Below are 144,179 nucleotides of genomic sequence, written 5' to 3'. Positions count from 1 at the left end.
TGTTGCAGTGAGAAGTTATGTACACAATGGAGTTCCAGTGCGACCTTTCACGTGTATGTTTACTCTTGATGTTTTCCCCTCCAGAACTACTAGCAATAAAAACTTGGTGAATGTAGGAAATGTGTAGAGCTGCAGATGTTATATCTTCTTTTCATTGACCTATTTTCTGTATAAAAGAGGTCAAATCACATTAGGTTTTCACTACTGAGATCCCAGGGCTTCAAACATGAAAATTAAACTAATGTATGCTTATTTAAATGCACTAAAACCTGCACTGATACATTTTCTTTTTTCTTTTTTTTTTTCATTAGAGAAGTTAATTATCTGACCATAAAAGTGCTTGGTAAAAGATCATAAATAGAAAATTAATCCTCTTTTAAGCATTTTATTTGACACTAAGGTATGCAAAAAGGATGGATTGTTGCTTCAGAGTTACTGTCTTGCTCCTCACTTTGGTATTAAATGCATTCAAATTTATACTAGCCAGTTCTTTGCTGTGCAATTTGTGTGCATGTTGATAGGGTTTCAAAAAGTGGTGGGTTGTTGTTTTTTTAACCCTCCGGGGACTTTTTATGTGCAAGCCAAGTGCTTCTGCACGCATGATAGAGCAATTTCTTCGCTCCGGAAAGTGCTACTAGATAGAAATACGATAGCAGAGCAAACATCGACTTCCTCAGAATTGTTACTTGTTCAAATAGGAATACCATAGCAGAATCTTACACGGGGTCAAAAGTGCTCATCCCTGTACTGATGAAATCTCTCTCAACAATTTTTGGTAGGTTTCCAAACAGGCAGCATACTTTATTGCAAGTTGGCGCACAGTGTAGAAAAAAAGCTTATATATCCTTCTGACGTGGAATATAACTTAATTTAAACTTCAAATAAATAACTAAGTATTTTTATAATTATTTAGGGTTTGTTCCCTAGCTAGAATAGATTGGTAGGGTTTGATTTTGGTCAGAGGATTTGTACTGATTAACCCACTTAGAAATCTGAATCTTGATGGAGATGTTTTGGCAGATTTTTTTTTGAAACAACTTCATTTTACTGGAAGTGTTTAATGAAGTGCCAGCAGAGCCTGGAGAGTAAAGGTGCATATGTACAGGTATATGCAAACACACAGGCATCCTTATAAGAAGAGTGCATTAATACAGGCTACTGTTGTACAGAAGTCTATCATGTAAACCTGAACCCAAGCTAAGCATATGTGCTTATATGTAAAGCTCATTTCAATAGCAGATTCACAGCACAGACCTATTTTAAGGGGATTAATAATCTATGAATAATACATATGCAAGATAAACAGCAGCAGTGTGGGTTTGGAAATGGAAAAAATTTCTGTGAGTTTTGGTGGAGGCTGTGTCCACACTGAAAATGGACTTACAGGGGCACGTCTTGTAACAGTAAAAGCCAGCTCCAGGTCTGCTGGCTTTGGAAAAGGAATAGTGATATAAAACAATGGAGCACCTAGTTCAGCCTGTCTAGCATACAGATCTATTACCATTGCATGTAAGTAACAATTTCATACTAGCATTTTAAATTACTACTCCCTTCTTAAACCGTATGCTAATTTTCTTAAAGAGAAGTCTAATTGCTCTCTTTATATGCAACTCCAAGTCAAAAGCTTAATTTATCCCTCCAGTTGGATAATTAAATCATACAATGTTCATCTCTTGTGACTCTTCCTGTCCCAGAAATCTTAAATTCTTCTTCTCTAGCTGTCTTCCACAGAGCACAGCTCCTGACAAAGCTTTCACCTTCAATTTACTTGTGCCAGGAAGACAGCCGCTTGTCCCGATTCAGAAGCCAGGCTTCATTTTCCTTTACTTGAGTTTCCCTGTGTATTTCTTTTCCTAGAAAAGAAACCCCATCTCTCCCACATCTACCTTCTCCAGGCATTACAAAACAGGATTTTTTTTTTTCCCCCTCCCTGTGACCTGGTTTTGCAAACCTGCAAGTATTCCCATTTAAATCAGCAGCCTGGCTTGTATGGTTGTGGTTTGGGAAGTGGAAAGAGTGCAGTTTGAGTTCCTGTGTAGTGTAGTTTGAGTATTACTGCTGGTGGGTAGTTAGAGCTCAAGCTGCAAGGGTGAAGCAGATGATGACAATCCCCTGCTGCAGGGAAGTCCTAGGAGTCACTGGTGCATTGCACCCCACAGGAGCAAGCTGCAGGAGTATAGGCTTGTATTGGAAAATAAATTAAAGGTATAAAAGTTCATGCTTGGTGAGGCATTTCTATTAGAATTCCTTCCTTTATAAGGTTCAACCTCCTTGCTTCATTTCTTTACTTCAAAATAAGGAGTGTTTTGAAAGCTTAGCTGTAGATTAGATGGACCTGGAAGTGAGCAGCCCTGCTGAAGTCAGGAGGACCATGCACATGTCAAAAATTAAGACCTCCTAGCAGCTTTGCTCCAAGATTTTACAGGATTGCATCCGATAAAAGGGATCTCCGAAGAATTTTCTTGTTGTGCACTTGTGGCATTATAAGAAATGGTATGACAGGTAGTTTGCAGAATGGCAATTCTGGTGTTGAAATATTGGTTCTGATACTATTTCTTGGGCATAACAGTGCCTATACCTGAAATCGTGTTAGCCTTTCTTAGCCATTATGCTCTGGGTGGAACTGCTGTGTCACTGTACATCAAGGCAAAGGGTTGGTGAAGCACGAGAAGCTGACCCTAGAAAAGCTAACTAAAGGACTGGCTTTGTGCTTTGCTTTGTGTTAGGGTCCTGGTGTGCTTCCACAGCATAGCTTGCCTACCGGCACTGCTGACTGTCCTTTACTGGAACTGCAGATCAGCATCTCATACCTCCCCACTGATTTTTAAATGTTTTGTGTTTTCCAGTACATTTCGCTCATGTCACTATTCAACACTGGTATTTAAACATCATTTAAAATGACACCACTGGTTTGGTAGGGGCTGAGACACTGCTCACCCTCCTTCTCCATCTTCCCCAGCATCAACCCCATAGGATCCTCTGCATCTGCTGTCCTCCTCACAGCTGACTCAGGATGATACCCCAGGAATTCCTGATGGAAAAGCTGAGACTTCCTTAGAATTTAAATTAAATGTGCTTTGCACCCAAATGTACACAAAGTACATTTATTTTGAGTCATGCAGCAGCCTGTCTTGTGGTGCAGTGTCTGGTTGAAAAAAAGCATCACTGTTCCTGATGGCATTTGTACTGTTGGCTCTCACTGGTGAAGCTCTGCCTGCTTTGGGCTTAAATAGGGCCACAGAAGTGATCAAAATTCCATTCTCCCTGCAGCTGGCCAGAGAACAGAGGTGGGAGTCGTCACAGCTACGGTTTTTCCTTCCCTTCCCTTTGATTCTGAAATAGCTAATTTCTCAGATTTCAGGCAAGGATCTTTGCTTGTGGGTCCTTAAGCGAGCAGGTTTGAGTGCAGATGTGCTGCAGAAGGTGGGTTCATTTCTTGTCTTGAAATCCAGTGGTACCTACACAGGCACCACTAATGGTTCTTTTTAAGCGTTGCTTTAAAACTTGTAGAAGAGTGATGCTTTAAGAATAGCCTGCAGTTGAAAGACGGCACTGAATTGCCTGAACTACTTTCCAGAATAGTGCAGTACATGCTGCGGGTCAGCCTTCGTTCCTACAAGTAGATTTTTGGTGTGTGTGCATATTACCCTTGAGACAGCAAGGAGCCATGCAGGAGAAAGCACTGGGACATGAGGGCAGTGATTTTGTCAGAGGTCTTGTGTGCATCTTGAAGGGTCTGGTCCTGAGATTACCCAGATTGCTGAAGTTGCACAGAGATGTAGACAAGGAATCCCTTTGAACACTGACCTTTTGCTTTTCCCTTCTTAGTGATAAAATATTCAAGGGAACAGAAAGTGACCCATTTTGTGCTCTGCCTGTCAAGCCAAGCAGAGGAAGGAGAGTACAGTGAGGGCCCAGGTGGAACCCAGTGAATGCAAATGATTTATGGAGTAGCTGCTTTAAGCATTTCAAATTACTTCTAGCATCATCCAGTAGAGTCTATTTATGTGTATGAGCTTAAACACATTGCCCAGAACAAACTGAAGGCATAGGCAGCTGTGAGACTGATACACACTCCAGCACCTCTCTTTGTCCCTCTGCTCACTAGGTATTCCCTAGGGCTTTGCAGAGGGAAGAGATGCCCTGCTTGGCAATCCCTTCACATGAGCTTGGCTTTTCCTCACTGCACCTCAACTAAGCAAGCCAAGTTAGGTTCTCAGTGCACCTTGAGCTCAGAAATGTTTTGCCAGCTTTAGCAGGATTTTTTTTTTCTTGGAGGCTGCAAAGAAAGGCAGTTCACCTGACCAAGCTGCAGAAGAGCAGGGAAGATCTCTGATGTGGCAGCTGGGCACACAAGTGTGTGTTCTTTATGTCTGACCCAGAAGCATCTGTGGGGTCTGCCTATCTGAGGCGTGTCTGAGCACCTTTGGGATTCCCAGCCACACCACACCATGGGTGTGGAAGCATGGCAGTCAGCTGGCTCAGAAGGAGAGGAGGCTGACTTGTCTAGCACGGTCTTTAATTTCAGAAAAGGTCCAGGGTGTGTCTGGTGGTACACATTTTTCGAAGGACTTTTTTAGAGTAACTTTATGTAAAAGCCAGCATATCACTCCTTCTAGGTGCCAGAGGTTTCATCTGGGGTTAAGCAAACAAGCAAGAACACGGGGTTCAACCATCAAACCACCACATTTTACACTGTTTAAGGGGCACTAGGGAGATAGTTTGTGAAGCTGAGCAGCTTGGTGCACCATGGAGCTTTTACAGGGCTTCAGCATCAGTAAGCAGCAGGCTTCATGGTCCTGGGAGGCCTGAAATACTTTTTCCACCCTAGTATGACCGTGTGAAGAGCATATGTACTTACAACTGATGCCAAGAAATCAGCTAAAGGTAGGACTTCTGCATGTGCTTTAAAGGATGTTGCCAGTATTCTGCCTCTATGACAGAATTCTTATCCATTCTCACTCCAAAGGAGAGCTATTTCAGAGCATCTTCTTTATATTCCCTGCCAGGTTTTACCTTTTTTTTTTTCCTTTTTATTAAGCTGTGTCCTATTTCTGTTTAATGCACCAAAGAGCATTACACTGATGATATACCTCCAATTCCTTGGCGGCATCTTTAGGAAATGAAAAGTGATCAAATTCCCTTGACAAGTAGGATGCTGACTTGGAGATTCCTCTTTTCTTAAATATCTAACCTAGACATAAAACTTTTAAAAAACTTGCAACCCAGATAGTAATTAGGTACTTTTGAAATGTAAGCTGGGACAGTCCATCACACAAAACCATTCAAATAGTCCCCAAAAAACATGATTCTATCTTTTCTTCACGGGCACTTAGGTCCTATACAGTAACCAATTTTATGAAATACAGTATGTCTGTTAACCAAGAGAACTGAACACTTCAGTTGCTTAGTAACTAATCCAATCCAAGGAGGAAATAAAAATAGCATACATAATTTTAGAACCTTTAGGACCTTTGCCAAGCAAAATATTCTCACCAGCAGCAGCCAGGTTTGTGATTTGAATGGGTTATCTTAATAGGGTAGATTCTATTTGTTTTATGTAGATAGATGGTCCTTCTTTTCAAATCTGATTAATTACATATCCAGGCCATTAGGTCTTGTAGCTTCTGTACTCTTCCACAACTTTATTTAACTAAAAATACAACATAACTAAATATAATACAAATAAAAAAGGAAAAATGTTTTAGTTGCTGACTTCTTTTTCAGCCTTAATCTGGTTAAAAAGCCAAAGACTGGAGTGTAACTCAATAAATCACATTATATGGCCAGGAGGAATGTCATAAGCATCTGCTTAATTCAAGTGTGGTTTTTTTCCTATACTCATCTGTAAAGCTTGTTGAGGGGAAAAAGGATATTATTTTTATAAAAAGATATTATTACCACCATTGGTGGAAATTGCCATATGGTAGCATAGCGTATTCAAGCAAGGTAGGAACAGTTTCTCTAAAATTATGTTTTAGCTGACAAAATATGACTCCTGTTTTAAAATACGTCTTCAAAAATTCAGCATTCGCCTACATTTTTAGTCTTGCTCCGTTCATGCACATTGCCCATGCGTTTGACAAGTTTCCTACACCAGACTTCTGCAAATCACGGCGAGGATCTGCATTTTTTCCCCCCACATTTTTATCAGCCTCGCCACTGGATGAAGGATCTGCAGGACTAAATTATAACGTGTGTGAATAGCATGGCCGAGGTTGGGTCTCCTGCCTTATCCCTGAATGAGGTAGGCGGTTTGGGATCTGATGTTCGTGTAATGCCTGTGTCCTGCAGCGGTCATGGAGCTTTGGGTTATCCAAACAGATAGAGCCCTCCTTTCACAGAACAATTTGCATACCAACTTCTGACTACATGAATTCTGATTTAATTCCCCACTCCTCTGAAGCATGCATTTGGGAAGGTCTCGGGTTTTCCTTAATTTCCCTCAGTTCAGTAAGTATTTTAATGTAGGGTGAAAAGCACTTAGATTCAGTGTTACATGGCTGGTACATTTTGCTCGAAGAAGAATACCTTTTTTTAGATGTAGTGATTCAGCACATTTTTCCTTCCACTTTAGGATTATCATCCTCTAGGCTAAAAAGGCTAAATATAGCAAATACGTGCCTTGCACGGTAGTTTTAATACTTTTTGCTTAATGCTTTTTTCTCTTTTTTTTTTCTTTTTTTTTTTTTCCAGTGCAGTTTCAGACACTGCTATTCTTATTTTTGGTGTTTTAATTTATTAATACAGCTGATGGGATCGTCTGAAGGAAATTAAGATTGTTCATCATTGTGTGCTGAAAGAATTGTGTGCCAAATCTAAGAGGACGTTTCCTCTGGAACATCATTCTAATTAATTTACGAGGAGAGATGCAGTAGGTATGGCCGTGACAGAAGCAGAGCCACAGGAGTTACCCTGCAAGCCCATTGCTTGGCCCATGGAGCTGCCCAGAGGGAAATTTCTGATCACGGCAGCAGGAGATGTGGTGTGCTCCTCTGTTGGAATTTGGGGTGAAATCCACAGGAAGGGAGCTCTTGCATGCAGCCCGTGTCCATTTTCTGCTGAGAGCTCCTGCTCATTGCTGCCCTGGCTGCTTCCATGACCTTAGAGATCTGCTTTAATGTTTGTATTTCATTGACAATTAAAAAAAAATACGAGCACTGTGGTGAGATGCAACTTGATACACAACTGATGTTTTTCCCTAAAGAAGTTCAGAAAACATTGCCTTAATACCAGGATTTCTGGCCAAAATATATTATGGAGTTAATTCAAGTAAATTGCAGTTACTCTGTAGCAAATAATTGCCACCTGTTTCACATCTGTCTGAAATCCGCTCAAAATACAGCAATCTAGTCATCATTCTTGTATTATTTGTGTCATTTTATTATTTGCTGTTAGACTTCTATTTACTTACCCGATTCACAACAATTTTTTCATGCCTTCTGCACACAGAATGATGAATTTAATAACCTCCTTTGGATTTGTTTATAAAACCTTTCAAAATATGTTTGCAATGCATGACAGGGCTTCTGAAAAGCCGCAGACACCCGGTGGCGTGTTTCATCATGAGCTGCGGCTGGGAGCGTGCCACTTGCTGCCCTTGCACCTCAGCGCCTCTGTTTCACCTTCAAAAAAAGTCCACATTAACCTGTCACACACGTGATCTCACCAGCATTTTCAGTCACATTTTGCTCTGTTAATCTGGGAGCTTCTGGGTTGCTTGCTCAAAGCATTGGTGCGCTTTGATGTTGGATGGACAGTGAGGCAAATGAGGGGATTTTAGCAAGAATGATCGCCTCCTGCCAGGATGCCCAGGTACAATACAAATCCAAAGGAAGGATGGGGACAAAAGTCAAATGTAGGCTGCTTTAAAGTACTCAAAACAGTCTGCAAGTAGGGCTTGGGCTTTTTGTGCTTTGTGCTGATCATTCTCACACACAGCGAGACATGTTGTTGTAGTGGTTTCTTTCGATATTGCACTTCACAAGAAAATGGCATGTGCAGGAAGGAGGGCGAGGGGTTAATTCCTTGCAGCACATCTAGGCCATCCCCTGAAATCACAGGAGCAAAACCAGCTGAGCAGTGAATCAGGCCACCCTGCCTCTCCAGGACAGGAATAGCAAGAATCAGAAATCTTGCCCTCAGCTGTGCTGGCATGCAGGGATGCAGAGGGAAGGCATAGGGAGATACAGCCAGTCACTTGCCTCTGAGTTTCATGGTCTTTTCCATTACATCCAACTGCTATACGTGGTTTTGCAGCTCCCAGTGGTGAGAACAAAACATTGTCCTCCATATACTTTCAGCCTGAGTTAGGGTGATTGGCCTCCCAAGATATATGTTGCTGTGTTAACACCCCATCTCACCCTGGATTTTTCACCTTAACTGCTTTTCATTTCTGTAGTAGTTCCTTCACATTAACCTCTCTCATAGCAGGAGCGGTGTTCTCCTCCACTGGAACCAGTCCTGCTCAGTTGTGATGCAGTGCCTGTGCCCAGCATGTGCAGATGAGGGAGATCTGGATGCATGTTCTAACACACTTCCTTGGGAGGGAAGGGCAGCAATGGGCTGGGTTCTCCAAATAATCATTGGAGGTGGAAAAAAAATAAATTACAGCTAATAAAAGTTAAGCTTGGAAGATTCCAGGGGAATGAGTTACAAACTCAGCAGCACTATTGCACGTCTTTATGATACCTCTCAAAACTGCCTGTCAAAATCTCCCATTAAGGAGCATCGCAGATTAGTAATTATGCGCATCTATTAACTAAGCATCCATTCTTTCTCTCAGATTCTTTGTAGCAATATCTCTCCAAAGAAGCACATATCTCATCTAGGTGTCTGCTAGATGGCCATAACCCCTCCCCAAGGGAGATGCCTCTGATAACACTATATTAAAGACAGGCCTTGGTTTTGTCTCTTAAACCGCTATCACACAAGCCAGTGCACAAGGAAAGACACCTATTATGATTTTATAGACAAATGCTAACAAAAGCTGCCTGCACACATGCAGACACAGAAAAAATTAATGTTAGCATTGCAGGAGACTGTGGTGATGACAGGAGTACTTTTATTGTCAGCTCTGCTGGGGAAGGGAAAAAAAACCTCTTATTTGTGCAAATAACCCCAGCTTAGCTTTATTCCCAAGCATCCTATTTGCACATATGAGTATGTTTTGTCAGCCATGTCTTTAGGTACAGGTTTTCATCTTCAGCTGCTTATGCTTGTTTGTGTTAAACAAATTAGTGCCATAATAACACACACCTCCATAGAGACATGAATATTGTATAGTAAGAATCCAAAATATACGGTAATCTTGTTTTTTTTTTGTTGCAGGTTTGTTGTTCTGGTTTGTTTGGGCTTCCAAACCACACCCCCCCCCCCCCCCCCCCCCCCCCCCCCAAAAAAAAAAGAAAGCTTAATTAAACTCTTCTATGTTTAATTTTCCTGATTATATTTTGTTCATTAATAGGGAGCAAATATGAAAAGAACTAAGAGCAAAAGTGGAGGCAGAGGATAATAAAATCTATTGCTGTTAATTAAACGGAAATCCTCAAACATGCCTCCTTCCAGCTTGCTCTCTTCCAGATCCTAGATTGCTTCACTCTTTCAGTGACTCCTGCTAGACAGACGCATCCTGTTCTGATGAAGGAGACCAGCTGGATTTAGGACTGTGACTTTGTGTGTGTGGTACAACTGACCATATGTGATTCTCTGTCAAGTTTGCAGCTTTAATGAGAACTCTCTGAAGTATTTCCACTTTTTGATTCGTATTTTCTCACTAGTTCAGTAACAAAAGAGGGGTTGGCTTTGTGCAGCTGGCTTGCACTAACATAGGTTGTATTCCAACTGCAAAGGAAAGGGAAGTTTTTGCATACTTATCCTTCAGAGTTGCTTTGGGCTGTTCCATTTGTTTGTTTGTTTGGGGGATTTTTTTGAGGGTTTTGGGGGAGTGGGATTTGGTTAGCTGGTTTTGTTTGGTTGTTTGTTTGGGGATTTTTTTAGGAAAAAATATCTGGGATCAGAAACTACATTTCATTAGGGATATAATTTTGAATTCTTATGCAGATCGTGGTTTTTATCTGGCTTCAACAGAACTGAATAATTCTGTTAATTGTTATTGTCTTCCTGCCGGCTTTGAGAAATGTGTGTCTCCAGCCTCTCTAGGTCTGGCAACAGAAGGGTAGCTAGTTGTGAAAAAAAGTGAAAACAAACAGCAGACTGAATATAAAGGAGTGTGGGATCTTCTTTTCCTGAAGAATGATTTGCATTTACTGATCTTCCATACCTGAGAGCAGTATACATAGGGGCAAAGGACCGCGATGGTCATACGGATATGGAGGAAATGGGAATCGGAAAATTCCCTTCCTTTTGCACTCTGTGTAAGTTTTTCTTAGAACATGCAGTGAATTATCATTCATAGTGGGTTACTTTCACCCGTATTCTGTCTGCTCCTCAGCTCTCTGGGCTTCAGGCAGAAAAGTCAAACGCCACAGGAAAATCTCATCTTCTAAGATTTGCAGCCTCAAGGCAACTGGCGAGGCATCAAAACTTCCAAGTCAGCCAAGTGTCTGAAGTCTCCTGTTAAACAGGCACACAGAGAAGGCAGAGGTTAACACTCAGTACCCAGCCCTGGGCTCACCATGTGTCCTTTAGTCGAGTATGTACCACTTTTGTATTTTACATTGCCAGAGAGTTGTGACCAGACTGTGTCTTCTTTGCACCTTATCAAACACAGCATGTTTGAACAGTGCCTTAATTATAGTGATCAGTGTTTGCAAACAGCATCTTCACACTCTTCATCCAGATTTTTTTGGTAAAGGAGGGGCAGAGAGGAGACATCCTCAGAGTCATGCAGGTGCCTCTGCTCACCTCACAGATGTGGAAATCTCCTTGCTGGTGGTGAGGGAAGATGTCCTTTGCTGTGGCTGGGAGGGAGGCAGAGTCGAGGCGCGGGCCATTCAAATGCTCTTCCTGAAGCATCCATCATTTCAGGTTAGATGGTCCAAGGGCTCTCCCTCTGTCATGCAGGGAGCAGATAGAGGTGGGAGGATTCAGAGCAATGATTTGTAACTTGGTTTTGCTGGCTGTTCCTATAAACAGTGAACAGGCAATCTGGTAATGGGCTATAGATTTCCCAGATGAAAGCCCGCTTGTTACCACATTGATGTATTTTCCAATAAAGGAATTCTAAAATGGATGTGTTGGCATCCAATTCTTTATTAAAATCATATATATATATCCAAGTGAAGACTGCATAATTTGAGTCCACTGAAAGAAAATGGTACACTTAGGTATTTTGTGGATATTTGAGGTCTCTTTTCCTTTGAGGCAAAAATTCCATTTTTGTGGAGTTAAAGGATGTTTAAATTAGAAAGGAGCAGTACAAAATAAAAATGATCAGCCTCTGTCCTGAAAGAGGCTGTACCACAGCACAGCATTTATCAGGGACTGCATTATTACCTGATGCAATGGTGGGGTATTGATGGGAAGAAGGATGTTTGCAGATCTTCACAGGCCTTGCAGATGAGGCTGCAGTGTTGGCAGTCAGGGAGATAATACCACACCTGCATTTTATTTTAAAGTGTGATTATACTGACACTGTTCTCTATTGCTGTAAATCAGTTTCCTAAAAAATATTGATGGGTTTTTTCTCTTCTCAGACATATATAATTCAATATTTCTGAATATCTGGTCATGTAAGCATTTGACCCTGTGAAGCAGCTTGTGTGAAGTACCACGGAGTGAGCTCTGTCATGAATGGTAGCAGCTCTGTCCTGCTGCTGTTTGCCTAATGGGGAAGAGGGTGCTGACTCGTCTCAATATTGCACTCAGCAAGCAAATCTTCATATTATTCCTCTATCAAATGAAAATGGGCAGCAGCACCCTAGACTAGTATGGTGCCTATCAGAAGTGTACGTTCCATCTGAACATGTCTTGGAGAGTATTTATTTTCTCATTATAAAGAATATTCTGGCCCAGTGTAAATGTCAGTGAGCTCAGTGCACTTTGTGCAATGAAACAGATGGATCTAAAACAGTAGAAGGAGGCAGGCCTGGGTCCTCAGAACTTCCTTACCCTTATTTGTTTTTTAAGCATTGTGCATTTGATTCCCTCTGCCCACTAATTTGAGTCTTGATCAGCCTCAGAAGGGCAGTAACTTTGTACATACCTCATTCTCTAAGAGGGCAGAAAATTATTCTTCCTGAAGAGGATGATATAGCAGGTTGTGCTGTGGGGGTGTTTGTTGGTTTCTTAATAAATATTTCCATAGTCTGGATTTTAAACATCCCCATACACATAAGGAAAATGTGAACGAGATGTCGTTCGTGACCAGATTTATTGGTGGGAAGGAGTCTCCTGTAAGCAAACCAGGCAGTGAACACAGTGACTGTGTGGTGTTCAGTTTGGTTATCTGCAATCAGTAACACTTAGCAAGAGACAGTAAAGCATCTGGAAGATTATTTTGAAGTACACATGTATTGTTTCAGTGAAAACATCAGAAAAAAAGCCAGAAAATCCTTTTGAATTTTGTTGTGATCAGAGTCCTGCCATCAGGACATCCAAAGGCAATCCTACAGTCCTCAATGTTAATGATCAACATTGATTACAAGGTGATTTTTCCAACAAAGAATCAGCTCACCTAAAAAAGCATCTTGCTGTGCATATATAGCATGTACCAGCCTTTATTAGAAATAAGCTGATTATTATTCTGCTACTGGCTTTTGTTTTCTTCTACTCCCTCCCTTGCAGGAAGGCTGCATACAAATATAACAATCGATTGAGAGGAGATGTTCTTCCTTCACGAGATTAATTACAAACACAGGGATGCTGTGTCTGGCCCGCGTGTGTATGATTGATCTTGCAGGAGGAAATGCAATAGGAAACTAATGCTTCCTTTTATCCAGTAAGCAAAGTTCAGAGATGTTTGCATTCTGCTAGGTAAGCACAGCTGTCCAAAGATGTGAAGACGGATGGACTGTCCTGTCAGCACAAATTCATGCCGAGGTAACAGGCTATGCTGTCTCTGCGGACCTCTCTCTCTGGCCAGGAGGCTGTAGGGCCAGGATCGTTCATTTAGCAAACAGCTTAATTGTTTCACATTTTAATTAGTGGGGAGATCCAGACACAGTCAATATACTGCAAGGGGCAGCAAGGGGAAGGTGTTGGTGTGCCTCGCTGCTGGGGCAGGGGGTGAGGAGGAAGGCTCCTGGTGACACCGAGCATGGGGCAGCTGTCGCAGGGCAGCTGCTCAGAAATTGCAAGGGTTTGTTCTCTAAAACCTGGCTGGTGTAAGGAGAGATCTGCGTATTCACTCACTGCGTGTAGCTGTGGAAGCATCTGCAGAAAGTGCAGCACTTTGCTGCCCTTGTTCCTATTTGTATATAAATATAATCTTAAACATCTGGATTTGGCTCAGGGTACTTCTGCAAAGGTTCGTTCTGTTCTTGGGCACAGGCTAGCACTTGTATTTAGGCTGAGAAGCAGTGTCAGAGGTGACAGATCCAGCTTAGTGTGACTCAGCTTTCTTCCTCGGAGTATTTTAAATAATGGATGTGCTACTGCTGGCATTTAACTCCTGCCAGAGCTGCTGAAATATATGGTATCTTTAAAATACTGCTACAACATCGAATCTCTGCTCAGGCTGGGGAGGAGACCTCCACCTGGGATTGGTTTTCTCAAAAAGAAAAAGAAATCTGAGGAAGAGGGGAAGGGAGGAGGAAAAAGCCTGAGCCACAGTATCTCGTAACTGTGAGGATGCCCTTCACCTGAGGCAGTGAAGCAGTCAGCTCCAGCAGCATCCTGAAATCGATGCTGCAGTCTGCGTTATATTTATACAAGCATATGCACTGCGCTGATGACGAGGGAGAGAAAGGGCTGTTCCCTGCGTTAAAATAATTAGTGTAATAAATACAGCCTGGCAAGCGCCAGAGGAAGTAGGGATCCCTTTGTTCACATCTCGCCACTTAGAGCTGGGTAAGCAAGTCTTGTGGAGTTAACCTCAGAATTTACTCACGCTTTTATTCTCTGTCTAGAGGTCTCGAGCAGGACGTGCTGCTGATGCCAGGCTTAACAAGCGCCACTGGATCTCTCCTTCTTTACAGTGATGTTGAGGATTTTATGGGGTTCTTTTCTTTTTCTTCTTTCTGTCCATGCAAATCCTGACTGGTAAACGAGGATCTGTTTGCTGTTTAGCAGTCAGTTTGCTTGGCTTGACAAAGGTTATTGCAATAATTGATGTTCCTCTTCTAATAATTAATGTTAATGAGTCCACTAAACAGTAAACAAGACAACAAAGAACTGTTAATGAGACAGTCTTTACTCATTTGTTTAATCTTTTACTAAGATAATGGGCGATAAATATGTCGCTATTCAGCCATCTTCAAGTCCTTAATGCATGGGGAGTGTTTTAAAAGGAGATTTGAGCTGATTTTTTACACTTGCATTTAGTAAATTCAGCTGACTGGGTAGGTGGGGCGCCTGAAAGAATTGGGAGACCTATATAATTAAGTGCCTTGACATTCTGCTTCTGAAGGACACTGGCAGATATCCAAATGCTATGTTCTGCTCTCAAACTATTTAATTGAAACCATACAAAAGGGAGGGGGCGGAGGGGCAAAAGAGAGGGAGATCTTGGCAAAAACCTTATGTGCGTTTTTTCGCTATTGGATTGACCAGACAAGGCAACAAAGCTGATAAAACAGGATTAGCAAAATTGCATTGTTGGATATTATATGCTGTGTGACATGTACTACAGCAAGGGAATTTGGCAGGATTAACCTGCAGAGGATAAAGATGTACCAGACAAGAGGGCTGAATTAATAGACTGCTGTGACCAAAGCAAGAAAATCTATTTGCATGGGATATTAGGGGTGATAATAACCTTTCAGGGTGGGGTTGCAGTTAATGCCCCGAGTCTAGTGCTGACCCCATGCCCAAGTCCTGCTCACCGCCTGCAACTCAGTGTACAAAAAGCAGCTCGCTGGCACAGCTTCTTATTACTCTTTCCTGTTTCTGAATATATATATATAAATGTACACACACACACACACACACAAATGCTAATTCCTAGGCAGGATTATCTGTGTTACCGGGTGGGTTTGTGTTGGTGGATTTTTTTCCCCTCAAACTGAGTTTATTTTCCTATTTATAGGAGATGACTTTCTTCTCCTAATGCACTAGTGTTATCCTAAAGTAAATATTTGGGTTTGGTGGTTTTCCTCAGGGCTTCTGGACCCAGCCGGCCATGGGGGAATGCCGCTCTCTCACTATGTGTTACTCAGCTGTTCAGGAGATTCTACACTTCCCTGCGTGCAGTCGAGCTGAAATCATAAAAAAGCTTTCAGAACATGTAGTGCCAAAGAACCTGAATGCTATTGCCAGTAGATGACTAATAAAATCATACTAAGTAAAAATGGGAGAATATTAAAATTAGACAATTTTAGATGTTTACAAAGACTACATTGGACTGTTTGACCAAGGGGATAAAGAAGCAGCAAACCAACCTCCGTCTTTGGTGTGTTAAGGGGAGAGAGAGTAGATTAGGCATTCATTTCTCATTTGTACAATATATAATTCTGGGTTTTAACTTGAAACGGCCTTTAAATTTGCTTCTTCTAGACTACAAGCAATGCATATATGGTAGTGTGCTTTTTTAAAGTAATCTGATATGCTTCAGCGCAGATTGAATTCAAGGATTCAGAAGGATTTCAGCAACCTTGAAAAATGCTTATATCATTTGCTTTCCCTTTTCCCACCCACAGTACTAGTGGCAGACTTTAGTGTTCCCAGAGAACAGAGAATGTACTAAAAGTATTTGGCATTGCTCTGTGTGTGACACAGTGTGGTTCACTGAGTGTGCTCAGTGCCACCACAGACACTGAGAATCTGAAGGATCTGCTCTGGTGAGATGATTCCCCTTCATCCAGCATTAGCATGTCACTGCTGATCAGCACCAGCCACAACACAAGTTCAGCTTTCTGGTTCTTCCTGTCAGAGTTGAAGGCTGGTGGGAATATTAGATACATATAAAATGTAAATACTCTTTTTTTTGTTTGTTTCAACATGTTAAAATTTTGAAAACTGCTCTTTAAATAAAAGCTCTGTTAGTACAACATTACTGGGACTTTACAAGTGTGCACACATGCACAAGAGTCAAGAAATTTATTTCCATTTCCTACAGATTGCATAACCTGTCTCTCTGGAATATTTTTTGCTATTGCAAAATAGCAAATATGTTACTTACTTCTCTGCCCAGGGACTATACACATCTCCCTTCTCTGCAGGGGCATGAAATTTCTCTTGTATTAAATTGGGCAGTGGGCATGGAGGGGTGGGGATGCTTCCTATGCCTCCAAATCCAACCCATTTCAGGAGAACTATTAAAAACCAGCACTTCTCCCTGGAGGTGTGTTGGGCTGTATAACACTTCCTTTCTATCCACTGTGCTTAAGGACTTCCTCAATGAGTCCTCATCCCAGGGACAGTCCTGAACTAACTCACAGAAACTCTGCCTTCTTCTGGACGTTGGTTGCTGAGGAAGGTCTCTAATACACAAGATCAAGTTTATTATTTGCTTATTTTTCATGATTGCCTAGATTAGTTAACCCAAAAAGGAGTTGTTGGTAACCCCTTAAGAATGACCCAGCCCTGACAACTGAGTCATTGTACCACCAGTGCAGAATTTTGGGGGGAATCAGGAAGAACCACGTGTCTGTTTCCACCTCTTTTTGTCTGCTTGAAAAGCTGCAGGACCACCTGGACCAGTTGCTGTCCCCAAGACCAATTCTGGTGCAGCATTGCAACCCTGAGTCCTTGTGCTGCTCCAGAGACACGCTGTGTGCATGCTGTGATGGTTGGCGTGCCCACCAGTGTCAGTCCTGCACAGGGAGGGAGATTTCCTTTTCCCTTGAGTCCCAGAATCCATAACTTCCCCTGTGATTTTACAAGAAGCTCATTTTTCCTGGTCAGCAGTGGCTTGTGTCCTTCAGCTTCTGAGAGCTCCTGCAGGATGGGTGCCTTGGAGGGGAATGAAGGGCCTGCAGGCTGGGACATTTGTGGGGTGGGGAGCACCTTCCTGAATGCCAGTGTGCTGGGAAGCTTCTGGGAATGGACCACACACGTGCTGGTGTCTCATCCACCTCAGAGGAGCAGACAGGGTGCAGGCATGAAGGTTCATGGCCACGGTGCACTCAGGAAGCAAAGCGGTCCCTTGGGCCCTGCTCTCCTTTCGACAACGTCCTGGGATCTGTGAAAAAGCAGCCTGCTTCTCCCATGTCTCTGAGGGCTTGGCTGAGTTTCTAGGTTGCTTTCTCCGCCTTCCAGCCTCCGGCTCTCAGGAGATGAGTGCAGGGAATGAGTTGCAGGAGTGCAGCTGTACATGTTTGCAGTACTGTGCTGCAATGGCCACCTCTGCAAAGCCATAGATCTTGAGTGCCAAGCCAGTTTGCCACTTCTATTTCTTTTCTTTTTCTTGGAGGCATACCCCCTTGACACATTTGTATTTCAAACAGACAGGGGTATATAACTGCTGGGGTCGCTGGATCTAACCCTGTCACTTTGCTTTCCAGCACTCGAGGGTGTAGAAGATGGACTGCGGAGAAGGACAGAGCACAGAGGAGCCCAGGAGCAGGGAGCCTGGCCAGGGGCCCCCTCAGGTGCTGTGCAGCAGCTGGTGTTGTGAATCAGGCCGTCACCAGTCGGAGAACGGCTACTTCACAACACCAGGGTCGCACCGCACCACGCTTCCACCGCCGGCTGGAGAAGAGCAGCGTTTCCTGTGGGCAGGCAAGGGACGTGGAGCACCTCCTGGCTGCTTCCACGCGAGCCCAGACCTGCAAAGGTAATCAGGTGCTCAACTCCTATTTAGGCACCAGCCTCCCACTGAAGTCTGAAATAGAAGTTAGGCCCCTAAATATCTCTGTGGGTCTGGCCCCGAAACCCTGCGTCGCTGTGCAGTGCAGAGCTTCAGCAGGCACAGGGCAGCACTGTCAGCAGCACGGTCGCTGCCTGTTCGCATGCCATATGAAAATAAGCTTTTATTAAGCTGTGGAAAACAGTAAAAAAAACTCCTCTGCATGCTCCACATGTGATTCTCCCTGACAGTGGCATCTGTGTCCTTGCCTGTGACTTGTTCTGATCCCTTCCCTACCTCGACACCCAACCGCGTAGTCTTTGTAAAAGGTCATGTACATACCAGGAAAAAAATGGGCTCCTTGCTATTGATACTACACCTGGTCAGCCTCTGCCAACGTGCCTCTATCTAAACCAGCCCTAGGTGTGTTGTGATGAATGAAAAAATAAACAGTGGCATCAGCCAGAAGTGGTACCAACAACTGCAGTCCTTAAAATAAAGAAAACATTGCTAAAGCAGTTCCTCATAAATTCCTAGGTGTAGAGGGACAGTGAGGCACACTCAAACCAAGTGACCTGCATGTAACATGTGCCATGCATTTCAGATTTTAAAAACAGGCTCTTCTTTGCCTCCTCCTTTGTACCACACCACCATTGTGATGTTAGTTTGAGGGGAGTGGGTTACAGAAAAGTGCTTTCCATCCAAATCTGGGTCATGTACATGGAGGTTGGCACACACCTGATGGCCGGGGTATACAATCCCTTAAACTGAAATGCTATTCAGTTTTGTTCTCAGAAAGCAGGCATGTGGTCTTGGTCTCAGGATGGGGTTTTCTTTGGTGGGTTTTCCTGCCTCCCACCCCTCCGGATGGCTCTGTGTTCTCAGGTGGGTCTGGCTGTTCCCTTGTATGATATAAACCACTAGATATGTCTAAAGCAAAGAGTGGAGAAGAAGTGCAGAGAGAAATAATTCAGGTAACATAGAACCAATGACAGTTTTTATGAAAGTTTTCTTCATTATCCATCTGACTGATAATGGCAGTAAAAATTATTTAAATTCCGTCCTGATGTATTGTTGCTGGCAGGGAGATAGACGTAGGGGAGAGTCAGGATATGCACAAGATCTGAAATAGTATGTGGGACAGCCTGGAAATGCAAATGAAAGGTAACAATGGTGGTTTCACTGGACCCATCCTAATCTTTCTGTTCAGATGGACTCCTTGCACAAGTAGCCCTGAATTCCTTTTATAGCAAAAAGTCAAATACCTTGAACAATGTGGGAGGTGTATGGGAGGCTCATTCGTACATTAGGAGGGCAACCTGTGGGTTTTTGTCATTGATGAAAAGAAAAACTAGATCGTGTTTCTCGTTCATGCACTATGAATGTGTGAATCCAACATGCAAGAACACTGTTCTATTAAACTTGTTCTCTGCTAACACAAACTGTTTGCTCTGTGTGGTAATCTCATTGTTTGTTACAACCTTGTTTTAAAGCTTGAAACTTTTCTCTACAGGGTTTGTTTCTTGGGGCAATGCACAAAATTCTTTAGAAACAGGAGGCATCAAGGAAATAGTCCCATCAACCCTTGCATGCACACACACTGATTTACATGAGCAGCTATTCATATATGGAACTAAACACCATTTCATATTTTATTGTGAGCTGTTTGACCTATTCAGTTTCTGTCAGCAAATACACATAACATTTGAAATACATTAATGTCTAATATCCTTTGTCAGGTGACCTGACAGACTATCTCCATACTTCTCCAACTGTGATATGTAGAGACAGGTCATTTTCAGCTCCTTTTGTTAAAGAATTTCATGGGAAAAACCCACTTCAGAGGTACCTTTGGGGCATTTATTGTACTACAACTCTAACTCGGATGCATCACCCTTTATGCTCTTCTAAAGTGATTTCCTAGCAAATTAATGCAGGCCATAATGCAGTTCTGCAACTGAAAATCAAGCACTCCTGCTTGCCATCAAGCAGCCCAATCATGTCATCTCACGAGGAGGATTGCTGGTTGAAAACCTGACTGTCAGCTTCAGGTGATGGAACCAATTTCTGTTTGCTCCCTTCAGCAGTTGGCACGTGCTGCAGTCAAGGGTGAATGCACAAAATATAAATCGTTCAGAATAGGTTTTAAATTTGTGGAGTGTTATTCTTAATTAGCACCTACAGTTCATCTTCATGTCAACCCCAGTCCAGGATGCTGAGGTGGAAAAACAGGTTCTCACCAGGTTTCTGGACAGCCCCCCAAAAGAGAGGCAGGCCCCTGCAGTGTGCGTACACTCAGAGAGTTTTCTGGTGCTTTACAGATCCTTTCTCTTGCTTGTGTATTATCATTTTAAAAAAGTGGAACTTTATCCTGCAAAAATACTCCATTAGAACTGTTGAAAGGCTTGATTTTATAACCTTAATAAAACACTGTGCTCAGCAATGAGGGGTAGAAAAAAGAGCAAAGGCTATCAAACTTGAAATGCTGGGCTGTAGTCTCTTGGGAGATTTTCTTTATGGGGTTGTTATTCCAAAAGTAGTTCTTATATCTAAGCAAATAGTATTTAATTTCACCCTTGAACCCTTTGAAATTTGAATGTGATGGGTTTATTTTCCCAGCACATCCACGCTGTTCTTCAATTGTTTTGAATCGGTTTTTTGTTTCTTTCCCGGGCTCACCAGCAGCTCATATACCACTTCAGAGAGCAGCAGCCTTATAAATTTTGTTCTCTTTTTCCCTGCATACAACAGCCAAGCTGACAGGCACAGTAGGGCTCACCATCTCTCACTTTCTGTGTTCGCATGCACGCTGCTTTGTTACTGTGGTGTTCCTCGTGAAAAGTGCCATTAACAGATTTCTTCTTCGTCTCTTTAATTGGGCTTCCTCTTTGGCAAGCAACTAATGTGAAATTAAAATGATATTTCAGGCAGAATTGCAAAGCAAACAGTAGGTGGGGCTGAATTTTGGTACCCACAAACCTGAGTCAGGTTTTATTTCAGTTTCAGCTATAAAAGCTTCACAACAGGAGGGGAAAAATGCAGAAACAGTCTTCAGGCATCTTAACATGGTGAGCAAGAGGTGAGATTAAGGAGGAGGAAGAGAGGCTTGTTCACAGCTACTGTTTTAAACACAGCATATTAGGTATATTAGACAGGTATTTTTAGAAAAATCAACAGTCCTCACAGTATATAGTCAGGCCCCAAATGTGCACATAAAAGGGTCAGAAACATCCCCATTGTGCAGTGGAGTGGCACCACAAAGAGCATAAAAATCATTAGGCTAAATAACCAAGGCTAAATAACTTTCACTCAAAGGTTGATGTAAACAACAGAAGGGAGCAAGCAGTCTCTGAAGATCACATAAACTACTTGGAGAAGTTTTATAACCTATCCTCTAAGGAGATTCTCTCTACTTAAAAGCCAAAGCAGCAGAGACTTTGCTGTGTCATACTCTTTGTCTTTAAGTATATGGGAAATTCCAAAAATCAGGATGCTTATTAGACAAACAGTTGCCTCCTTCCTTAACAAGACTAACTACGTGTGCCTCAATAAATGAGTTTTTAACGTTGCATTTGATTAGACCTAGTTCTCCAACCATGCATTAGCAGGAAAGCGCTGCCCATGCATGCAAGCTTAATGCACGCAGCTCTTGCTGTCAAAGACCATTTTGGAAAATATGATGTGCAAAGCAATCTGGCCAGCTGCATTCTGATACCCACTTCATGCCAGTAAAACTCCTCACTGGGATGTGGTCTGGGTGTCAGGAGGGAGGCTGGCACCAGGTGGTCACCCTTTTGCCACTGCAGCTTTGCCCCTGCTGCTGCTCTGTCTGCAAAGTCTGGGGCAAGGGCTTGGGATGGTCTGGTTCATTCCAGGTCTGGAATAGTACAAAATAAACAGAGCTGGGAAGATGTCTGAGGTCTATATTAGTACTTTGAGTGTATGGCATCTCCGTGATTCAGCTAAAAACTTTGGCAGTTTGGGAAGAAAAGCTCAATTTTAGAGAATTCTGGCGTATGTCAAAAACTCAACATCCCAATACGTTGCCTGCCATATGCCTTTAGTGAAGTGGTTATTAAGATAACAAAACCTTAATTCCTTCCCTTGCATTGGGGTGTCATGCCCTGAGCTCTTTCTACCCTGCTTTCTCTGCCACTGGGGATGTGTAGCTGTGGCAGCATGTGTTCCTGGGCTCTTCAGGACAGCCAGCAGCTTCTCTGTGTGAATAGCAGCCGTGGACTGAAACAGCTGCGAACTCTGCAAATGGTGTTTCATTTCCAAATCTCCGGCGGAATCTCACCGCTGCAGATGCAAGATCTGGTGGAGGTCTGAGGAGGCAGAGCTTTGTGCTGGGTTTTGTAGGTGCCCACCACCCTCAGCTGATACTGAGCAGGACAGTCTTCTGGAAAAGGTGCTGCTATCCCCATACACCTGGCAGTCCTATTCCTTGATAAATGGCAAAAGGCTTAAGCCTTTTTTAGGGGGTTTACCTGACTATTTTTTACTATGTTAGAATAATGGTTTCCATAGTAACAGCCATGGGGGTCAGCACATACCCCAGCTCTGAAGATATGTTGTAGAAGACTCTTGGACATTAAAAATCCCCAAATGCCTGGGGAACCGCTGCACATGCATAGGGTGTTACGAGGGAAAGTACTCCTGCATTCCATAACCTCTCCGTTTGCTGGATTTCAACACATCTAGTTTACTATTTTATTGTTCCAAATAAACTTCTTGTTCGACTGTGGGGACCTCCAGAGAGACCTGTCACACAATGACAGCATCTCCCATGTCAGCTGCAGTGTGTGATAAGTCTCTGGTGAGAAGCAGCAGAGACTTATCCTCTTTTCCTCCAGGAATGGGTTTTGATCTCTTCCCACTTTCTGCTAGTCTAAACCCAAAAGTATTGAATCACATTCTGGAAGCTGTGTTGCTGTAAGAGCCTTCTAGTTTTATCACTCGAATTAAAATCATACTGGCTTCGAGCCTTGAATTCAAAATGGCAATGTCTTTGCTGCTTAATGACGAGGTAGGGGAAGCAGAGCTGGTGACTGCTCCCAACAGCACATGCAGAGGGAACAGCATCACTCATCCTGTCATGGGGGAGATGTGTCTGCTGTCAGGAAAAAGAAACGCAGAAATCCTCTCTGCCCACAGCAATGCAGCAGCGAGCATGCAGGCAGCTGCCTGCGTGGGAGGTGGTGCGTGCCCCAGGGCCAGGGCAGCCACAGGCTCACTCCTGGGCAGCTTTGGGTGGAGCTGGCTTGTTTTAACCTGTGTGAAAGACAACCCGCATGGTTGGAGTTGGTTTTTTTCCTTTAGGAGTTAAATTTGTGGTGGGGAAAAGCACACCAAAAAGCCCCCCCCCCGTCCCTGCCAGGATGAGTAAGCAGATTCCCAGTGGCCAAATATCATTAATACTGATGCTTCCATCATGATGAAGCTGAGCTTCCCCCTCAGTCCCTGTCCTTGCCTGCCTGAGTCCCAGGCACATCACAAATTCAGGCATCTTCAGCAGGGCTGCAGCTTCATCCACAAGAAGCTGAAGATTTATTCTTTCCAAGACAAGACCCCCAAAAATACCAGATTGCAAAATACAGATGTTTATAGTGACTGAAATACTCAGTGACCAAGAAAACCCTCACATGAGCTTTCTTTTTTAATAAAGCAAACTGCTCTGCCTTGTCATGTGAATTAATATCCCCGCAGCATGGCTTTGTCTATTTACTCCTTGCTGATGTTGTTTTTGATCACTACTAGATGAAAATGAAATCTTGGATGCTTTGGGGCTGCTCTTAGGACAGATTCAATGAGATGAAAACGCATTTCAGGAAATATCACTGAAGCCAGTTTTTGTTTTAATTTCCAGGGACACACAGGGCTCCAATTCCCTGGAGTCAGGAGGAATTGCAATTGAAGAAAGGCACACTGAAAACACATTGGAAGCGTGTCCTTCCAATCCTCCACAGCAAATGTCACCTAGAGGCATTGCTGTTACGCCTCTCAATCACAAACTCTTCTTTTGAAGGCAATGCTTTGGCAGTCCAAGTCCCTTTCTTCACAGGCTCTTTGAATATTAAATGATCCCTGGGCACAGACAGGGGCCAGTGCTGTAGCACCCTGGCACACTTGCTACTCGCTGGACCCACAGCCTCTGTCCTTCTGTCCATCAGTCTGTTCCATTAGTTCTGTCACCAGGTTACTCAAAGCCCCATTTCAGTGGCTGTTTGGCTTGCTCGTGGCCTCGCACGCAGGTCCCCAGCTGAAGGGGAGCACGGGGACTTCACCCGGCACTGAGGTCCACTTCTTCCTCTGTTATGGGGTAGCCTCTTTTCTCTTCTTGAGTTCGTGTCCCCACATCTCCAGTGGGAGGTGTACCTGGCTGGGGGGTGGTATGAACATCAGGTAACATTCTGTAACTCAACACTTGTCATTACACAACCAGCCTAAGGCAAATAGTGCCAGACCAGATGATTCGCACTGTGTAAATCACTGTTTCTCACAATCTGTTTGGTTCAAACCCAAGACAAATCTGACTCTGCATCTGAAGAATTAAGTCTCTGAATTTAAACACATGACTGGTGTCCACAAAGTCTCATAGCTACATTTGATAAAGGAAAAAAAAAGTACTTTTTCCCATATGTTTATAGAAGGAAAAATCCATATTTGGAAACAGTTTGATAGAAAACGTCAGACACTGTTATTGAATATAACTCAGATTAACAGTGACAGACTCTGGGATTTTCTTAGAGGAAAATAAAAATCCAAACCATTTCTAAATGACACTTTTCTGAAAAAAATAAGCATTAAGGCAGAGAGCAAAACTTTTGCCCATACTGACCTTGCTCTGCAGTGCAGTGGCAAGGGTCTGGGTGCCCCGAGTCACCTCCACAAGGGAGCAGGGTGGGCAGGCATGGGTCTCTCCTTCTGCCACTCCTACTGCCAAGGGAGCTTAAAAGGCCAAGAAATTTGTCCCCTTTCAGATTTCCTTTCAGCATTTCCCCAGCTCTCTCTGTATATGCATCACACACAACACAGCAGGGTTATGACCCACAGCAGGGTTTCTTTAAACACTCACACAAGTAATAATAAAAAGCCCAGACCATCCCCATCTTGCAGAAACGTCTCACAGAAATGGATTTAAGAGAGACTGACCAAGTCCCACCACTGCAAGCTGGGGAAGAGACCTATGATGCTCTGCAGCCCAAAACTGCCTCTCAGCCACGTGCTTCAGCATTTTGGCCCAGTTTAACTCTTGGTGCCTACAGCTCTCCAAAGACTTCCAGATTAGAGAAATAAACAAATGAAGTTTGCTGCCACATCACCCCAAAAAACTCACAGCAAGGAAATGGTGCTTTCACCTGAGATTCTTAATAAGACCTAAAGAAGCTGTCCACCATGTGTGAGGCTTACTGGGTTGTCTTTTTATGTGCAGGTCAGCATCAGTCATCTGCAGTGTAAATACAGTGATGTAAACATATCAGTGAAGTGATTCAGGACCTACGGAGTGAGGAAACTTACACCTCCCTCCCATCCAAAACTGTAGGTTGGGAGAGGAGGAGATAGCTGAGTACCTTTGGGAAGCAAAAATACTTATATGGTGTTCATTTCAATTGCCCTGTGATGGAGCACAGCAGCCTGGGTGAGTCTCCTGCTATCCCATGGCACGGTGTTGTTTCAGCATAGTAAAATACAGCAGAACAAATACCAACCCCGATATGGGAGTTACTGAAACTCTCCATCAAGACTTTCCTCTTTCCCCAGATAACCCAAGTTCTCCTACATGGCCAAGCAATTTCACCTTCATTTAGAACAGAAGATACTGAAATGGAAACTTGGGCAAGGGGGGGGAACCCTTCCAGACTCAAATCAAAACAAGTCACTTTTTTGCATATTAATAAGTCTCCTGATTGAAAGTGTTCTGGCTGTTCAAGGAGGAATATCAACAGTAGATGCTGCTAATTTAAGCCTGGCTAATTAAAAGCAAAACGAAAAAAATTACTCCCGTAGAAACACCCTCACGCAAAATGCACTCACCCAGCACATTTCATCAAGCTGTGCTTATTATATCGGGTTTAGGGAAACAATCCCATTACTTTTTTACTCTCTTTCTGGGTTGGGTTTTCCCACTGCATATTGCCTCCAGCACCCTGCCCCTCTGCAGAGCCAGCAGCAGCAACCAGCAGGGCTTGCAGGACATCCACAGCTGGAACACCACCATGTCCACTAAACCATAGCACCCAGTGCCACACCCAGCTGTTTCTTGAACACTTCCAGGGGTGGTGACTCCACCACTTCCCTGGGCAGCCCATTCCAATGTTTAATCACTTTTTCAGTGAAGAATTTTTTTCTGATGTCCAACCTAAACCTCCCCTGGCAGAGCTTGAGGACATTTTACCTTGTCCTCTTGCTTGTTACCTAAGAGTAAGAGGCCAACCTTCACCTTGCTACAACCTCCTTTCAGGTAGTTCTAGGGAGCAATAAGGTCTCACCTGAGTGTCCTCTTGTCCAGGCTAAACAACCCCAGCTCCCTCAGCCACTCTCACAGGACTCATGCTCCAGACCCTTCCCCAGCTCTGTTGCCCTTCTCTGGACTCACTCCAGCACCTCAATGTCTTTCTTGTCGTGAGTGGCTCAGAATTGACACATGATCTGAGGTGTGGCCTCACCAGTGCCAAGTACAGAAGGACAATCCCCGCCCTGGTCCTGCTGGTCACACTATTTTTACTGGAAGCCAGGATGCCATTGGCCTTCTTGGCCACCTGAGCACACACTGGCTCATGTTCAGCTGGCTGTCAACCAGCACACCCAGGTACTTTTCCACTGGGCTACTTTCCAGCCACTCTTTCCCCAGCCTATAGCAATTTCATTTGACAGCAGCACATACAAATTATGTAAAAACTCTGAGAAAAAAAAAAAAAAAAGAAAAAAAGAAAAAAAAAATAATTCAGACACAGTGTAGGAGGGAGGAAGGCTGTATCCCTCCTTCTAGAGCACTGGCAGTGTCCAGCAGGAGTCAGGAGAGTGGGTGGCAGTGAGATGCTGCTTTACACAAGCAGCAGTTTTCAAACAGAGCTATTGTAGGAAAAGCTGCTGCTGGGCTCCAAAAAACCCACCAAGAGCTTTACTTTAACAGCTTGGAAGTGTAAGGCTTGGGCAGCATTGCTGCTTGTGTTCACTGGTTTGAAATAGATGAGGGGAAGGGTCCGGTCCATAACCATGGGTTCTACACACACAGCAGGTTCCTGCAGTCAGGCAGTGCCCATCCACAGCTGCTCTTCTCCCTGAACAGGGTGTGTCCTCTGCAGCCCAAGCAGGGAGGAAAAATGTCTCCATGAGTCTGGTGTCAATCAGCACATTACCACTGAAATGAAAAATGGGTTTCTGTTCTCCTTCTTTCCTTTTTTTTTTTTTCTTTTACAGTTATTCACTGTGTCTCTCTGAATTTGCATCCCAAGGGCTCTTGTATGACAGAGTGTAATAGTATTAGTCACCGTTATACACATTAGAGAACATAATATTTAGCGTTCATAACAATTTCTAGCTTAAAAGTGCCACACAAACATTAAAATATACTGTATTTTTCCCTATGTTTTTAAGGGATAACTTGTTCTTGCCTGAAGCTATACAACTTCCCTTTTTATTATCCCTCACAAGAACTGGGGTGTTTCTGTCACCACCTCTGTCACACAAGAGAATGCCTGTTTTATGGCCCTTCCCTCACAGCAGCTCTGAACAAAAGGAACTTCCCTGGCTCCTTCTTCTCCTCATCCATTCACATTTCCCACATTTCCAAGTCCAGCATTAGACAGCACCAGCAGCAGTCAATCATTCTGGTCCTGCTGCCTGTATTATAAAAACTACAAGATATTAAATTTCTTTTTCCTTTTCTGCTGATGCTTTTCTCATGGTGCCAATAAGCTCATTCTCTGTCAGGCACTAGAGATGTGTGCTGTAACCCACCTTACAGCCCCGTGGTTTGAGGCATGGCAGGGACCAGGAGCTTACAGCTGGTACAGTGGAGGTCTGCAGAGCTCCTGGAGGTAATGGTGAGGCTGCCCTGCACCATTCTGGGGAGGAAAAAGACCTTATCCAATAAATCTGCTCTCTGAGAGGAATGCTGAATGCATGTAATGAAAAAGCAGTATCTATCATGTTTATGTGGCAATATCCAATTTGTGATACAGTCTCATAAATTTTACTTGTGTATTTTGGAGAGCAGAAGAAATACAATTTATGTAATTAGTGACATAATGTTTTACATGCTATGTTAATAGTGTTATATGACTTCTTAGTCCCATAGAGCAGCATATGAAAAGTGGTTAAGAATTTAAAATCTGTCCTGTAAGCATCAGTGATTTTTCTACCTGCAAGAATCAGAAGTTTTCAGGATCTATAAAGCTCCTCCAAGTGTTCTGCAAAGGAGGACTAAGATAAATGAGCTTGTCATTTGTCAGTACATGTCTGCATATCTTACCTTTCCAAAGCACCTCTGCTTTTGGGAACCCCAAATCAAAAAACACCTCTTAATGTTATGCCTCAAAAAACATTTTTCGATCCTGTGCTTAGCAGGTCTTAATCTTGCCTTCAATTTTACTGCCTTTAGACAACCGAGAAAGGAAGATTAAAAATACTGTCTCAGTTGGAGACATCACACAGGATTTGTATTCATTCCCCAACTGTGATTTGTAGTATGATGAATTCTCAAGAAATATCATAGCTTGGCAACTGTATTCCTGAAAAAGAATGATTTAAGCTGGATAGAATCTCTCTTGGGTCATCCAGCCCGCTGCCCAGTAGTGATGGCTATGCTATGGCCTTCGTTGTGCTGGAAGGTCTTCCATGAAAGAAAGAACAACAAAAAGTCTGTCATGATATGTATGTCACACACACACACTAGATTTGACAAACCAAAATCCCAAATCTAAGAACAATGAAGCATATAAATATGCCAATTCAGGAGTCATAACAATCCACAGTTTCCACAAATTGCACACATTTTTCTTCTACCAGCCCCAGCCTTACACGCCTCATGCATTTTAATGCACACTTGCAATGCAAATGAGTTTCCAATAATTCCTGTTTGTCAGCTGAACAAAAACCAAAAGTCTCAACCAGAAAAAGTTTCTTCAGCCTCACCAGATGATCAGCTTTGCCTTCAGCCTCAGCCTCTGCAGGTGAGTCAGAGCCTGACTGGCTGGGACCACTGCTTTGGGAAGGGTGGAAAACTTGCCATGGGAAGTTTTTCTCTCAGATTAAATTTCTTGTCTACATGCAACTGCCAGGCAAAATGAGTTCTGTAGGCCATTTTGAAGTGGAATAAAACATGCTGCCTTTTGAACCACCAAGAAGCCCCTGTAGTTTCTACAGTGTTCAGTGAGCTTGTAGACATCTCTTGTAGACATGAATAGGAACCAGAGAGCAGGGCTCATACAAGCCCATGGGACCCTGGGCCCTCACCTCCTTCCTTAGTGCAGGCAGCCAGTGGACAGGTCCTTCCCTGATGGGGAATCCCTGATGGAATCCCTTCCCTATTTCATCTGATGTCTTCTGCTACTCCCTTAATCTTATTTCATGATGAGTGGGGGAAAAAACCAATCATGGCTTATATTTCACCAAGGGCTTTGTAAAATCACTCATTTGCAACAGAGGATGGATGGATTCAGCCCAGCTTCTCAGCCACACATGAAAATCTCCCTGGTCTGATTATGGAGGCACCAAGTCTGATACATACATGTGCACATCCCTCTTCTTTTCCTGGCTGTCTGCAGGGACAGAGCCCTGTAACACGTTGCCACTACCCTCCTGCATCTCCAGAGCTCAGCTACAGGCCAGAAGGTTCCTGCAATTTAGCCCCAGTAAGGCTGGTACCCACTCTCAAACTCCCTCCTCTCTTGTCAGATTTAAGTGTCTTGTCAAATTAATATTTGTGTATTTGATTACCTCAAGGGGAAAATATGGGGATAGGAGAGAAAAGGCACCTCTAAGTTACTTTTGATTGACTACCATGAAGTGCTTGTCAGCTGGTGTAAGTCAGCAGCACCTGTCCAGGGTGCAAACCAGCTGTCTTCAGGGTCTTCATGGGGCTCTAAACCTGCAAAGTCTGAAGCTCTGTTTTGCAAGATAATTGAGCCTAGACCATAGGACAAGTTGAGCTTGATGAGCCTGACATGCTTGAGCAGGGAAGCTGGACTTGGTGACCTGCAGTGGTTCCTTCAAACCTTACCCATTCTGTGACATTGTGATATAAAAACAGTTTGGTGCAAATTATGCACTGTAGTCTCCCTGTTTAAACTGGATTTTATCACAACACCTACTATGTAGCTGTCTCCAGCCTAACCAGTGGTCTTTGCTCCCAGGCTGGAGGAGATGTGGTGAAGCAAAGTCTCTGTGCAAGCATAATTTCTAAACTCTTCATAAGCCTTTCTCTTTGCTCCAGTCACCCAGGAAGCTTCCAGGAGGCAATGTGATCACCTCGGCTCCAATTCACTTCTTCAGCAAATGAAAAAAATAATTATACAGAGTACAGTCACATCCCATTGCTGTGACAGCATAGAGGATCTCTGTGGAGAGGACCTCTGGAGCTTGGATATATGGGATCAGGTCCACTAATATGTGTGCCATGAAAAGATCAGCTGCATGAACCATTCTCATCTTTGGTTACATCTACCAAGTCTGTGGAGTATGGACTTCACCCAGAGAACCAGAAGCCTGTCACAAGATCACAGTTTTGAACACTCTTACCAGCTATGCTTGCAAAGTCCTCCCCCAAAGTAGTCATGGGGTCCCTAAGATTTTGCAGGGATAGACAGAACTTGCTGATACTTAGTTGTGTCATAATTTAACCCCAGATGGCAACCAAGCACCACCCAGCCCCTCACTGATGTCCTCAGTCCCAGTAGGATAGGAAGGAGAATTGGAAAAAAGTAAAAACTCATGCGTTGAGATAGTAATTGAAATTAATAAGAATTTAAACTAAGTAAAATATAACAACAACAACAAAAATAATAATAAAATGGTGGTGATTATGTTGTTTGTTATTATTATTGTTACTATTTAATGAAAGTAGAAAAACAACCCCAAGAAAAATAAATCCCAAGTAAAACAGGTGATGTTTGATACACTACAGTTGTTCACCATCCACTGACTGATATCCAGCCCCTCCCTCACTGAGCAGAGATTGGTTCTTCTTGGCCAGCTTCCCCCAGGTGATATACTGGGCATGATGTTTTGTGGCATGGAATTGCCCTCTGGCCACTTCTGAGCAATAGTCCAGGCTATGCTCCTTCCCAGCTTCTTGTGCACCTCCTCAGCAGCAGAGACTGGAAAACTGAAAAGTCCTTGACTTAGTGTAAGCACTGCTCAGCACCAACCAAAACATTAGCGTGTTATCAACTTTATTCTCAAAACACAGCACTGTACCAGCTACTAAGAAGAAAATTAACTCTGCTGAAACCAGGATAAGCTGGAGATCTTTACAGTATTTATTTCTTTGCAAAATGTCATAATTTCAATAGGAAACACAAATGTAAGACTTCTCCAGCTTTGGGACAGACATTTTCTAAAGGCTTAACTGGATGCATGTACCCCCTGGGTACCCAGCACTCTCCATATTAACATTTGCAAATGATGTTTTGAGGTATTTCAGATCTTTTAGGGCAGAGACATTTCTCTAAAGGCAAACCAAATAGGCTGTGATGTGCTGCTCTGTCTCCTCCCTCAGCAGCTCTGTAGAACGTGGATATTGCACTGACAGGCAGCTGGTGAACTGCAGACAGTTAAGAACAGCCCGTTTTTAAGTTGCTGATTCTCGTATGCAAAAAGTGGGTACACAGAGGCACCTAAGATCTAATATGAGGTTAAAACCAGGTCCTGACCTTGCGCTGGCACACAGCAGAACCCAATTCATGGGTTTTTGTCAGGAGGCTTTGCTCCAGTGACACACTTGGAGAGCAGCTGTGAGCAGGTGAATCCTCCCCAGTGCAACGCAGCATCAGGGCTGTTCAGGTTTACACTGCACCAAGTAAAGAGATGGTAGAAACTGCTCAATTTCTGCCCAACCCACAAACCTAAAATAGTCTCTGCAAAAAGCTACAGCCTCGTGACCCCCTCTTGTGCAGACTGAATTAAAGATATAATTGAAGGTGCCCTATTGGCAAAGCTCAATGTCTATACATACTGTGTTTGGACAATGCAAAGAACTCAAAAGGCACTGAATGGCTTTAAAACTATAGATGCATGCCACCTGAAGAAGGAGGCATTCAACCAGAGCCTGTTCATTCCCTGTGACCCAGATGCTACTAACTGAGCAAACCAAACAGGAGACGCAGGCAACAAAGAGAATTTAGAGTGACTGAAGATCAGAATGGGTAGAGAGGTCATAAAATAAATAAGGAGATAAGGACCAGACGTGAAGCAGAGACATCACACAGAGCATCAAAATGAGCAATCGCCAGTGGGCAGCACATCCATCACAAAGACATAGTATGTCACAGGGATCTCACAGGTGACCAGGGGAAGCAGAAGAAAGCCCTGCACTGCTACAGGACCTGCTCCAGGCAAGGGGTTGTCACTCCTCCAAGAGAAAACAGGACTATTGGTGAGTAAAACAGGGCCATAGGTGAGTATGAGCGGTCTCGGCCTGTTTCTGGGAGACGGTTCATTTAATGCTGCTCACAGCATAACTGCAGCAAGAATGCAGAATTTCAAGTGTCAAGTAAGTAAATTTGTATTAAAGTAACTGCAATTATACACAGCCTGCATTCACTCCCACGGGAGGCTGTGGCAGGTCTGATGGACTTCACTGCGAGCAGAATTAGGATGATAATCAATACAAGCACAGCCATCATTTTGCATTTTCTTGCAGCTGCCTACCATAGTAAAAGCAAAGGGTTTTTTAGATTACAGAGCAAAGGCTTGCAGAGATTTCAGCTAGTCTCTGAATAATGGCATGTGATCAAGTCCTTTTGTGAACAAAAAAAAAAAAAAAGAGAATTTCCCAATACGTGAATGTAATTCCAATGCTGTGATAAGTTATTTGTTTCACTGCACAGTGTTCAGTGGCACAGAAGGTTTTGGTCAATCAATGCATTTTTCATTTCTCACCTCTCATCTAAATACTGGTTTGTCCCTTAACTGTGTTAGTGGCACATGTATCTCTGGTCTAACAAAAGAAAAACTAATTTTAGTCCTGTGAATAACCTACTGTGCTCAAAAATTATCCACTTCCTTCAATTACACAAACAACCAGGTAACTGAAAAAGTAATTCTATTTATTATGAATTTGATTGCTTTTTGAGATTTTTTTTAAAAAAGGTAATAACAGAAAGAACTCAACCAAATGGCAGGGAGCCAAAGGGAATTAATGGGAGGCAACTGGGGCTGCAGGTATCCACCAAATGTTGCTCCTTTGGTGCACCTGAAGCTGGCTCAGAAGAGAAAGGCTTGCTGAGCACCACTACCACAGAAAAGCTGAGGCTGTGAGACTGAAGGCATGATTACACCTGTGAGTGGCCAGTGCCAAATATGACCATACCTTCCCAGGTAACTGCAGCAGATCCCATACTTCTGATCTGAAGACTATGCAGAAAATCCCCATTTGACTGCTCTGCCTGACTAACCTGAAGAAATAACAAGTTCTCTAACAGGATTTATTTTCCAAGTAATTACCTTGACCTGCCTCAGGATGAGCCCATGTTTGCCAGGGGGAGCAATACACAGGGCATGCTTGCTCCAGGAGGAGCTGAAAGACATGAAGGAGCTTGAAATGGAGAAGAGGCTCTATCCAGCAGCAGGGCATGCAGAGATCTGGCCCCAGGCAGGGCTGAATTCCCTTTTGCACAGTGCTGAAATCAGAAAAATATTCATACACAATAAGTGTCTCTTGTAGTGCCTATTGTAGAGATTGGCCAGGAGCAGGTGAAGACAGGGAGAGGACAGTGACAAAGAAAATCTTTACCTTAAGCTGCCATTTGCAAACTGTTCAAAAAGAAGAGAAGGAAGGTAATGGTGATATGAGACTTTAGGCTGGGGAGTTAGCCGATTTTTTACCTCTGCTGTATGTTCAAGTTCAAGGGAGCTGCCAGCCTGCTCCCTGTTGGGTGAACACAGGTGAGAAATCAGGGAGTGGACCTTCATGGTGGCCATGCATGACAACAGGGAGTGGAAGACAGAAAAGGGCATCCAGCTCCCTAGTTTCTTACTGGTCTCAAGGCAAGCACCCTGCTCTGTAACAAGCAAAATCCTTTCAACAAGAGCTCTCAGGATTTCTGCAGTTTTCACAATCTTTGGGTTCCCTCTATAGTCTTGGGGAGATACTGTCTCCTTTTTCCTAAACTAACCTCTTCACTGCAAAGCCTCCTTCTCCACTGACTCTAGAGCAAACCTTTCCTCTTTCCCCTGCATCCCTAGTTAGAGGGGCTCCTTGGTTCCAGGGAGCAGAAAGGGATATGTCCTCCCTTGCTCCTGCACCTTCTAGAGTTTCTCCCAGAAAGACAGAGATGAGCAGAAATAACTGTTCAGGCTCACTTGTTCTCTGACCCTGTGAGGATGCGATACTGAGATGAAGGGCTGAGACACTTCCAAATTGTCCTGGACTCTGCTTCTCTACCAAAAAAATGCCAGTACCTGGAAAGGTGCACTTTTCTCCCCTCCCCACCTGCTTTCACCTGCTTTTCTCCACTCCCCACCTGCATGCAGTCAGGAGGAAGGATATGGCTGAAAAATGGTTGCATAGTTCTCTTGGCAGGAAGTCCTGCTAATATGCAAATTGATCATTTGGATTAAAAGTGTTTCAATTCCCAGCACTTTGCTCTGTATACACTCTCTTTTGACAACATGATGTCCTATTCAAGCTATTCTGCAAACCTTTTTGCTCTTCACGTGGGAGGTGTGATGGGCAGATTTGGCTCTTGCCTTGTGCCCTCAGACAGGCACAGGGATAAGGGGGGTCATGGCTGATCTCTGCCTCCCACTGGTTGCCCTGGGGTCAGCCAGATTAATGTTTGCATTTTGTTTGATTCATTCACCATGCTATCAGGGTAACCCAAGACAACACGGGTGACATTTATTGTGAGCTGGCCCCTCTTTCATTAAGAATTGGCCTAAATCCACACACATTTAATGGTAATTGCTAGGCAGGCAGCACAGAGCAAATACCTTTTATTTCAAATCCAAGACAAGTCAGTGCTGGCTGATAGTTTGTTGGCGCTTTCCTACATTAATTAAGTACCTCTCATCTAATATTACATGCGGTCTTTCTGAAAACCTCTAGTGAAAAGTCTATTTGTTAAAAGTGCCAGTTGAAGTCAAAACAACATCCAATATTGCAAATTAGGATTCCAGATTCCAGGATGAGATCTATTAGTCTTTCCCTGCTTAACTAATTAAAAACATGGAGGGACAAAATTTGTTTTGTCATTCTTCCGTCCGTAGGAGTCCTTACAGTAACTAAGAAAAGAAAACAAAATTCCCCTTCATTTATCTTAAGATATCGGCTGGCTTACCCATCTGTGAGCAAAGAATGTTTTTGCTTAGCTTGCTTAGCTAAATGAATCTTGGTTCACTTGCTTGCAGCTGAAGACAAATTAGGCTGATTATACACGAAAGGGCATACAGTACATCTAGGAATTAAACTGCGACTGGGTATTTAGGATGAATGAAATGAATAGGCAGCAACAGCTTTGCGTGGCTCCGAACAATCAGCAGTCCCCTTCTTTTGCAATCTTTTTAAAGCACTTTCAAAATAATCCTTGGTGTTATTCTTGTGTGTAAGTCGCTGGTTTGCAAGTATGGATTTTTAAAGAAACAACAAAAAAAAAATCCCCATGCAAACTTTTCCCCCTTTGGAACGGGAAGCGTTGCCGAGCTCAGCAGCTTGCTGTGATGCTGCCTTTCCCACTCAGTGGAGGAATTCCTGACACGCTGCACACATCGTAGAGGAAAGCAACAGCATCACCCCCTCCAGCAGTTTTATTTCCCACATCTCCTACCCCGTAGGACACTGCAGAATGTGTGCTGTATCTGCTGCAAGTGCTTGACAGGTGGTATTTCACATTCACCGCTCTCACCGGTATCAGGAGCAGGCTGAAATACTGAGTTCTTCACGTGTCGGTGGTTTTCAGTAATTAGCATAATTCAGCCCAAATCACAAACATCCTCCCTTGAAAAGAATGATAATTGGTGACAAAATCCATGGCATGCAGTTACATCAAATGCAAATTTGGGCTAGTAAGATAGATGCCGGGCTGCACGAGGAGAATTAAATGCACCACTGTTAGCAAAAATAATTTTTGCTAACATTTTGGGCATAATGATTTTTGAGAAGACATTTCTAATTTTAGTGTTTATGTGATAAAAGGAGGGATTTGAAATACACAGATTAAAAAAAGTCTTATTGGACTCTTCTTGTGGCATACCACTGACCATTCCCTATATGACTGCTTCTCAGTATGACCATGAAAGACCAATAAATCTTAAACAAAATGGAGATTTAGATGTTCAGTTCCTCTTTGAAACACACATCCTCATTTGTTCTATTCCAGATACTTGCTGACATGCAGTAATTTCAGTTTTGTGCTCTCTCCCCTCACTGTGCATGTAAAAGGAAGGTTCGAGAGTGTCTCTGGTTTGGTGGTTTTGGGTTTTTTTTTGAGCCAGCAAGGGCTTAGGTTCATGCTACCTCCTTTGCAGTGCAGTTTTACAGCTCCATGACCCAAGCAAGGGTTCAGGAACATATTTGATACTGTGATTGGTGTCAACAGGGGAGAGAAAAGCAATCCCTCTAGCAAGAGAAAACATACATTTCTTGAATAGTGGGTGTTTCCCATCTACTGAAATCAGATGAAAACTGAAAGGTAAATATTTGTACCCAGATAGGACAAACCTGTTTTTTGAAAGCGACAGCTCCTGGGAAAAGTGGTAGAGGTTTGAACTGTACAGAACCCCAGCAAGGAAATTCCTTCAAACAAAGAACACTACTAAGGTGTTTAGAGCTTGCTGACCAGAAGTTTTTCTACATTGTGATCATCTTAAGCCTTGAGAAACTCCTGGGGTGCACATAGGCGACTGAAAGACAGAAATACTGCACTCGTTTTACCCACTATGACACAGGGAGCCCCAGCCAAAGTAAATAGTGAACCCAGGTCCTGGGGGTCTTGCTCACAGTTACAGCCAAAGCCAGCTTTTCTCCCCAGCTCTTGTTTCCAAAGTGTGACTGTTCTTTCCATCTGTACTTGCTTTCCTGCAGCTTGGCCATCCTCTCTCCCCAGCCATCCCCTCCTGTACTGCCATGGCCATCCTCCCTCCCCAGCACACCAGGACTCAGCCGCAATGGGTGTGATACCTAAAGCCTCCAACACCTGCTACGTTTGCTGCACTCTGTTCTAGCAGCATGGACAGTCATGGTAGGCTGACTGTCTGTCTTCTCATCTCCGCTGCCCTAACACATATTAAGGCTCTGGAGATGCAAGAGAGCACTTTCTAGACCACAGGCACAAAAAAATACCCAAAACTACAGCAGCACCTGCAGACCCGGCCACTCCCTGTTGACGGAAATGTGATTCTCATCTCAGTAAGAAATCAGAACAAAAGTTTTCTTTCAAAGACTTTCTGGCTACAAAAACATGGGAAGCAAATATAACAAGTCAAATCCCCAGGCTGAGATAGCATTGTCAACACAAGGCAGGATATGGCATTTGGTGTGAACTCGATGCTATTTTATTAAAAGCTGATAGGTGCTCATGAATATAAGTTAGCAGTTTACTTTTATCTAACAGGAGTTTTTTTTCTCTGAAATGGCAGGTTCCTATTTTAGTATATAAACTTGGTTTTGATGTAGTGATGTAACAGAGAATTTATCAGTTGTGGAGAAAACAAGACAAACTATCATAATATTGGGGGGTTGTAACACAATTATTGAGCTTTCATTTTCATAGCGAAATGATTAATTACATACAGGAGTGCATATCCAGCTTGCTTTTGAAAAATCACATTCCAAACACACACACACACATATATTTCTATAACAGCTATATAAATAGATATTCAGTCATATCCTAACTTACAAAACATACACTACTGACAATAGGCATGATAAACCCTTGTCTAACGCTGAACAGCTTTGTCTCTTCCCTCACTACAATTCTCTACCATGCAGAAAACAATTCTGCATGTGCTGCTGAATCCAGGCTCTGAAATCTGAAGACTGTTAGACCACCATACTGTACAATCACCAAATGCAAGATTAAAGTGTACAGAGGCACCATATTACTCCATTATCAGTAAAGCACAAAAACATCTTCTTTCAGTTATTATTTATACAGTTTTAAGAAGCTGGATTTCTTTACAGAAAATAATGTTTGAGAATTTCCAGCCTTATAACATAGTAATGTTATGGGTATCTAAAGAAAAAAAAAAACATAAATGGAGCAATTAATTTTGTACATATTTTGTATATAATTATAGCTTTTTAAATTTAGAATGAAGTTACACCTATCAGATATGTGAACAATTTGTAAAACAACAGTGCTTTCTTGGTGTCATGAAAGACTTTGAAATTTAATTTAAATCTTACATTACTGCTGAAGTACATTTAATGTAACAACACAAAGGAAAATAGCAATGTTAATAGCTGGCTTGCTTTAACAGCCATCAGTAAGTGATCCTCACAATGACTTCATGTGGCACTGAAAGCTGCAGTATCCCCAGACGTCTACATGCAGGGAAATATTAAAAAGCAGTCACACAGAGAGAGAGAAACTAGGATCAGAACAGAAGCAATCGCAGAAGCTCCATTTCTTTTCCAGCCCTAGAGACATGCCAGTCCTCTCATTTCAGCATCAATGCCATGTCACTGAGAGCCCAGCAGCCTGGGGAGCCGATGCTCCTGGGGCTCGGTGTGTGTCAGGAAATTCCTCCTCTTTTCCGCTGGCTGGGCTGCAGTGGCTGCACTGGCAGTAGGAGCAGCTCAGGGAAGGGAGGAGGGCCATGTGCTGCAGGGGCCTGGGGACGTGGGAAGCATCTGGGAATAACCCAAGCCACACTGGCCTTCTGCCTCATAGGTGTTTGCAGGAGTTTCTGTGGGGAAATCCAATACACAGACAAAACGGAGTGGCTGTTTTCTACAATACGCAAAACCAGGCTGCATGGCACACATGTGAAATGAAACCTGCCTACTCATGATGGAACTGCAGTCTCAGTTCAGCTGCATCATTTTCCATTGCTGTTGTATAAAGAATAGCATTTAAAACCTGACATCAGCCCTTTCAGGCATACAGGCCTTCCCCAGACAGATGACTAAACAATCACCCAGGTAAGAGGTTTAATAAGCACTTTGAAGGCTGTCTTCAGCCCTATGCATATATATATAAGCTTTGGCCAGAATTTTAAGTGATTCTTAAAAAGCTGGTTGTTAATAATCTAAGACTTCTCATGCAGGGTCTTCTCCTCCACTGGAAAATAGAGAGGCATTTATAAATTAAGCATTTTTTTTTTAAAGGTTGAAAATTGTGGAGTTGGCATCACTGAGATGTGCTGACAATCAGCAGGGCAGGTCATTGTTATTAGCCAGAAGCACTGGCTGTACCCACTGCTTTCACCATCCCAACCAGTGGTAACTGGAAAGCTTCCCTGGGAAACCAGCTCATGCAGACACCAGCAGGTGTCTCATGCAGTGAACACAAGCATGTTCCTCATGCAATGAACAGAAGGACAAAGATGGATTTTGGGTTTATTTTGACTAACATTTACCTGCATGTTGTGCATTCAGACATGAAGGGATGCCAAATCATTCCCGAGTCCAGCATTTGTGTCCCTAACACTGAGCAAACACAACCTTGGTGACCTGTGAGCCACAACTGACAGCTTGTAAAAGCCCACTGTAAGGAACAGCAAGCCCCCCTGAAAACTTTTCCCAGGATGAAACTGTTTCCTACTTTTCTGCAGTGATTTTTGGGTCTGTGCATGCTGGAGCTATTTCCCAGCTCTGTGTGAAACTGAACATAAATCCTGGGTCTCTTCTGCAGAAGCCGGAAAGCACTGACTGCTCGCAACACTTGTGACCAAATTTGCAGACTCATTATTTCCCCAAACCATTAAAAATACTGGGTTGCTAATTCAAATCTAACCAGCAAATCCTTCATCCAGGATTTCCTGGGAATGGCCAAGTGGTCTAGGATGTCCAGCAATCCTCTTTTCTAGGAGGTTCAAAAGCTAGGAAAAATAAATATGTCAAACAAGGATTTTAAAGTAATAACTACAGTGGTAGAAAACACAAGCCCAAAATGTTGGCTGTACCCACTATCCTCTCGTATTTTCCCTTTCATATTATCAAAAGATCAAGTTCTTAAGCCTGCTGAACTCAGATGGCTAGGAAAACCTGAGCTCAAACAGAAGCTGCTAATGAGAGGCATTTCCTAAAGCTGCTTTAGCAGGTGCTTCCTGCTGAAATGGGGAGGGTCACGAATGGAAATCTCATTTGGAAAGTTTCTAACCCCGAGGATAATATTCAGTGGTGCTGCCACTCTCACTGCCATCTGCACTAGAAAGTGGTTCAGACTGAACTAGATAGCACTTGATCCCACTGAGTGAGCCCAATTGTTTGCATTCTTGCACAAATGTGTGAATGGCAGCCTTCCGGGGAAGCAAATGCTGGGTCTGCTCCCTTCAAAGGCTTTGCCAGTGATCCTTGCCCTGCTGGCTTCATCCTTAATTGGCCTACACGGTGGGGAGCAATTAAAAATAAATGGTAGCTTGCTGTGCTGCTGTAAGGGGAAGTTTTGCAGCTCCAGGCATGAGCGCAGCTACCTTAGTCCATGGCGTATGCCATTCACGGGGAATGGCACAAGGGAAAGGGGAGAGACCTGGCTATTCTGAGTAAGTGCCAAGGGACAAAAAAATCACACTGTAGTCTGCAATAAATCAGCATTAGCTTTACAATTAAAGGTTTGATTGTCTGGGGCCAAAGCATGTTTTCCCTTATGTGTCTGTGGAACGTGGGAATGGCATTTCCTATCATGCCTGTCATCCAGAAATGGGATTTTTCATACCATCTTCACAAGCCCCCCTTCAATTCAGTCTCACCAGAGAGAGAAGAATGGCTCTTATCTGCTTGGAAAAAAAATGAGGTTTCTTCAAATGAAATACCCAATACCAGAAGCTGTAAAACTAGTCTTTAATGAAAGACAACTAATCTCAAAGAAAAGCAGTGTCCCATAACTGTGTCATGAGGCTCTCTGAAACTTTAATCATAAAGGGGGAATTCTGAACCAGCAATTAACTTGCCACAGTCATCTGTATCAGGCAATGAAGTTTCTTAGATAATTTCGTACTACTTATTAATGAAAGTCTGATACAAGGATGAACTGAAGAACATAATCATTTATGGAATTAAAACTTGAATTAAAAATACAGATTTTTGCTACACAGCAACCCATATTTTCATGAGATTTAGAAGTGGATTAAAGCATAAAAATAAAAGGCGGAGCTGAGAGTCACTTGATTTTCCTTTACTCCCTGAAGATACTTGACACTGAAGGTGGTCAGAGTCACCCAGGTACTAACCACGAAATTCATGTCAGCAACAGCCATTTTACAAACATAACATGTATGCAATTTCTTAATGATGGGATTGCACATCATTTTTTGCATCTTGCTGCTTTACTACAAAGCATCTCTGTGCTTCCTGTATCATAAATGTGTGATACCTTCAGGGATGTCTCTTTGTTCCATGGTGGAATAAAAAGGGATGAAGTCTGCCCTAGGAAAATCTCCAGGACATCCTTTTCTTTTATCTCTCTTTGTTGATACTAAATAGAGGCTAACAAAAGGCTTTACTCAGCTGATGCCCTGAAAAAATTGTGATGCAGTATATAAGAGCTTAGCATCTCTGGAAAAAGCTACCACTCTTTTTAAGCAGATTCAGTGAGCATGGAATAGAGCTCGTGTAGAACACACACTTCTTGTTGCACTCATTTTTATGCCCAGTGTTTACAAAGAAAATCTAGACATACATCTAAAAATTATCTCTCCCACAGCTAACGTGTGATGTCCCACTGTCTCCAACACACATGTTGGAGTGGGACAGAAAGGTTTATTGGCTATGACGGGGGCACTGGGACTCGATGGCCTTTAAGGTCCACTCCAAGCCCTTAACATTCTAAGATTCTATGATCCTATGCACCAGTGCAGTTCAAACTCTGTGATATACAGATCTCACTCCTCCCAGGAAATGACCTAAAAGAAGCAGTACAGAAAGATGGGTTTTTTTGTTTGTTTCAGTAGCTTTCATCCTCAGGGGGAAACAAGTTATATAAATTGGATTTCTGCACAGAAGTATCTTGTGTCTTGTGCTGCAGTGTAGCAAACCACCTGAACTGCACTGACAGCACATGATTTACTCAGTTGCTGAATTAGGACATTTATGTGCAAGCACATGCATTTGCTATGTTGTTTGTAGGCACGTCCAAAACTCACCTTCTCCAAACCTGCAAAATTTCAACAGCAGTAGGATGCTGTGGGGGTGGCAGAGACACTTTTCATGTTCTCTCCATAGACGGCTGGAGAAGATAATGTAATTTCTAATTCTTCAGCAAAGAAATGTCACTCATCCCAGGCACTTTCCTTTTAGTCCATTAATTCCTGATGCAGTTTCTAAAAGAGAAAAAGTTAAAAATTAGGCAAATCTCTCTAAACTAGATCTGAGCACAGAAGCAGTGAGGGGCCAGTTGCTTAGTGATAATCACAAAGGCAAAGAAGAAAATTCTGCAAGCCCTGCTATAGCTACATGATCAATGTGAAGAAAAGGCCATGGCCTTGCAAGGGAAAAAACATTGAGCTGGTTTTGTTTTGTTGCTTGTAAAGATTTCTTATATGCTCATTCTACCTGATTACATTCAACACTGACAATCAGGTTTTTTTACTCCAGGATTGATAAAAAAATCACTACTAAATAGCATTAGGGATTCTAATATATTGTTACTATGACCTTTGTAGTAAGTCTTTAAAAATCAAGTTGTATTCCAAAGCACAGGGTAATTCACAGCTTTTTTGCACATGCTTTTTTTTCCTTCCACATACTTCAAACACAGCATTTAAGCACTATGAAACATACTTAGATGAGGCACAAAAGATGCCAGTCATATGAAGGCTGTCCTAAAAAGTTCAACTGTTCACACTATTAAACAAAATCTGTAAGAAAACTTTAATACTAAAAAGCTACTTTTGCTAGGGCTGGTCTTATCAGCCATGAGGTCGCTTATGAGGTCCCTTCCCCACTGCTCAGGACCTTTGATTCCCTATTAGCCACTACATGGGTCACAGGCAAATGGTCCTCCACATGGCAGGAAGATATCTCCAAAATAATTTCTGACTGTTGCCAGTCTCTTCCTGTTCGAGAAGCACTAGCCAGAGCTTAGTGAAAACTCACTTTTTTAGTGTTAATTCCTGATTACAGTGCTTTGTGGTTACAGTGGCAAAAAAGTCATTTTTAGAATGCAAACTATAAAAATTGCAGTTTTACTTACCTACCTGCTAAGTGCTTTTCACATTTACAAATCACTCCAAAATAGAGAGAAGGAAGTGAGACAACGATTTTTTTTTCCTTACCAAAAGGTTCCATAATTCTTGAGTCAAGAATGAAAGAGGAGAACTGCCCTGACCCATCTAAGAGGACTGACAAAATTAAGGTACACATCATTTCTAACCCCAGAAGTAAGCTGTGTATTTATATAAACTATGCAAACCTTGAAGGAATACAATACAAAGCCGAAAGTGCAAATGAGCTAAAGATTAACAAAAACATAACAAAACACCACAAGGGAAATTCAGCACCTATGGGTAAACAGGCCACTTCCACACTGCACAGTGGTGACTTCCAGCACCCTCTGGATCCCTTTCTCTCAATAAAGTTTGCATCTCGAGTTGCATCTCACAAAGGGCTGGAGGAGGGACAGTACTGGAATGAGGAGCTGTCAGTCCTGCACACATCCCTCGCTCGTGTCCACCAGTGCAGCACCATCTGCTGGGAACACACACACTTTGGACAAATCCTTCCAGCACCAGCATTTGTCCCCACCTGTCCTAAACAGGACACACAGAGAAAATGTCCACCTCCCTGCTTTTCTGCCCTTCTTTTCAGCATGCATAACTAGCTAGCTGATACTGAAAAATGCCCGCCAGGCTAATCAGACTATTACGTGAGCAACTGGCAGCTCAGAGGACTTTGCAGAAAGCAATAGGGTACACAGAAAGCTGGCATTTTAAGGTCCTATTCAAGAAGTCATTTTAACACAATTACAGGTTAGTGATGCCAAAATGAAGCCAGGAACAAGAGGCAGGGCCCCATGGACTGAGCCATGTTTTTCGGTGTCCAACCCTTGCAATGAGACTGGCTTCAGACATTCAAAATTGAGACAGAAAAGGTAAGGGGTAATTCAGCTAAAGGAGCTGCTAGGTGAGAGATCTAAGCTAGTGAGCATAGCACTTGCTGAGTTATTACGTCAGTGTTAAATCTGTGGAAAAATCAGTCACATTTCCACAGTCAAAACTAAGCTTCATTATAAAGTAGGACATCAACATCTTTATTAGCTATGAAAAACACCATGCGTCCTCCCTACATTAACAACAAGAGCCAGCTGGAAAATTTTGGCAGGCTTTTATTTTTTCTCTCAGAAAAGCGTCCATTGGAGGAGTCTGAACCTTTGACAGAAATTAGAAAACTTTTACCCTGAAAGGATACTGTAGGACAGAATTTCTGCAACCTCAGAAGGGCTGGTTAAGGTATAGGCAACACATTGAGACAACCAGACTGCTGCAGTTGCGAGAAATACCTCTATTTGTCCTTCCTCACTAATCTCCTCATCCCATCCTGTTGAGTGGCACAGGCATGGCCAGAAAGACATTAATGAAAAATGTCCAAACTTTTTGCTTACAGAAGGAAATACAGAGTAATACTCCTGGAGGTTCCACAGTTTTGGGGTAGGACATTTTTGGCGAAACCTTAATTCGTGGATCTCCTTCAAAAGCAACCCAAAACCTCCGAAAGCCAAGGATCCCTTAGTATGATGTAGCTTAGAGTGAGTTGAACTAAAAGGTATCATCTTAAGGTATAAACTTTACATTGAGTAAAAGAGAGGAAAGATGTCCAGGAATTCTCAGTGGAATGGTAAGCATTATTCAGTATCAGCTAACCAGTTATGCTTGCTGTAAAGTGGCAAAATATATCAGATTTAAAGACCAGAGGCACTTGGAGAGCCAATTCATCTAGTTTGTTTGAAAAACTCTTCCCCTTCTTTTGGTAACCCTGTGGACTGAGTTAGCACAGACAAGTCTGCTTGTGTGTTCAGACTTTTGGTGAGAATTAACTTTTTATTCACTGAGAATGTTGTCATGGATTAACAATCAAGAAAGGGTCATCCATCATGTTTTTCAAATAAATGCTCCCTGTTTATCAATGAATCCAAATATTACTAGGTTTTCATCATTACCTGGCCTCAGACTTACAAATTTGCTACACCACTGTGTCATTTGCTCCACAATTGAATTTGCAAGCAGGGCAGTCATTCATTCCTGAAAAATCCAATCTACTAGCCACAGCTTATATTTCTCCTAAAACATTTTATAAATCTGGAAGACAATTTCTATCATGAAGATTTCATAAAATAGCAGGGAAAATTGAGAGTATAAATCTATATAAATACCTAACTAGTAAAAACCTGTGGCACTTTAATTCAACATAGTTTAGTTGCCTTCTTATAAAAATGGTTTCATTTCACAAAAGGTAAGTTTTAACATAGGAATTAACAGAGTTTGGATTATTGAATTATCCAAATGAATAGTCTGGATTATCCAAATTCACAGTCCTGATAGTCCTGATTAATTTCTTTTTCCAACTATTTTTAGTAACAAAAAATGAACAGGAGGGAAGGTCACTGCGACCAACAGCATTTTCTGAATCCAGCTGGAGACTGCTCACAGCAGCTATGTACAGTTTCAGAAGACAAATCCACAAGCCCCAAATATTTCTCAAATGCTAAATCAATTGGTCAATATTTAAAGGCCATATACAACAAAATTCTTTGTTCAGTTGCCCCTGTGAATGTTACCACTGTTATCTCACATGCAGCAACTTGCATTCTCTCCATCAGCTGATGCCTCACTCTGAGAATCAACAACACCCAAAATAATTGTCCCTGACCCAAAAGCCTACAGTTTAAATGGCAAGCCTCTCCAAAAGATGACATGAAGGGCTATCTGGAAGGGGATAATAATAATCTACAGGTTGTGTGTCCTAGTGAATACTATTGCAGTGTATGTAATTCCTTTTCAGAACAGTACCTCTGCATCTCCATTTGACTAATGAGGCATGCTGGTTTAGTTTGGTTTTGATAGCAAAACCAGGCTATATACTATAGCCTTTTTATAGGTTATGTACTAATTCATATTATATGGCTTGAAGCCTTCATGCATGGTGGAGCAGCAAGTAGACAAGGGAAAAGAAATGGTAGTGTCCTCACAGAGCATGCCAGGATTTCCCTATCTGTAGTCTCCTGCTTCTCCTGTTTCTTTTTCTTCTCCCAAAATACAGAGGTTTGTACATGTGTGTGTACAAACTGGCTGTGGGGGCAGAGCACACACTCCTGCTCATGGGGCCAGCACACGCTGGTCAAGCAGGTTTATCTGTCACCCTGAAAGTGAAAAACAGACACAAAACCCAAGCTGAGTGTTCAAACATGGAAAAGGTGAGGTTATAGCATGGAGAGATTTGTTGTTTGAATTCCAATTCTCATTCACGCTGGGCTGTGTACTTAGCATCTACTCACACTTAAAGGGCAAGACCAAGAAAACCCATCACAGAGCTCTACACAACCCCAAGTGCAGCCTCTTGGCAGTGCAGTAGGTTCAGCTGCACCAACAAATTCCAAAGTGAATGTAAGGACTAGGTGCAGCCCCTGAACTGTTTACAGTAACTTTCCCATCCCACTCCACAGAAAACATTTATTTAGAGAAAGAGGAGGATGAAGGTATCAGAAAACAGGCCTCTGAAAAAGCAAATGCTGTATACAGTGCCTCACTTTTTTAATGAGGCAGCAATTTGTTAATTCACCTTTCTGTTTTAATAAATACAGCCTGTAAAGTAAGGAAACATATTGTATTCACAGAAGCCTGTAACTACTCCAAATAACAAAATGTTAGTTAAAAACATCTAAACAGATTCCTGACTGGAAATAACTCTTTGTCTTTGGCTACACGCACTAATTTCCTCAGCAGACAGGAAAAACAAGCTAACAGCCCCCAGAAAGACCACAATGCAGAATTATGTGACAAACCACCACTACCTGAAGATGAAGTGTAAATGTTATGAGTGAGTGGGGAAAAGACAAGGTACTGAGTGTATCCTGCAGCACAGGCAGAGGTTTCAGTTCAGCATTCACCCAGCCCTGATCACCTGAATCTCTGCCAGCATCATTCTTAGCCCACATAAGGCAACTGACTGATTTCAGTTGTCTCTTTTCAGACTGTTGAGCATGTGAAATGAATACAAATACCTGGCTTCTTTCACGGTTCAAAACAGAGTAGGAAACTCAAACATAAGCTGCAAAGATAAATACCTATTTGCATGTCTACAAAAGCAACTTATATCAGTCTAATGCAAATAAATATATTGTTTACATTTATTTGAAATTTCACTACACAACATAAACTACATATATAAATTATTTTCCTTTAAATTCCCATGGACCAAGGAACAGTCCTGAAAAACATTCATATGTGCCATGTAAGGAAACATATTATTCCACAGAGGGATTAATACTGATTTACAGTTTGTGTGCCCCAACTTTAGGAAGTTGTTTCCTCAGGGACAACATTTAGGGCCTTCTGGTCATAAAGCTCTGCCAACAATTTTAACTCCTGTGGAAGCTCTCTCCCCTTACAAGCATATGCCCCCCACCACCTAGTCTGGCCTGAAATCCTGTTCAAGATCTTATAATCTGTAGCTTTGTAAGCAGTGGGACAAGACCTGGTGTCTGACATCTCTCTTTTCTGTGGATTCATATCTAATTAAGGGTGAGCCTTTCTTTCCATGGATGATTTATCATCTACATGTATGTCCATCTTCCTGAAATATGCACGAACTTAACAGCCCTGGTCTCTATACCACGACAGTCAAATTTAGACAAAATTACCCAATACTTAGTCAGAGACCAGGAAGGAATGCCTGACATTAGCAGGCACACAAATAGTGAATGTAACACAATTGCTGCAGCCAAAAAGGAAATTGACTGCCTTGCAGTTCTGACTTGTGTTGGACGGTGACAACAACATTGCTATTCATTGAGAATTATCACTTATTGCCAGCCTTCTTACAGGTGAAAGAAATTACAGCATTTGAAAGAAAGGCTCCTGAGGTGCAAGGAAGGTTCTGCATAGATACTGTAACATTAGAGAAGACCTACTCTTCTTCGTTTCTGTACCCTGTGCTGTGTGAATACGTAACCTCATTTCCTCATGATTAATGCAAAACACCCCAGTTTTCATCTCGAGCAACATGCCAAATGTAGTGAATGTGAAACTACAGGTTTAATTACCATCATGAATTAAAGTCTTTAAACTACCCCATGTACAGTCTCTGCTCAGAAAGTCTTCATATCTTCATGAAACCAGCACTTGAGATGGCTCATTCAGTTGTCCTCAGCTGACTGACCTGAGGACCAGGAATATAACTACTCACTTAAGAATTCTACCAACGTAATAGTAATGTTAGTAATAGTAACAGGAATATTATGCAGAAAACCTACAGTGAAGTCATGACTCATAATGGGATTTCAGAGCTGTTGTGTTATACTATTAAAGAATATTTTCTCTATGTTGTGTCAAAGAAATTGCTCTAGAAAGTGGCAAGGCTGTCCAGCAAATAATTCCTCCTACCACAGTGACACATCTAATTTCTTCAGTAATTACATATTTGTCTACACCAGCAAGCACGGTAAGATTCTGATCAGCTCTCCTCAGTAAGAGAGTTACTCAGTAACTTGCTTGCAGGGCAATGACTGCAGAAATCATACTTTCCACAATTACTGTGCTCAGTCTGACCCACCAAATGACAGCCAAGCCAAAGAGTGGACACTCTTGCAGTTAGCACAGCATGGAACTTGGGCCATCACAAACACATAAACAATCCTCATGCTGATAAGAAAAATACTTATCTAGGTGAAGAGGTGAAAAAGAAATTGTCTGTCCCCAATTCTTTCTGGGGACAAAATTCTCTCAATTCTCTCCCCTTTTCTGTCCCCTACAGAAAAGGAGTCATTTAGATTTTAAATGAAGCTGTCTTCTCATACACAGAATGCAGATAGCTGAGATACCACTCAGAGGTTATGACCCAGCCGCTCAGCCCACCAGAGTATGAAGATATGCAAGTGATGTCAATATTAAGCTATGCTGGATGCAACTCCATGTTGAATGGGTGCCTTGGTTTGACTTAGCATTGACGAATTTTACCTCCAACCCTCACTACATCACCTAGTATGTGCCTGGTTTATCTGAAGATCATTTTCTGTTGTTTTCAAACAGCATAATTAATAACATGTGAAGAAGTAAGCAGATGAATGCAAACGTAGGTAAATCTCTGATCTACTCTGCTCTTTCCTACACAGCAAGCTGTTGCACTCTTGTATGTGTGAACCAATAATGTCAGCTTTCATGCAACTCCTCCCATAGATTACCCTGGATATGTCAGTGGGAAAGTGTTCAGTGGCAAAATCAGTATACATTCCAAAATGGCTGCATGCTGCTTTGGTCAGGGAAGCTATATAATTAGTGCACTGCACAACAGTCAGCATGGTTTCATCAACTCTAGAAGGTACTGCCATTGCTACAGAGCAATACTGCCTCAAAAAATTATAAATATGTAAGTAGCAGACATTTCCTAGATCTGCAATTCTAAAAACACAGAGAAACTGCAAATACACTCCTCAGGTTCAAAACTATATATACAAACTGTGTAACATACTGGGGGATATGGAGCAACCTGATGCTTATGGATGAATCACCCAAGAAAGAAAAGACACAGCAGGTTGTTCTGAGGCTTCACACTCAGCACGTCAGCCACCTTGACACTGCTAAGCAGACAAAGATGTAAGCTCATCCTTAATGGATGGCCATGGCACAAGAAATTGAATGGAGAAGCCAGTCACTTTCAATGCCTAACAGCAAGATGAATTAGGTCTCAGATTAGGGTCCCAGCTTGCGATTGATCACTGTCACTTTTCAAAGTTCAGGCACTCTTTACTTTTCTTAGGAACACTGCTAAAGACAATCCTCCACCTTTCTTCAGTCAGTCTAAACCACAGGAAAGTTTTCTATCACTGTGTTTAGTCTTTACCACTCCTTTCTGTTGGTTAAGAGTGGTTTTCTGAAGCCATTTGGGTTTTTTTGGTTTTTTTTTGTCTGTGTTCTGTCTAGCACTGTCTTCCCTGATTATCTACTGGTTTACTGCATTCTATCTATACCTTACTGCACCCCTACCATTTCTAATCCTATGCCTTCTCTAGCTCTGATATACTCAACTTTAATTTCCTCTTTTCCTTTCTTTTTTAACTTTCTCATCAAGAAATCACATTTTATAATCTTTTTTTGGCAGCAAGATGGAGGTGTCACGTATTTGCTGGTGTGCAGATGCTTTCCTCCTAACTCCATCTTTTTCATCCAGCCACTAGAAGGTGCTGATTCTAAAGGCAGACTTAGTGGTAGGTGCACGGTATGTATTATCTACATGAAAGCAAAGATATGTTTTATTTAGAGAATTATAAAAATAAATCAAGACTGAATGTGTAGTCCTCTACTTGACTAGTTAATCCTCTATTGCTTGTGTATTTTTTAAATTTCTAATTCCAGATAGCCAGCTAGTTTATTCTTAAACTTCTAAAGATACATGAATGAAAGGGAGTAAAACAGAATACAAACTTTACACAGGGGTTCCCTTGTGGAACCTTAAAACCGATTACTGCCACCTTCTGTAAGGTTCAGATCAGATGTGATCATCTGGAAAGTCAGTCTTCCAGAATAAATGTCAAGCAGCATAGTTACAAAAAAAAAAAAAGGCAAATTATACAGATGACTTTCAAGGCTTGCAAAACCCAGTGTGACAGGTTCTTATCCCGCCTATGACTATCCTTTGACAGAAACAGAATTGCCAGAGGGAAATACTGATTCCATACAATCAATAATTTTGATTTTCTTGCCGTCACAATTCAGTAGCAAATTAGGAATCAGAGAATCTACCAAGAAATGCCAGATGGTTCATTACAAAATATAGCAGCTGTCCTTTTTCCTCCAATGACTCATTTTAAACTGGTGGAAAATGAAGTTACTTTAGTCTGCCCTGTACAGCTCTATAATAAAAACAGACATGAAAATAAAGATTGAGGTATCCAGCTACTCACTGGATTCACCTAGCCTGCCATGTAGTGTAATCACTCAGCAGTTTCACAAAACAGATCATGCATTTCCACCAAGGTATCTTTACTCTCACCACCCTACTGGCCGTTGTCTAATGGAGTTCACAGTGGCAGGGCAGACAAGGAAACAGCTGTCAGTATGAACTGGGTCAACACCCACACAGGGGAGACACCAAGGACACGACCTGACCACGAACATTGTACCTCAAACCCAATACATGGGCAGTTAGCAGCATTCTCATTAGATGCCATGTCAAAGGTAGCTCCTGACTTAGGAGCCTGGTAGTGAAAAGCAAAAGCAATTTTAGAGAGATATACACGAATGACTTGAGAGAAAGAGCAACTTCTTACTTCAACAGTTTAGTAATACACCTACTTCCAAAGCACCCCTGTATTTGAACAGAAAACAAGGGATAAAAAAGTTACTTTAAAATCATATCAATATTTACTATCTTTGGGTTCTAACTTTGCAAAACCAATAGCTCAGAACTGTTAATAAATCCTTGGGGTTATACAAGGATAGTTTCTTAGTCATACTAGACTGAAAATCTTTTTCTTTTTAGTTGTATCACTTAAGGGCTTAATTTGGTGTGTTTTAAGAATGCAACAGACTAGACACACTCTTCGGAGCTCAGTCTCAGTTATTACAGCACAGCCAAACTCTTTTCACCATGGTTTGCTAGAGATAACAACTCTATCCCTCAGCCAAGCATAAAGATGCAAGCAGTGTAAAAAGAAGTGGTCCAAGGGGACATCTTTCACATTGCTTCACTAAAAAAAGGTTCATTTTCAAGTCAATTCTTTCCAGTTCCCTAGCTAAAAAAAAAAGACAGTTTAATTCCTGTTGCTAGGTGAGTATATTAGTAAAGTCTAAAATACAGCCCAATAAAAAATTTATATGATCGTCTCACCTATGCAGCTGGATTATGTGTTTATAAATTTCAATCTTTCAAAAACTTTTGGAAGATTGCTCAAATGTATCATTGTTAGATCTGCAGCCACAATTTCTCCACAGCAGGAATGTAAATTACATCAGTTGGAGAGGTAAGTGCACACACTCCTCTGAGAAAACAAAAAAGAAAAAATTTTATGGGTTTTACATAAATGTAGCCACACAAGTTCCTTTTTCCCACTTGAAAATTCCCACTTGAAATTGCCATCTCTAAGTATACTGGTAATTCTGGGGGAGAAAATATTTTGGGCACCACAACTGCCTTTTTGTTTTCAGACACCTGGTACCTCATCTTTCTGTCACTGTCTTGAAGTGTCTAGAATGAACAAGAAATCAGTGAACAAAGCAATGGATCAGCAAAAGTTGAATTAGTTCTAAAATTTAGATATGGCATTGAGATAGATAACTATAAAACTCAAGAAGAACAAGAATTTATCTTTATTTCTAAACAAGATATAATTTTAAAATGAAGTTTAAACATTTTCTTTCCATATTAGTAATTCAAATGTTGTTGGAATGTGAAAATAACTAATTTTTCATCCTTAAGCTGTTTATATGATTTTTGAAAGCTTTTTCCACTTTAATGACCTACAGTTTTAATAAACACTTGACACAGGATTTCTTTAAATATGCCTACATAATAAAATTCTCTTATCTTTCAAGTATTTTTAAAAGATGGTTAAATTGATCCACTTTGCAAGACAATGTTTATACTACCTCTTTTTAGCAGTATTGTAAACTGAATGCAATCTGTTTTTTAACATAATCCACAGCTGCTTCAAAATGTCCTTTCTGAAGCTCTAGTGCTTTTTTCAAAGTACTTTAATGAAGAATGCCTTTAATTAGTATTCATTTCAAGTAGATTTTTATTCATTTCAAAAAATCTGGTCTGAGGAGAGTTCTCATCATTGCAAATAACTGACTAAATACTAACATCCTAAAAATTAGAGCTAGCAGTAAGATCATTCATATGCCATTTTTCCCAGATTTCCTTTACTACTGCTTTTCAGCATATCTTCATCATGCTAGAAAACTTAAAAGACTGTTACACACTGAACAAGGTTTGAAATGAAAGGTTAAATTGTTAAATGTCACCAGAGCTGAATGTTTTATGTAATACCAGCCTTGCAGAACACTAACAATGATAAATATTGTGCAGTTACCTCCCTTTTATTGGGTCCTTTCTGTCCCAAGGACCAGAAGCACAGTACTTATCTACAGGAGAAAATGCCTAAGAAATCTGTATTTTCTGCTTTGATTAGCTTTAGTTAGCCATTTGCTGACTTTTTGTACTTAAGCATGTATGTGCAATATAAAAAGACCACAAGAAAATTAAAGCTAACAGTTTCCCAGCCTCCCTGTTGTTCTTTCTTCATCTGTGGAGCGATTTTAGCAAAAATGCAATGTTCTCTGTCTTTATTTGGACTGAAATGTATTATCTCTACCTCTGGATGGAGAAACAGACATTAAGTGAGTTACGTGGGCTGAAGTCATATAGTGAGCCAATGCCAATTACTAATTACACCTTTCCAACTACTCTTTTAACTTCACAGTACTGCACTTCTAGCAAGTTGTGATATAAAGCACCTTATTTCTTTGCACGGATCTCAAACTAGGATGCATGAAATGGGAACACCAGAAGGCACTCAGCCACAGTGAAATGAATTTGAGTAAGGTATTTCATCCCTCAGAGACCAGCTGAGGCAAACACAAGGGGACTGACTGCTTGTAGGATGTGGGATCTCAGCACACCACTGTGGATGTGCAGAGGCACCAGGGGAGCCCCTGGGGGGCTCGGAAACCCTGGAATGCTGCCAAAAGGGTTTGGTGGTTGGATTTCGATCCATCGAAAGGAGAAGAACCTGTGAAGGAGGAAATGAGAGCTTCTTGGGTGTGAATGATACATTTATGGAGGGAAATATAAATTTTAGAAAAATAGGTACAGGGGGGTCATGAAGGCAAGATGGAGGATTCAGGGCGTGGTCCTGTGTTCTTCTTTCTTCTTCGTGTCTTCCATTTTCTGTGGTAATGTTGGCACTTGGGTATTGGTTCATGGTGAATATAAGGGTATATAGTATTGGGAAATAAAGGTAAATATGTTACACGTAATTTTTACTATAAAAGACACAGCCGCCCTGTGGGCGGGGGAGAGTGCACTTGACTGTCCTGCTGAGCGGACCTTGGCTGGGCACAGAGAAAACTTTGTAGATAAGAGATAATAAACAAGACTGAAGACAGAGAATTTGAGAGTCCAGACTCATCCTTTGCAATCGCGGCCGCCCAGAACCACCTCTCCCCGCGTCGGGGCAGAGACACATAACAGCAGACCCCGACAGTAGGACACAGTCATTTACCAACCATGTGCAATTTTGCTGATGGCATTATTGGCACTAAAGTACCATTTTAGTAAGTTTAATAACTTGGGATTTTCATAACACCTGCCACTTAGATTCAGTCTTCATACAACATTGTTTTTTTAAGCTAACTTCTACATGTTCACATTATCACCCAGTGGATGGTTCTGAAGCTTTGGTGTTCTCCACCTGTGTTGAAACTATCACCCCATACAAAGCCCAAACACCAACTTGTATTGTTTACTGACTATATAATTTTTTGAGTGATTTTCTCCCTCTAACTCAAGTCCTAAGAATCTGTGTTATTTGAAATACAAAGTTGATGTCCTCAGAACAAGAGAGACATGGAGCTCTTAGAGCAGGTCCAGTGGAGAGCTTTAAAGTTGATCACAGAACTGGAAAATCCCTCTTACAAGGAAAAACAGAGAGAGCTGGGTATATTCAGCCCCCAGAAGAGATGACTGAGAGGGGACCTCACCAAGGTCTGCCAGTATCCAAATGGGGGGGTGCCAAGAGCATGGAGCCAGGCTCTTCTTGGTGCAATAGGACAAGAGGCAAGGACAAGGAGGGTGTGGAGTCTCCCTCGCTGGAGATATTCAAGAACTGCCTGGACACAATCCTGTGCCATGTGCTCTGGGATGGCCCCGCTTGAGCAGGGATGTTGGATCAGGTGACTCCACTTTGGTCTCTCCCAACCTGACCCATTCTGCGATTCTATGAAACAACCTCATGGCGCCTCAGTGTTGGCGACCTTCTGAAGTGCTGTGTTCGAAGAAGGAATCACTGAGGGGGATGGAACACCCGACGAAATGGGCGAACCTGGGTGCTTACCCTCGCTACTCCGAGCTCGGGGCGAGCTGGGCGTTTGCTCACAGGCCCTGGCAGTTCCAAACCGAAGGCCGGTGCCTTGGGCGGCCGTGAGCCCGCGGCTGCGGCTGCGCCCGCGGCCGGGCCCGCAGCCCCGCAGGGCGCTTGGCGCACCATGCGGGCAGCACGACGGCTGCGCAGCGCAAACCACCGCACTCTCGCCTGCCCGGGGGCTGCCGACACGCGGGCACGGCCGTCCGGAGGAGCCGCGCTCGCCACCCCCAGCGCTGGGGTTTCACCGCGCAGGCGGCACCGCTGATCCGGCGAGAGAGCGAGCGCTGCCGGCGGGTGTTCCCGCCGCCCCCCGCCTCGTCTCGCCGCGCCGCGGAGCCGCCCTCACGCCGCCGCACCACCATTGCCCCCCGGCGGGGCAGCAGCTCGGCTCTTTGGGCGGGCTGGCGGCGCTTGGACGAGGGGAACGGATCGGTAGACGAGGGCAGATAGTGAAGGAGCGATAGAGGGTGGGAAAGCGGCGCGGGAGGCTGCAGGTAGCGGCCTTCTTGAGTATGAAGAGGCGCGGGGCCGCTTCCTTCAGCGCCCTGGTCTGTGAGAGGTTGCTCGGGGTGTGTGTTTGGGGGCGGGGGCAGTGAGGGTGTCAGGAAGGGCTTGTCGGTGGCCGTGGTTTTTCTTTGGGCGGCCTGGGCTTCCTTTCTGTCGGTCTGGGTGCCCCCGGGTGTCCCCGCAGGCGGCAGCCTGGGCGGAGTTGTGTCCCGCTGCCCGCTCGGGCCTGCAGCCATCGTGGGTGCCGGGCTAGCGAGGCTGCAGCGAAAGGTGCGCTGGCGAGCGGGTTTGTGGGCTCTGTTGCTGCCTCTGCGCCACCGAGATGCCGCAGTTGAGGTCAGGGAAGGTGGTGAGAACCAGCGAGGTGAAGCTGGTTGACCCGGAGGTCAGCAGCCCCGCCTCTCCGCCGGCAGGGTGCGAGCCAGAGGGGAAGCTGGTAGTCCAGCGGAGTCGTCGCCTGGCACCAAAGAGAAAGCCTGAGCAGCCCTTACCTTCCTTTCCACAACCTGCCAGGCTCTCTCGCACTTCCTTTAAGTGTTTTGCTCTTCCTGTGCCCATGCAGAAGGAGCAAGGTGAGAACAGACAGAAATTCCCACCTAAAAAAACCAAGAGAATCCAGCAGAGGAAGTCTCCCCGAAGAAGCAAAGGTGTAGCTTCATTAGTTTCAAACGCAGCTGAGTGTGAAGATTGGCAAGCAGCAGCCACGGGTGCAGCAATGTGCTGGGAAGAGACTCTAAGAGGGACAGGTCAAAGTCAACAGCTACTTTTCTCAGGAACTACTTTGCAGAAAAAGTTCTCAGCAGGGATTGACAGGAATGAACATTGCTCAGAAGACCTGAACTTCTTCCCTTTCCACAAGGGTTCAGGGAGCTCAGGAACGGAAGGCAAACATTCCTGTGTGGAAATAAAATTACAAGTCCCAAACTTGAAGAGGGAAGTTGAGAGCACAAAGAGACGTGGAATATCCTGTTTTCCAGAACCAGAAGTTCTTCAACCCAAAAAGGTCACATGGAGTACTGAAGTGAAATGTGCTGGCTCTACAATGATGCAGAATATGCAAATCCCAGATTTTAGGAAGAATTTGGGTGCTCAGGAAGTTGTCCCTGAACCAAAACCTCAGGAAGAGGTTGACATACTAGAGAAGTTGAATGGCTGTCTATTAGTTAGATCAAGAACACTAGGGACACAAGAAAAAGAAGGGAGATGCTTGGGCGAGAAAGGCAGATCAGTGGGGAAACCCAAAGTACATGGTCCCAAGGAGAGGGATAGTTCTGCCTTGCTAAAACAGCATACACAATGTCCAGAGTCCAGGAAAGGAGCTCTGAGTATGAGGAACAGAAATGCCTTGCTGTCACAGCAGCTGCAGGATCTGAGTGGACAAGAACAACCAACAACGAGAAGAAAGACTCAGAAGCGTTGCATAAAAGAAGAGCAGCAGAGCTCAAGCCCTCAGAAACGACCAGACAGCCCAGGTGAAAGTGGTAAGCACATTGTAGAAGTACAGCTACAGAATTTGGGCTCCCAAATTGGTCCTGCAGTAAGACCCCTTTAAAAACTGGCTGCTGACTTAGTTTGAGAAAAGCTAGGGTGTGTTTCACAGTGCTGTGAATATCACCAGTCTTAGAAGAGGACAGATTTTGAGAAAGAGGAAAGGCTTTTCCTGAAGGAGAAAAGCAGCCTATTTAACATGAAGGAGAGGAGACCAGTTAGCGTTTCAAGGGGGTGTAGGGAGGGAGAGAGGAAGGGGTATGGACAGTAACAGGCGTTGTTAGGGAATGCTGGGAGTTTGTGTCTCTCAAAAGCATTCCCTGTTTCTTCAGAGGTGGTCAGCCACTAGCAAGAAAGGAGACAGTAGTTTCAGCAATGCCAGAATAAAGCACAGTTAATTCCTCATTCATCTGTCTATTATCTTTTACTATGTCTATTATCTTTTTATTATGTATGATGATATCTTGTTTCAGTGTCTGCCTTTATAGAATGCTGGGGTTTGCTCTCTAGAAAACAGCATTTTTTAGTTGCTATTTTCTGAAAAATCCCAAAAGATGTAGAAGAACCCAAACAGTGATTGTGTTTTGATGAATTTAAGAGAATTTTGATGAATTTAAGAGAATGTTGAGTCAAACTGGAACAATTCTGAAAGAGGAGTTTTTCAGGTCTCTTTCTTTTCAGGATGATTGTCTAAAACCATTATTTTTACTTTTGACGTGGATACATTCAAATGACATATACTTACTGTAGATTATTAATACTTTATCTGAAAACCATATTCTGAAAAACTGAGATATAAACATTGTGTTTTACCTTGAAAACCAAGGTCTAAAAAAAACAGCATTATACTAGTATGCTCTTGAGTCCATTCTCTAGTCTAAATTTTCAGATATACAGTTTTTTACATAATCTGTATTTGCTTTTAAATAAAAAGTAGTAGTCTCTAATTTTTCTGGATCTTCTTGATCAGTTGGATGCATTTGGTTGGACTGTGTCTCTGAAAGATACTCTTTAATAAGTGTTCCTACTACAGAGAACCTGTTGTGTAAACAAGAGATTTTAAGGCTGTGCGTGCAAACAGCATCTGTATTTTCTTGCCAGATTTGCTCTTGTTTTCCACTTATGTGGAATAAGCAACAAATACGCAACTTCCAGTGTCCTTATGACACCCTATGGTTCTGTTCCACTTCGCATTTGTTCCTGAGGGTAATACATCCTTTTTACCCTAAGTGTCCCAATAGTGTTCATTTAAAAAAAAATCATAAAACTTGACCAAAACATTTTAGCCTTATATGGTGTCATGTTCTTTAGCAGCCTTTAATGTTTGGGGTTTTTGGTTCTCTTTATAAAAGAGGGTAGTCTTTTTCCCTTAGAGTTTTCTTTAATGACACTTCTTTGTTTTTTTAATCAGTAGAGGAACAGTTGAGAGCAATTGAGCAAGACTCTGGTACTTCACAGGCTGTAAAGGTTAAGACAAAGCAAAATAGGGTAGAAGATTCTAAGGAAAAGGAATCTCACTATTCTATATCTTCTACAGTTTCTACTTCAGGTGACACTGAAAGCAAGAGCTTTCTATGCCATGCTGTAACGGAAGAGCCTGGTGTGCAGTGTAGAAAAAGGCAACACAGATCTGGTCTTATCAAGCACTTGCAAAGTTTAAGTGTGACTGCAGCTGAAAAGGTGATGAATCCATCTGCAAAATGTGGTGCTGAACGTGGCAGTAATGTCCTAAACCATTGTAGTGGCTTGCTCTGTGCAGCTGAAAAGAATCCATTTGTGGTATTAGAGGACTGTAGTTACATCAATACATTAGTGAAGCCTTCAGCTAGTGGAACTACCAACAGTTACAAATTAAATGGATTCTTCCATGTAACCCATGGTACTGGAGACTTGAATGATAGAATTTGCAGCACTAGCAGAATGCAAAAGGAGAGATCACTCATAAAAGGTGGTTTATCACCTAATAAAGAAAAGAATGTAAATGAAAAAGGCTGTGTTTCACACTGCCTGAATGAAAGCAGTAAGTGTTTAAGGGGAAAAAAGTGGAATATTGGTAGAAAGCCTAGAAAAAAGATGAAAATCACAGAGAAATCTTCAGACATGGCTAGTAAATGCAAGAAGTGTGAGTTACAAACAGAAGCAGCAGTTGCCATGTCAAGTTCATTTTCAGGTTCAGGACTAAATCATACTTTCTCAGCTTCATGTGATCATACATCACATTTTGATACAGAAAAAAATACTCAGGAAGTACAAACTGTATCAGCCTGGAGAAAGAATAGTACCAAATTACTTGCATTTGAAACTGGCTTTAACAAGACATCTGAGCTCTCTGCAGTAGTAAAAGGAGAAAATTCAAGCAGTATGGCACATTATGCAGCTGCCTCAGATAGCCTTAGAGCGTTAGCTCAGATCCATGATGTTTGTGATCGTCAGAAAAGCAAGACAGGAGGAAATTTGAACAAAGTTACTAAGAAATTGCAGCAGTTTACCTGTCAAAGAACAATACCCATGACTGGTAAAAAAGTTTGGCCTGTTGAATCTTGTGCCAGGACTTCTGAATGGTTTCTTAAAAATCATAGGTTCATCTCAGAAGGAAAAAGACTTTTAAAGGCTGCTTTTGAGGATTCTTCTGATAAGAGTGCTGTTAAAGCTGTGGAATGTAGTGCAGTTACTGGGAATGTGAGACAGCTGGATTTGCATACATCATCGGCAGAAATTGCAAAAGAAATTACACATAAAAAGATTGATCCAAATATTGACTGTCAGGCTTCACTTGAAACAATGGAATCCTCTTCTGTAGATATTTATCAGACTTTGACAATGAACAATGAAAATGGGGAATCACCAGTTAATACAGATAAAAGTGCTGTGGCTTTTGACCATGATGATGTGCAAGAAGTTAAAGCAGACTTGAATTTTACAGCAAAACAAAAAGATGAAGCTGAAGGAGATGTAACAGAAAAAAACACGTCTGTGACAGTCCAGAATGGTACAATAAAACAAGAAGATAAAGATGAAGGAGTTGTGACAAACAGAGACCGGTCTGTGACAGTCCAGAATGACACAACAAAACAAAAGGATAAAAATGAAGGAAAGGTGACAAAAAGAAACCTGTCTGTGACAGTCCAGAATGGTACGACAAAACGAAAGGAAAAAAATGAAGGAGATGTGACAAACAGAAACCTGCCTGCGACAGTCCAGAACAGTATAACAAAACAAAAGGATGAAAACGAAGGAGATGTGACAAATAGAAACCTGTCTGTGACAATCCAGAGTGGTACTTCTGCAAGTAACACAAACAGTATAAACTTCAGCCCTAAAGTATCAGTAGTGAACCAGATATTTTCTGATTTAAGCCTAATTAAACCATTAACCTCTGGAAACCTGACAAAATTCAAAATTCCTTTATGCAGGAACAAACCTAAATCCAAGAAACAGGAATCTGTCCGTTCATTTCAAAGCAAAACTTGTAGTCCACTAGAGCTTCTTGAAAGCACTAGTCCAGGAAGGCAGAAGACAGGTGAAGAGACTTTCTTGGTAAAATCTGAGCAGCGTCCTCTTTCTGTCATGAGTGATGCTACATCTCCAGCTTCCATACAGAAAAAAGCAGATGAGATTGATAGTAAGGACTTCCAGCATAATGGCTCTGTAAACCTCTCTGATGAGATGTCTGTGCTCCCTGAAAGTTTTTCTGCATACCCACATGCTCTTCTTGATGGACAGCCAGAGCCATCTGTGCCTGATTTCTGTGGTACTGAGTGTGTGCTGAAATCTAGTTTTCCTGATCATTCTTGGAATGCAGTCAACCACCTTGTTGGATTAGAAATAAATGAAGGTGATAGAAAATCAAGAGGGAATTTCTCACAATGCAAAAGGCAAAATTTACCAGATGTCCTTGAAGCTTACAACCAAGATGTTCTTGTCATTGATGTGATTCAGGATGACCCTGATCTTTTTGGAACCAGTAATGAAGAGGAGTCTGCACCTGCACGCTGTGAAAATTGTCCAGTGAAAGCATCCTCTGCAAACTGCATTAAAGACACTAAGGTCTATATTAAGCCTGAGTCTCCTGTTACCTCAGAAAAGACGTATTCGGTAGAGAGTAGTTTTAGGTATGCATATAATTATTTTTTTATCACAATATTCCTAAGTACTTTTATCTCATTTCCATATGCTTTGGTTGTAGTGGTCAAGCTTCCTTAGAGAATTTCACTAATTTCTGTTGAAATTATTTCTTTATTTGATTTTGAGTGTGTAAGTTTGATTGAGCTATGACAGTATTCTGAATGCAAATAAATTAATTTGTTCTTCATAAGAGCTGGGATAAACTCTGAATTGTAGGACAAGATAGTCCTAAAGACCTTGTTTAAATGAAGTGAAATATAAAAATAGAAACAAAGATAATTAAAAGTAATATTCTTGATTTGAGATAGCAGATATCCCTTTGAAGGTAGTTTTCTTAGTTGTAAAGTGGTATAATACTTAGAAATGTTTTTACTTTTTAGGTGTAGCTCATTCTTCTCTTGAATCTGTAAGAGTAAATGGTTGTCTCTACAGTAGTGTTCTGTTCTGCTATTCTTCTTCCCACTTTTTCTCCTATCCCCAGACGTGAATATTTTTCACATGTGTGATTTGGCTAAAGTATCGTAGAGGTTTATCATCCTGCATCTTCATTCAGCAAGTTCCTGGTGTAAATCATTAGGTGTTAATGTTTTACTGGGTTTTCAGATGATAATAAAAGTCACAGGAGGAGGAAAAGAAATTTAAAGTCGAACCTAACTTTTGTAAATGAGATAGTCATTCTTCATGGAATGAACTCATCTATTGTTTAGTCTGTTTTCTCTCTTAAGCTTTGATACTTGAGTTCAGTGAAAAGGTTTTAAGATTGAATTTTTAATTTAAAAAAAAAAAGGTTTAGATAGAAATAATGCAAAATTTTCCTCCGAAGATCAGGGTTTTTATTGGGATGGGTGTTTTAATTTTCTTTGTGTGGTCTTTCTAGGTGGCTTTATGTTACCTGTATTTTAAGTAACACTTCAATTATTTTCAGGATCGTACCACCTTATAACTGCGTTTTTTGGGGTTTTTTTACTCACTGCTCTCCTTATCCTTTTCATTAAAGCTGTGTGCAAAAGAGGAAGGGAATCTTCTTTGAGGTGCTGAACATTTTTTTTGAACATGAGAATATAAAACTTTTAGATGTTAACAGAATAAAATTTCTGCCAAAACAAGCCTTAAGAGAGCAGGGCAAGTCTGTAGTAGGAGCGTCCAACTTCTTGAGAAGCAGCTAATAAATAGTAAATGTATTAGAAGGAGCATTCATTTCTTTCTGATACCTGTTCAATTTGTTTGCCATTAGCCAAGGGAAATAAAAATGCATGGTTCTTCTTTCTTAGAATTTCCCCTGGATTTGCTAAAGAAACAGGCAACATTTCTTAGTTTGGTTTTTACCTTCCATAATTTGATGCAGATATTATTAGATGATGATTAAACATAGTTGGTAGCAGTCAGGAACATACTAATATTATAAATCAATATGATAATATATTAATATATATGAATTATATTAATATTATGATTCAGTATGAGAATATTGAAATAAGGCAATAGACCTTACCCCAGTTTTATCGGGTAACTTATGATATTATCAGATAATACCAGATCGTGGCCAGCTCATACTTTTTTATTTTTTGTGGGGCTTTTTTTGAGGTTTTTTTTTTTTGAGTTTTACCAAATACAACTGGGACTTCAACAGCTTATTTCTGTGGTGCTTGCATTTTATGTAGAGAAGAGTGCTGGTCACTTCCAGGCATCAGGAAAACATTCTGGCCTGAAGCCTGAATGAGGCAGTAAAACTAATTTTTCACATATGCTTTTGTTTACTATTTTCTGTTGCCTTGACTGGACAGCTTGCTGTCATTACACTTGGTGTCATTCACCAGGTAACAAATTTCTAAAATGTGTGATGATCATGATCATGTGTTATATGTTCTATGTGTAACATTTAAGATACATATTTGTCCCTTCTGAGCTTTTCTAAGGAGAAGTATTTATTTTTTCCTACCTTACCTTTGAAATAAGTGAATTAAGTATCTTCCTCTGAACAGTTGTTTTTGTTACTCTTTTTGAAATTCATTGTTAAGCAAATGATGTTGAGTATAAAATTACTATAAATCACATTTTTTAGAAACTGGTGAATTGGCTCATTAGCACGGTATTTTATTGATTTGCTATACAGAGAAAATTTCCCTTCCCAGTATTTTAGGCAAAGATTAAATGAGATCATGAGCTTTTACTGAAAATTTTGGGTTTTGAAATGTCTTGGTTTTGCTCAACATGTTTAGGTGTACATCTGAAGGGATGAACATAAGAAAGCCAAAAGAGAAAGTTAAAAAGAGACTTAAAACAGTGTGTTGGTTGTTAGTGTTCTGTCCATAGCTAAAAGTATTACTGAGAACTTTTGATCTTATGTAACTGATAGATTATTTTGCATTTGTGCAAGATGGAAATCTTAAGTACACTTTTTGTTCAAAACAGATGCGTGCAAGAATCTGGGAAGTCAAGTGATACAGAAAATTCCTGTAATTTGGTGTTAAAAGGTAAGGGTCTCTGAAAATTTTTGGTATATAATCAAAAGAAGAAAAAACCAAAAAAGATGTTTTGTGACAAAACTAAGGCTTTCTGCTTTCCACATTAAAAAAAAAACAAAACAAAAAACAAAAAAAAAAAAACAAAAAAACTTTTTTGTATTATCTTTTTATTGTTACAGCAGTTCATTTCTCAATGCATATTGAGTCAACATCTTTCAAAATGACACAAGCCTGAGTCATACAGGGAACATGTACTTCTCTGTATTACTGTTGGTAGGACTAGTGTGTTGGAGTGAGGTTTTTTAATTTGGTTCTGGTTCTAGGGTTTTTTGACATTTCTCTGACAGTTTTAGGCAAAGAATTCTGTTAGTTGTTGAGATCATAGTAAGACACTGAGTCCTGTAATAGTGCTTTGGAGTTCAGGTCAGAGTTAGAGGTGGTTGTTCTGTTGTGTTTCTCAGCACACAGAATTTTGTAGTCAGATTTATTTCCAGGTTGTTCTTTTGAGATTTTTTTTGTGGATGCTATGCCCATTCCACTGAGACAGTGTTTTGTTTTTAAAGGATGTCCTTTTTTAATGAAGTAAGGTTACTTCTGATTTGGTGGGGTTCTTCTTCCTATTTAAAGCAGAACGGTCCAGCTAGGCAGTACATGAATGTGATTTATTTTGTTTTCTACAGCTTGCATACCAGACCTACTGGTATACCAAGGTATACCTAATGTAGAAGTTTCTGCTAGATAGGTTGGAAGAACGGGATTTTGACTTTGAGTAGAAGCCCTTTACTGACAGTGGTGAACATACAGAGTGCTGAGACTGGTTTTGGAGGTTCATGGTATTTGCCTTCTGGTATCAATTTGTCAGCTTGTTGCTAATCTTACATTCTGACATTACATGTTGATTTTACTTCAGGCTTGAAAGGTGTCTGTGACAGTACCTCTAGTGCTGGTTTTCCACATTAATGTGTTATGTTCACATAGAAAGAGTGATTTCAGCAGATAGTGCCTCCTGGAAAGGAGTGACTAGAGACTATTAGGGGAAGAGAAGATTTCAGGCTTCAGGTATTAGAAGGCAAAATAAAAGCTAATGAGGTTTTAAGAGCTCAGATACCAAGAAATAGACACAAGTTCCCTGAGGAGGAGTCAAGAGGAAGTGCACAGTTATGCCTCTGGTCATGTAGAGAGACGGGGGGCTGTGCCATGGATTCTGCAATGCTGAGGTGATTGAAGCCAGACCTGGCAAGAAGTTTTGTACTATTCAGTAACTTCTGCGTGTTCTTTGTTGTTTTGCTTCATGTTGTAGCAAAGTTTGAGGCTGAAAGTCTTTGATTCTTTTTATGGTGCCTAAAGTCCTTCTTCCCAGATCTGAGAAGCCGGATCCCGTCATAATCTTAGATGAATATGCACAGAGTAACGTACTGTTTAATACACGACTTTTGAAAAAGACCTGCACAGAACAAAAGTAGGGTGCCTGGCTTTGCTAATTACTGACTATTTATGTATTTATTTAGAAATAGGTGTTACTGTTGGTTTCCTGTGTTGAGTTAGTGAAGTCATGGCTCCTTGCCTTAGTGGCTTCACTTTTTACTTGGGGAAAAACTACTGTAGTTAAAATATTCTGGATGACATCAATCCTCTTCACCTTTCAAGTGGAAATCTTGTGTATGTTGTCTTCAGCCAGATGTGTCTTGTACTTGGTGATCATAGAGACCAGTGACTATAAGACAAAAACCTTTCCAATACTAATCTGATTCTTTCTTCCTGTGTCTGGACACCACAGTGCAGTTGGAAGTCATTTGTGTGATCCAGTAGTGAATTTCTTTTCTATGCAGAACTCTTCTGTTGTACCTAAACAGCCCTTTCAGAAAGTTGCAGCCAGGTGTGTCATTCATTTCCTGTGACACCTGCAAAAGGTGCTGAGATTTCCTGACACTGAATTCTTACTGAGTTTACTATATTACAGGAATTTGGAGTTTCTCAGAGCTTTCTGTATTTAGTTCAGGGTTGCATCATGTCAGTATGATTAACTTATGCCCTTTTCTAACAAAGACTAAGTCTTTTTGCTTAGCAAATTGCCACTCATATCTTTGGCTATGTTTTAATAAAAAAGCTTAACTGAATTTATTTCTAAAGTATTGAATTCAATATTGTAAAAGTAAATGTGTTGTACTGTTCTGCAGGGACCATTAAAGAACATACAGCTTGGATAGAATTTTAATTGCAGATTCAGCCTAATATTTATTTGAAATGGTTCCTGCCTTAAGCATGAAATATTTTTCCATACAAATTTCACATTTAGGAGGTCCTAGGAGTTCTTAAATGTCATTAGTTCTAAGCCTTTGTAATATTTAGGAAATAAAAGCTTTGTTGTCTTGTAGCATGGGAAACACATAAAGCAATGCATTTATACATTTTCAGCTGAAGATGTGAAGACCCACAACTCCTCCAGAGGAAGCAGTCCTTCAGGAGATGTTAGTGAGGACTTTCTTAAAGATAGGCAACAGAGCAAACTAGATGATCTTTTGACAAGTTTGGACATGGATGAGAAGGTACTGAGAAATTATGCTTTCTCTCCTTAAATAGTTTAAGAAATTACAGTCTACATAATTGCATAATTTTAATTACTAATGCTGTTTTATCAACAAAATCTTAAATTTCCTGAAATAGAAAGAATATTATCATTTCATAGATGACTGTGTATTGGCAATGTCATCTTCGCTTAACAGAACTTGATTTTTTTTTGTCACCAACAATTAGACTTTAAATTGGAAGTGAAACAGGCTATTGTTACGTCAGTTGTTGCAGTAATGCTGTATTCCCAATGGTACAAAAATTACTGTTCCAGTGTACACCTATGCGTACTGCTTTGCATGTATGACATTTCTACATAACATACCTAATTTTAAATGTTGCTGTTAAATGCCTCTCAGTATCAGAAGGGTGGGGCAGTGTTGGAAAGCTGGGGAGCTGCACAGCCATCATGCATCTAAGGAGAGTCATTCTGGGCTTCATTACTTGGGCAAAACAACTTTTAACATACACATTTCTAGCTGTTCAGAGGGAATAATTTTCATGCTTACTGACTTTATCTGACCTTTCTCTGTCTTCCCTCCTCTAGATAATAAGTCTAGGTCTTTTAAGTTTTGCTGAAGTTTTATATTATTTGCTTCTTTGATAATGAATTGGAATTTATGTCTCTCTGCCACTCATACGCAGTTGCTGATAACATTTACTGTTTTCCACTACTTCAGGAGTGGCTCGTGGTTTAAACTGGATAAGTTAAACTGTAAAATTCACAGGGTTAAAATTGGGAAGTAATTGGAAAGTTAATCAAACAGCAGAGAATCAGTTTCCCTTTCAAAATTATTTAAAAGAAGAAAAGCATTTCCTTCAGCAAATGGAATTGGGGTGGCTAACATGCAGTTCACAAAGTTAACAGTGCCATTTTGTTTGCTGATCTTTTGGAGAGACAAAAAGGGTCTGTTAAACTGTAAGGTTTGCTGAAGGTGGGGTACTTGTTGCAGTATTACCAGGTCAGTCCCATTTGGGTTGTTTCATAGCTTTGTGGCTTTATAAAATCAGTGTCCTAGTGCTTGCTTTTCTGTGATGTGTTGGACAGTAGAAAATACGTACAAATAATTTCACCCAACCCAAACTCAGACCACAAAATGCATACTAAGCCCTACCTAAACCTGTTGTGTATGTGGATAGAAAATAGCAGTGCACACCTGCAGGGGGAATGCGATGGCAGAATACTTACTGCAGGTACTCTACCATCCAGGGACATTTTCAGATTATGCTTTTTGATAGTTTTTCCAATTAATAATCCTGTGAGAAGGACAAAAACTACACACGGAGAAAATGCTAAAACTATTCAGGAGCTGGTAAAATAAAGTTTGGAAATCCAGTGAGAGCATATGCATCTCCAATTCTTTGGCTATAATCAATTTGTGATAGAATATGAAGTCCTAAAATACTTCATGAATAATGGACGAAACAAAGCCAGGATTCTCTGACTTAATTCTGCATTAGTCTTTTCAGATTCTCTCCTCCAAATATGTTTTGTGATGTCTTTTTTCTCCATATTGTTGGGGATTTTTTAACTATCCGCGATTGTGTAGAGCTGAGCAAAAGGCTTAAATTCCTCCTTGGTGCAGTTTTAAATTTCATTAAACTTGATGGAATAGCTTTTGTGGTGTTACACACATCTGTCAGGCACAGTTAAAGTTGGGCAGTGGGTGTAAAAATTGCTGAGATTATCATGGGAGCAAAGAGAAGACAGTCACATTGTCTTTTTTTCCAATTAACAATCACCATTTTAAAGAACAGAGTGTATAAAGGCAGTATGTCCATTAACAAAGATGTTGTAAGAATAGTCCTACACACCAAATAAGTTTCTACAGTTAAGACTGTCTTATCACACTTTGCAATGATCACTAACAGTTTTAAGTTTGTAGAGTAAAGCATAACAGTCTTAGTAGTGCTTTGCTGTACCTGAAAACAACTTCTAAATATCTTCTCAGTTCAAGGTTGCAGATGGAGTGCCTGATGTTGAAGAAGAAAATAAGAGTGAAGCTGGAAAAAGGTACATACAGTGTGTCCTTCATGTAACCTGTGGTATTCCCCAGTTACTATACAAATAAAACATGATGTTTTTACCTGAACATCACCAGTATTTAATTCAATTTTCCATGTTACTGAAACTATGTGATGAAGAAAATAAATACATGAAGTAATATAATTTCACTCCACAAAGTACTTAACAAGTGTTGTCATAGCCTGACAGGACAATAGGGCTTATTTTGACTTTTGACTGGTGACAAAATATATTTAACTTCATGACATTGTCTCACTTTTGCATCTCAATGTGAATGTAGCATAAGATGTGTTTCTTGCCACAATAGCACTTACCAGAACTTAACAAAATGAAAAAATAATAATAAATAAGTAATAAACATTCCCTTTTTCTTTTCTGCTTATGAAAGAATTGAAAGATCTTATTCAAATTCAGGCTGACAAATATTTGTACAGCAGTAGAAAAAGGTGCTTAAAAACATGTCACATGCATTTAAGGACATGCTTTACTGTTCTTCTAGCTTCAAGCTGTGTTTGCAGTGTTTATTGTAAATATTTCTTAGTCTGATTTACAGAATCACTGAGGAAGCTGAGTTGGAAGGCATCCGTAAGGATCATCAAGTCCTACTCCTGGCCCACCACAGCACTATTCCCAAGAGTCACACCGTGTGCCTGAGAGCGTTGTTCAAACGCTTCTTGAACTCTGTCAGGCTGCTGCTGTGACCACTTCCTGGGGAGCCTGTTCAGTGCCTGACCACCCTCTGGGTGAAGAACCTTTTTCTAACATTAAACCTAAGCCTTCCCTGACACATATTCAGGCCATTCCCTTGGGTCCTGTCACCAGAAAGAAGATATCAGTGCCTGCCCCTCCTCTTCCCCTCACAGGGAAGTTGCAGACTGCAGTGAGGTCTCCCCTCAGCCTTGTCTTCTCCAGGCTGAACAGACCAAGTGACCTCAGGCATTCCTCACCAGGCTTCCCCTCAAGGCGCTTCGCCATTTTCATTGCCCTCCTTTGGACACTCTCTAATAGTTTAATGCCTTTCTTATGTTGTGGCACCCAAAACTTCATAAAATATTCAAGGTGAGGCCACACCAGTGTGGAGCAGAGCAGGACGGTCCTGTCCCTTGGCCTGCTGGTGATGCTGTCCCTGATGCCCCCAGGACAGCGTTGGCTCTCCTGGCTGCCAGGGCGCTGCTGACTCACATTCATCTTGCCATCAACCAAGATCCCAGGTCCCTTTCCACAGTGCTGCTCTCCAGCCTCTCGTTCCCCAGTCTGTCTGTACTTCTAGGGTTGCCCCCTCCCAGATGCGGAATCCATCACTTTCCCTTGTTGAACTGGATGTGGTGGGTGATTGTCCGAGCCTGAATTACTGTCAGACTGAGAAATTTGCATTCATCAGCAGTCCAGAAATGACAGAGAATTAGTTTTTGTATGAAAGGTATACTTAAGATTAAATTATTAAGTAATTAGAAGAGAAATAACATACTAGAGTGTTGTGGTTTAGGAGCAGTAATCACCAGTTGGCTACTGCAAAAATTAACCCTGTCCTGGCTGGAACTAGAACATAGTAATTTTCAAAATAAGCAAGAAACCTAAGCTGACATAGAAGAGAGTGCTGCTTTTTTTTCCAACAGTGCTCACATTTCTGCGACAGACTTGAGTCTGACAGAAGTCTGTTAGTGGAGAATACTGCATCTTTTTGTTAATCCACTAGAGAGCTCCAAGCTCCTCCTTCTGCTATAAAATGCCCATTTAAATTTGTCTTAGTAGCATAAATAGTTCTTACAGAACAAGTAGATTGTGCTGAATAAGTTCTTTACAGAATAAGTAGATTGTGCTGAACAAAATATGTTTGTGCAATGCAGCACTCTGTGTGGTTAGAGAAGAGGCCTTCCTTTGCAGTTGAACTATTTTCTCTAGTTTTACTGAAAAATGTTACTATTGTGAAGTTTTATCTAGAAGAAAACATAGTTGTTCTTATTTAACAAACTCCTCTTCTAGTGATGCTGTTACTAAAAAAAAATGCTTGTAGATGTATATAGTTTACAATTCCTGGCAAAATTGTGTGTAGTTTCATGTTTAGATTAAAGAAATCTGAAGGGAAACTGCTATGAAAATCCTATTGTGTCAGAACTGAGGCTGGCATCATGAGGAAGCAGATAAGAAGATATTATGTGATAATTTGAAATTTCTGAATAACTAAAACTGCAGATTTTTAGTTCCCTCTGGAAACCCACCCAAATGCATTGATGAGAATAAAGATTCATCTTGAAAAATTTGGGTTTGTTAGATAGAATTTATTCCTCTCTACAGTAGCATTTTTATTTCAAATTGTATTGAAAACCTCCCAAAGTTTAGGAACTATTTAAATTATCTTGACTATGAGAAGTATTAAATAACTTGAATCCCTTATAGGAGCTGGCAACTGTTTCTGTCTGCAGAGGAGCAAGCTGGTTAAAACCAGGATTGTACTGAACCAGGATTCTTATTTGAAAGGGAGAAGGGGAGCAAGATCTCATGAAAGGGAATAATATTTTTCCTGTGGATTTGTTTGCAAATGTGAAAGAGATTACCAAGTATTTTGCTAGCAATATTTTTATCTTATTTTTGAAAACACCACATTTTAGACATTTAATTCTCCAGAATGTACATATTTGGGAATAAAAGCAGAACAGTCTTTAATTTGGATTCCCTTTGAAATCACCTAAATCTTCTGTCCAGTAGTCAGTTTTTAGGAAAGAAAACAGTTGACTCTTCAGATGTAATTTGAAAAGCCTTGGGGTTTACTCTTTGGCACATATTACATTACAGACTAAAGTAAAGTAGATGCTTCTTCAGAGGTGACAGAAATCATCTCAATCTTCTTGTCAGCATGGGGGGGGGGAGTGGTTCACAGGTGCCTTTTCTACTTATTTATTGAATAACAAAATTTCATATCGTTATGTGTTAGGGCAGAATAATCTCAGCTAAAATCATAATCAGATTGGACCAGGCAAATGAGAGTAATGAAAGTAAAATTGTTGGGGCTTCTGGGTATTTAAATTTATGGCAAGTTCCGAAGTGTTGCATAAAGTGTTGAAGAAATTCTCATCTTTTGTACACTTAATCCCTCTTTTAAGGCACGCAGTAGATGAAAGAAACCCCTGTTAAATTTGGTTAAACAAACTAATTTTAACAAAATTTTGGTTTTTAATATTCAACAGTGACTGTAAATACAAAGTGAATGGTGAATTGCTATCAGGAGTGCCATTGAATGACCGAAAAGTAAATCTCTTCAGTGGAACTACAGAGATGAAATCCTGGACACATGGTATTGTATGCTGTGTTGATGAGCCCTTCAGAATTTTTTTTTTTTGTGCTTTATTTGCCAATGAAATCTTAAGGACTATTTTCAGTTCCTGAAGATGTTGGCTGGAATTTTACTTTGCACATATAAGCAAAACTGCAAGATCTCATGGTAGGTTAGTGAGAGGTTTGGGGTTGGGTTTTTAGCGGAATTCTATTCTAGAAATAATTCTGAAAGGCATAAATATCAGATAGAGTTATTTCTAGAATAATTCTATCTGATATTTATGCCTTTCAGATACTTTAATGGTACAGGAATGCACACATTCTTAGTAGTCTGACACATTGTGTTTGACATGTGTTATTAGCAAGTAACTTTTTTCCTTTATTTGTGGTCAGAGAATGTGACTGCAGATTTGGTTGGTTGATTGTTCTTAATAAGACTTGCTAAAGTGGTTTGCCCACCTTGCTGAAGGTCAGAACTTTGTTGTTTATGCCAATTCAAATGTTTTTGAGGCATTCACTAGACTGGGTCAAATAATTATATGGATTTAGTAAGTAGCACTTCATGTTGACCCACTGTATTTCACACGTGGGACAGATGTCTGTGCCACCAGAGAAATCATAATGGAACTGCAGTCACTGCACATAACAAATCTGACATTTAGCTTTGCATAAATGCGCGGTTTATTTGGCGTACAAGATAGAGAAGAATAGGAATCGATTACTTGTGGCTAGATACTGCATGCTGTTTCTTTGCAACAGGTGCTTTGGAAATCAGTGGTTTTAGAATTATTGATTAATATGGATATTTATATGGATTTCTTGAACTAAGATCAGTCACAGGGGTTCTTGTTGAGTTTCAAATTATACTGTCAGTCTGAGCTTGTAGAAAAATTTTGTCTTGTCATTTAACAGTATTTTCAGGTAGTGCAAGAAACACATGACAAAAAGCGACTTTGAATATGTCTTCAGACCCCAGTTGTTTGAAACTGTTCATGTCTTTGGCCTTCAAAGCATATGCAGCTTCTGAAGAGTTCTTCAAAGTCTACTTTCTTAAAGTTATTTGAAAGTTGCCAAAGCAAGAGTTTCTGTGCTGGGACAGGGCAAAACAGCCTTCTATTCCCAGAACTGTGCAGGCAGGATTGGCTATTTGGCTTTAGGGCCTGCTTCCCTACACGTCTAACCTACCATCAGCAAGAGAGAGTACAAACTATTGAAAGGACCTGGTCAAAAACTTTGTGCTTGGGGATGGCAGGAATCTGGAGGAAAGATCAAATTCCCAGTGTCATTTTTCTATAGCTAGTGGTTAGCTCTTTTCTCAATCTTTTACTTGTGACTAAATGTATCCAATCCTGAACTGATTGAGTGGTCCACTGTCACTTCACAAGTTTTTGCAATGCAACAATACATAACATTTAATACTCATTGTTCTACATTATGCTCTGTCCTTCCTATCCTGTGATAGCCCTGTCTGTTAGGAAGACATGGAGATTAAGAACCATGTGCCTAGTGCCAGTCTCTAGAAGAACATTCGTTATTGGATGCTCTTTAGTAATTATGATTTGCCAGAAGGGGCTAAGCACCCTGTCTTTTGAACACTCAGTTCTTTGAAGGGGCCAGATGGGAACCCTAGAATGCAGGGCATTCAAAAACTCGCATTTGCCTTTAGATATGGAGTTGAAAATCTGAACTTTTATCTTCCATTAACATTATTCTTTTTCAGAGAAAGGAAACTGTCATTCAATAATAATTAAAGTTCTAAAACCAAGTTTCATGATTAAGAAACCAGTAACTGGGCTTAAACTTTCTACTTGCATTGCTTAAAACATAAGAGTATGAAAGGTTTTCAATCAGTTCGGAAAAAATAGCTTAAATTTAGGGCTAGTGATGTTGGAATGCAAAGATTACTGATAAAGTGGGTAGGTTTTGAAATTAAAACTTCTGGATATTTTTATTCCTTCTCTTATCTGTGTAAGTTAGAGCAGGAACCTTGAATAAAGTAGTGAAGTTTTTAATTTAAATGTGCTTACTCTTGAAGTTTGTGTAAAGTCTCACTTTTAGGATAATTAAGAAAACTGTAATTTAAATTACTGGCTTTAGACTACATTAATCAATTTTTCATTAATCATTGCTGTGACTTGAAGGAACTATAAATATAAAGGAAAATAAGATGGATGAGAGCGGTTTCCGTATGATTAATTTTTATTATGTGATTTGTGCCCTCATCCTAATTTTTAGGTTGCAAATCTTCAGGAAGAAGTACTTCACTGCCATTGAAGAATTGTGGAGATTTTGAGCCATGGAAGATGGAGAAAAATGCAAGTGTGAGTTGTTAAATCTTAGATTTCTGATCCTTTGGCACTAAATTTCTTATGGCTGTTCAGACGGTTCCCCATGTATCAAGTCAGAAACTGTGAATCTGTGTATGTTTGTTTTTACACCTTTAAAGATGTTATCACTAAGTATAATTTCTGAGAACAAAATCAGTGATGAAGGGGCTGCTATTCACAGTGAAGTTTTCTTGATTTCTGTTTTCAGCTTAAGCAAAATCAAGTAATGATTTTTGCTTTATTGATGTTTGTAGAACTTAAAAGCAGACAAGGTTTCACATGTTCAAGACAGCCTGCTTTATCCATGATGCTGGGCACTGAAAAAGGGTTAAGGAAATTGATTCCCCAGAATTCTCAGATGATGACTCAGAGCTGTGCAGTAACTTGTCATCTTTCTCCCTCCTCTCTACTCATTGTCCATCTCATTTAGCAGTTCTTGCATTATCCCTGTTTGTGGTCTTCAAGACAGGCTTTTGTTGTATGAGACATCAACATGACATGACAAGGGATTGATCTTTGTGTCCTTTGAAATGCTGCAAATACAGTATAGAGATGAGGGTTGTTTCAGAGGCTTAATTAGAGATCACATTTTCTGCTTTTGTTTATGGTTTGTAGATATTTTGAAACTTTAAAAAAACAAAAACCATGTTTGCTTTCAATAAATATTATTTGGCTTTTTCTGCTTGTTTTAATTTTATTTTATTCCAGGCTTCTCCTTCAGTCCAGCAGATCCTTGATGCACTTAACTTGCCCCGTAAATACTGCAGATATTATTTCATGACTTCACGTGGGTGTGAAAGAACAAAATGTTGGTTCTGTCATGTTCCAGGACAAGGGGATGAAAAGGTAAATAACATTATTAAAGTGAGGAAAATATTCTAAATGTGAACATTTTTTAAAACCAAAACATCATCTCCTTTGTTCATTTATATATGGGCAGTAAGTAATCAATCAGAGATTGATGGATTAAAAAATTGTTGCGAAATTCTTTCTCTCAAGGTCTTCTAAAGTTTTTTTTAAACATGGTGTTAACTAATTAGTAGATGTTTTAACACACATCAACAATTAGGCTGTCCAAATACAGAGAAGTAGAATGGGCAGATTCTGAGACATTTCTATCCTGAGCATCAGAGACTTCAAGGAAACCTTTGCAAAGACTTTGTGTGTACTGTTAAAGTCAAAAGCCATCTATGGTATATTACCTTCTGCATATTTTGTGCAACAATGGGCGTGTTTGTTTTAAGATGCTGTAATTTCCTTAAATAGAGCAACAATTCTCATAATACTTGCAAGCAAGAATAGTTTTCCAATGATGGGCAAAGTAAATGTGTTTTCAGATCATTTAACAGAGGGATTTTGAGTTTAATGCTTCCAAGAAATGTGCAAGGCAAGCTAATTGTACTGACAAGTAATAAGATTTTTAAATTTGCTGTATGAAAGTTTTGTAAGTTAACTGGAAGTAAATAAAAACATCAGAGCATGTAACCAATAATAAATGCCTAATTTGTCCTCATCAGGTTTTACAAGATTTCTTTCTTATCTACTATCTTACTGGTATGAGTGCAATTTTATCATTGATGTCAGTAAGTAAAAAATTTCAGAATCAAAATGTAAAAAAATAACTTGCAGTTAACCTGTTAGACATAATTGCTAAAAAAATTAACACCTACAGCAGCTTGTCCATCTTCCTGATACCTTAAATATACTGTGTCAGAATTTTTAAAATACATCAGTGTAATTTGGTTTTATTTTTCTTAATGTTTTCTCTTTTCCTTTATATATATATATATATATATATATACCAAAAAAAGCTGGTTTATATTTTTGTTAATGCTTTCTAACCCCCTTGAAAATTTATATGACATCTTAAAAATCCTAAGATAATTTGAGAGTAATTTCGTATGGAACATTTTTCCTTTTTTCTCAAGTGTGATACACCTTTGGCAGGCTGTTGTGAATATTTGTAATTTTCAGCTAGTTTGTCTGAATTACTGTGGTTTGTACTTCATTATATTACAGGCACATTAAATAATTGTTTGCCTAAGACTATTAAAAATCCATTCAATTTGATTTTACTTGTTGTACAGCATTCCAGCAGACTTTAACACTTCTACCCACCAAACCTAGACAAATTTTCTTGGTAGTCTAAAAGTATACCTGAGTTTTGTTTGTGTATGTATTTATGTTTTTAGCCCTGTCCATTTAAAAATTATAATAGGCCAAGCACCTCATGGTGGCACCAAAGTACATAAAAGAAGAACAGGTAAAGAAGCTATAAAGGCATCTAATCTTATGCGGGAGGAATAAATCTCTTCAGGAGAGCTGTTATGCAGACTGATGCTTAGAGCTTAGTGTTCTCAGTGATAATAGTTACCAGAGTCTTTGAAGAGAAATACCTTTCCTCATAATGATAATTTTTTCTTTTTCATTAAGTAACTGGTTGATGCTTAAGGCATAACTTCCTAGTATTTAACACTTTACAGTTGTAGTTGATCACACAACACAGCAGTGCTTGAATTCATAAAAACGTCCTATGTTTTGAAAATCAGCATACTCTTGAGCTCAGTAAGTTGTACAAGTTATCAATTTTTTGTTTTTTTGGTTTTTTTTTTTAAAGATGCCTTTTGTTTTCAAGCCGTGAAATCTGTTTTGTATTAGATAAAGTAAACAAAAGACTGTTTCAAATACTTGCCAGAGTATTTAAAGGAAGGGTGGGTCTTAACAATATATATCAGTGATGGAGAAGAGGGTAAAGGAGGTGATGCTGGACTCTTCTCCGTGGTCCTCAGTGAAAGGGCGAGACACAGTGAGCTTAATACAGTAAACTGTTTTGCTCAAATGACACTTCAGAGTGTGGCACAGGCAATCATTTTGTGGATAAGTGGTTTCAGAACATGTTGTTATGCAACTGTATTTCTCTTTGTGATTTTATTTTAGCTTTGTGAACTTTACTCATTAATTTTCTTTGTCTGCTATCAATTGAAGAAATTTTTACTTTCTGTGACTTCATACTCTCCTTTCTGTTGATCCTAGGAACCTCCTAACTGGAAAGAAAAAGAATATAAAATAGGATGATTTCTTCCTTCAATAGTGTTGTCTTACAACTTCAGGGCCTTGGATATATGCTTCTGTTGTGGTGGAGTTTGGTTTTGTTTTTTTAATGTGGCTTCCTAAAGAAATGTGATTCTACATTATCCTTTTATTACTGTCTCTAACCATCACTAAATAACCTTTGAACTTTTTGATCAGTTTCAGCTACATTGAATAGGAATTGTGCATCTCAAAGTTTCCACAGCTTACATGAAACTTCCTGTGAGGATCCTGGTTTTGGTCTCACTGAGATAAAGGCTGCAGTATATGGGTTTCTCCCTTATTAAACAATGGAGTGGGCACTGACTGGGAGATGCTGAAGTATTTAGTGAATTCCTGTGCTTGTTCTTCTGAATAAGCACCTCTGTGTTGTTGTAGTAGGATCATGTTTTTACTGGAGAGTTGGTTGCTTGGTTGGTTGTATAAAATACAGAGGCCTTTATTATGGTTTTATTAAATTGTCATGTTAAATGAGTCATGGAATCAACTGATAGATGACAGAATAGTGTGATTTATACTGCCTTTTGAAAATAGGAATAATCTCTTTCATGTACCTTCATTCAAAATCTATTACAGCTAACTCAAAATTTAAAGATTCTGACATTTTTGCATAGTTTGTGGGTGCAGTTACACCTTTCAAAGTTGGAACAACTAAATCAACTGAAGCCTTCTAGAAGGTGAAAATGAATAACACATTTAGTTTCTTTTGTTAATGTAATACAGCATGTCCCATGATTGCATACTACTACAAGTGGTTGTCCAAGCTATTCACTAATACTTGGAACAGTCAGAGCTCCAGATGCATCTTGGCTTTTTTGGGGAGTCAGTCCAAAGAAGGAGAAAAATGGATTCCATGAGAAAGCAAACTAATTTCTGTACTGTAAGCTAAAGTTTATTTTGGAAATGCCCTTAGCCACCTGGGAGTATAGATTTGGATTGAGTTAACCTGTTCCCAAGTGACACTTCAGGTATATTAATAATCAAAAATTTTATATGATTTTATGAAAGATATATCTTGGAATATAGCTCAGAATTGCAATGCTGCTTCCAAATAAAAACAATAAGCTTTATTTATACTTAGATGTGTAATTTTTGTATTCTTTGGCTTAATTCTTTGGCATTAACCTGCTTATGGTTAATGGCTTTAAAATAAGATGTCTTGGCCATAAACCAGTATCTTCTGCTTTGATGATAATTCATTTGCATAATGAACTTCATAAGTGAATCCTGTGTCATTTTGAAGTAGCATGTAAAAATAAACCTGTTTCAGTTATGTATTACCATGACTACTAATTTAGGGCATTTTCTTTCTCTTGATCTTTAACTATTTCACAAAATAGTATATAAATATGACCAATTTACATTGTTGTGCAGAAAGACTGTAGATGTTCTAGAAGTGACAGGGGATTCCTAAAAGGAAGTGTTGGGGGGGGGGGGTTCCCTCACTTGGAATTCTAAGATATAATGCCAGTAGTCTTTATTTCTTCATCTGCAGAGATGGAGCAAAATGTGTAAGTTTCACAAAGCTGACAGCTTAAGATGTTAAGACAAGAATGTTCCGATTCTAAATAACATTAAAATATCTAGGTGTGGATTTCTTTTTTTTTTTTAGTTAATTCAGTCTGTAGTGAAATGGCTCATTAAATCAAGTTAGTTCTGAGCTTTTTGTTCTGTTCCTTATGATGATTCTTTGTACCAGTCAGTGTTACCAGCTTCATTTCTGGATGGTTATTTGATTTCTTAGTTGGTACATTGGTGAATTTTTTACTCACCATGTTTCACTTCCACATTTTTGCTTCCCTTTCTTTGTGTACAGTCTGCCACATTTATACTAATTCTGAAGTAACTGCATTTTCAAATTGTTTTTTTTCTTCTTTTTTACTTGCTATGAGTATATATGTACACATGCAAACATTTGTGGTCCCAGCAGCCTCTTTTTCGAAACATGGCATCTGCATTATTTTTCTGTTTGATTTGTTGGCCTTTCGACAGAGCCTTTGCCTACAGGCCCCATTACCTTCTTTTATCGTTTATTAGTATGTATGGCTTACATGGAAGCAATGTAAAGCTCATTATATAATAGAACTCATGCTTGTGAGTAGTTCTTTTGTTCAGCATAAACTGAAGTTACATTTTACTCTGTATTTTTTTCTTTTTTTTACAGATTTGCATGGCAATTCTTAGGACATACATTAGTATCAAAGAATCAGGCCTCCTAAAACGTGCAGGTATGGTATAGTAGTAGCTGTTGATGTATCTTTGTTACTTAGCTTATTTAAAGCAAATTAAATAGGCTGTTGAAAGAGAAATGGTTGCCACTTCATCAGTGAATAAAAAGTTCTTAAAATTAAAGAATACATTCAATCCCTGCATTTTAGTGGTTCTGTTTCCCAGTAAGGCTAGAAATTTAGATAAGCACTTAGCTCAGGAGGTTCTTAGAAATCTTAAAATCTTATCTTCCACATAAAATGAACATACCTGACTGTAACTAGACTTGGGAGTAGAAATATGTAAATAAAGCAGGTAGGAGGCTTAACAGAACCCAAATTTTATTAAGGTGCTTTTGAACACCCTGGCCAAACATCAAAAACCCAAGAACTTGAGAATGGAAGCTCTAGAAATTAAGTGTTGCTACTGCACCCACCCCCAACAGCTTTAGTTTAGTCCTTACACCATATATGTAAACGATTATGATTAACACATTTTAAGGACTGCAGTTCATTCAGGTCCATCTGAGCTTTTGAGTTCAGTCAGAAAGGGCTTTTGTTTTGTTTTTACTCTGGACAGTGATTCCTTTTATACCTGTCCTGAGCAGTCTTTAAGTTTTTGAAAGCTTCTTAGAGTGTAGCAGAATGACAACGGGGAATTCAGTTGCACCGTGTGCTGCGCTGCAGTGTTCCTGTGCTGAACGCATGAGTGCTTTAATGTGGGTAACACTGGATTCCAGCAGGCCACAGTACATGTTTGTCAAGGAAGGATGGCACTGGAACAGGTTGTAAGACCATCCACTGTAACAGAGCACTTCTAGAGCTTCCTGTCTGGGAAGGTCTTACTGCCTTGATGCATGTACCAAATCTAACCTGGGGTTGTGCATTCTTCTTGTGCTGCACCAAATCAGCTAAACTTTCTGGGAACCTACAGGGCTTACAGTGCTCAGCACAATGATACAACATATTTCAGAATAGTCAGTCTGGTTCTGGTAAGGTTAACACTGTATTCAAACTGGATCCTTCCACCTGTTTTTCTCCTATCCCTGTTCCACAATATCTTGGACAATTAAGCATTGTTACACTGTGTCTAAAATGTAAGGAAATAACTTGTTTAAATCGTCAGCATCAGTTAACCCCAAAGTAAAATTCAATTTAATTGCTTTTTCAGTCCAGATATTTGTGCAGTATTACAAAGAAGTTACTCCTGGCGTGGATTTTGCTTCTGAAGTGCTGAACAATCTTCTTGTTTCATTGCTCAACAACTGCTTGCTGCAGGAAGTATTTCAGATATTGAATGTAATTGTACAAATCAAGACATTGGTAGGTGACTTTGTAATATTTTTTAAATCTTAGTTTTACAATTTTCGTTTTTTGAGTACTATGCCATTTATTATTTAGGTTTGTTTTTACTCTGGTACTTAAATCTTGGGTGAGGGGAGTAATTCAGAATATCCTATTACAAAATCTCTGCACTTTCTAATTGAAAGGAGTTGCAAAACTGAATGTGCTTTTTCTGTCTCTGTTAGCCAGCTATAGATGTTCTTCTGAAAGTTTTTGACCATGTGGCTTCTTTGAATATAAGAAATGCTGTGCCTACATTAATCAGTACCTTCTGTAAGGTATGAGTTTCATTTGTACTACTGCTGCTTGTTGGAATTTCTGAAATACACTGCTTGTTTGAAAACTCAAGCATATCAGTTTAAAAACCAATGCTGAAATGATATTGACAGTGTTATTGTGAGTAGCTGAATACGTGGTATCGATTTTCATTTATTCCTTAATTTTTGACTGAGATTCACTGCGATGTGTTTTTCCCAATGTTGGTTGCCACTTACCTCTGAAGATGCATTAAGTCATCAAAACTTTTAATATGCTTACTTTTCTTACCTTGTTTGATATTACAGCTCATTGATGCTGGTATGTTCCTTGAGTTAGAACATTTTGACTACATTATTAAGGTACTTCGCCAATTGCAAGTTTCCAGTTGGGAAATGAGTACTGTTATAAAAATGAAATCCAGGTATGTCTTTAAGGAGCTATTCTCTAATTATAGCTGCTTAGCTCTTTCTTCAGCATCTATTTTTATAAATTTATGTGGAATCTTTAAAAGATGTGTTCGGTGAAAATACTACCATATTATGCCTAAATGTATTTTAAAGTGCAGTCAATCTACTGTGTTTTAAAGATCAAGCATTGTTAAATCAAAATTTAGCTTCTGACCACAATTACTAGTTTTTTCCATATCAGTCATCATTGTACAATTTGCTGCCAGCTGTGATAGAAGTTTATATAGCTAGCCAAATTAGAAACATCGTAGTTTAATATGTAATTTATAATACTAATATATCGTTTACCCACTTAAGCAAATGGTACTTCTGCAATAATCAACCCTTCTAGGATTAGTTCTAATCTGTGGTTTTCTAGTTTTCTTTACAGTGTGACTACATAAACATTTGTGCCAGCACTGCTAGGGAGGAGGATAATTTTTTGAGTACTGCTGGGATATGCTGCACAAAATGTCAAATCTGTTCAAAAACTGCTAATACTTCCCCATCTCTTGGACAAGATTGTGATCCTTTTTAATTTTTGTATCATCTGCATCATATACACACACAAGTTGACAAACTAAATTTGTGATTCATGAACATACCTTTGATTCTTAGTGGAAGCCAAATATGCAGCATCTGTGAAAATAGCTTTGCTCAATTATTTGTTTAATACATGCAATAACTTCCCTTGGCAAGATTTTAAATGAGCTTTTCAATGTGCAGTTTGTGTAATGTGAAGCAAATAGGATCAAAAATCACATCTGTTTAATGTTCGTATGTGATAATTTGTTGTTCAATAGGATGTGTTAAAATTCAAGTATTCTTTTTTTTTCATATGGAAGAATTAAGGAAAGATATTTTGAAAAGACATGGATTTTTGACTTCAACTTGGCAGTGGCTGAAATTCAGGTACAGTATGTGTGTTCTTCATGACTTCTTTTAAACCTACATGAAATAGCAATTTCTATACATTTTTTAATTAGTGGGCTTTATTATCAAGTACAGTGAGCTTATGCAAAGCCATGTTTGGGAAGGGTTAATATGCAGGAGAAAACTGTCTTTGACCTTTCTGTAATGTCAGTATTTTGATTTACATACTTGTAGTTTTTATCTTTGTTTTGCATCAAATTCAAAGATTTTGTAACTTTAAGCAATTATTTCCTCTGGTTTACATTTGTTGTGCTTGTAACTGGTAGTGGTACATCATTCCTCACCAAAAAAAAATATTTAATACATTATTTAGCAGATAGAATTCATATCTGGTATAAAAACAGACAAATGTAAAAGCAATCGACAACATTGAGCAGTATTTTAAAGAATAAGAAAATATTGTAAAACATTCTTTATTTGGACACTTGTGTCTTTTGTATTCAAGGTCAGATTACTCATTATGCATAATTATAATATAGTTTGCATATTCTCACACATACTGTGTAGATCCAGAGATTGAAGTATAAAAAGGGAAGAAACAGTACTGATTTTTTTACTCCTTTAACACCAACGTTATCAAGTGATCTGGCAAGCAAAAGACTAATTCATAGAGAAAATAAATCCATAAATTCAGCATGCATCATGGGAAAAAAGTACTGAATAAATGCCAGTTCCTAAATAGGATGAATAAGTTATGAGCTTTCTCAATTGGGGTCATGACATGAAAAAAGGAATTTAATTTCTTGAGGGATAGAAGTAATTAGCAGTCCATGCAAGTTTGGCAACATGTAACTGCCATATGACCATGAAGGTTCTTGGCAGTAGCATTTCAACTGCATTTTTTTTTTCTCCTTTAAGTCTATCCCAGGTACAGATCTCAAATTTCACTGTATTTTATGTTTGGTTTTCTGGAAGCAGGTTTGCTTATATTTGTCCTTTGCCTCCTTTACAGCATTGCAAGGAAAAAAGGGATTGGACTAAGTTGGGAGCTTTGTATCTTAATGCAAGAACTGGATGTGAACATTTTGAGGATCTTCAGAAATTGTTTTTATCTATTGCTGAAATTTTAACCAAAGATTCTGAGGCAGACAGACCAGGAGTCCCTTTTTGTGATTTTGCTGATATAGGTAAAATTAAGATGCAAGAAGGCTTTTTGTAGAAAAGAGATTAAAAATGAACTAATATAGGTTTTCTATTATTAGTTAATTTTATGTTACAATATTTTGAATCTTTTGAGGTGTAAATACAGTCAGCTGTAATGTTCAGTACAAGCTATATTCCAGTAGAAATAAAATACTTACACTTGAGGAAGATTCTGAAGGAGGAACAGTAGAGTTTTGTGAAATCAAAGAGAGAACCCAGAATTCATAATCTTTGAATTAAAATGGCCTATGCTCAGAACAATGGCAAATGTATTTAAGTATTCTCATGTAAAGTGTCACATGAAAATATTACATTATGTTAATAGCACAAATAAGCTTTACTGCTGTAAGGATGTATATACTTACGTGTTTTAAAACACATAGAGCAGGTTACATCCTGTATATAATTTGTACCTTTTTTTTTTAGTAAGTTGGATTTTTAGGATTATTTTATTCTCCAAAGAATCAATGGTTTCTGCAAGGGCTGGGTGCTCGAGAACCCAATGTTTTAATAGTTCTGGCAGGTTTTCTTGCCTCTCCTTCCCATGCCCCTTCATTTGCATATCTGTGTCATCCTTCCTAATGAGTTTGCAGATTACTGAGGCTTGGTGAAGTGTCAGTGGAATATTAAATTGTTTTGCAAAGGATTCCTTAGATATTTTTCAACCTGTATTATCTACCAAAACATAATGAGTATTTATTCCAGATATGTGACGTGTCCTTTCTGACCACACACTTTCATATCATAAAAAGCTTCCAATTGTTTCACAGGGAGAAGATTTTGTTGGAGCTTGGAACTTAGTCTATCTTTCCTAAAGCAGTGGTCTCCCAACTGATAGGCATCTCCATCAGTAAAGATTTTTGAGCAGTGACCCACAATTTATTTATTTATGTGTTATATACATGTGCTACTACACCAATATATTAAATTCTCTATAAACCGTACACAAAAACAGGAATTACAAATACGAGATAAATATTAAACAAACACTGTTTTTTAAAGTATTTTACTTATTTTTATTTTCTAATAGTACAAATAAATATTTCCTTCACACAGCTGAATGGATTGTTATACTCACACCCTACTTTAGACCACTGCTCAAAAATTCTAACAATTCCAAAGAGGTTGTAATTACGCTGTTCTGCAATTACCAGAATTTCTTTGTGGTGCTAGAAAATGTAAAGCTTACTTTACAAATAATGATGTTACTAAATTATGCCATTACATGTCCAAGCATTTTATGGATGACTTAGACCAATATGAAATATTGTCTGAATAAACTATAGTTATTTACCCTACTTCTGATGTTAAGACTTAGGAAGTTGCTGCTTTCAATGGCAAATATTTCAGAAAATGTATTTTCACAATTGCTGTGTTTTTGAAATGTGTGATTTCTTTAAAACTGCATTTACATATTAAATAAATAAACAAATAAACCTTATTCTTTTTCTTTCCAGTAATGAAAAATTCACAGCATAACAAAGCAGACAGACTTTTCATTGGAAGGACTGGGATAAGCGTAATGTATTCATATCACAAATTACTGCAGTGGATAAAGGTATGCAGTGCTACAGGAACCTGACTGGAAGAAAAAGAGAAAAAGAATTAGTAATTTCTCTTCTGGATATTAAACTCTAGTTCCTCTAGTGGAATGACTGGGTGTGCTACCTGCCTCCCTGCCATCTTAGTACTTCCTAACTCTCCAGCTGGACCAAAGCATTTTATTGTGCCTTTCTGAGCAGTAGTCTTCTAAGAAGCCTATCATAACCTGGTCTTACAACATAGAAAATGATTGCTTGTGTTCATTTTGTGATTTTTCTGAGCTGATGTTGAATCTGAACTGAGGCAGATTTTCCTGAGATTCTGGGGTGAGGTGCTGATGGGATTATTTCCCAGAAACATTACTTTCTTCTGCCTGGCAGTCATGTTGCATTCTGAGACCTCCCAACTGAAGTGATATTTAGAGAAGTTTGGGCAATTTCCTGCATGGTGCTTCTGCCTCTGACCTCAAATAGAATGGATAAGGCCAGGAACACAGAAAAGCAGTATAGCACATCTGCAGTCGGTGAACTGCCTGTTCCCCAGAACTCTCGAAGTGCTTTTCTTCCACTGAATCTAGGTTTCTAAGTTCTGTGAATCTTGTAAAACTCTGATGTTACAGAGAAATACCTTTACAATCATATCTTTGCTATCAAACATTACACAGGGCCGAGACTAAGAGACTAGACTTTTGACTGGGTGTTTTGCATTCCTTACACCTCAGGTAATATTGGTCATAATTTCACTGCAGTAAGATCCATTTCAGTGTTAAATTTCTTTTTAAATGTCTTTCTCTTCCTGGAAGGAACCGTGCAAACTTGATCTCTTATAGAAAACAACATGAAAAGTGATAGCATAAGAAGTAATATAAACACCCAGTGATTTTAGACTGTGTTTTGGTCAGTGATCCCATTCTGAACTTGGGTCTGATCCCTTCAGCTAATAATTATGCTGTACTGGGATGTTAGTCATTCCCTACAAGATGATTCCTAGCATGCATTTTTATGAACAGAAGGAAATGCTCTCAATCCCCTTTTGTCTCTTGAAGTTTTGGGTTGGCTTTTCTTTGAGAATTACCATCAGGAAACCCTTTCTGGTTTGCACTGAGGAATTAAATTGCCTTTTGTATGGTTGTCTCTAGGGGATGACCTTCAGGAATTCTGTTACGTAAAAAACCTGTGCACAGCTCAGTCTGTTTCCACGGTCAAGCGAAGTCCCAGGAGATATATGGTAGAGGTGCTTAGTCTAGAGACAGGATACCTGTTCTGATGAACCAGTAATTTTGCAGTATTGGCTTCATGAGTTGAATGGTCTTCAGCAGGTCACTTTCAAGCTGCAGCACAGTGTGGTACTGTTTAAAGGGAAGGAGAGAGGGTCTTTGCACTTGAGTAATACTGCTCAACTCTGGGCATTTTTGTTCCACAAAACTTAGCAGTTAGAACAGTTAAGATACTCCTGACCACAGAAGAGAGAATCTAAATTCTTGGCATTGAGGAGTGGTAGTGCTCACATGCCCACTGAAGAGTCTAGTTTGGCTTGGGTTTTGGCTGTCTTCTTCAGCATATAGTGTTTGTGTGCCTTCAGACATTTTAGCTGTTTTCCAATCCATTTTAACCGAGAGCCTTATCTTGGATTGCACAACCCCTGATATTTCAAGGAGATTCATCTTCATGTCCTAATTTCAGAGGTCCAAGATGTGAGAAGCACATGTAGTGTTAATCTTGTACAACGTGAGTTACTAAAAGGAGATGCTTCTTACAATACCATGATTTCTTTTATGCCTAGAGCAAAAGATCTTTATTTATTTGAGTGTTGTGTTAGGTATCAAACCTACTTCTCAAGAGATTACTGGCGAAGATCCTCAAACAGCTTTGTAGACAACCTGTGCTGACCATATTAGAGTGTGAATGAGGCTCTGCTCTGAATGATTTTTATCAGAACTGGCAGATCCCAAATTTATCTCTGCTTCAGGAAGCTGTCATTCTTACCTCTCTCTACCTGTTTCACTGCATTATATATATCAGATAAATCCCTAATCCTGGGCTGATGGGCTAGTATCTACTTGCCCAAAAGGTAGTCCAGAAAGTAAGATAGTAATGAATTTCCTCTTCCATCTCTGCCCAAATTAATTTTGGCTTTAGAACATGCCCTGTGCTTTATGAATATGTTGGACTACTTGAAACTCTAAATGTGGTTTTCATATAATTTTTCCTTCAAGAACATCAAACCCCTTTATTGCAGGGCTTTGGTGGCTCTTGGGGGTAAAATATGTATGCTGCTGGTCCTGAAGAGAATTTCTTGGTAAGAGGTAAAGAAAGTTCATAAAACAGATGTAACAGCCAAAAAGTTGTTAAGATGAAGTTTCTGTAGAAAACCAGTCTAAATACCAATCTGGAATCTGATGATAAAGTTGTTGGTTGTTACAATGTTGGCCAGACAGACCCAACTTCTTCCTGTTTTTTGTCCTGCTGCTTACAATCATCAGTTTTCTTTGACTTATGCTGGAGTAATTATTTCAGTTTAACAATTACGTCTCTGCTGCAAAATGAAAATTCTCTGTATTGATCTTTTAGAATGTTGTAGATTGTGTAGTACTGAATGAAATCCAAATTTAAAATATTAATAAACCAAAGTAATCACATACAAATGAATTACAAAGTATATTAAAAATACTGTATTGAGCATTATGTAGTAGAAATAATGTTATGGGCAATAGTGTGTTGGGAACTCTTCGACAATAGATTGGTAGAGGTTTTTTGTCTACATGGTAAAAAACTCTTCATTTGAAATTCTACTGGACTTCACCCCTGACTCAGTTTGGAGCAGATAACAGCATCGATACATATAAATCTGTCACCAAATTAAATCTGTTCTATTTTATGTAATTATACTCTGTGTTCACTGATACCATTGCTTTCTCTGACCTTCCCTCTTTCCCTCTCCCTCTTATACCAGGGAAGGAAGGTTTTGGATAAACTGCATGAGCTACAGATAGATTTTACACTATTGAAAGGACTTGTAGGTACAGGGAGATCAGCATCCAGATGTCAGATTGTTAATAAAGCCACAGAAATCTTTCTTTATTCTGGAAATTTGGATGCAGCAACAAGGGTATTGAGAGGTAAGCCTGTCTTAAAATTTTGACTTAAATTTGAACAGTTCACTTCTATGACAGATTTCAGATAAAAGTTACAAGCTGGTGTGTGTTACTAAATATAGTCAGTAATACTGAGGCAACAAAAGAAAGGTGATCATCTTACCGGTTAATATTCTTCTTTATATGTGTAAGAAATATTACAACTAATTTTTTCAGATGTTTTTACAGTATTCTACAATCAACACCATTCTACCTAAAAATCTGCCGTAATGAGGTAGGAGTGCAGCTTGGATAATGACGCTGTCCCATGCTGAGAGTGTTGTTTTCCTTCCAATCAGGGGACATTCAGTGTCAAATTTCTGGCTTGGGTCAATGCAATGTTCCTTTGCACCTCACAGTATCCTCATTTAATATAATTGCTTTAGAACAGTACCATATTTCTGCAATTATTGTGTATGGCTTTTTGGAACTCTGATGTGCTGAAAAAAGAAGAAATTCAGAAGTAAAAAGAATAGAGTGTATGCTGTAAAGTGATATTGAGGATGTACATTTGCTGTTCAGTTTTATAGCTGTACACAGATACACACATATCTATATATGCCACTGACAGTCCATTTTACTGCAGTGAAATTTCACAAAAGGGGTGATTTACAATATAACAGTTCAGAGAATCAGTCTAAGGAGTATTGGTCATGAGGAACAAATTATTAATAAGTCAAGCTGCACTTCCTGTGCAGTTCTGAAGTTTGTGTCATGATGCAGTTTACAGTACATTCTTAATGCCACAGTCTCAACAACCAGAAGTTCCAGTTCCTAGAAATAACACTGCACTGTTGTTTGCCACAGATTCAGAGTGGATCACAAATGCACCATTGTGGCCCTGTGATAAAATGGACATCCTCAACCGACATAATCTGTTATGTGCAATAGCGCACAAATACTTGAGGAAGAGTTTGTACAGGCAGGCATTTGAAGTTCTGCAGAACTTACCAGGTTTGCAGAAACATTCTGGTAAGTAAAGAAAACGATACTGTGTAAAGAGCTAAAAATTTAACAGATGATTCTGTGCTGTTCTTGTAGTGTTTTCTAGCTAAAATTTGTTGAAGTAAGATGGGAGATGGGTTTATACAAGCCTGTTTCTGTTTTCCGAAGAGTATAGTGTCAGTTAAATATGTGTTGTGCTCTGCAGCTCTTGCTGCACTTGTGCATACACACTTGGATGTGCATGCACACCCGTCCTCTTTTGCTCAGTAACTACACAGGGCAACAGGAAAGACTCATTAAATTTTTACAAATCTATATAGTGAGATAAAATAGGAATATTTTAATTTTATTTTATCTTAATTTCAGGTGAATGAGGTGGGGATTTTTTTCTTTAACTGAGTTGGCTAACTTAAGTGTCTCTTACATAGCATGTTAAGAACCAAGTGCTCTTTCAGACTTAATTTATCTGACAGATTTTGGATGAGTACTTCAGAATGAGATATGTACTTACTTAGGCTCCACTGAGGAAACCTCTGCTGATTCCTGTGTGTAGGTCTCAGTCTACTGCCACTTTTAGGTATGTTAGGAGAGATTGGTTGGAAGACCATGTACTTTAGAGAATACTGAAAGGATCTAGTTCTTTGAATTATGAGGTAAATACAACAAGGCTGCTCCGTCCTGCCAAAAATGTGACAGTTCAGAGTAAGAGTAGAAGCAGAAAACCAAGGGGGTTTTTATTGGTGGAAATCTTAAATCTGAGAGATCCGATGAAGATTATATTTATAAGCTGGAGCAAGTGAATGTATTTTTATGTGATTCTATTGGTTTTGGTAGCAAATTGTTACTTGAACCTTAACACTTGTCCTTCACAATGTGAATGAATTACTGTATGAAAAGTCTTTTGATTAACAAAGCATTCATGTTATCACAACCTTGTTCCATCTTGCTGATATGGGCAAGAGTTCTGATTTAGGTACTGATTGAGAAATGACCCTTCAACTAGATTTGCGTTTTCATTAATTCAGTAGTTAATCTTTTTAATTTCATTTCAGATACTATAGATGCTTCTCAATACAGTTGCCTTTTTAACAAGCTGATAAATGCCTGTTTTGAGAACAAGAACCTTGCGGTCTCATCTTCTGCAGTAGACTTCATGCTTTCCAAAAAAATTGCTATTGATTTTGTTTTACTTAGAGGATTAATCACAGCTTTGGGAAGAAGTTCTTTATGGTCCAACGCTAGGACCTATTACAAAAGTAAGTTGCTTCTTAAACAATATCCTACCCTAACATTCTTTAGATAATGTGCTAATAACGTTTCAGTATGAGTAAGAAGAAAAACAGTACTTTCTGTGTCACTCTCAGGAATTTATTTGTAACCAAAAATACTTATTAGGAAATGATGAGTTGAAAATAAGAATCAGTGCATACTACCTGGCACGAAATAAATGTAATTGTGATAAAATTAATTTTTTACATTCCATTCCAGAATTTCAAGTATGTGAACTCTGAAATGGTTGAAAAGTGTATCATCTTCACATTTTCATCTAGGCAAATTAGATTTCCTTGTACTTCTCTCTAGAAGTGTACCAGCATCTCTGTGGTGGTAAAATTATTAATATTTAAGATTTGAGAAGTCTGGCTAATTATTTTATCCTAATTATAAGAAAATTCATTTCAACTAAAAGCTAATAGTCTGTAATTGTTTTCGACTCCCCATTTCTGAGCTGAGATAATACTGGGTGTACCACTCTGCAGAGGGTCTCTCCATACGGTCACATTATTACTGTTACATTCTGTCTTGGAATCATTGAGGTTAGCAGACTGCTTTAAGGGACCATCCTTTCTGGGATGGATACTTGGGTTTGTTAACATTGGAATTAGATTTTTTCCTCATCTCTTTTTTTTTCCCTCTTGAAATGCTGTATATGTTGGGTTGCTGGGATCAGTTGTCAGAAGAGAGGGGAACAAAGCGAGAGATGCTGCTCAAATGTTCTCTCACTTTGACCATGATTAAGAGCTTCTGTCTGACCTGCCTACATTGTACTTGTGTTATCACAGACTTGCTGTCTCCAGATTTCTGATAGAGCTTTTTAATCATAACTGATAAAACTCATTGAAAAAAAAAAATCCCAACATTTACAACTGTGAATATTACATGTGAATGCTGTGTGCTGTGTTCTCCAATCAGGCCATTTCATAGGTGAAGTAGTAAGATCCATTAAGGCTTTGGGGTTGGGGTTTTTCCACATTTAGTCACACAGAAGAAGACAGATCTGTGTTTAGTATTGGTAATCCTAATTCCTCATTTTCTGCATTTACTCTCAGATGCTTTATCACTGGGTTGCTACCCAGAGCTGCAGGGAAATTTATATCACAAACTCGTGAAGATTCCCTCTTACCTGTCTGAAGTTGAGATGCTGTTGGCCATTGAAATATTTCTTGTTTCAAATGCCAGTGACATTCAAAGTTCCAGGACTACTACTCAGACTCTTCAAATAATACTGAAAAGGTTTGTTGTCAGATATGTACCATTTTGATTGTATTTATTCATGTGATTGTGTAAGTAATGGATCTTGTTTTCCTTATCCTTCCCAAAGAATACATCTCTTCTTTTTGTTCCTTGGATAAGTGAGAAGATTTTTATCTAGTGTTCCCATGTGTATGCTTCTGTATGTCTGTTTGTTTTCTTAAATAGTAAGTTCTGCTCTTGCAAAAACGTAGGCGTGTCACTTAGGCACAGCCTTGTTCCAAAAGTAATTGTATGCCAAAATTGAGTAAACCTTCTGGATTCAAGCATGTACATGAATTCTTGCTATATCCAGTTCATTAAATGGTTTGTATTCCTTTACTGAATCTTCCAGTCCAGAGACATTTTTTCATGAAATGTGCTGTGAATATTGCAGAGCTACTTTGCACTGGTATTAAAGCTTACTACTTTTCATTACCATTAAAGATGTTAAAAATACTCTTTCTATAACTTTTTAATTCTTCAGAACAGTAATATAATCTGTCTAGAAATTAGCATAATACTTAATCAGTGAAAAATACACTGATTATTTTAATGTTTTTGTAATTTTCCTGCCAGTACAAAGTGTTAGACAAGTGACACATAGGCCTATATGGTACCTAATTTTATATTTGTTAAAATTCCCTTACAGATCTGAAGACACAGTTCAGAATAACAATGCCTATCACGAGGCAGTGGAGAGGCTGATCCAGGCAGCTCATTTATCTGATCCAAAGCTCTTTCTTAAGCATTTGACAATGAATGTTAATATGGAAGAAGTTTACAGAGTGGAGCATTCATCTGCTCTAAAATGGCTTCAGGAGAATATGAAATGGGCTGAGAAGGTCTGGCTGTTCCAGTAGTTACTAAATAGTTTCTGCTGTGTTCAGACTGTGCCTTACTGATTTACACAAGATTTCAAACTCAAGTTGTGGTTTTACATACTGTATTGATGATACTGTAGATAGTTGCACAGAAAGAGCAATTTTTTTCCTAACCATCACACTGACTTATATAGATGTTTTGCAATGGCATCACCAGATAATGAGGAAGCTGCAGCCTCAAAACCTACATTCTCCATTCTTACAAAGAATTAGCATTTAGCTTATTTCTCCCAGGAGGTAATCATACAAGTGTAGTATAAGCATAGATAAAAGTGTAGGTAAGTGCATTGGTTGAGTGCATCTGCTGTTCTTGAGTGAGACATTTTCCATATTCATTCATTCATAGTCTGCAGTTGTAATACCTATTTCCTTTTGTCTGCCTCACAATAACTTGCGAGGTCACTCTCCCACCTGTTTGCACCTTAGATCTTAATTTCTTTGCTCCAAAAGCCCAATAAAAAGCACTGAGAATAAAGTAACTTCAAAATCACTTGAGACATGCCTGATTTAGGATACCTTTCTTCACAGAACTGAGAGCCTACACGTTGCTCACAGCTGAAGGTTTAGTTGATAATTTAATTAGATATTTAATATATTAATTAGATATTGGATATTAGATATCTAATTAAATATTAGATATTTATTTGATATAGATAATAGCTTGTGTATGGTTTCACATTTGTATATATGGATACTTCCACTGAAAAGGAAAACTTGCATTATCCCTTGATTGTGCTCTTAGAAAGAGGTAGGTTTGCCCATTTTTTAGGTTCTGCCAACTGCATGATGAGATGGAGATGGAGATTTCTAGCAAGCTTGTTTCATCATTCCTAGTTCTTCAGGATTTCTGCTTTTTTTTTTCCACTTGAAAATTCTGAATCACATTCAAAGCATGAGTTGCATAAGTCACATTCTGCAGCCTGAGTAAGAAGAACCAAATATTTCATACCAGAAAACCTCTCATGACAAAACAATACAGCCTCTGTCAAAGTTGATACTTACTGAGCTGACCACTTTTGTAGTGTTAGTTTAGATCTTCAGCACCAACCTTCACAAATTTGCCAATAATACAGCTCTTTTGGTCCTGCTCTCCATCCCCTCTAAAGCCTTTTGTTCTGAACACTTCAGCTCTTTTGGGTATAGAAGTTCATGAGTTTTTAGGCTGTTCCATCATAAGTGAGATTAAGATGGGAGCACAGGACCTCAGTGTTTGAAAAATGTCTCTCCTTTGGTGTAGCATAAGTCTATTCTCAGTTGCTGCAGCATTATTTCACATGTCCTTTGCAGCTCTAAATCATGAAAGCCATCATGACCTTAGTACTGGATGGTTGTGTGGAGAGTTTAGGTGTCAGGGGTTTTTCTCTTTGGGGGAGGTTGCCATTCCAGTCTTGCGGTTTATGCCATTGATCTGATGTCATGAATCTGATTGTCAGTTGGATTCCTGACCTCCTGAGGGCCAGGTCCTGAACTTTTTCAATGCCCCTTCTCATCCAGTCTGTTAAGGAGTTGCTACTGGAAGAGAGAGGATTGAATCTGATGACCACCAAGACTCCTGTGCCACCTGTACAGAAAAATGCTAAGATAGAGGCTCTTGTTTTTTCACAGGGTATCATTCTTCTGTAGGGATCATCTGCCTGCCTTGTAAAAAATGGTAGATGTGGTACCAGTGGTACCAGTGGTGGACCAGTGGTACCAGATGGCATTTCTGTAGGAGCCATTCACCTCAGTCTTAGAGTGCAGTTGGCACTGGTCCAAACAAACTCTGGGTTCTGCCCCTTCACATTCATGAACATGGCTCTGCCATTTGTAAGGGTATCCACCTGGTCAAATCTAACTGGATTCTGCTGATTTTGCTTCCCAGTAGCTGAAAGACTGGGTAAGAAGTAATCAGGTTTCAGGTGAGGCATCTAAATGATGCTCTTGCAGGCACTCCAGCATTAGTGTAAAGAGCAATTTTGAAAGGTTCCAGCAAACTAAAACTGGTAGTAAGAAACAAAGTCATTTTAGCTAATTACTTCTTATAAGATCCTTTGTGGCTTAATCTCCCTTGGAATTAGACAGAGGCTATCTGAACCTCAGCTAAATCCCACATTTCTGTGAGTGGTATCCGATGTGGCTAATAGTGTGTTTGACAGACACAGAAGGACAAAGTTCTCTTTGTAATCTGTATGGCTACAAAACTTGTGATGTTCTAGAGACAGTAGAATTTTTTCATCCATAAGCAGCCTTGAATTTTCACTTAGATCTTCCCCAGAACAAAACTCCAAATGTTTTCTTTTTCAGACAAAGGTTAATCATTGACCTTCAAGCTTAACTTGGAGCTGTGTAAAATATTTGCAATGTTTTGGCTCCATCTCCTGAGTATCATCTTCAGCTGATAGGATGTAATCTCAGTTATGTTTTATATTAACAAGCAAAGCAAGCTCCCCACATCATTGCTCAGAAGTTTTGTTACAACTGAGGCTTCTAGTGTTTGTGTCAATATAGTGTTTCTCTGTTTATCACCATGATAAACCAGTAGGCAATTGAAACAACTTTGCTGTTAAATCTTGTATTTCACTTTTTTGTTCTGTCTGGGTCGACGTGAAATACAATGCAAATCTCATCATTTTGATGTGTATCAGAAGGCCAGAGTAACATTCTCAGTAACATTCTCAGTATTTTGGTTAGAGAAATTCCATGGGCCAAACAGGACAAAACTCCACTGTGGAATGGAAATGAACCCGGAAAGATGGAAAAAGTATCCTGAAGGATAATGTTAAGTACAGCAGAGGCAATGCAGTTTTGCAAAGCCTACTGAGGACCACTCAGTAGACAATATCCATATTTTTGCTTTCTCCCAGTATAAGTTAAGCTGAAAGAACTTCTGTTTGACATTAAACAACATATTTGGTATCATTTTTTCATAGGAAATAAAATGTATGTTTACCTGTTTACAGAGAGAGAGAGATGGAAAAATGTGCAAATAAAACCTTCCTGTGCTGTGCTCAGTAGCTTGGAGTAGACAACACTGTGCTCCTTCAGTATGTTGCTAGATGCATGAGAAATTCCCTCTGTGAAAATCTTTCTTCAGTTTTCACTGATTACACACTATGCTCTTGGAAAAATTATTTTTGTTGGGTGTGGACAGTTTCTTATAACTAAAACAGAATAATGTGGAAGACTTACCACAGTTTTATTTCAAAATATTGATAATTTTGAGAGTTTCAAAATGCAGGACAGAGGTGAGAAGCTGGAAGTAGGACCTTGATGGTTTTATGGTGTTTTATAAAGAGCAATGGGGGAGGAAGGGGGAGCACTTTGGAGGAGTTGTTAAGTTGTTAATAAATGTTTTTTTTAATATTTATATAAAGCTTTCAAATTATCTGAGTCTGTATTGTCATTAAGTTTTTTAATTACATTCAGATTCCTGTAATGAACACTCTTAGATGCAGCAAGATAGGTAAGCAGCAAAGTAGAGGTGGAGAGTTTAATATCTTGTAGCCACTGCAAGAGCCTGGAGAATGATACGCCACATGAGGAGGTTAAGAACGTGTGAAATCAGTCAGACTATGCAGTTCTTCATCATACCAGAGCCCACAATGTAACAAATGCTCATGAATAAATTGGGCTGAAACTCCCAGCTGTGGAGATGGCCAGCTTCCAGCTTTAACTGGAAGTGGAGGCTACAGCCAGGGTTACAGGCTGTGCTCAGTTCACTGAAGAATTCAAATGGATGTTAGTAAGAGTTTCGCTTGAGGAGAAATAGTAAAATTAAATATCTCTGCTGTAGTAGTAGAAGTTTAATTACTAAAGTCTCAATGTCATACTTCTCAGCGTAATAAACTTTAGCCACAGTAAAAGCAATTATGCACATTTCTTGTCCTTTTGCGTTCTCCAGATGTATCTTGCACCTTTGTGGTTTTATTGGAGAGGGGTTTTTTTTTGCAAATCCAGTTCTATATTTTTGAGTCTAAACTCCTGCATAACTTTTTTTTTTTTTTTAATTACTAGAATGATGTGTAGTATCTGAATGATACTGACGTGCTTGTCTCAGAGTTCTGGACCATTGCATGTGATAGGACTGGAGAAGCTGATGCTATTTTTTGACCTTCCACAGACCAAGGACCAAAACAGAAATGAGAATGGAGAAAACAGTTCCAATTGCCACTTGTAGCAACTTAGAAGGAAGAATGTTTAAAATTCTCTGTTAGGGCTCAAGACGTCAAAATACAAACTTTTTCAGATGATAATTTTATCTGGTATAAAACAAGCTTTACATTTAGAAATCTGTGCAGCATTTGCTGACCTAGTGGGATGTGTTCTGGGTATGGATAGGGAATATCGTGACCAGATAAAGCCACAGTAGTACTCCCACCAGCACAATAAATGTTGAGACTTAGATAAAAAGCAAGAATTAATTCCTGAGCTGGGGCAGGATGCAGGTGTTCTGTTTGAAAATGTGTACCCTAAGCAGTGGAGCTGGTATCTGGCACTGGCACTTGCTGACGACATTTCTCAATTTATTTTATTCCTCAACAAGTTAAAATAAATTCCAGGTGAAACAAACAGCATGCTTTTCTGTTGAATCAATTAAATTTATTTTTTCATTTGCATAATTGTCCAGCCAATTTGCTTACATAACTGATTGGCTTCTACTAGGAAGTGAAAAATACACTTCACGTTACAGAAATTATGAAAATCCCCCAAGGGCTGTGAGAATGTTAACTTGATTTAAAGCTTCACTGAACTACAGATAGTTCCTAAACCTCGACAGTTCTCTTTTTAACCTTTTCTGGCTGTAAATATAATAGATTGCATGCAAATAACACCAATCCCTAGCAGTTAATCTCCCTTTGTCCTCGAACACTGGCAGCAATGGACATTTTTGCTCCGAGGTTCCATGTCCCTGTATCAGGTGCATTTTGACACCAACTACCTTGGTGTCAGAAAAAATAAATGTGTAAATGTATGTGTACATCGAGACTATTGCAGGACATAGTCTAAGCTGTGCCAGGAGAGGTTTAGGTTGGACAACAGGAGGAGTTTCTTCTCAGAAGGGGTGATTAGACACTGGAATGTGTCAAAGGAGGTGGTGGAGTCACCGTCCCTGGAGGTGTTTAAGGAAAGACTGGACGTGGCTCTCAGTGCCATGGTCTAGTGGCCGGGTGGTGTTCGGTCACAGGTTGGACTCCATGATCTCAGAGGTCTTTTCCAACCTAACTGGTTTTGTGTAACTGCAGGAGAGCAGCTCTTGCATTCCCCTCGGGACTGCAGAGCTCACGCCTGGTTCTTCGCCTACTTGGTGTTTTTTTTCTGTAGAACAAAAGGCGACGTGAAGCGCACGCAAGCATTTGGCTAAATTACTCCCATCCCCTCAGCAATAGGGCAGGCATTCCTTCTGTCGGGGTTTTCCCGCATCGGGTTATCCCGTATTTTCTGTGTCCGTGAGGAACCGCTGCAGGCGCACCCGGACTGACGGGCGCGGGAACCTCACCAGTGGGAAGCGGTCGCTTCCCTCAGGCGCCCCTGAGGGGCGGGGCCTGCGGGGCGCGCGCCGGCCGCCCCTGAGGGGCGGGGCCCGAGGGGGGAGAGCGGGGGGAGCCCCGCCCGCCCCGAACAGCCGCTCAGCGGAGGAGCCGCCAGGGGGCGGGAGCGCAGGCGCGCGCCGGCCCCGCCCCCGGCGGGAATCCCCCGGGCCCGCCCCCTCCGGGGCCGTCGGCGGGGGCGATGGGGCCGAGCCCGGCGGTCGCCGTCCGGCCTCGGCGGTAAGCGGGGCCGGGCGGGAGTCTTCGGTGCGCCTCTCCGCGAGGGGTGGGCATAAGCGAAGGCAGCGCGGCCCACCGCCCACCTGTGCGGGGGGTCCGCTCGGAGGCGGCCGGAGGACGGTGCGAGGCCGAGCCCGAGCCCGGGCGGTGTGTGGGGTAATGGTCTGCTTTAAAGCCGGGCCGGGCAGCGCTGCTCGGTGACCGCCGGTGGGGTGGGGGCCGGCGGCTGCCCGTGCGCTGGCGCGCGCGTGGCGGTACGTGCGCGCGGGCACGCGCGGCCCGGGTCTGGGCTGAGCTCGGCCCGGTTCGGCCCGGCCCGGCATCGGCGGCTCCTTATCCCGCGTCTTGTTCCTGAGGGTGCGAAAGGCCCGTGAGCCGGATCGCGGTCAGCTCTGCCGCCCTCTGGGAAGACCTTGCCTTTAGCGGATCTTAAAGACAATTCTAACAGGGCTCTGTTTTCGGTGGTTTAAATTATGAGTGCTCGGACCACTGCAGCTGATTCCCTTTCCAGCAGTGAGCGTGTCACGTTCACCCGAGCTTATTTTCTGTCATCTTGTTGGTTTTCACGCTGTTTTCTCCGTGCTGCCTCAAGTGTGGGTAAACACCTGAAACAGACAGCGGCGGGAGGGCAGCGATGTCTGACCTCGGGGTGCCAAAGGCTTCTGCGACATAATTCGTATTTCTCTGTGTTTCAGCGGGTTTGTCTTTGAGGTGGGGTGCAGGTGAAGCTTAGTCAAACCCAGGAGGTTTTGTTTTTCAGCTAAGCCGTGTACCGATTTCCAAGCAGTTAATAGAGCATTTAAAGCAAGAAACAATGATGCTTTTGTCTGGTTATATAAAGCGTCACCGCAGATTAAGTGAGATTGTTGAGTTTTTTCCATCCTCTACCCAAATGCCTGAAGCTGAAATTACAGTGAGGGAAAACTGTTTTATGACAAGAGAGCTTGTTAATGTAGTTAGCTTAATTTATTATTAGGACTGTTGTTACAGACAGTGAAAATGACATGGTTACTGTTTTGCCCACCTATCTGAAATCAGAAGACAAAAATTACCAAATGTTTTGGGGATATTTTAGCTGGGTATATTTCTTTCCTCCCACTGTCTGCCTCTAGTGAAAATTTAGGTTCTTGGTTAAGTATATTAGTAATATGCACTTCTGAAACTTCAAGTGTTTTGCAAAGTAGGCATAGGAAGTGTCATTCTGTATTGGAACACAGATGATGTTTCTCTGATAGCTGTTCATCTCGGGTTCTTTAAAACAGCTTATATAGCAGGCATGTTCTTTTGATAAGTGCAAAGTGTATTAAAAAAAATGCTTGAAAGCATTGCCAATAAGGAGTTTACCTCATAATCCCCTAATAATTAGGTGTATATTTGCACTCTGACATGCCAAGTGGTTTGTCTAGTGTTGGCAAACTCCAGCCTATAGTTACCTAGCGCAGAAGTTACTGGTAAGAATTGCTAATTCATTTTTATAAATGTCAGCAAACCTTTGATTAAGATTCCCAGGCATTGCTGTATGACAGTGATTTTCTCTCTGGTTTTATATTACCCTCCCATAAAGTAGTTGGCACATGTGTTTTAAAGTATTACTATTTATTTGGGTGTAGGACTCAGTAAAAGTTTACATGGAATTCCGTGCGTTAGTGCTTAAAGAAAGTGTCTATTTGTGTACTTTGCAAATTCTTAGGAGTTCTTTTTCATTAACTGGAGTACCTTTAAATGTTCGTTCTCAAATCAAGGTACTGTAACTACTCGTAATATTGGCAAAACTCACTGTTACTAGAGGAAACTGAAAGCGTTCTTACACAAAGCTTTACGTTTTATGTGTGCTTGCTCAATTTTATATTGCTATTGTGACTTTAAAAGTTATCACCCAAGATTTAGAAAGTGCACTGGTAAGTAGCAGGGGAAAATATCCATGTCCATTTCTAAAAGGGTTTTTTTATTTCCTCTTTTTTTAAGTGAGTTAGTGGATGGCTGAAATTTGGCTCAACCATTAAGTTGCTGAAATGTTTTGCTGCTTGAGAACCGTGAGAAGGTATGGCATGTTACTGACCTAATTTACCTTCAGCATGTGTTTCAGCGTTTGCTTATGACTTGCATATTTGTGAAACTGGTTTGGTATTTTTGTTTCATGCTTATTTCTTTGACATTCTCATCTTTACAACTTGGAGCTTTCAGCAGAGCATCCACAGTTGAAAATCCTCCAAAGCCATATGCCTGTCCTCAAGTGAGACATTAAAAAGGCTCTCAACAAAACAAAGAGTTTTAAAATAGCTTAATTTTGAGAAATATGAGTATGATATCCAACATATTTTTGTATTATTGAGTTATTAAAGCTTAGTGCTTCAAAATGTGTGAATACGTTTGTAACTATGAACTTAATTTAATGGAGCTTTTCAGTGCCAAAGCTATAAGCCAAAAAGTTGAACTTTGGAGAGATGTGAAGAAAAAGGAAGTTGAAGGGAATTATTTAACCAATAAATTAAATCAGTCTTGGAGTATGATTACATAATGTGTTCTAGTAGAGATTGTGTTTCATGTCTATCGTGAAGTAGAGACGCTGCCCTCAAAGTGGTTGTGACCTTGATTTTAATACGAAGCCTTTCTCTGCTCTTCAGATCTAAATGAAGCTCTTGGAACAATCTTTGCTCCTTGAGTGAGTGAAGCCATGAACATCTTTCTTGCATTTTCTCCCTCTAAATCCATTTTAATTCACTTACTTTGTCACTCCAGTTGAAAGATGCCTCAGAGTTTTGTCTTTCACCTTCAGTGAATGAATTCTTCCTTCTGTCACGCAGACTAATTTTGGCCTTTGAGCATTTCTCTTTTAAGCAAGTTCAAAATAGACTTTTGGCTGGAATCCTAAGCCTTCCTTCTAGCATGACAGTGTTGTTTAGATACAAAACAAGGGAACTAAAGTTAGCCATACTTGGCCATTTTTCATCTAGAATAACAGATGGAACTTTATGATTAACAAACTCAAAAGTATGATTAATGGTTTCCAGCTATGTTGAACTTTCTTTCTGAACTATTGGAAACATCATGCAGTGTAGCTTGAGAGTGGATGTGGGAAATGGTGTGCAAATAAGGTGAGCAGAGAACTGAGCTACTCTTCCTCCTAACACCTTGGTCTAGGAGGATGTGAATTTCTTGCATGTCAGTCAGCTGCAGTCAGAAGGGTAACTGGTTAGTTTACTGTTCTCCTTTGCTGAAAATATTTTTGTTCATTTTACTGTTTTGTGTACACTTGCTACCCAAAAAAAGAGAAAAATTCACTGTTTTTTTTTCTCAGCAAGACAATTATTTTGGTGCTTCCAGATCCAAACTGGTAAAGCATGTGACCAAGTGGACTTCTGTCCAGAGTGCTTTGCTTCCTGTCTTGCCTAGTCTAGTAGAGGTGTTTTTCTTGCATCACTGGGCAACTGTGGCATGATTTTGTCATTAAGAGCTTTCACTCTCTCTAATAACATTATATTGCTGTGGTATTTCACCACCTGCTATTTGGAGTAGGATCATGGTCTGTAGTGGTTACTAGTCTTAGAGTCTCTGAGATGCAGCCAACAAGGAGGTAGAAGTGTTTACCAGTGATATATTTTAGCTTTTTTTTTTTTTTTCAATCTTAGATTTCATCTACATGCATGAAAATTGTTATTAAATCATAGCAGATTTGGAATTCCATCAGTCTTATTAAATCATGAAAGTTTTGTCCCACTTTTCTACAATAACTTCTGTTTTCAGCAAGCTGACTTGTAAGATTTTCTAATTAAATATTTGCCCACCTCTTAGGCAGAAAAAATTAGTCTTCACTGCTTTCATGTTTCTAATTGAAGAGCTGGGAAGGTTGACAGAAAAAGGTAAAGTAAGGGTCACTGCTTCTGCTTGACAACTCAAATATTATCATTTATCGTTTGCCAAAATAAAACATTCTGCTTATTGTCTGAGCACAAATTTGGGGATTTTTTTAAAATTAATTATATCAGTTGGGAAAGTCTCATGTGTCTGTGTCCAGGATGATTATTTGGTCTAGGATGCTGGATACATAGCTCTCTGTAACAGTTCTGCTAACTATTATTAATAAAGTTACTAGTTTTATGTGAGTTGGAAGCAGCTTTGTCCGTAATCTGCCATATATTTTCCTATTTGGGGGTTGCAATTTGAATGATACTGTGAGGATTGAAACTGCATTGACAGAGCCGAGTCCCTGCCCTTCTGATTTGCAAACTAAAATGGATGTTAGTCACTGAAATTGGCCTAATCAATTTGTTAGCTTGTGAAGTTGGCTGAAGGAGAAACCTATTGTGTATCTCCCAAATTCACATTTCCGTGCTGCTTTTATGTATATCCTCTAGCTGCTTAGTTTGCTAAACCTGAATATTACCTTTGAGCTATTGGAAGGATATTTTGGTGATTTTTAATACAGGACTTGGTTTTTCTTTCCATTTCAGTCTTCTGTAGCACAAGTGTGCTCGTTACAGAACTGTTGTTTAATTTCTACACAATTGCAGGCATTCGATAATTTGAACTTTCTGAACTTCTTAGAACTTCTTCAACTTAACTTTTCCTTCTCATCTTAGGTAAAACAACCTTTTTCTCCTACCATTAAATTTCTTTTTGTCCTGGTTTATTGTAATTCAGTGAAGGTGAAAGTGCAAAAAGTATTGTCTCTTTACTTGACGTTTTCTATAAAAGAGTATGTTCAGGAAAGTAGGATTTTTTTTTTTAATGGACACAAGTATGGAGCTCAGAAACTAATGCAGAACTTTTTTTCACTGAACTGTGATTATTATTCCTCGGTAAAATTTAATATTCTTTGGCACTGCTTGAAAAATACTTGGCTTTTTAACTTGGAGGTTCAGAAGTATGTGAAGGTTAGCTTTTAAGAGCAGCTTCAGCAATGTCTACAAAAAATACCACTAAAGCCAGTATTTGCAATTTGAACTACTTGACTGGGAATTTTTATTTGAGGCATATTTGAGAAAGTAGAGAGGAGTTTCCTGTACTTATTTACGTGTGTTATTCAACTGTTAGCATCCACCATTCCTCAGACCTATTGGATTGGCACTGTCAAAACACCACTTTGTTAATCCCAAGGGGAAAGATCCAGAATTCAAACTCCTAATTTAAATTCTCCAGTTTTAAATGATTATACTTGCAACTATAAATGTTTACTCCATTCTATCACATTTTAATGTAATTATATCAGTTTGTCTCTTGATTGGTAGCATCATACATAAACATTTTACTACTTTGTTAGGTTGTATCTGGACAAGATATTGCTGCAGTGCATTCTTCAGTCAAGAACTTTGTCAGGCGCTGATGCCATCAATGCTCTCAGACCTTTCTATTTTGCTGTACATCCCGATTTCTTTGGCCAGCATCCCAAAGAGAGGGTAAAAATACTTTAGTATGCTTTCTTTGTAAATATTTCGTGTGTCGAGGATGGAAATTTTCTAGTTTTCCTGCTGTCAGAGAACAGTAATGTTAGAATTAATTATGGTTGGTACCAGAGAACAAATAGATGCACTTCCTTAATTTTTAGCAGAGATAGGTCCCTTGAAAGTCCCTCATTTGTTAATCATATTTTCTAATTGTTATGAAGAAGATTCTGAATCCTTCCAGGCAAATTTATAATACATTTTACTTTATCCCTTTGAAATGCTGTGCATTATAATTGAATAAATTAATTTCTTTATGCTTGAAAGCCAGTGGGTTTTGGAATGTACACAAATGTACAAGTGTGTACACAATACAAATTTATTCTTGCAAGGTAATTATAAATGCTGACAATATGAACCATATTAGTACTTGTTAAAAGCAACTGACATTTTGTGAAACCTAATTCTGCATGTAAGATTAAAAAGGGTTAGATGAAAAATGGCCAAATCCATCATCTGTAATTTTTGTTTGTTTGTTTTTGTTTTAAAACAGGAAGTAAATGAAAACTCTCTGAAGAGGCTAAATGGCTACTTGGAGAACCTACAGAAACCAGGATTTCGTTCCTTTAAGCCAACTCAGCTTACTTTTTATGTAAGAGAAAGAGAACCAAACTCTTCTAATGTTCAGGAATCCTTCAGTGCTTCAGGTGCTTTTATATCGTGTAGAATGTATCTTCCTGTATTTAAATTCCTTCAGACCATTGCTTAGCCTTGTGCAGCCATAACGACTTTTGTACTGAATAAAATCCTGTCAAACCATGAAAATCTGTCAAACCATTAGGTCAGGCAGGTGGGATCATCCCATGTAATTAAACATCTTAAGCTTTAAAAAGCCTTGAAAGGGTGAGACATTACAGCCTTGAGGTCAAGTTACAGTATAAGGAAGTAAAAAAGGTGGATGTAAATGATAATATTTCTGCTTTTAATACCATTGCCATGTTTAACTGGAGCGACAGTTGGGTCCTTGTCCTCATTGCAGTTCATGTGTAGTACACAATGTCAAGGCACTTGTAGAATCAGTAGGAACTTACTCTCTAAGCAGAAGCTGTATGATATCTGAAGTTGCAATTCATTTCATTGTCTCTTATCTTTGAGACTACAAAAAATATTGCCAAATTTGGAATGTTGCTTTTGATTAACTTTACGGTGTCTCCAGAACCAGTATGCCTTACATAACAGACGAGTTTTACATTCTAGATCATGACAGTCAAAACACTTGAGCAAATTGTGAGGCACCCTCATGCTGAAAAATAAAATCCTGCTGTTTTTCAAGAAAATGGTAGGGTTATGTCCGGTCTCCTTAACATAACACTTGAACTGGAAGCTGTCTTTGCTCTTGAGTCAAAAGCTTACTTTCTAATTAGGAAAATTAGGCCCAGTAGCGAAGTGATGGGACATAGTTAAACTGCATGTGAATTTTGCAGTGAGTATTGAAATAGCAGTATCATCATAATTTCCAACTACCTGTGCCTTGTTTAGCTTCTTCTGTAAGAAGAAATAAATGGGAATGCATTTAAAATAATTTTAATTAAGTAATACTTGTTTTTTACAGGGTTTCGAGCAGTCAGTTTTACATTACATACTAGGGATCTCCTGAGCACAGTACTAGATATTCTCAACTCCTGCAGTTTATCTACAGAGCATGTTCAGAGTTTGAATGTGAACTCTCAGCCCCACAAGGAAGCAAAAAGCACAGTGAACAGACCTATCAAATGGGATAAGACTTACTATTCATTTACTGGATTCAAGGATCCTGAGGAGGAACTAGAGCAAGCCCAGAGAGTGGAAACAACTTTACTGTATGTAATGCTTTCATTGAACTGAAATTTTGAAACCTAAATTGGTCTTATTCTAATGCTGAGTTTTTTAAAGGTAGGCAATAAATATTCTGAACAATACTAAACTTTATTGTCCAACATGTAATTTTGCCATGCTTGTTATAATTGGAGTTCAGATGAGCTCCTGGAATAACTGCAGTGCCAGCAAAGCTGAAGCATTCTTGTCTCTTTGCCCAGCAGTCCTGTTTGGTCAGCCTAGTTTTGGTTGATCCAGTTTTTCAGATTTGTGGAATATTGATGGCAATTCAAAAGGAGGCAGGTGCTTCACTTAGCTCCAAATAGCTCCTTACCTCTTACAGGACTTGTGTAACACAAACCTATATGGCTGTTAACTTTATTGTTAATACATGAAAACTAAGGTTAAAAGGTTTTAATATGAATGGTATTGTTGTGCTTCTCATTTGCTGTTCAGCAGGAAAACTAGAATATTTAAGTCAATGTAGTTATAAATGCTGAACTTGCATTACAATGTAGGATGTTTTGTAGTAAAGTTGGTGTTTTAAAAAAAATTTGTATGTGCTCATTTTGGGACACATACACATTTTGGGACCTTGAAAAACTTTTTGTAACAATGAGAGTTAAGTGCCATTTGAAATGGAAGGATCTTCAGAGCAAAGTATGTCCCTTGTCCTGCATACCACCTCTCAAATAAAACTACTCTAAAATACACAATTATAAAGCACATAACTGAGATTTAACATGCTAGAGAATATTTTTACTTATTTTTACACATTTACAAGGAATGCCCCAGACAGTTATGTATTAACAGTCTTGTTTTAATACATAGACAGCTGGCATCAGGCCTCCCTTTTTACTTCAGTTTGAATTTTTTTTTTGCTTCAAATACAAATGAGAATGCAGCTATTTGATTGCAAACATTACGAGTATGAAGATTAGTTTATACTATGACCAAAAGCTAAATCTCTTAAATAGTAACCTTTTCTTAGAAACAAAGTTACCTACTGAAATTTTAGATGTACTCAAAGAGTCATGTTTGTCTGGTTGTGATTATTGGCAAAAAAAACTATAAAACTTTGACCTGTTTAATCTAAGTTCATGTCAGCTCTGTAAAAGTTACCTAACTTAGCCCTTTAGTACCACCTCCCATATTTGATAGTCTGCTATGATCACTTTGGGGTTTCTTTGTTAGGTTTTGGTGTGTTTGGGATTGTTTTGGGTTTTTTAAAGGCACATATGTGGAAACTCCTTAAATTAAATCACAGAGTTCTGAAGATCTCCCCTGAAGTCACACTGATCTGTTGTTTTATGCCTTTTACACATACATCCAAGTGATTTTGATTGTTAGATTTCTTAGGCCCCTCCAAAGATACTAAGTGCCAGGGTTTCCTTTATAGATATCTTGAAATTGCTAAATGCTTCACCTTATCTTCTATCCTCTATTTTTAAAAAATCCCTTTACCTGATAATTTGACTTGAAACATATTATCAGTAAGAATTGAGTTACCTGTGCTGCTTACATGATAAATCACAGCAGCATCCTTCTACTGTTGAGTGTTTTTCCTCCTCTTTCAGGTCCTGGCTAGATGATAATGAAGCAAGTGCAGTAAAAAAGCTGAAAAAGAGTTTGCCGCTTAGAAAAGAATTAGAACGTTTAAAATTTGAACTTTCTCATGAACTCCAGCTCTCCGATATCAGGTAATTAGTTAGATCAGTTGAACTTGGATTAGGACAGTCAAAGCAAGGAAGTGTTGTCTAATACTATGCTATAAACTTTAAAAGCTTATTTCAGCAAAACAGCTATATTTCATATATGAAGAAGTGTTACTGCACTGAGTAAATTTCTAGAAGTGTTCTACTGGGACGAAATTTCCTGTTACAATCTGCTCTGAGAGACCTCCTATTTGCAACTGAAAACGTAGGCTGCAGTTGAGGCAAACACAGAACTAGAACTGGTGTGTTATGGTTTAAATGCTGGTTAAAATTGCATTTCCTGAAATCAAGTTAATACTTACAAAGGTAACTAGACCAGCAGTGAAGTGCAACTTTGCCCATGATACACAATGACATCCTGTGAATGCTTAATAAAAATGTTCTTTCTTTTAGTGTTTAGTTTCGCACTCTCTGGAGGAGACTTGTTTGTTTGAAGGATCTGAGTGCAGTTGGAGATCTTGATTCTTCAGAATATTTTTCAGAAAATAACTTGCGATCCTTTTTAAATTTTTGTGCTTTTGAGTGAGGATGTTGTGAAGTGAGATATTCAGGGTGGGGAAAGTGGCAGTGAAGATATTCAAAAATGGAAAAATACACTCATTTCAGGGGCTAGTCTGTTAGATTCTATTTTTTTAACCAGGAAAGAGAGAATTGGAGCTTCTAAAATCATGCTTTTGTCCTTTTCACCCTGCAAAAGACTCTGGTTTCCTTTAAGCTGAAGCCAGGTTTTTTGAACACGCTTTCTAATGCTGTGCTGTGGTGAGGGTTTTTAACATTCTGAAACAGTCTTCAGTATTAAACACGTAAGTTTGATTTTATTCATGGCTTATATTCATTTTCTTAAATAGCTTGTGCTTCTAAAATACATTAAAATTATTGTGTTCTATGAAGAGTTATTTATCATCCTTGAGTTACATTGTTATAATTCAGAAAAGAATGTGAGTTTTGGAAATCTGACAAGCCAGTATCTTAATAGGACACTATGACCTGTGGTTCTGGAGCCTTGTGCTAGTGTTCCCAGAGATCTGAAAAACAGCTGGGTCGCTGGCATTATTCCATGTGTAAGTTTAGGACAGATGAAGAATTGGCCACCTTTTTCTGCTCCTGTCTGGTGCTGCTGAAAGCAAAGTGATATTGCTAGGTAACAGTAAATAATTGTTTGAATTGCTTGGATTTGGTTAAATTGCCTCACAAGTGCTGTGGCATAGTGCCATTCTCTGCATCCCACAGAGTGAGGTTTTGCCAGTTAGGTTTCCTTAAATGAGATGATGTGGGTGACCCCAGCCAGCAGCCGAGTACCCTTGCAACCACTTGCTCATTCATACATCCCCAGTGGAATGGGAGGAAGAGAATAGAAAGAGCACAAAATTTGAAGGAAGAGCACAAAATCCACAAGAAAATTTGTGGATTCAGATAGAAATTTAATAGCTGAAATGAAGCAAAACTGTGAGTTCAAGCAAAACAAAAGGAGAAATTAATTCTCTGTTCCCCATTGATGGGCAGGTGTTCAGCCACTTCGGGGCAGTTGGGCCTCAGCATGTGCCATGCTTGCTTGGGGAGACAAATACCATAACCATGAGGGTTCCCTTCCTTCTTTCCCTCAGCATTTATTGTTGAACATAACATACAGTCTGGAATATCCCTTTTGTTAGTAGGAGTCACCCAGCCTGGCTGTGTCCACTCCCAGCATCTTGTCCACCCCAGCCTACTTCCTGATGGTGGGGGGCAGAGTGGGGAGAAAAAGTAAAGACCTGGACACTGTGCCAGCACTGCACAATAGCCAAAATATTGATGTGTTATGATCACTGTTCATAAAATATAAAATATGAGTGTTATGAAGAAAATAAACTCAATTCCAAACAGACACAGTACAGTAAAAGAATGGGAATTTTCCACTTTGAGACAGTTTTATATCAACAAAAAATCTGTAAAATGTGTATTTTTCTAAAACACTGAGATTTCACAATTTAGATGCTTTTTGAAATTTGCTTAGCAATCAGTCTGATTGGTCTGTGATGAAAAAAATGTCAAAACTGTGTGTATTAAAGCCAGCAAGGTAACACCTGGCTCTTGTGTGGTTTAACAAAAATTACTCCACTGTAAAATATGAATAATACATAGCAACTTTCCATTGGAATCGTGGTAATGTTTTGGGCTAGGAACTAAAAAAAAAAAAAAAAAAAAGACAATGTCCTTACATACTGTATTTGCTTATTTGCTCCTCTGGACAAACATTACACAGTGTCCAAACAAACTGCATGGTCTATGACCAAACCAAATACTGGGTTGTCTGGTGCTGTTCTCTTACTAACCCCCTTCTTTCTGGGGGAGAGATTTACAGTTCTCTCTACCTGGTTTTCTATTTTTTTTCCTGGTGTTGGTTTTCTTTGTTTGGTTTTTGGGACTCACTTTAAAAAACACTGGAATTTTATTTAGGTTTTTTATTAGTTCAAATAGCATATGGCATGGACAGCTTTTGAGTAGCGTTTGCTTTTATTACTGTTGGGGTGCTATTTTTTTGTGTTATAAGGCTTTGAGTTGCATCTCAACTTCTGTGACTTTTTTTTTTAATAATATTGAGGATTAAATGCTTTCAATTACATTTTTATTTAGGTGGCAGAGAAGCTGGGGCATTGCTCACCGCTGTAGTCAGCTACACAGTCTGGGCCGCTTGGTCCAACAGCGACCTGAAGTATTAGAGAATGTTAAAGGTATTTCTGTTGCTTGTTTCATGTATCCTAATATAGTGTTGATTCAGAAATGAGCATGGGTCTTCTGTGACAAGGGAGCTCTAGTTCTTTTTACAAATTCTTTTGAAAACTGCAAAAACAAACTTGTCAGACTTACTGAAAAGCTGGTGAGAACTTACATTTAAAGCTACTGGGTATTTTTTAAAGTGACCTTTTCTTAGAATTGAGTGACTGCACTCAGCTTCTAGTTTGCTTCTTAATAAATGCAAGTGGAGTCTGTTGAAGGCACTAGGCTTAATATTAGCAATGAAAGTAAAAAATCTGAACTGAGCCTCTCAAAGTATTGAGTTAGCAATAGATTGTTGTCCATGGTAGATTCAATACAAAAATGTGAGTACGTCTCTAACCCTAGCAATGATTTACTAGAATACCTTAAAATGCTACTTGCTTTCTTTTCTCATGTGTGTCCCATAAAATAGCTATATTAAAGTCAGTATTTTCTCAGGAAAAACTAAAATGTTCTGTAAACCTGACCTACCATTCTTCTCATACAGCTGTTTGACCTATGGCAGTAGCTGCTTCCCCTGATTGTAGTTCTGTATTTGATGTCTGTCTCTGCAGATACTCAGTTTTGAGTGGCTTTCATTTGAGAGTTCACATGATCCTTTGCCAAAAGACATGGTAGGAAGGACAATGAGTAGTAGTTTTAAATTGTATCAGATTTCAAATTAGTTTCTTTTCCTGAGCATGCTAAAGATAGAAAGCATTACAGAAGTCTGTCTTGTGAACCTGTTGTAGTCTCCATTTTTGAAGGTATTTAGTAATGCACGGGATAAATACCCATCAGTAACTATACAGGTACAGTTGATGTTGCCTTAGGGTACACGGATGGACTAGATGCCTTGAAGTCAGTGTTGCTCTTGCTTTGGGATTTTGGAAAACTGATTTCTGAGAGCAAAAGCTTCTACTTAAGCCTGGTCTTGTAGACTAATACATCACACTGAAGACTTTTGTGGAAGCTTACTTTGATAAATAGTTGCCTGTGCTTTTACCCTAAAGAATTCTTGAGAATCTTTGTATTCAAATTAAAAAAACATACACTCCGAACTGATTTATCCCCCTAAAAACCCACCTAGAATTGGCCTTTTATGTTGTCTCTATTTTAAAAAAGAATGAAAACATAATGTGCAAGTTTCTTACAGCTTGCGTGTTGCTGAGAGTTCGGAAATAGAGTTGAATGGCCTTATAATTATTTGACCAACTTTTAATTTGCATATACTTCAAGCATAAAACATGCATTTCCTACATTATACATGATTTATACAGATTCTTTGAATATCCTGTCTGATTAGATTTTCTCATAATTTAAAAGCAGTCATAAGAAAAAAATCCAATTAAATAAAAATCTATCAAGTTCAAACAGAGAGAAGGCAGATGCCGGGTCACGTTTGTATGAAAAAAAATCTTAAACTGGACTTTTCAGGAACCTCTCAAAATTTTGAGAATAACAGAAGCATCTATTCATGTGCATTTATGCTGCAGAAATACATTGCTTGTGATGTTAGCAGCCTGGTTAAGCCTTCAGTAATTGTAGGAATGGTTGCAGTGAGCCAAATTAGTAAAGAGCTTTGTTCAATCTCTAGGACGCACGGTGGTATTTACAGACCGCTCGGGTATGAGTGCAGCAGGTCACATAATGCTGGGGACCATGGATGTTCACCATCACTGGACCAAAGTAAGAAAATTTCAAATCAAATGAAAATGCCCGTTGTTGTGACATCCTTTTTTAAACTACAAACAAAAAATAGGTGGAGATAACCAATGAGTGTTTTAAAGCAAACACTTAGCTAATGCATTTAGCATAATGATGTACACTGCATTTGAAATGTAATCCTGTGTGTGCTGTAACTAACAGTCTTTGCTAGATCTTTGCTTTCATTAGTAAGTCAGTAGTACTTCTGATTAGAGATAAAGAAAACTAATTTGTTATGCACTATTCCAGTCTGTGCAATGAGTCCTGGCAGAATACTTTGTGATCCATAAAGAGCTCATTCCCGTGAAGAGCTAATGAATTTTATTCTGATCTTTTGTAAATATGAGATTTAAAAGGAATTTTGAAATGATGATTTCAGTCAATGACTCTAACCAACCCTGTCACTCCATTTTGTTCTTTTAGGCAGCTAATGTGGATGTTGCGGAATTTTATCTTTAGTGACTATGTCAATTCTGCTGCTGCTGCTTGTGTAAAGTTCAGAGTTGATAAGCTTTCTGACATCCTAGATGATAGCATTGTATGCAAAGGACCAAAAACTAAATATGTTGCAATATAAACATGTCCGTTGAGGAATTTTTCTTTAATCTTGGCTACTGAAACATTACTGATAATTCTATCAAAAAATATTTCTTCATAAAGAAGAAATATTGAGATTATTGGTGGAATTTCATAGTTGGGAATTTCACCCTCCTGGAATATCAGAATATTCTATTTCTGTATTCCAGTCAGTGAATAATATGAAAAGTTAACACTTGATCTTCTTTTTTTGGTGGTGCTTTGAATTTTTCCCTACGTATGTTTCACTGAGGGGGGAAAACAAACCATGGCTTGTTAGTGTGAACAATTTACTAAGAACTTTAACTGAGAAACCAGATTTAATAGAAAACTTTCTGAGATTTGAGAGTGTTGATAGTCATTGCAGTAAAAGTGTTCTGATTATACTAAAATAAACACTGACTTCCTTGAAAATACAAATGCTTGAACTTTCTAACTTTTACTGCAGGTTTTTCCAAAGGTATCGTAAAGCCACACAAAATGCCATGCAGATGGAACAATGTGTGTAGTTAGTTGTAGTGATGGTATTTGCTTGGGAAGACAAAAGAGTGGTATATATTTGAACCTGAAATCAGAGGCTTTTTATTTTGAAACGCAGTGAAGATTATGTGAAATGTTACAGAAATTCAATGAAAATCTTGATGAGGTTGGTGAGCCAATTTCTAGAGAGCATATGTCCAATTCTACCTCATTTTAGGAAGCAGTCCTAAGTGCCATTACTTTTTTTACTAATTACTAGAAGAAGAAAGTAGTAGAATACTGTCCAAGTCAGTCTGTAGAATGCTTGGTCAGAGCTACAATATTTAAAGGATTTTTGCTGGTTTTCTGTGTTACAAATGCAAATGCTGAACCAAATTTTATTGTGCCAACAGCTGTTCTGACTCTACTGTCAGAACTATCTGCTGTCTATTCTACTGTTCTCCTGAGTTTCTAAAGATATACTTCTGAAATCACTTGACTTGTTGCAGCAGCAGCTTTTTTTTGTAGGAAAAGCTACTTTAAAATAATACCAACAGGGTAGATGGTAGGTAGTGACTACTGTATGAGGAATAGCTCAACCACTGTAACTGTGGTGATAAATGTTTTATATAGACATCAGATTTTTTTTTTTATCTGAAACTGTTAATTTCTGAATATATAGAGGAAAGCCATCCATGTTTTTATGTCCTTTTGGTGCCTTTATGTTATAAATACAGAAAGTACTTAAAAGCTTATTCGATTATATCTTGTCCCAAAATGTATATACTTGATATTTCTCGCCTATGGTATTCTTTGATTGTAATTTTTTCCTCTCAGGTTCAACGTTTGCATTGTTAATTGTCTCTTTTATGGTTTCTTGTTATTTTAATTTATTAAAATTAACTTTTAAGCTTTGTAACGTAGAAAATGTTCGTTCATGTGTATGCACAGATTTTTGAGAGACTGCCAAATTATTACAAGCTTCAAAAAAGGCTGCTGCTTTTGGAAGATCGGATAAGCCAACTTCTGGGAGGCATCCAAGTAATATATATTGAAGAACTGCAACCTCTGTTGACTCTAGAAGAGTACTTCGAGACTCTGAACTCTTTCTATAATAAACTACGTGACAGCAGATTACCTTTTCATCCTCGTAGTCTGCGAGGCTTGCAAATGATTCTGGAAAGGTAGGTGTTGGCAGGGAAGGTTGATTGCTTTTAGAGCTTTTCTTTTTTTGTTACATTGCTTATTGCTCTCACTAAGAAAAAGCGATATAATCTCGGATTTTCATTATTGCAGAGTCTTTTTGTTTCTGAAGGTTTTAAGTGCATTTTTATGGGTTAAGAAGGAATCAGATTGAAGAAAATCCTGCTTAGTTTCATTCAAGCTAGACTCAGTTCTGTCTGGTTTAGAGTTTGTGCTGGTTTAAATCAAAAGTTTTGTGCTGTCATGATGGTGTTTATATTTTTAGAATATTATTATCAGCTCCTTTTGAAATGTAATTTTAAAAAAGCATAACCTACTATATTTCTCTATTCTCATGAACCAAACTTGATAGCTTTTTACCAATTATTCTGATTGTGATTAATTTATATTCTTTTATCTTTAGATTTTTTTCTGAAAGTAATTTATATAAATAGTTGCATTAAAAAATGATACCTTGTTCTTTACTTCCATTGTGTTTCATTAGTGACAGATATGCACCAAGCCTACATGAACTTGGACACTTCATGATCCCAACGGTCTGTGATCCAGCAGCTCTTCAGTGGTTTATTTTTGCCAAAGCACAGGAAGCAAGAGAGAATTTGAAAAGAAAGGAGGAGTAAGTGTTCATGTGACTTGATACACTTAGCTCTTTAAAATCTTTGCATGTTCTGTTTTTTTATTTGGAGAAGGAGGAGAATTTTTTTAAATGTATTCGTACCCTTTTGCTGAAAAAAACTCTTTTGTTTAGAACTTTAGAACTTCAGAAAATAGAACTTTACCCATCAGCTTTATTAAGTAAAGAATTACAGCATTAGTGAATGCAAACAGTTACTATAAAATAGCCTCTTTCACCTTGTACAGACAATTGTACATAATTCAGAAGTAAAATACCTTTGCTTACAAGACAAAATTGCATAATTCTTTTTACAATTATGTCCCCAAAGAAGAGGTGGAAGACACCTTCTTAATGATTAAGAAAAGGAACATTTTTTATTGATGTTAATTAAAATGTGACCAAAAAAAAAGCAGTGAAATCTAAACTCAAAATAGCTGAGGCCAACTAAAGAATCATTATTTTGAGTTGTTGGTCAGGTAGTTGAGAAAAATATTAATTGGTACCTAACAAGGCGAAGAAAAAAAAACAGGGAAGAATGATGAGAGAAACATTGTGGGTACTCTCTCATAGATGACAAGGGTGATTATGATAGGGAGTCACAGCACCATACTTAATACTGGGGCCATGGTCTGTAATATCCATCAGAACTGTGAATTTGGTTCTTGACCTTGTACCCTGTATGTGTACTTGAGGATGAAGTAGAGATATTATCCTAGAGATAATAAAGTACTGTTATGTGTAAGTGGGTGGTACTTATCCTTTCAGAGGCCTTGAGGATGAAGTAGAGATACTGGGGTTTTTAAATAAAGTACTGTTATGTGTAAGTGGGTGGTACTTATCCTTTCAGAGGCCATTACTGCAAGTGGGTTTTTCTGCTTTGGAAAGCTTTTAATGAATTGTTGAACTATCACAGTCATCAATATACATGATGTATATCATGATATGTTCATGATCCAGGTATGTTCCTCTGAAGTTATTTTAGGCATGAGTCTTGCTGAAGGCTCTATGGTTTTAGCTCTGTTAAGACCTCATTACTTGTAAAAATGTGTTTTGCAGGTGGCTTTCAATAAACATGATTTGTTGGAATTTTTCCACAACCCTAGTCAGCTTGGAAGTTAAATTTTTGCCATATAAATTGTAACTACAGAATAGCTCTCTATGTAACTGTCCACATGTGACAGCTGGGAAAGTATTGTCCACAGATTTTGGGAGGGATGTTGTAGCAAATATATGCATTTGTATCTGGGTAACTCACTCTCCAAAAAACCTCACACTACCACACTTCATAAAGACACCAATCCAGGGAAACTGTGCCCTCAAAGTAAAAGCAGCTGTGTTGTAAGAATGTAAGAGCCAAGACGCATATCTTGTGTGCTGGATGATTGCTGGTTTGTATGAAATAGTAAACAACTCTACAGGGTCACAATATCTGTCCCCATCATCCATTAGTTTATGGAGAGGCTTTATGCATGAGGCAAAAAATGTGGTGGGTTTTTTACTCCGTACTCCTTCCCAGTTTGTGTCTGACTGCACTTGAGAAAATACTTGAAGCTGGAAACATTATCTCATGTTAATAGCAAGTAGATTGATTGCTATTAACAATTGATTAACAATCAATTTTTATTTTCCCCCCTCTTAATTACCTTACTACTTTTTGAGCCAATTTGCATTTTGTCGCTCCAAATATGCAATGGCAGCAAATTGCATATTTGAATCACATATGATGTGTATATGAAAGAGAGTGGAGGTGTTCTGTGATTTTTATACCCATAGCCTGATTTTCTCATTTGTTGTTCTTTTGTTCTTGTGTGATAGGAAGTACAAAACAGTCATTCTGTATCACCTCTGCTTTTGTTTTGTAGCTGTGTCGCATTTCCTCTTACTTGTCTTTTATCGAAGCTGGAAACTCCTTTTCCACTTAATGCTTCCTTGGACTTACTCATGTCCTTCTGATTTTCGTTAGCCTCGTGTGGTGGTTAAAAAGGCCCTGTGATAAATGAAAATACTTTGAGATGTACTGGCTGTACTTTGCATATGGACTTGAATGTTTTGCATGCAGTAAACAGCATAGAGTGGCCGTAATTCTGACTTGAATGTACAAGGAAATACAAACACTGCTGCTCTAGAAAGTTCTGTTATCTGTGTGGATAATGTCAGTCTTCTAGTAATGCAGGATTCTCCTTCCCATGCTTATTTAAAGTATCAGGTTTGTGTGGTGATGAAGGTGCAAGCCTCCCTGTGGAAGTGACAGAAAACAAACCTGCAGTTCCCCAGCTAACTGGAATTCCTTCAAGGGAGCCTAAGATTTCACTGGAAAGCTTGGTGCTTAGGTATTTTGGAATGCACTCAGGAAGGTGGCGTGGAAATGGTCCACAGAGAGGACACCTGGCTCTGGGTTAACTCGCTGGCTCAGCTCATTGCTGACTGCCACAGGCTCTTGGGCCTCAGCAGAGCTCAGTGCCATGTAAGTCCACAGAGGTCCCAATCTGAGCTCTGGGGCATAGTGGCGAGGCCCTACCGTAGCATTTTCAGGTGAGGCAAATGGTCTCAGTAGCTGTGTCTGTGCTTAGCTTGGGCTGATTCACATCCCAGTGGTGCTGCTGCTTTGTAGCTCCTCCCCTGTCTAGCGCAGGGTCTGTGCTGTAGGGCAGCAGTGGAGCTGTGTCTGCAGCCAGGCTGGCTTGGAAGTGCAGCTGTGTTCGTGTGGCACAGTGCCCAAGCTGCTGGGGCTGGCGGAACCTGAACTTGTCTCTTCATCAGTTGATCAGTCACAGCTCCAGTGCCTGAATTAAATCTACACATTAACTTTCTTTCTGAGTAGTTTGAGTTTGCCTGTGGTGTCTTATTTCTCTGGGGTGAAGGAAAAAATCATCTGCAAGGTTTGGATTCAAAATTTGTAGAATCATTTAGGTTGGAAAAGACTTCTAAGATCGTTGGGTCCAAACACATCAACAAAGTTCTGCAATTGGAAGTTACTATGCACTTAATATGCATCTGTATTACTGCACCTATCAGTTGTTGGTTTTGATGACATACAGAGTACTGGTTTAATTAAGACAAAGTAATTATGAACATGATTTTATGTTTAAAACCTAAGCTTTCAATGTTATTTCAGTATTTTCATTCCTTACATTAAAAATGGAGCCTCACAGGATTTTTATTTTTGTTTTTCCCAGTTACTTAGTGAGCAAAAAGATGTCAGGGCATGGGCTTTGAAATGTGAGTCCATGTGCCCATAGTCATGGAAGAATGTTCACTCTGACTTCTGAGATAGTCACGTGTCACAAAAATCTCAGCTCCATCATACCTGTGTATGAACTGACACCTTTGTTTACATGCACCTAATCTACTTATTTCAGTATTTCTTGGTTTACTATATGTTCAATATACATTGAAATGCTTATTTTAAGGCGGGGGTTTTAAGAGATGAAGTTACAAGTTTGTCACTGTGTGTTATCTCCATTTGCTAGGATGATGATTACAGAGAAGGAGCTAATCAACACTTCCACGGAAAGATTTTCTTTGGATCGGCTGTATAAGGAACCCAGTGTTTCCAGTGCACAGATGATAGATTGTTGTAAGCGGCTGCTGGAGGAATCCTTACCCTACCTACAAGGCATGCACCTTTGCATTTCGCATTTCTACTCTGTGCTGCAGGATGGAGACCTGTGTATACCTTGGAACTGGAAAAACTGAGGGATGTATCTGATAATCAGATGAATTGTTTTATTTTCTGTAAGAGGTTATAAATATGAATGTTTTTAAGAGTAAATTATTTAAATCTGTATTTTGTTATCAGTATTCAGCTCAAAAATTTTCTTCCAGCTGCTGCTGAGGAAGGATTGCGGTTCTAGACAATTTGCACAATGCGCAGTATTGGTAGTCCTGGGAAAGACATCTGTATATTATCCATACTACTGTAGGAGTCCCAATGTGTGGTTACAGTTGTGAAACCGCATTTTTGTAGTGAATTCTGAAAATACATTAAATTTCAAGTCTGCAAAAATGTGCATGTGTATTTTTAGTGTACGTGAATATCACCAGATAAATCGTCTTAAATAAAGTGTGCTACTCCAGCCAGACATTACATGCCATCTTAAGGGTTCCTTGAATACAGAAGTTATCTGGTGGCAATGCTGGCATTTCATATTGCTGCCTATCACTGAATTAGGAAAAAAGCAACAAGGGAAAAAACATTGGAATATTTATCCTTTGCAGAAGACAGCAGTACATTGACCTGGAGTCTACAGCAGAATTTCACATGCTGGTCTGACATTGTTGCCTTAGAATTCCAAAATATGCCAGTTATACTGTCTGTGGTTACCTTAAAGCAGATGTCATTCTCTTTTTGTTTTCTGGCATTTGCTCCATAAATACTGGCAATCCTCTTTACTTACACTATAACAGATTGCAAATCCCATACACAGCACTTAAACCCTGAGTAGTTTAATGTGACATCTAAGGGAAGGAAGCACTGATTTGTGTGGGATTGTCTGCAAAAGTACTTCTCAGTAAGAACAAGGAGTTTGCAGTATGGCAAATGCGTGGATCCTTCCTGGTACTTTATTCCTTAAAAAAAAAAAATTAAATAAAGTGTGAATGCATGTCAACACTTTTTCATTGTAATACATGCCAAGATGCATTTTTGGTATTTGGATTACTACTTAGCAAAATACCATTTGAGAAAGGCCAACTGCTTAACATTTCTGGATTTGAATTTACCATAACTGGCAAAAAGAAACAGAATTGTCAAATGCTTACTTGCCTTGTATTTTTATTTGTATTGAGCTGGAAAATTGGTGTGGTTCTCTGTTTTCTCCTGTCGGAAGGCTCAGTATCAAGTTGTTTATTAAGATGTCAAACTTAAAGCAAAAACTCCCACTGTGATCTCAAAAATATCTGTTCTAAAATGTCAGGTCAGAAGTGGTACTTCCTCAGACCTTAAATCCAGGGGATTTACTGGTGAGGCCTGGAGAGGTTTTGAAGATCAATTGATAGTTTTGTCCAAGCAGTTAACTTCCATGGCACACACCCTCCCTCAGTCCGTCCAGCACTACTGGTACTCTCTGTCCCACCTGTGCCAAGCAAGTGAGCCAGTCCCATCAGCTGTAGCCCAGCAATATTCCCTCATTCAGCTCTTTGAAAGAAGGGTGTCTTTGGAAATAAAAAGACTGTACTAGTGGGGTTTTTTATTGCTTGAGTTGAATGACCCCTTCTAGAGCTTGAGGAATGAAGCAGCTGTCCAGTTTGGTTGTAGAGGAGATGATAAAAGGTCTAAGGGAAGGTAAGTGGATGCAAACAAGAGCCTGAAGCCGTCCTGTAAGGACTAACACTAATGTCACTGAAAGCAGTGACTGCACCTTCTCTTTGCGGCACGGAACAGACAACTGGAACTGGCTGGAGAAGACATAAAGGGCCTTTATGAAATAAACCATGGGATGTTCCCACAAGTAATGGGGACCTTGACATGGAGAGGGTTGGAGGAGGCAAAGCTTGACAAGGGGGAATGGGATTGAGCTTAAGTGGAGAAACAGTGAAGCAGTTGTAAAACCTTTCTAGTCTGGGATGCATCTGAAGAGTCTCACCATTCCCTCTAAGGGAAAACAGCCAAAATACTCTGGCAGAATGTGTCAGCCCTCAAAGGGTAGCATGGCAGCTTACTTTCCTGATGGTTCCTCCAGGTTAGGGCCTTGGGTCTAATAAACCAGAGTTCCAGTCCTGGAACCAACAAGGTGGCTGTCTCACATGCCATGGGGGTGCGCCTTCCTTCTGCTATTAGGTTTTTTTCCCTGAGGTCTGAAGGAGATGCATTATGAAATCTCTAGAACTGCTCAGAAGTTTAGCAATATAAAAATGAGAGTTGATTATAGGTCAGTAATACAGCAGTGTAAGGTCTGGGTGTAACTGGTTTTTTATAGTGCACTTTGTGTAAGTTGGTTTTGCTGCTGAATGATCAAGTTGCCTTTACAAATATATGGGGCTCTTTACATTCTTTAACATACTTAGAAAAACAGTGGGGGGAAAAGGTGCATGTTGTAGGTGTTTATTTAGTCATGTTTGATTTATTTTGAAAACTGTCACCAAAGTAACAGAATTATCCATTTAGGTAAATGTATGGGTTAAATCTGTCAGAATTACATTTTGATTTCTAACATTTTATATATGGCAGGGGGAAAAAAGGAGTTAGAACTCTGAAAATCTTTTGTCACTATGGCAGCATGGAAACAGATGATGAATTGAAACTCTTGTGTTTTTAAATAGTGCAGAACACCTCAAATTCTGTTCAACAGACAGTGCTGTCACAACTCTGTGGAAATATATTTGAGTGAGTACTGACATCTACTGTAGTTTTTTCCACTCCTGCTTGCTCTGTGACCAATAACTGAAAACGTTTGGTATGAAGTGTCAAGAATCATCCTCTTTAAAAACAAATCCTAATATTAAATTAGGTGGAGTTGATGTCTTGCTGTTTTAAAAATTATTGTTTGGCTTAGATTTGAGTTTTTCTATTGTTCAGAAATTTGCAGCATACATTTGAAAGGTAAGTAAGAAACCCTACCACTGATCAAAGAATTGAAATGTGTGTTGGTTATCTGTCATGAGTCAATAAACCGTGATGCCCAGATTGTGTCATTCAGCCTCTCAGAGTGGTTTAGTATTTTAGTGCAGCTGCCAGAAGGAAATCCAATGCTAAAATAAAAGAGATGGGGGCTTGAGACAAAATTTATCACCTTAACAAGTTATTTTGATGCTGTTTAATGCCGTGACCTTGAGATGCAGGCACTGGCAAACAACATTTTCCATTTTGTCAGGTGTTGGTGTAACATTTTACAGTATCGGTTCTTTGTGAATTCCAGTGTTACAGAACTCCTGCTTGTGTTTTAACAGCTGTGTATGAAAATTGCATGAAATTGCATGCAATAGTGCCCATTTTGTCATTGTTCTTATGGGTGTTAACAGCTGGGATACAGTCTCCAGCACTAGTAGGCTTGTATTCATGTTTTGTACGACATTCAAAAGGTTGATAATGAATCTGGGGAAAGACTTAAAAAGGGAATGTCTTCCAGAAGATTAGAGCTGATGTATCAAAGCATACCCAAAATTCATCAAAACTCTTCATGGAAAATGTAAATCTCATCTGGTTTGTGTACACGACAGCTTGAAAAACCTTTCTGAGGAAAGTGAAATTTTTACACTTAGTAATTTCCAGTTGTTTTTCTGAAAATATATAGTACTTGTCTGAAAAATGTTATCTCTGTGACTCCTTGGGCATACTCATGTACGGTATATGTATAGTACAGGTATACAAAGATGAGACTTTTCGTAGTATTTCTTTATAAGCTTAACATTTTGCAAATTTTTAATAGAGATGGGCGGGAGGTTTTATTGGGTATTTTTTATAGAAACATAGCCTAACTGAGAAACAGATAACGTAGCTGTAAATACAGTAAAAATGTTCATTTTAAAAGTTGAGAGAGCAGTGATCCTTTTCAGATGCATACAAATACTAGAGTAATTTGACTTTAAAATACAAGATTAAAAGCTGGGATCTCAATTCTGTGCATGGGAAAAATGTCAAGATAAAAAAGGAAAGCCCTGTTAAAACTACAGTATATACTGATGTAATGGGGAAATAATCTTGTTTTGCAGTCTGTCCTTTTCAGCTACATATTCCTTACACAATTGCTTAAATGCTGAATAATTTAGTACTTCATTTTTGCTAAATCCTCCGATGGGGTGCTGTGTCTAAGTAGCCAGACTGATTGATTATGAGCTCAGCAATCTCTTTAAGACAAAAAACCTTTAGAAGATATTTAATTTAGTAGAGTTGAAATTTAATATTTTCTTGACAGCTTTTATATTCTGAAAGTGTCTCTTCTGTGACCTTCTATTTCCATAGCTTTTGGCTATTGTGTGGCTCCATATTTTAGTGTCTTTAAATTATTTTTAACCCTTTTGCTTTTCCTGATGTATTTACCAAAAGAGGTTTAAATGTCTATGCTGTGAACTGTGCTAACTACAGACTCCCCCAACATGCCTGAAACTGGGCTGCTTACCCTCTTTGTAAAGCTCTCTTGGATTTTAACAGGGAATAAGATTCCTCAGAACAGGGAATAAGATTTCTCAGAAAAGTGAGAGCGGCCCAAATTTGTGCCAAATGTAACGGCTGCAATGGCAACATGAATGGTTCTTAACATCAAGATTAAATAAAAAGAGCAGGGTTATTTTTTTTTTTCTATTTAGTACCAACATCCCTACCTAGCTATTCAGGACAACACAAGGCAATATACTGTAGATTAAGATACCAGTCACTTTTAATTTCTTTTTGGTTGTTTCTCTTTCATCATCTCCTTTGTCATTTGATTTTTTTATGTTGCAGGGACATAGTTGAGCAGTCAGCTAATGCCTGTGGTAGCTGTGTGCACCCTCTTTCTGTAATGGGATATTCTGGGACCATTTAATAAAAGCAGCAATCGGATGGGAACCTGATGTCCTCCCTCAAGACTGCTCTGTGATCTGGCGGCCACACTTCAAGATCAAGGCGTTTCCTTGATAGTGCTTTGTCCAGCCCACACGTTATTTTACCCACTGGCTTTTCATGCTCCTGGGAACTTCTCATTTGGAGCTGGGGTTTTTTTTGGGGTTTTTTTTGGTTTTTTTTTTTTTTTTTTAACGGGATGTTTCAAGTTCATTGAGTCAGTGGGTTGTAGTTGTAGACCGAGTTTCTGAATTCTGCTTGTGTTATCATCCAAGGGCACGGGTAACTTCTGTTTTCAGCTTGCATTGATTTCAGACAGTCCTTTGAGACAGAGCTGCAACTTCTATGCAGTGCTGAAAAAAAAAAAAAAAGAGTAAATGCACATATTTTGTGAAAAGGCTTTTGTTTTTTCCCCTTAATATCCTATTTTGAAAGGAAGAGCTTGCTTTGTCCTGTAATTTTACTGTCATGACATGAAGGAGAAGATAGATTGTTACATTCTACCTTGGTACATTCTTATTGTGCTTCAATTTCACGCAATTCAAAGCACTATGAAGTACTTAACAAGGAGCACTAGGTGTGACTTTAATTTGATCTCTCTCACCAGTTGGCAGCTAGGGCACTGCTGTGCATAGACTCTGTCATTTGGGGGTCACCCTGCTAGCAGGGCACAGTGAAGGTGACATCTCAGAGAAGCTGTGCTACCACAGGTGAGACAATATTGTCTTCATCAGGACTGCCTGCACAGCCCCAGGGAGGACATCTGATCACAGCAACCTTCCAGGTGGAGTGACCTGAGGAGCTCTGCTTGTGTAAAAAAAAGGATAAATAAATAAGTAAAATAAAGATAAAAATAAAAATAACCACAGAAAGAAAAGTGAGAAACAGCCTTTCTTAAATTACTACCTGAGTTTGTAGCAGTGCTGACAGAATTAACAGCTTATGGTGTTTTGAGTCAATTCTCCGATTCAATTTTGCATAATTCAAATAAGAGAAGATTCTTGGAGGATGATGTTGCTGTCTTCAAAACACACAATTCCTCTAGCCAGGTGATATTTAAACACAGGGCCACTAGTGTATTGCATGATCAGATGCACATTCCTCTCTGTTTAATCTTTGAGCTTGTAAGACCTTTCTCTAAAAGGTCACAAAGTGTTAATCTAGATGTGACTAACCAGTTCACAAAAGTTTTAGTAACACGGGAGCTTGTCTTGGTCAGTATTTGCGTGATGGCTGGAATAGCTCAGTCTCTTGCACTCTGTATTACCACAAACAAAAAAACAAATCAAATTAATGAATAAGAACTTAAAAACCCATATGGCTGCAAAGTTTTCTTCACTGCTCAGGTCTTTGTTGCCCTGGCATGACAGACTTTGGAGGGGAAAATAAGCTGTGCTGTAAGTTGAGGGATAGATGTGCATCCTGGTTTTAGCCAGAAATCTGTGCTTCATTTTGAGATGGGGAAAAGTGAGTGGGACAACAGGCCCTGCAGGTCCAAACCCCTCATGGCCAAAATCAGGAGGTCAGGAAAAAAATTACATGTACTGTATGGTTCTTTTCCTCTTTACTGGTAATCTTCTGGCAGGAGCCACAGTTGATCTACAGTTTGTGCTCTGGCCTAAAAATGAGGGAAAGGAACAACCAAGTTTAGGATTGCTTCAGCTTGGCACTTATGACTTTTTACCCACCTCCTTCATAATGCAGCTGAGATTTCTAATTATAATTTGGTAGCATATCCCTAACAGGGTGGCAGGGGAAAGCCATAGAGACCTTACAGCATTTGCAGCTATCTTCAGATGTCTTCAAGGAGTCCTAAAGGAACTTCTCAGCTCATGAGTCTCTCTTAGAAGCCTTGACATTTAATCATGCCTTTATTTGAAAAATCTCTTGAAGCTACTCTCTCAAATACCGAAATGAAAATGTATTCTCTCATCCAAGTAAACCGATGTAAGTCTGCCTAGGGAGCATGGTATATCTGCATACAAGAAATTGCAAGCCAGGGTTTCCAAAACTCCTTTCTGCTTCTGACAAAAAAAAAGCTTTACTGGGAACAGGCACAGTGTCCTAAACCCTCATGCTCCATCACAGCCCCTCAAAATGTAGTCTACCTGCCTTCAAATGTGTTCTTGCATGCTGCTCGTCTTGGTGGTAAACTGTAGAAGTTCTATACAAATACCAAGTCATCCATGGCACAGGGTACTTGGTAACTCCTCTGTTCATTTTTGGTGTAAAGTTTGTGCTGATTTTGTCATTCCCTCATTGTCTCCTTCTTTTATTATGTTCATTTATTCCAAAGATAAACCAGCCTTTCTGGAGAACAAAGTTAATATTGGGTGAAACTCAATTATGCGGTGATTAATGGAGGCCTAGGTGCAGTTAGCAATTACTTAAAATGGGCTGGATTTCCAAGTGATTACATTGTTCTCTACAAATTTATTTTGCAGACAACCTATTATACTGAATTTTTCTTGGATAATAAATTTGTGAAACATTTGCAGCATCACCCTGAGGCACTAACAGAAATTGCCTCCCCACTGATAAATAATTTAGATGTGTAAGATCTTTTGTAGACCCTGTACACACAAAAGGCCTCATCAGTTCCCAGCTTCTGGAGGGAAAAGGTAACCACAAAAGCAAGGAGAACTGCCCTGGAAAATTTGAGCATTCACCATGGGGCACTGTTAAAGTCATGGAACAGGTAGGTAAGAGGCACAAACAGATGATATCTGAAGAATAACTTGGAGTAGCTGTAAGCTGTGCTAATGTTTCCCTTTCTGCTTTTTTAGTCATTGTGCACCTCCTGCTAGGCAGATTATAACCTTGGGATTACTCTTTATATGAGTATATTTAGAATGAATATTTGTGTCCTATAACTTTAGCCATAGCATATGTTATTAAAAATTAATTTAATGGTCCTCTAGGATCCAACTCTGGAGGCAGCAAACAAGCGTTTCGGTTATATATTGTCTTCAATTATTCATTAAGAGCTATGAGGAGATTTTCTAGAACATATCTCTAGCAAAGCTCAGAGCTGTTCTAATGCCAACAACAAAGCTCTGCTACTTAGTTTAACAAAAATGGACAACATTTCCCTGTTGGATTTCTCTGTTTGAGCTGTGTAATATTTTATCGCATTTAATAAAGTTTATTATAAATGTGACTAAGTACAACAAAAATCCTCATGGTGAGGCTAAAGTATCATTTAATTTTGAATGGACATTTTGCCAACAAGAATTTTAATATATCACCATGTGTGCGAGCATAATAAATAGTTGAGGACACACAAAGATTCAGTATGAATTATTTTCTTGTACACTGGAGCCATTTCTCAGCAGTTTGTGCTCCCAGCTGCATTTATTCTATCCTCACTGTTATTCTGGTTTGGACTTTGTAGATGTTGCTGATTCTTTTTTGGTAAAGCAAAGCTGTTTTCTTCAAATACTGCCAGTGCTGCATCCTCAGTGTGGGAAAGGATCTCATTCCACTTTGTGCACCAGATGTACAGGTGCATAAATATACAAGGATCTATGGGAAATGTGTATCCAGTAAAACGTCAACATTCTGAAAGCCAGAGTTGAATCTAGGATGCTAAAATACTATTGTCTGAGTATTTGTTCCCATATTCTGTTTTCTTTTTGGTTGCTCTATTTTCTTAAACATATGCTCTTCGCCATAAGTAAACTTTTAAAAGTTTATTAACTGTTACAGAAGTGGGTTTCCAGTGGGGAATTGCACCAGAGTTACTGTAAGCTAAATGTACAGTTTAATTGCTGTCAATTTTGTGATGACAATCCCTTGTGTGGCTTCAGTGAAGTTCTTTCTCATTTACATGACAGCCAGCTAACGTGTTTTATAATATTTCCCCTTTCCTGAAGGATTGCATTGCATTTCTATATTCCCTGTTGGACGCTTTGCGTCCAGAAATTACTGTTGAAACAATACTGCACCAAGTGTCCTGGATTTCTTTGTAGATTTTTAATTCCTGCTGTGAACAGGTCAAATGCACAGATTTTGTGAAAAGTTGTTTGGGTTTTTTTTCCTTTAATATCCTATTTTGAAGATCTTGCTTTGTCCTGCAATTTTACTGTCCTAACAGGAGGGCACAACATGAAGGAGAAGATAGATTGGTACATTGTTCAGCACGGTTATAACTGAACTTCAACAGAGCAATGTGACATTTCCCTCCCACTGTAAGAAAGTTCTGAAGAGAGCCATACCACGAGCTTCACACTGACAAATTCACTTGACTGCATTTTCATCATGCAGGGATGTGGCTTTCCTGTAGGATGCCTCTTGGAGAAAGGTCCTGTCCACGTGCATTCCCGGTGATGTGCTGCTTCCATTACGTTACACTTAAGGGAACACCTGGTCAGTCCTCTTCTACAGCCTGCCTATGTTCCATTTCCAGACGTTCTGTTTTATAAAAAGCTGGATCCTCTGCTAAATTTCCAGCAAACAAAAGCTGACTGGTGGTATTATGTGATCCAGCAGCTCAGAACAATTCAGCAGGCTCCAGCCTAGAGGGGAGGACTGTGAGCACACGAGCTGTGCTGGAACCATGGGGACCCCCAGTTCTCCTTCCCTGGCATGACCTCCCCTCATGCTGCAAGAGGAACACTCTGTTGTCTGATGCTTGTGAGAGAAGATCCATGCATGTGGAGAAACTGGATTTCTCCATCCACGTCAGCTCTGCCATCTCCAGAATCAGCATGAGCCAGAGTTCTAAGAACCCGTTAGTCCACACAGAAAGACCAAGAACTGCCAGCAGTTTCTGACCATCCTTCAGGTCATGAGCTCTAGGGAGAAAGAGCCCTTGGTCCTCTGATGTGCCTACAGTGGAGACCAGGTAAGGATCTGAGTCTGCCTGCAGGACTTGCCAAGACCCAAATGAAAGGAGAGCATTTCACTCCTCCCTGCAACAGGCTGTTTGCAGCTCCCCTTCAGACAGGCTGGGATGTCAAGGGACATGAGGGACAGACTGTGTTCTTTATCACACTGGTTATCAGCAATCAGTGCTACGTCTGATGTTGCATCTGCTGCTGCGGGGGGTCACAGGCAGCAATGCCTGGGGAGTGCAGGGACCACACTGGGCAGCAACTTCTTGGCAAGGTGAGGGGCTGGATGGTGCCAAGCCTCTCGCCAAGAACCAGGACACCCCACATGAGGGCAAATGCTCATCCTCTGTGGGGAACCCAGCCAGGGAGCTGGAGGCTACCTGGAGATTGGGCAAGGAATACCACGGGCAGGGAGAGCGTGGCTGTGGGCAGGAGCGCTGCAGGCTGCAGCTTTGCAGCACGCTGTGTGAGCACAAGGGCTGTGCTGAGGCTGAGGGCTGCAGACCTGCACCAGGGATGTGGATTCTTTCTACAGTGATCCAGGACACGTGGGGTGGCTGGGCTACTCTGCTCAGCCTCCTGGAAATGCTTCTTTATGATAGGAATGCTTACATTTGGTACAGGGTAACTGTGAGAACTGTAGTCATCCTGGTATGGAGGGGTCACTTCTAAAATGACCACACTGTCCCCACGCCAAGCTCTATGAATGGGCCTGCTCATGGGGCAGAGGTGGATGAACAGGCTTCTCCCATTTACTCACGTTTTATCTCCAGATGTTTGCCTTATCTCCAGGCCTTACAGGTTGCTTTTCCTTCCTGAGTACAGGCAACGATAGTCAGCAACCAGGACCCCTAATGTCCTGCCAATGGAGAACAAGAGTGTTCCAGAGCAAGTGGGTTGTTAGAGCAAAGCTGGCCATGAGACCCCGGCACATCCCACCCACTGCCCGTCAGGCACCTCTCAGGGTGGGCTGAATACCCACCTCTCCATCACCACCTTGCGCTGCCCTCCTCCAGCACAAGGCAGCAGTTCCTCAGCACTCACTAAGGCACAACACAGTTCCCAACCCATTCATGCTCTGCCATTGCCATTTTCCCCAGGGGCACAGCCAGGCCCCTCAGCTCCAGCCCCTTAAGCCACAGCAGTGCAGGACATGCTGTTTAGAGCTCTACTGGCCAGTAAAATTAATTATAGTCTGTCTTTTCTTTATATCACCTTCAAAGACAGAGATATCCAGGTTACTTGTTTATCTTAAGGATTGCTTTCAGTCTCTGTCCAGGTGAAATCTTTGGATCTTGTTTTTCACACAAAAAAGAAAATTTCTAATTTTAACATAGCTATTTAAATGATAAATCTATGATGGGGTGTGGTCTAATGCAGAACGAATCCCTCAAATGTTTTAACAGGGGAGAGTAGGGTGTGTGGGACCTGGAGCTCTCTCCTGCCAGAGGAGCAGCCGCGCCAGCGCGATGAAGGATATTCCACTGCGGGATTTCTGACACATGCTGCCCCTACATTTCTGGTATTTATTATAGAGGGAAGGGAAGACAAAAGCTCAAGGGAAAACAAAAATCTAGGTCTGCCTCAGGTTATTATAAACTGAGAATTGATAGGCAGGCTCAATTGCCTGTTGCTAAGCAGCCAAGAGAATTGGTTGACCATACCCTGGGCCTTTTAAAGAAAAAAACACAAAGCAGAAAGCTTTGTGTGTGTGTGTGTCTGTGTTTGGTATATGAAATAGCATGTAAATATCATATTGGAAAACAGACACACATTTTTTTTTGTTGTTGAATGTTTGTGAGATGCTGCATGGGTGATGTGAAACAAGTCAAGCCTTGGGTGGGCAGGATAACCTTTGCTTTAAAATAAAGAGAGAGAGAGGGATTCTGCCATACAGAAAGACCAAGCAGCACTTTCTTAGTGCTTGCCCATGGAAGAGTTCCTTTAGGGCATGATCTTGCAGCCCCCTAAAAAGCTGAAGGCTGACGATCACTGGAGCTGATTCCTGGGGAGCCAAGTCCACCTCCTCCCAGCATTATCCCCAAAGTCGCCTTTAGCATTATTTTTTTCCAAACTCCAATGTAAAAAATATAATAAAGTACTGCAGAGCCCCAGCCCTTATTTTCACCACTGCTGTTCCTAGCTTGCTTTTGGCCAGAGATGTGGGAAAGGCAGGATGCAAAATTCATATTGGGTGAAGTAACACCAGGTCCTGGGGAGAGAAGGGAAAGTCCAGCCCCACCTGGGGACACCCACTACGCTGCTGGCTTTCCCCCTTTGAGCCCCTGGTAGTCAGACAGCTGAAGTGGGAGAAAAACTGTGTCTGCCTGGCAAAACAATCTGCCAGAAGGTTGTGGTGGGTTTTTTGTTATTTTCTTATTGCTCAGGCAAGATAAAATGGCAAAATAAAATAGATGTTATACCTTATGAAGACAATGTTGTCTTGGGAACCAGCTCTCCTCTCATCACCCATTATTATTTCACATCCTTTTCCTTATTGCTACAAGTGTGATTTGCCTGCCTCAAAGCTAAAAACCCAAAGCCTAACTTGGTTTGCAATAATCAGTCTCAAAGTTGGCGATTTCTGTGTTCTGACTCTGACATCCCCAAGTCTCTCTCCCACTCCAGTACCTTCCCAGCAGCTCCTCACTCAGCAGCAGCACCCACAGGGTTATCTCAGTTCAGAAGGAGTCTGCAGCAACCTCAGTCCTTTGCACCCAGCACCCAGAGTGAATCCCCTTGGAATCTGCTCACTATGGAGTATTACTCCCTGTCCAAACCAGGTGTAACACGTGCTCCTGCTCCTCACACGTGCCAAGCAGACCTCAGTCTGCACGGGTTTTGGGGGTGGTGAGAGCACCCTGGTACCATTCCTGGCTCACTCAGTGACTTGGAGAGTGCGTGGGCACACGGGGCCATCGCTGCAATGTGCAAACAGGGGCAGGCACAAGGAGGGAACACAGCGGAGCTGCGCCATCGGCCAGGGTCAGCCCACCCCTGCTCCCCCTCCTTCCCTGAGCACGGGCCTAAAAATAGATGTAATCAGGTTTCAAAAAGGAAAAGAATTGGAAAGGTCAAGTGTCATGACCTTAGACATGCTCTGAGGCTGCTTTTCTCCTCGTGTAGCTCGCCCTCGCTGGGCCCCCCGATGGCGTTTCCGGAGCAGAAGCAGCCGGGGCGCGCGCCCTGGGCACGGCCATCAGCTGTGGCCTCTGCTCGGGGGGTTCTTCCTTTTCATCCCTCCCCATCCGCCTTCCTGCCGCCTGCAACCAGCTCCTTCCTTGCCTGGGAAAAAGCACCGGTGGGCCCCCAGGGCTCCATCCCTGTCTCCTTGCTGCAGCCACCTCACAGGGCTGACCCCCTCCGCTGGGGCACCTGCCAGAGCCGCACTGATTTTGGGGGGCTTGAGCCCCACCAGGCGGGTGCAGGGAGGCACCCAGAGTTTTGTTTTCATGAGACCACAAGTGTTGGCTTTCCATGGCTGGCCCACATGGCTGCACTGCTCTCTTTGATTTTGTCCCCATCATAACAGAATTAAGCAGCACATTTCATGCCGGGAGCTCCAGACCTGGAGCAGGGAAGGTAGAGGACATTGCATCTTTGCAGTTACGTTCTCGTTTTTCCCAACTGGTGAGAAATCCCTCCAACATCCCTTGCTTTTTTCCTGCTCAAATAACGTCTGAAAAACTTTGGTAATTTTTTGTGCGTATGTGCTCAGTGCAGGTATGAGTCAGGACTCACATTCTGCCTTCTCTTTCCTTTTTGTGCAGTCAAGAGCACACAGTTCACCCTCTGGATCCAACCAAACAGCCACAGAGACTATTCTCTGCCTCTGCCAGCCCTAAGTCTGCCCTGCCACTCTGCATTTATGAATGTTGCAGAAGTCACCATATTTCATTGTTCATCAGTGCATATGGGACTGGCATAGCAACAAAGCCCTTTCCCGTGCTTTCCATTTGCAGATTTCCATGTTTCCTACTGGGAGTATTTTACTCAATGGTTTAATTTTTACTGCAGCAGGAATGTAACAGTGCAGCAAACCAATCCGTGGGTGCTGTCAGCTCAGAGCATCCTAGGGGCAGAAAAAATCTGCACCGGCTCTTGACCTGCAGATGCAGGAGCTGGCAAAGCACAAATACTGCAAGCAAAGCTCCCATAACACATTTATTCTGCAGAAGAGGGGGCAGGATTTGGGTTTCTGGGGATGTCACACAGCTGCTCCCTCCTCTTCAGGGCTGGGAGAAAAGGGCAAAAAATGACATGTTAAATAAACCATGGCATTTCTGAGGTGTGAATGGTTATTCTAACTGCCTGAAATATTCAGCAATGTAGCACTCTGTCTTTAGCATTTTATTTGTCCCCTCAGTTTGTCCTTGTCCCCTGCTTTTATCCTCTGAAGCTCCCACCTCCGTGTTCCCGGTGCTTCCTTCTGGCTTGCCCGTGCCTCCGCCCTCCTCCCGCACCCTGCATCCCTGGGATCCTCCCTTACAAAGCACAGCGGAGGACTTCAAAGCCGGTTGTCTCTATACCAGTCCACCCAACCTTGCCCAAAATAACCATGGCACACAGAGAGGTGGTGGCTGTCACACAGAAAACAAATGTTTTCCAGGAGCCACCAGTAGCTCTGTGTACACACTTTACACAAGCTGTCCTGCCATCAGCTAATATCCTGGATGGATGCATGGGGATCTATAGCAGATAGTTTTTTAAAATCCAAAATATTGATATTAGAAAATCACTTTGAATGGGTATATTCCGGATAATACTCCCTTTTCTTTAATTAAGAAGATTTATCTATTAAACGGGCATATTCTCTGCTTTAAAATGCTCATTACTTCTGCAGTTTTCTGCTTCTGTATGTCATAAATCTTTTCTGGGCACGTGGCTTCCTCCATAATGATGTGTGGAAAACCTGGTGCATGTCATGTTATTTACTACTGGTTATTTGCTTTGTCTGCAATACCAGGATCTGCCATCTGAGGTGGGACTTGCCTCAAGATCCTTAAAAACTTTAGTTCAGAATATAAATCAAAGAGATGCTTTTTTAAAAAATAGTTAAAACTGAGCCCTTCCAGTAAGAAGTTTCCTTGACCCAAATGGGAACTCAAGCCAGCTGATGAAAAAGTATTTGTAGGAGACTGGCTCAGCCTGGCCAGTGGTGCCAAGTGGTACCTGAGGACATCAGGTGTTGAATGAGCCCTTGGCACTCCCGGCTGAGCACAGGGAAGTTCACTGCCATTGGTATCTTCAAACCTGTAAGAAGTCCCCAGGCAGAAGAACCCCTGCTCACAGTCCAAAAGGAAGTGTGTGAGTCACCATCCCCAAAACACCCTCCAAGACCCCTGGAGGAAAGGCGAGGAATGCTGTGAGACCCCCAGGTTTAATGCACTCGTGCCCCTCTGGCCTGCATTTTGTAAAATGGCATCCATTGGTCATTGTTTTTATTCTTCACACTGGCCAGTTCTTGCTACAACTATAGATGGCAGCACACCTCCCCCTCTCTCTGCCGGATCTCTGGAGCATCAGAACTGAAAGCACTCAGTGCCAGACCACACACAGCCCCAGGGAAGGATGTGGAGCTCAGGGGGTGCTGTTCCCATGGGGCTCACACAGACTGTGCCTCAGCTGACAGGGACATCGTCATCAAGTCACCTGTGGGCTCCCAGGACACCCCAGGGACAGCAGTGCCCCAGAGGCTTTGACAACTGGTTTTATGGACTAGAGCGCTGTGTGTCCTGGCTTAGAACACCCTGGCACAGCAGCCCCATGCTGCTGCTGAGTAAGGAATGTTGTTTTGGGGATTGAAACCTTATTCTTACCAAGCTGTCAAGGCTTGCTCTTCCCACTGGAGTTGTGAGGGATTGTCTCCCAAACTGTGTCTTGTCAGCCACATGACTGCTGGAATGCATGAGGCTGTGTTAGGGCTGGAAGTCACAGGATTACCTCGTGTCAGGCCAAAAAAATCTGTGAATTTTTATTAGCACAGATTGTAACTTCTCTTAAATTTGCTGAAAACTTTTCCCAGAAACTGACTTGTTTGTGCAGGGAAAGCGTGCTGCTATATCCACCCAAGCTGAGCATTTTCAGCAGCTTGAACAGGGTAACCAAGCTGAGCTGAGAAGGCTGGACCCAAACCTTGTGATGTGCAGTGTGACCTCTCCAAGTAGACAAGAGTTGTGCTGGTGAGCTGGGTTCTGGATGTTTTTCTTGAGGTTTTCCCCAAAAGCTTTGGTTGACATTGGCCATTTACCCACAGCAGCAGCATTGCAGAGCACATGGCAGGGGAAGAGGAAGATGGGAAATGTGCAATGAATTGGGCTCTGGTACACGAAGCACGTGCCCATGGCATGATCTGATGCACACACTGGACCCCTGACACATTCAACAGAAGCCAAACATGATTGTGCCCCATCTCCTTTGGGTTTCTGCTCTGAGTGGCACAATTACACACAGGCAGGGTCTGCAGCCTGAGCTATGAATTGTCTCTGTACTTTGTAGCTCAGTTTGGGGTCTGTACTATGAGATTGCCCCACCTCCTCTCACTTGTCCTATGAAGAAAAACGTGTGTTGGAAGAGAAAACGTCCTGAAGCCTGGTTTAGATACGTTTGAAAATACTGAGGGATGAACACACTGACTAAAGGAGAATTGGGCTTAATTTAAAACATTTCTTGTGAAAAACACTGATTCCTCACGGCATTTTTGCATGAACTCCTAAAGCTCCACCAGCTTCCTAAAGCGCGAATTTTTCTTCAACTGTCCTTCAGAAACTTCATACGCCAGCAGCCAAGTGGTGCTGCACAGAGCGTGGCTCTTGCTGTGGCAGATGGAATTCAATTACTTAATGAATGTGGTGTCACAACCGTGATTTTCAGGCTCCTGCTGCCTCACATCTTGAGCACAAAGAGGGTCAGGAGCCATCAGCCTGGGCGCAGCTTCTCTACTCTGTTTGCACTTGTAGAGCAGAAAATGAAAAGCAAATCCCTAGGGCTAGAGGTTTCTCTGAGGTTGTGTCTCCATAAAAAGTAGTTGGATTCCTTCTGGCTTGTAAATCCTGCTGCTAATCTTTCTATGAGAGGACAGCACCCTCCATGGTGTATTCAATTTGACAGGCAGACCTGACAGAATTTAACAAAAGCTTTTTAATTACCCTTTGGGAAATACTGATGAATTATCAGGAGGAAACTCAGGTGGGGAATTCTCAGAAGGTGAGGAGCCGCTCCCAAGGAGGGTGGCAGATAAGCCTTGCTGAGTTGTTCAAAGTCAACTGGGGTTAAAAAGTGAATACCACATAGCAGAAAGTAAAAGAATTATGGCAGTGGGTCAGATCTAGTGTCTCTCCTCATCCCAAACCTCCCTCTAGCAACAATGAGTAGCAGATGTTCAAGGAAAGATGAGAAACAGGGTAAAAGTGATATCCTTGTATGTTCTCCTGGATTTCAGCACACGGCGGTTTTGGCAAATCTCTAAGTCCCAGGGATAAATCATACATTAAGTCTTTTATAATTCTTATTTCTGTGATGCATGACTGTGAGATTTTTGTCCTGAATCCTCATGAGCTCATTCAGCCACTGAACTGGCTTTTCAGAAAGACTCTGAAAAATGGCATTATTGCAATATCCTGATCTTCTCTGCGGCTTTCCACATGACTGCTGTGGAAGGGCAGCCTGCCGGGCTGTCTAAATCCAGCCAAGAAGCCTGTACCAGCTACCACTCCAGACACAGCCAGCTCCAGTTTCCCTGCAGTTACACTAATGGTGGCAGGTCTGACCACAGGGGGAATGGTGTGTCTCCCTCTTGGAGCAAGAGCAAGGCCACAGCGGTGGGATGCTCAGTCCTCCAGGGCTTAAGGGCCATTAACATCTGCCAGGACAGCTGCAGATTGGTGGCATATCCCAAGGGTTTCATCAGAAAAGGGAATGCCTAATAACAGAGGGGAGAACATTTTGAACATGTAGTGCAGGGGGCTCTGCCCATGTTCAGGAGGATGGGTTTTGAAAAAGATGGAGTGAAGAGGCAAAAGCCTCAGCTCCAGACTTTGCACAGCAGAGGACAGAGTGGGGTTGTAAGGTGCATCCTCAAGCAGCTCCCATCCCTGTGCCCTTGAGGTGCCCTGGGGCACACACCCAGGCATCAGCCACCTCAAGATGCTTGAGAGGCAGAGGGGCTGTGGGTTGATGATGAGGATGTGGCCACTCCGAGGAGCAGTCCCAGGCTGTAACCCACACCGGAGACCGCCTGCTTCCACGGGCTGAGCTGGTGGTAGGAGAAAAAGGCAAAACTTGGGGCAGCCTAATCCAGCATTAAAGTCCTCACTAATTCTCTCCTTCCTGAGGACACCTGAGCTGCGGGGTGGTGCGTGGGGGCCGGCGGCTGCCGTCCCAGTTGGCTTGAGCAGCTGCAGCCATCTGCAGTCCTTGTCCCAGCAAGGTACAGTTTCTGCAGGACGGAGCCCCGGGGTTGGGTTTCTGCTCCTCAGGAGTCAGCCCAGTCGTGCGGAGAGAGGGATGCAGCTTTCTGGACAAAAGGAGAGGGAATATGTTGCATAAATAACCCTGGTGCCAGGTGGGAGATGCTAAACTTCTGTGTCTCTCCAGTAGCAATGCCTGGGAGGAGGGAGCCTGCCTGGAGCAGAGCTCTCCCCTTACCCCCATAGTCTGAGCTTCTGGGAGCCAGGGCGCTGCTGGAAACTCTGCAAAGGGCAGGCAGAGAGAAGGCAGGGAAGTCCTGTCCCACTGGATAAATAGGGCAGGTCCTGCTGGAAGCAGTTCACAAGCAGATTTTATCCCCAGTTGCTGCCAACGATAAGGAAAATTGCCGGGTCTGTGAAAAGGTGAGACAAGGCAGCAACCTTCTGTGCATTTGTGGCTTTGCAGCTTTGCATCTTTACAATGTGGTGATGGACACACTCAGACCCAACAGTAATAGAAAGTGACCTGAAAAAAATCAGATTGATGCAAAACCTAAAAAGGAGAAAACATACAAGGACAATGCACTTCACATTTTCCTGTCCTCTTGGGTTGTTAGACCCACTGAGGCTGAAGCAGCTTTCAAAATGCATAAACAAACCAAAGAACTAAAAACAACACCAAATTATTAATTCACACACCTGTATATTCACAAGTGGTGCTTACTTTTCAAATGAAAGGATTGGATTTTTTAAATCCTTGCTATGTTATTTAAGTACACCATAGGCTGTATTGAGCATACAAATCTATATCCTTCATCAGCTTTGCTTTCTACCCTGCACACTGATTTGTTTTTCTCCTTATCTTTATTTTCTAGTGCTTGGAGAATGAAATCAGTCCAAGGACCAGAGGAGCTTGCTGGTTCTTCTGCCCTCCCTCGAAGCAGCTGGGCAGTGCATGAACACCCAGCTAAGGGCTGTCATCAGCCCAAGGGGCAGAGGATGAGATCCAGCCTGGAGGATGCTGGTGTAGGGCAAGCAAAGTGAGAAAGGCACCCGAGTGATTCTCACAAGTTACAGCTCAACTGCAAGATTGCTGACTGTTCTCAGGGGAGGTCCCAGGCCAAGTCTTGGGCCACAGTCCCACAAGTGTAAAATTGGGATAATGTTTGCAAAGCTTACGTGGCATTCAGGAAGGTTGTGACTATGAATGGTCATGAAAAGCTCCACCACAGCAGACTTCTGGTCCTTATAAGGGCTGCTGTCTCTCACTTGAGAAAAGGCTGAATTCAAATCAGCTGTCCCCATTGGTATTAAAATTGTTATCACCATTCCTCTTTTGGCTGCCTTAGGGCAATTGTCCTGGAACTAAAACTGCATTTTAAAGATTTGAACTGCAGTTTGACCTCCACAGCTCAGCCAGATTCCTTGGAAATAAAGGTTGGAACTTGCTTTTGATTTTCTTCTCACAGTCCTGGTCACGACTGGGCTTGAAAACATAAACACCAGTTATCAGCATTCAAACAAAAATCACTCAGAGGACAAATAGTGCCGTTATTTGGAAGCCATAGCACAAACTGCTGGCTACCCTCCTTCAGAGCAATAAAACACAGATAGTTTCAGTGAAGAAGTAAAATTAGTGCCTGAGTTTCCTACCCCTGACTGCTATTCCAGACTGCAGTTTAATTCAGCTGTTTATGTGAAGATGCCCTATTGGGATAAGGCAGTGAATCCATCCAATGTTGCGGAGATGAATGCCTTTATTCTTCCTGAAGTGAAAATGGTGTCACGGGATCTCTGATGCCTCCCCACAGACAGAAGCATGATTTAAAATGCTGTCTGAGGGATCACATCACTAGAAGCACATATTACTTCCTAGCTCAGTGCTGGGGTGTTGACAGAAAGCAATAAAGTGTCCTCAGCCATGACATGCAGTGAGATGTTGTGTTCCCAAGTGCAGCTCAGCACCCAGGCACCTGTGCTGTGGCAAGGGACAACCAGGCTCTTCATTCCCTGGATCATGATGGCAGATTTGCACCCCTTCTCTGGAGATACTTGTCTATCCAAATCAGTATAAGCATGGCTTTGTAAAGAGCTAATGAACTTGAAAGATCCCCCCTGCAGCATTTACTCAGCTCAGCTTTTGACTGTGTAATTTATATTTCCCCATCCGCACCGCTATTTTCAGACAGGGTTAGTACAAGGATTTCAAGTGTAAAGATCCTTGCTAAGCAGAAACTTCCCCATAATTTATCTCTTATTTGAACCATCCCCTGAAATGTGTTTGCACAAAGGTGTCAGCAACCCCCAGCTGACATCACTGGACATCACAGACACCCTGAGGAGGCTGGAACCTGGGCCACTGGAAAATACATCTGGGAAATGTGCCTGCCATCAACTGGGAAAGATGCAACAGCAGGCACCACCTGCCACTGCAGGACCATCCTGACCCAGAAAGGAGCTACAGCATCCCCAGGGGTCAGTTGTTTTTGCCATGGTCCCCACAGATTTTCCCAATGTGGGAAGAGAAGTGGTTTGGGGTTAAGGAGAATGTAACAGTGGGAGTGTGTGGAGGAGAAAGGCTATGCTGGCTGTGGTGGGATTGCACTGAGGACAACAGGTCTGTGCCCAGAGGTGGAGAACAGCCCACATGTGGCCCACTTGGAGCAGCACTGTGAGATGAAAAGCGCTGCTGTTAGCAGTTTGTGACAGGCCAGCCTTTGGAAAACAGCCAGCCTGGGGGAACAGGCTGTTGTGTAACCAGGTACACTTGCAGGAAGAGTGAGATTTTCACCGAAGTTGCTAAAACATTAATTTTCAGCCTGGCTTGATGTCCTGCCCCTCCCACTGCCCAGTGTGTTTAGGACAGGCAGGCAACAGGCAAGCAGGGCATTGCTTTAACCAACACTTGGCCACGAGGAAATTCCCATGTGTAGCCACAACATGGAAATCTCACTGCACTGAAGTCACTACCAGGAGTAAGGCTGTCTCACCAGCACCACACAACATGCTTAGCTTTCTTCCCTGAGGGCCCATGTCCTTTGGAATAAACCCCTTCTCTGCACTGTATCCATTCCCAATCTACTTGTGGGAATTTGCTGTGTTGAACACCGTTTTGAGGCTAACTTGCTGGCACAGCACTTCAGGGTCTGCTTCAGAGCTCTGCTCTGTGACAGCTTGCTCAGGTCTCCTCCAGTGATGTTTCCAAGACAGTAAGTGAGCTAAATAGACAAATTACCCTGAAAAAAAAAATCCAAAAATATATTATTCTGTGATTTGCTGTTTGTACAACATAGGCAAGAAATAAAATAAGTAAGTAGGCATACTTGCAAAACCATTGATGTGAGAGGGAAGAGGCTGAGCTGATGGGGGAATGATGGCTCCACAAGCATTTATGATGCAAAAGGTCTTAATGGCATCATGCTTGTTCCTCAACAAAATCTGGTTCAATTCCTGCACTGTACAAATCCCCGTGTTGGTGGGCACAGCCCTGCATCACTGCTGACCATTCCTGCAAGTGAGGAGACCTGCTGGGCAACAAATCCTGGGTTTGTCTGCAGCCAGGCTAAGGGACACCTTTTGTGCAGCATCGCTTGGGCCACCAGAAGGAAAGGGAGCTTTTCCTCCAGGTCTGGTCCTATGAACAGCTTCTGAGCCCAATCCCAGAAACAACTCAGTGTGAGGCATACTGGCAGAGGCTGAGGTGGCAGACTCCCCTCTTGCACTCCTACAACTGCTGCTGCTGAAACACAACCCTGGTTTTAAATCAGTTGCAGTGAAACAGAAGGCTTTGAGAAAACAAACTCCTTGCAAACATATCCTTAACTTCATTTCCTCTGGTGGCCCTCCTTCTTTCTAGGCTAGGTTTCATGGGTCATTCTGCGTTTTAGGGGTTTTTTTCTTCTTCTTCTAATTTTAATTCTTGTCCCATCAGGGGTTGTTCTTTCATAGATCCCAACAACCATGAATTCTCAGATGGCAATGAGAGCTGAGACAGGGACTTGCCTGTGTTCTCTCTACTTTTTTTCTTTCCTCTTTTTTGCTCAGTTTTAAGCTGAGCTCTTTACATATCCCATATTTTATTCATTTAGGGGGATTCTTTTACACCACATGAAAAGTATATTGTCTGCCCAGTCTGTAATCACGCTAAAAAGATTTAAACCAATAATAAATACAGGCCTTTTTCCTGAAATATTTTTTCCACCAAACACCACTTCTATTGAAATGCAGCCATTTGAGCACTATTTAATTATCTATCAAGTTTCCAAACCCACAGTTGGATCATCCTTATCAACAGTCCCTTCTTACAAAGACAGCAATGTTCAACACCTTAAACAGGGGTAGGATTAAGATTCACTTCCCTTTGGAGTTCCGCTGGAGCAAAACATGGCAGAACTGTCACAGTTTCTGGATTAGACCCAGAGGAGGAAGGTGAAGGATGGGCTGTGGGCTTTGTGGCTGGTTCACACAAGCATGCAGACCATTCTAGACATGATTAATGTGTGTTTGTTACTCTAAGGCAGTGGATTAAGTTCTTTTTGCCAAAAAAGCTGTTCCTAAGTGCAGTACTCGCAGCCCACAGCAGCTCCACTGAAATGTCACTGGCTGGGATTACAGTTAAATCTGACAGATTTTCATCTCCTCTTCCATTTCTCCTGTTGCAGAGAAAGGTCAGGTTTGCCTCATGCAACCCAGCCCTGAAGCACCTCTGGCTCCCTTTTGGTAGGATCCCTCAGGACAAAGCTGGTGGGTAGAGAAACCATTCTCCCTGATATTTGTAACAGCAAGAGAAAGCTCCCAAAGCTGTAGCTCCTTTTCCCTTCCTGCCCCCAGCAGAGCAGCAGCAAGCCCAGACCTTCTTCCTGGCTTCCTCAGGCCTTCCACTCCTCCATGTGTGTGTCATCTTTATTAAAACAAAAACAAAAGCAGAAACCCACACCAGTTTTCAAGGCCTTCCCAGGGCTGGGAGTCACAGAACAACAGACTCACCGAAACACAGACTCACAGTATCATCGAATCATAAATTCATCAAATGGCTTGGCTTGGAAGGGATCTTTATCATCATCTAGTTCCAAACCCCCTGAAATTATCAGAGACATCTTCAACTAGATCAGGTTTTTCAGAGCCCCATCCAACCCTGACCATGAATGTTTCCAGGGATGGCGCATCCATCCATCCATCGCCCCTCTGGGCCGCCTGCGCCAGCATCGCACCACCCTCACTGCAAAAAATCTTACTTCTTCCTCACATCCAATCCAAGCCTTCCCTTCGCCTTCCCTGCACCCATCACCCGCTGCTGAGTCGGTGTCCCTGTGCCTCGGGCGTGCCCGCTGTCACCCAGCCCGCGGCGCTGGCCCTGTCCCGGTGCCGCCCCGTGCCGCTGGGTGCCGCTCTCGCCCCGCCGAACCCGCCCAGCCCGGGCCGGCCGCTGCCGGGACCCCGGGCCCGCCGCCCCTCCGCCTTGGGCCGCCTCGGCCCCGCTGCCCTCGGCCCCGCTGTCCCCGGCACGGAGCACCCCGGCGGGAGCGGCGCTGCCCGGGAGCGCCGGCGGGACGGCGCCGTGTGCCCGCTGTCCGCGCCCCGGGTTCCTGCCTCCCAGCTCTCCGCTATCGCCTGTTCCCTGGCGGGGCTCGCGATCTGCCAGCCGGGGAAACAGAGCGGGGGGCTCTACCCAGGGAGCCGCAGCGGGGATCCCTGGTTTCCCTTCGTTTCCCATCGGGAGCGCAGGCTGCGGCACGTGCCGGAGCTCCATCAGGGCTGCGCGCACTGCAAGGCTGGAGAGCCCAAAGTTTGATGGCAACAGCCAGGCGCTTCAGTCCCGCTGTGCTCAACGGGAGTCCGACACTCAAACAGCTTCGGGGATCGGGGTGTTAGAAGGAGAAAGATCAAGGGAAGTAAGCTAACGCGGGTTTTGGAGCTTTCCCTTTGGCACCTACATTTTATGGCATATTTTCATAAAGTGAGATCAGTTTTGTCCCTCTGGTAACAGAAGCCGCTGCATTTTTTTGGTGGTTTTTTTATTGAACAGAATGAACTTTTAGATGGAAAACACCGGATTGTGTAGCATGAGGATAATACTCTAAATGAACATCATTTTAGTAGTGGATGTTTATTTTTAAGCTGGCAAAGAGCAGATGGGCAACTATCAGCAAGCACAGGATAGTGGCAAGAGCAGCTGGACAATGCATTAGCTCATCTCTATTTAAAAGTACCTAATTAGGACTTCAATATCAGAAGTCACTTAAAAATGGAAAGCATGTTCTGACTACAAACATAAAGCAAATTTCCCTGTGTTCATCACTGGGGAAGTTCAGCAACCAGCTTTACTTATGGACTTTTCAGTCTGTTTAGAATATTTACACTGACAGTTTCCAAAGAAAATAAGAAACAGGTCATGGGGACAACTCAGTAAACACAGACTTCAGATGTAACATCTACTGAAAAATTCATTAAGTATCTACCTATCTGTTTGACCCCAGGCCCATTAATCCCAGAGTGAAAGGTCTGACAACCCAAGAGGGTGTGGGCTTTCAGAGAGGTCTTTCTTCTTGGTCCACATGGTTTCCTCACAAAGGAAGCCCCCATCCTGCACATGCACAGCAGCAATGTCCCTGTGTGACTTTTATATCCATTGGAGATTGATGGATCTAGATATCCACTGACTTGTGGCCATTAAGCTGAGATACCTTTCTGTGAGGCTGCCAACTATGCTCAGTCAGAGGAATTCCTCCTGGAAATGTGTACATTGAGGGAGTGTGGATTGTATGGGATTTTAGTGGCTATAGGATTAACCTTTACTCAGCCTGTAGGCTGGGGAGGAGGATTTAAGTGATGTGCTGGAAAACGTCCCCTGGAGATACTAATCTTTTCCCCTTCTTTCTTATTTCACTTTAAGCCTTCTTCAGGAAATTGCTTGTGGTTTAAAACTGAGATCTCTGATGTACCAGCAAATACATCTCCCAGAGGCCCAAATCTGCATTTCACACGCAAAACCCACTTTAGCTAGCTCAGGTGTCTGTCAAAGCACCAGTGTGTAAACCAAGGCAAAGAAAAGATGCAGAGAATAGAGAAACATGCTCCTGGAGCCACGGCACACGAAAGAGCCCGTCTTTAGAACTCAGCACGAGCTCTGGAAACCAGAATAACGCACGACAGAAACTATTTGAACAGCCAAGGAAAAACAGCGATTTACCTGAATGAAAAATTGTTGAAGGTTAGGTATGTCTTTTCTTGAGCAAGGTCTGTGAAGGTTGGGTATGACTTGGTATTGTTTGGATGGATTGAATTTCTTAAGGCTGGGCTCCCAATATAGTCCAAATACAGCCTGAGTGGGAGTTTGGCCATTTATCACCCTGGGAATATAAATCAGACCATGGACTATGCCCAAACTGCACCTTCTTGTAGGGTAATCATGAATGTGAAAAAGGCTTACATGCTTCCAAACTGAGCAGCCAGTACTTAGCATGGCAGGCCAAAGAGAATTTAGTATCCCAAATCCTGCAGCAAGCTGTAAAGCTTTCAGTTGTATCCAAAACATATCATTAGGCCCTTTCATGATTTTTGGTAGTCAGAATCTTCCCAAATATCTCTGAGCATTTTCATTACTTCGTAAATTTTCCCCAAATAGTTTAGACAAATTATTTTCAGCAGATGGCTTGTTATGAATAGCTTGTGAATTTTTCACTTTGACATCTGTACTGTGTTTACTGGGTGGTTTAATCAGTTCCTGGGCTGAATGACTGAAATGTTTGCAAGGGAGGAAAAATGAGCACAGGATACTAAAT

At 40.7% G+C, this 144,179-nt stretch overlaps 2 protein-coding genes across 3 annotated transcripts; both read left to right on the top strand.

The window, feature by feature from the left end:
* The first annotated feature begins 56,299 nt into the window (after window positions 1-56,299).
* On the top strand, window positions 56,300-92,661 carry TOPAZ1 (testis and ovary specific PAZ domain containing 1). Its single transcript, XM_041466708.1, has 20 exons — window positions 56,300-57,458; window positions 58,877-61,577; window positions 64,003-64,064; window positions 66,471-66,601; window positions 68,576-68,637; window positions 71,835-71,941; window positions 74,158-74,243; window positions 74,958-75,095; window positions 79,504-79,567; window positions 80,718-80,869; window positions 81,076-81,168; window positions 81,454-81,569; window positions 82,440-82,506; window positions 83,480-83,654; window positions 85,128-85,228; window positions 88,165-88,330; window positions 89,153-89,317; window positions 90,343-90,546; window positions 91,618-91,801; window positions 92,451-92,661. The coding sequence occupies exons 1-20, from the start codon at window positions 56,300-56,302 to the stop codon at window positions 92,659-92,661; spliced, it is 6,144 nt and encodes a 2,047-aa protein (XP_041322642.1).
* Window positions 92,662-98,350: 5,689 nt separating this feature from the next.
* Window positions 98,351-118,682, top strand: TCAIM (T cell activation inhibitor, mitochondrial). Of its 2 annotated transcripts, none has more exons than XM_041466474.1 (11): window positions 98,351-98,429; window positions 100,395-100,470; window positions 103,690-103,825; window positions 104,364-104,517; window positions 105,423-105,669; window positions 107,242-107,364; window positions 109,993-110,090; window positions 111,713-111,804; window positions 113,809-114,041; window positions 114,545-114,676; window positions 118,147-118,682. In XM_041466474.1, the coding sequence occupies exons 2-11, from the start codon at window positions 100,442-100,444 to the stop codon at window positions 118,370-118,372; spliced, it is 1,470 nt and encodes a 489-aa protein (XP_041322408.1). In that variant the 5' UTR covers window positions 98,351-98,429; window positions 100,395-100,441; the 3' UTR covers window positions 118,373-118,682. The 2 variants fall into 2 exon arrangements, with proteins under 2 accessions (XP_041322408.1, XP_041322409.1); XM_041466475.1 differs by lacking the exon at window positions 98,351-98,429 and adding an exon at window positions 98,435-98,549.
* The last annotated feature ends 25,497 nt before the right edge of the window (window positions 118,683-144,179 follow it).

The sequence above is a fragment of the Pyrgilauda ruficollis genome, unplaced genomic scaffold (assembly GCF_017590135.1).
Source record: "Pyrgilauda ruficollis isolate IOZ18807 unplaced genomic scaffold, ASM1759013v1 scaffold2, whole genome shotgun sequence".
NCBI classification, from domain to species: Eukaryota; Metazoa; Chordata; class Aves; order Passeriformes; family Passeridae; genus Pyrgilauda; species Pyrgilauda ruficollis.
The sequence above is the reverse complement of the archived record's forward strand: the minus strand, read 5'-3'. Positions and strand labels throughout refer to the sequence as shown.

Excerpts from the sequence above, each read along its gene's own strand:
- TOPAZ1 (XM_041466708.1), top strand. The coding sequence starts at position 56,300 with ATGCCGCAGTTGAGGTCAGGGAAGGTGGTGAGAACCAGCGAGGTGAAG. Across the intron at positions 80,870-81,075 it reads TTGTACAAATCAAGACATTG|CCAGCTATAGATGTTCTTCT; the intron begins GTAGGTGACTTT and ends TGTCTCTGTTAG. Across the intron at positions 88,331-89,152 it reads AGCAACAAGGGTATTGAGAG|ATTCAGAGTGGATCACAAAT; the intron begins GTAAGCCTGTCT and ends TGTTTGCCACAG.
- TCAIM (XM_041466474.1), top strand. The coding sequence starts at position 100,442 with ATGTTTTGCTGCTTGAGAACCGTGAGAAG. Across the intron at positions 104,518-105,422 it reads GGAATCCTTCAGTGCTTCAG|GGTTTCGAGCAGTCAGTTTT; the intron begins GTGCTTTTATAT and ends TGTTTTTTACAG. Across the intron at positions 107,365-109,992 it reads CTCCAGCTCTCCGATATCAG|GTGGCAGAGAAGCTGGGGCA; the intron begins GTAATTAGTTAG and ends ATTTTTATTTAG.